This window comes from Athene noctua, chromosome Z, assembly GCF_965140245.1.
Source record: "Athene noctua chromosome Z, bAthNoc1.hap1.1, whole genome shotgun sequence".
Taxonomy (NCBI): domain Eukaryota; kingdom Metazoa; phylum Chordata; class Aves; order Strigiformes; family Strigidae; genus Athene; species Athene noctua.
Window position 1 is genome coordinate 49241345 of NC_134077.1, and position 144179 is coordinate 49385523.

Consider the following 144179-nt stretch of genomic DNA (forward strand, 5'->3'; position numbering starts at 1 on the left):
GGCAGTGGAGGAGCTGCTGAGCAACTGCACAGACAGGAATGCAGTAGCTAGCTCTCCCAAATGACAACCAAAATGACTCCACCCGAGCCCCTGCTCAGAAGCAGCGCAGCTCTATCCCTCTGATTAAGTAACACCGAGTTTTGAAAACGATAGATGTGGCTCAAAGGCATGTTTTCAATTCTCAAGGCCTGATTCTTTGAAGCTATGGCAGCCTTTCCCAAGTCCTGTGTAAGGAATCAAGGGAACTTCTTATATCTAATATACATACTCTGGCCCAACTGAAGGTTACGGTATTGACACATGGATTGATGAAATTGTACCATCCTTTTCAAACAGGTCATAGTGGCTGTGTAATACGTGAATTTGCAACTAAAGACGGCAACTACCTCCCACCTCCACCCTTACTGCTTATACAGTTTGACTTGTTTCATGCTGGTACATCCGCCAGTGTGGATGGAGCGTGAGCAGACACCACAGCTGTGTTCTTACACAGCGAAACCCAGCTTGGAATACCAAACCGTGTTAGTTTCATCCTGACTTTTGCAAAGCAACGGTAAATCAGGGTGCTCAAAAAGAGTTCAGTGGATGTAGAGAGGGGGAAGCGATGCAAGCAGCTTCTTATCTTAGTGCGCAGAGCCAGGTGCTGCCTGGTTTACATTACTCTCTGTAGTTACTTTATGTCAGTGCTGATGCCGCCGCTGAGCCTGGGCACGGTTGTGACACTTGAAAAGACGCAAGCGCAGAGGAGTTCACGTGCATTCATTCCTTCTGGTACCACCTCACACAGTGCAACAAAGCCTGGGCACGTTCCCTGTAAGATGGGACCCAGATGAGTTCACCACAAGGAAAGTGCTGCGGAACTTACTGCACCGCCAAGAATTCTCAACAGAACTAAAGAGCAGTTTGTACCAACGAGAAACTCCAGCACGCACGGCTCTATTTCAAGCTGCGTGTGAAAAATTCCAGCTCTCTTCTGGCTGCCGAGCCTTTTCGCATCCCGGGCGGCAGGCAGAGCGGGGGCCGGCCCGCTTGCCGCCAGCGCCGCCCTCGCCCGCCGGCTCCCGCGGCCCAGCCCGCGGCCGCCCCCAGCCGGGCCCCCGCCCCCGGCAGCGCGCGGGTTCCTCGCGCCTCGGCGGCGGCGGCGGGGGGGGAGGGGGCCGGCGGCGCCCCGTGCGTGCCGCAGCCGGTCACGTGGGCGGCGGGGCCGGGACCGGCGGTCGCGAGAGGCTGAGGCGGCGCTGGCGGCGCAGGCAGCAGCATGGCGGCGGCGCTGGGCGGCCTGGGCCTCCTGCAGGGCCGAGTCAGGCTGGCAGTGGCGGCCGCCGCCACCTTCTCCCTCGGCCGGCCCGGCCACCGGCCGCCGGTGCGGGGAGGTGCCGCCGCCGCTCTCCCCTCGGCCGGGAGGAGCTACGGTTCCGAGGCGAAGGAAGAGGAGGAGCTGCGGGTCCGGTACCTGGATGACGAGCACAAAGGTAACGAGGGGAGGCGGCGGCGGCGGGGCGGCTCCGCCGCGCTGTGCTCGGGCAGCGCCCGGACCAGGGTGACCCCTGCGCGCCGCCGCGGCACTGTGGGGCGTCCGCCACGGCGGGGCAGGGCGGGGGAGGTCCCGGGGGGAGCTACCCGGCGGCGAGGGGCGGGAAGAGAGCGGCGACTCCTCCTCCTCGGCACCTCGGCCTGTGGCCCCGTCGCACGACGCTGGGAACCGGGCAGTTGCTGAGCTGGGTTAGGTTGGGCTCTCTTGGCTCTTCTTTTCAGACCTCCGCCCTGCATGTACAGTATGTGCGAGCGGCACCTTTCTGAGTGGGCATCCGGAGGCCGCTTTAATGGGAGAAGATGAAGTTTGGCCGGAAACTGCTGGATCGTTCTGCTTCCCACACCTGCTGCGTGCCGCTGTGCAGGGACAGACAAGGATCCAGAAGTTGTATCAATGTTTTCTGTTCTGGGAAGCGTTGCTTCATCACTCTTGCTTATCTCATGCTTTCCCGCTAACCATCTCACCCTACTCCTTGCTTCTGGTGCCGTTAACTGCTGCTGACCTGTTCTGCTCAGCTATACCCAGAGTCTTTTTTTTTTAACCCACTTGGTTAAACAGAGAAGGAAAATCTGTGCTCCAGAGTGATCTGGTGCCAGTGCATCTCAACACGGAAACTTTGTACTTCCTTCCTCTTGTGGTTTGGTGCTCACCAGATTTTGGAGGTGTTTTTCCTTTGGAGGTGTTTCACCTCCTTTGGTGTTTGTCACTTCCTTCCCATTTGGGTGCAGCAGGGCTAGGAATGGTTGAGAAGCAGTATGTGCAAGCTTCGTTCTTGAGGACTTTTTTTAAGATCCATGATGTACTTATTTTTATGAAGAGGGCTATAATGTGTATCTCTGTTCATCTGCAGCACATGAATCTCTTTATGTGGATAGTGTATCTTGGAATAACCATATGTTGGGATGGTTCAGTTCAACTTGTCCAGAAACAAATTCAGTTTATGGCTTTCAGCATGTTACCTCAGTTACTTCAGATACTCCAAATTCAGGCAAATGCCTGTGAGCTGAGTATGCCTACATGTAGATTTGTATACATATATGGAGAAGTAACTTTAAAACTTCAAATTTTGGCCTAAGGTTTAGAAGACGATTCTTTTTCAAAGGAAAACTGAGGTTCTGCTTTCACCTGAGGGCAGCTTTTTCTTTCACTGTTAAGGGACAGTAAGATTGATGATGTAGTCCAATCCTGAGATCCACATGTCTTAATGATTGTTTTGTTCCCAACTCTTTCCAGTTCCTTTAAGATGTACTTCTTTAGTGCTGTTTTCTCAACCAACTGTGAAACTTGGAATTAGTTTTAAACACCCATTTTTATTTTTTAAGGTTTTTTAAATTGAGGAAGAGGCAAGTCAGGAGCAAAGAAGAGTTTCTAAAATGTTGGAAGAGTGGTTTTGTTTGTTCTGTGCTTTTCCAGTAAGTGGTAGAAAATACCTGTATACTACCCAAGATAATAATTTTTATTTCTGCTATTATACAACAAGCTATAGAATTAGGTACTGTGTTTCAGCTGTTGAATCAGCTAGGAATCATTGCTTTTGTAATGTTATGAAGGTGTTTCATGCTGTGTAGCTGTTGTTCATTGCTGAGTGCTTTTGATGCACATACTGTAAATTTGATTGTACAGAGAACTGAAATAGGTTTTTGAAGAAAAGGTGCAGAGATAGCTAAAGTTTTGCATGTCAGTAGCCCATCTGGTTTTTTTGTTGTTGTTGAAAAAAAATGTTTTTGAAGTTGATTTTTCTTCTCAGAATATACATCTTTGTTAAATGTGGCATTAAAAATGCCCCAAAACATAGAGATGGCACTTAGAATGTTAATCAACTGTGGCCATCATAAGGAAGGATTCAGTCAATGTATTTTTAATTAATGAATTCTTTTCAAGTGAAGGGATTTTCTTTGGCTTTGCCCTTCAGAAGGACATAGAAACAAATACTGTTTGTTAATAAAGGATAAGAACAAGGATCTAGAAGTAAGCCAGAAGGAGACACAAGCTTCATATGCCTTCTTCAGCAGAACAAAGAGCAGACCATGTTTCTGTGAAAGAAACAGAATCACAGTGTCTCAGTTTTCTCCCTGTGCTCCTGCTGCACACCTTCCTCCTTGCCTTGTATGTCAAATTAATCTTCATCTGCTTACAACATGTAATACCACTGCTGCATTAGGACTCTAACTCCATATAAGTCCCTCTGGTCTTTCTGGCTCTTCTCTAGCCTACCATTCTTTTTTCCACCAGTTCATGTTCTAGATTTTCCCAAGTGGCACTCTGGTGCTCCTGCCTCATCACATTCTTCTATTACATACTTCATGACTCCACAGGGACAGACCCTGTCCCTCTGGCTACCTTTTATGGCAGTGACATACTCATTTGTGCTGTGGTTATGTTCTTGTCCACACCTAGTCTTTCCATGCTACTTGGAGAAGGATCTGTTGTCAAGGGGCTTTTACAGCTGAGGATGCAGGGGAGGCATGAAGACTTGACAGTAACTGCATTAGTGGAGGCACATACCTTGTAGCTCTAGACAAATCTTTCCCTGCAGGCAAAGTAGCAAACTGTCCTGCTTCATAACACTTTCACATGATTTGTATACCACAGTTTTTGGGAAGTTGTTAAACTGAAATGAGTATATTTGAAAGGGCTGGTTATTGAAATTTTAACTCAACATTTGGAGCTTCCAAATTTGAACTGAACTAGAATACAAAAGATGTGAGATTTTTGAAATCTGTGATTGTAACATGCGTGTGAATTCTGAACATGTTGCAACTTGAGAAAATTTTAGTATTGCTTTTCTATGAGTATAGGTGAATGTCAGTGCATTAGTATTTTTTAATTAAATACTTACCTTTTACTTTATTTGAGATTCTGTTTGATTATCATTAGGGCTGAAATACATTACAACTATTGACATTTCAGAACTTTCAGCTATATTGCATTAGTGATCCCATAACAGGTTTTAATGACCTTAAGAGTTTTTGCTCTTTAGGTTATAGATGCAATTAGGAGAAATACCTCTGTAGTCTTGACTCAAGTGTTGTAGTGTCACTGGAATGAGATCTAAATATTTGTAAAATATAGATTTTACACTAGAATGACTCTTTGTGTTTATATTTTCCACCTGGTTTTAATTCAGTTACAGTATGTAAGACAGCTTTTTGTCCTCATTGGTTAGAAATTTAACATATGGAATGAGTAGCCAAATACGGTCTCAGTTGAAGTTGTTAGGTCAGAAACAGCTAGCCGATAAGTTGGAAAAGCTTTCCCTTCTTTTGCTCTTTTTAAATAAAGCAGGGCTGAACAGTTGAGATCTACTAGATCTCTACTTTAGAGGTAAAAAAGGTGCTGAAGTGTTTTGGTGTTTTTTAGAAGTCCTGCTTAGGACTCATCTGTGTGATTTTGCACTTAAATACTTCTTGATAAGGTGATCAGTGAAAACCACCGGAATTGTGCATGATACACTCACCATAGATTCTTGTTTTGCTTAAGAAACTACTCTAGAATAATAAGACATCTAAGCCAACTTGTCTGCCTTAGTTTATCTGAGTAGTTAAGTGAGGCAAGCTTAAAAATAGTGTCCTGATACTCCCTCTATTTCTCAGTGAGTAATTCAGATACTATTTTATTTAGTTATGAAGTGGTACATCTGGATAGATAATTTGTGTGAGTGTGTATACTTAATACACATGAATGTATTTCCATAAGTACTTTTTATACAGACGTAGTTAATATTTCTAACTTGGACAAAATTACTAATATGAGTGTAAAGACAGGACTTACTTGTAAGTAACTATTTACATGTGCTTCTGCCATTGAGGATAAATATTTTTTGAAAGCTAAAAAGTATAAGATAAAACAGATAAAAATCGTTATTAAACGTGAGATTTCCTGTGTGCTGATATAAACTGTAGTTAAACCATGATCTAATCACTTAGCTTAAATTGGTCCACCCTGTTTTGCACATTATTGAAAGAAATATGATCTTCTCTCTCAGCAGTTTTAAATAATGATAGCATCATATATTTTTGCTATCACTCTTAAAATACGAGAACCTTTCAATATGAACTACTTATATGCAAGTCTCAGATTTAGTGTACATACACTGAAATGAAGTTTCTGGGAATTTACAGGTATTTTGAAGCGATCTTTCATATATGTATGTATATTTCTCTTAATGAAAGACATTTTTTGTTTTTATTGTATATGACTTTCATATAGTCCCTTAAATGTCAAGAATTATATCACAGGCAACTTTCTGCTTTGACAAAGGTAAATTATAAGCAGAGAATATACTGTACGTTTGCTTTTCCTTGGATGATTGACTAGGCAAGCAGGGATATGCTTATATTAGACAGCATTGGGAGTGACCTTTATCCCTTGGAGAGCTTAGCTAATAGGGTGAAAGTTAGTTTTTAATATGTGGATATAATTTTTAATAGGTGCACGTTATTTGCTGAAGAGTGTTCTAAAATAACGTGGAGATGACTCCCAGGAAAAACTATGAAATTAATGCTTAATGCTTTTTAGTATATCTCCTATTTCTTTGACACCATACAGATACTGGAATTTTTTTATTATTATTATTATTATTATTATTATTATTATTATTATTATTATTATTATTTCTACTGATATTTGTTGATGAATGTGATGATGACTTTTTAATATTTTTTTTTCTTTAACAGATCTTTCAAATAATTAAGAAAAATGATTTTGGAAAGCACACCTATATGTGGGTGCTTTAGGAAGAATGAACGATGGTTAAATTAAACATAATCAGGTTTTCTGTATGACTAACAATATTTATCAGAATGATTACCTGTATGGGAGTATTGTCTCAACATTTTGCCTTTTTCTTAACTTTGTCTTTCTTTGGTGGGGCTCTGCAGTGTTATATGGAGCCTGATTATTCTTTCTTGCCCTCAGGGAAATTTATCCCATCTAAAATGAATATACCCATGGGACCAGGGATTTAAATCTTGTTGAATGCGCCAGACAGAGAAGACTTGCCTTAAATGTTTTTTTGCTGGGAGATTCTTGGGTTGGGCTGGGAGAAGGATTAAATTCTCAGCTGGACCTCAAGAAGTCTATTCTTTAATTTCTGTTTTGTGACTTTGAGCAGGTACTTAATCTGTCTCTAGTTTGGTCACTGATCAGTGATACATTCGGAAAACTTCCCAAATCTTACCGCAGTATTAAAAACCCTAAGAATTTGTTTTAAGGATGCCCAGGTACTATAGTAATGACACATTAGAACAAAACTGACTCAAACCAGAATTCAAAGAATGCCTTTTTGTATACATCAATCACTGCAATATATAGTTTTCTCTTGTAAACTTTTATGCTTTTCCTGTTGCAGTTTGTGCTTCATCTTTTTTATCTTTTTTTTTTTTTTTTTTTTTTTTTTTCTATTTAAGAAATAGAACAGCTGTGTGGGTGTCATCTCTATTTATCTCTTTATTTTTCTGGAGAGTGAGGCAGAAGTGGTAGATTTGTGACTTGATATGACACTACTAAGAAGAGTCAGCTTGTATGATTTGTCTTCAAGGATCATCCCTTCATAAGAAAAAATATTAAATGTGCTTCAATGTTAATTGGAAATTCCTTCTGAATACACTAATATTGGTGATGGAGCAACACTTGTTGGGCTTTGATGGGGAGAAATAAAATACAAGTGTAATTAAAAAGTGTCATTGTCATTGGAAAATAGCATGCTTCTGATAAGGACTTTATTTTCCTAACTGAAGAACAGTTTGGGATGATAACTTCTCTAGTTTATTCAAATATCCGATTTGCAGTGTGCCTGAGAGTTTAAAATAAAAGCCAGGTCAAGTGTCTCTTCGTTGCTTTAATATGTGGTGAATGTGGAATATTTGAACTTGGAGTAATCCTCCTGAAGATAAGCTGTGACAGTAGAATAAAAGTGCTATAGCACTACTCTGCTTTGCTTAGCAAAACATAGATTCCTGTGTAAGTGCTAAATAAGGACCCTTGCAAGATGTCCTAGATGAATACCTCCAACAGTGGGGATGAACAGGTGGGAATTCAGGTTTACAGAACAGGGAAGTGAGGATTATTTGGGTTAGCTGGGCTCCTCTCCCCTTTTAGGAGAGTATATATACATGGCCATTGATTGTACCCTGGGAGCAAGCAAGCAACACATGTACTCTTATTACTTGAGTTTAAACATTTTAATTTGAATCTTGAGAGTGGTAGTTGGTCAATGGAGCACTTTTGTTTCAAACTGGTAGCTGCGGAAGGAGTAGGAGCTGTCATAAATCTCATCATGTGTGCATGCATGTGCAGGTACACACAGGCGAAAGAAGAGGAAGGGGAGTGGGGTCAAGCACTGATGGGTCAGTCCTTTGGGGGGACAGGTTTCCCTGAAATAAGTAGTATGTGCTGAGATGACAAGACAGGCACCCTGTGGAGGTTACGAGAGACAGATTACATATAGATTATATGTACAAAGCTGAGTGGTGAAGTAGTAAATACCCAGGCAAATACTGAGTTTCTGGAATTTCTTTTTTCAGTCATAAAGATTGATGGCAATACTGTGGGCATTTTTGTTTGAGATCAAGAACTCCCTTTTTGTCTTTCATTCCTGATCCCTGTTCTTCTAGTCCTTTGTCTTTCTCCTCTTACCCCTGCATTCTCCAAGTCAAAAAAAGCCCTTACTGGTAAGACCTTACCGGGGCTGGATCAATTTAATGGGACTGTGTGCTGATGTTTAGAATTCAGGGAGTGGTAGTGTGTTTAGGAAATAATTGTCTAATCGTTTATAGGCTTGGTAAACTTAGACATTACCAAGATAAACTTTTCAGAATTTTCCTGTTTGATAATCATGCCTGTTAAGCTGAGGGGGGTTAAATAAGGAGAAATAAATTGTGCTTCTGCTACAAAGTTCGAACAATTGCACATGCAATCAGTCAGTGAGACAACCCATCTCTAACTGTTCTAAGGGAGCTGTTGAATGTATGATTGGAGCTGTGTACATTGAGCACAGTTTTTGTGTCTTAGGGGATAATTTTTATGTTTTTTTCTTTTTAAACAAAAGTTCAGGTTTCCTGTGGGTAGCTTTCTTTCTGTGTTTGTAACTTCCTTTTACCTGTATCAGAGTTGCTAGTCTTAGCTATGGTAGCACTTCCGGATTTAAGAAGTCTCTGAAGGCAGTCTTTCTAAATATGGAAACATGTTTTACAATTAAGTATTTTTCCTGATTGCATGTCAGCACATCACACACAAACATCAAATTTGTGCATGCAGTTGTATAATTATACATGCAACTTTTGTAAGCACTATTTCCATGTGAAGGTGTTAACTTTTTTTTAAGAACAAAAATATAGTCTTATTTCTGTTGAACATGGAATGTTTAATGTTGGAAAATGTAACTCAATTTATTTTGTTTCAAAAACTCAGCAGTTAAGTGATTACACTAGCATTTTTTTTGCAGTACTCAGTGTTGCTTTTTCTATAATTGCAAAATAATAATTTATGTAGATAATATGTATTTTACTACATTGTAACAATGATACAATTTTTATTCCCCTCCAGGAATTGTGGTGCTTGGATTAAACAGATCTCATGCCAAGAATGCACTTAACAAAAATCTTTTAAAAATGGTAAGTGAAAATAATAATTTTTAGTATAAAGGTGAAGTATTGGAATTAAGGACTTTAAAAAGTGTTTGGTTATTCCCCTTCCTCCTTTTCTCTGTAGATGTCAAAAGCTGTGGATGCTTTGAAATCTGATAAGAAAGTACGAACTGTTATATTCCGGAGTGAAGTCCCAGGAATATTCTGTGCTGGTATGCAAACTTAATTTTCCTGAGAAGCTGGAAATCTGTAACTCATATTGCACAAAAAAAGCCTGGATTCCAAGGAAACATGTCTGCTGTATATATTCATCTCAGTAGCGAACAAAACATTTTTTCATTATTTTCTTCAATTACTAACAAGAACTCAGTATTGGTTTTGTACTTTCTGTGTCATAAAGTATTTCAAAATATGTAATAGATGATTCATTGTGGTGGACAATTATTTAATTGAGCTCCTAGAAAGTCTTGCATGTACTTCACAATGAAGACCAAATATGCTAGAGGCCTAATAAAGAGGCTGTTTAGAAAGCTGTATCAAACCCATATTTTAAACACATTAAAAATAAATTTTAATTAAAGAAATACACTTAAAATTAATTATGAACATGACTGTTACTGCAGGCCTAATGTATTCGCAAATTAAAAAACCAAACCAAAACAAAAAGCACACACCCGACCCCACGTATAAGGCGGTACGCAGTGCTCAGGAAAATAAAATCTCTCAACTGTCAAAACACTAGAAAACAGATTTTGTTAACACATCAAAATCAATTGAAACAACCACATCTTGTGGCCATCAAGTGAATAATTGTCTTATTTTCAGATGGTCCATCCAGTTCTTACTTTGTTCAAATTTAATTTAAATTTGTTTGAAACTGAAAACAGAAGTTTCTTCTTTTTAATATACAAATAGAACTGTCAGGAAAAAGGAGGAGATCAGTTCTAAAATCTACCTCTTCTGATAATTTGTGCAGTCATTAAGCTCGCTAGCCATACATAACATGATTCAGTTTTATATAAAAATTGGAAAAAACATTTTGCATTTATGTAGCATGTGTAAGTACTTTTAGTTGAGTTTAAAATTATTTTTTGTTGCTTTTATAGTCTGTTTTCATCCACACACAGTTCATCACTTAGAAGACTCGTGAAAAGAATTATTGAAAAAAAAGAGTAATACATTTAGCATTTAGTAATACATACAAATAGGTTAAATATGCATGTATTAATAAACAAGTTTTAAAGATCAATCACTACTCAGTCTTCAGGGAAAAAAGGTTTAAAAGCTGTGGTTTTTAAACTGATGAAGAAGCAGCATCAGAGCAAAAAATGCAAATGGGGTTTCAAATTGTGTGCTACATACATCGTATAAAAAGGTTTAGTTGACATTTATCATCAACTGTTTTAAAAAAAAAAATTTTTTTGATTTAACATCCATGAATTTTATGGTACTGTTATATAAGAAATATGAGAGCAGAAATACTGATTTTGAGGATCTTAGGTCTGCTGTTAATACTGTATTTATGAGCTCCAAGTACTTCTTTGTACTATGCTTTGTTGGTTGACTTTGCAGGGCTATTTTGGTATTAAGATTTACCATAGGCATTGTTGCCTGTTTGGCTTTAAAAAGAACAACATAGATTATATACAGCTGATTGTAGACAAGATGTGGGGATGTTTATGTGTGAACATCAGGAGGAGAGATTAGGCCTGAAAAGGAGAGTGTGAAAGACTGTGACTGGTTAGCTATATCTGTGTCTTAAACCCAGAAGTAGAGACAGGATGTGGACCAGGTGTCCATAATTTAAAAAAAAAGTGACAGGTAAAAGGAGGGTCCTAAGAAAGGAAACTCCTGTAGTTGAACCAGTGAAATAAAGGATGTTCAACAGTGGTAACTGAAATTCAGGGTGAACCAGAAGACTTGAGGCAGAGTTTGTCAGTTGAAGATAGGCAGAAAGAGCTCAGTGGCTGGATGGGTTGTTTCTGTAGATGACTTTAGGGGGTGTCTGTAAAGAGAATGAAACTAGAGGAGGTATAGTGGGACGTGGAGAAAACAGGTAATGGTTACAGGAAGTAGGATGACGGGAGAAACATACTGTATGTAACAGCATTTTCTGGAGGGGAGTCAGGAAGTTCAGTAGAACAGAAGAAACTTCACTGTTAAAGAACAATGTGTTGATTCAAGAACACTTGATTTCCTTAAAAAAATGCGAGGCTCATCTTGTGAAATGTGGCATTTTTTATGCAGTATAGTGCAATTCTATTAGGCTAAACTTAGAATGTTTGCTTTGGTTTTGTGTATTTCCTCAATTATGTTTTCTTACTTGCATGTGTGGGAATGTATGTTTTTGAAAATACATTTGTTATAATTTTTTGGACCGCTATCTGATGTCTTACAGATCACAGATTGAGAAACTGTCCTATAATGTAATTCCCTTTTATGTGTGGAACGAAATCTAAGATCCTTAAATCTTGACATTCCTCAGCTATCAACATAAATCTGTGAAAGCCACAAGTCAAGTGTCTTGTTTCCTTCTAAGGGCTAGTCCACAAAACATGACATCCAACTGTTTTTCACAACACGACAGTGTCGATGGTTAAAAAATTTAAACTCTGTTGGTGACTGTTGTGGATTTGAGTATGATTCCAAATTATGGAATTTTCACATGGTGAAATGGGGGTAAAAAAATAAAAAAGAAATTTTATAAAAGAACATAGAAATATGCTAGCAATTGTATCCTTTAATTTCTGCCTAAAGATTCACTATGAATCTTCTGTTTTCTTTGTATCTTCTTTCTTACGCTCTCTCCATGGTTGCAGAAAGTTCCCCATTAATCCTCTAGTGCTGATCAAAACACCTAGAAGTCAAAGAAGAGCTTGGCTGGAATTAAGGATGCATTATGAGGCCTTCTTGTGCTTCCATCAGAAGTGCTCTAACTCTGAGTCACTTCTTGGCCCCTTTCTTTCTCTGTCTAAAACCAAGTAAAGAAAATATGGACCTTTCTAGAGTGAACATGTATGACCAGTCCAGGCCTTTGTAAGCCTATGCTGTGTGCCTGCCCAGTTCTGCAACCAAGGCAAGTGAGTCTTTGAGGAATCTTTTTATTTCTTTGCAGTGTTCCATCCTCAAGGATGGAGTTTTCTGTGCCTGGGATAAGGCAGGTGTCCCATGGGTAAAAACTCTGTGATCAAGTAATTAAGAGCTCTGCTGTGTTCACACAAGGGTCCGAATGACATTTACATAGGCAGTTTAAGTAGCTTAATTTTTCATTATTAAAGTAAATTTAACATATATATATATTAGTGATATTGCTCAGGTAGTTTTGTGAGCAGTTTTTCAGGGTTTTTTATCTTCAGAAAGTTGATGGAAGTGTATGCATAGTATTGTTGGGAGATAGGGTACTGTAAGGAAGGGTGGAAGGGCTGTCTGTAAGTTGTTACAGAACCTTATTTTGGAGTGGCAGTGTATTCTGGAGACGGTTTTACAGCTTCTTCTGACCAAGAGCTACTTTTTTGGTTTTCAGATAGTGTTCAATAATGTTTGTGGTCCAAAGAGTTGAACAACCCAATATTGCACTTTAAAGCTTTTGTTGTTCAGTTTCCTAGAGCTTTGAATAAAAGACAAAATAATATTTATAGAACTTAGAGTTATTACAGAATTTTGCATTTGGACATGTTGTTTTGGCAAACTGAAGCCTGCTGCATGAGTCCAGGTCTTCTCCTTTCCTTTTTTTTTTTTCCCTTCTCCAACTTCTGTCTTTGTGTTTGATGATGTGAAATAGGGGATACGTGATATATTTGCGATTACAATTACAAAATTTGTAATTTTGCAATTAAAAATATGAGATCATGTAATTAATTTCTTTTTAAACAGTTTGATTTGTCAATGCTTACTGTAATTAAAGAAACAGACTCCTTTTATATTCTTCTTCTTCGCCCTTTCCACCTGCTGTTCCTTGTACTACTGTTTCCCTTAGGACTGTAATGTTCCCTCAGACCTCTGTCTTTTCATGTCCTGTCAAGAAGGCAATTCTTTGTGTTTTGGAAAAATGTATTCCTCGTGTGTTTGTCTCGGGCAGTAACTTACTGGCCCATAGTTCACTGGTTCAGTTTACAGCTCATAATAATAGATTAAACCCTGAGCTACTGTTCCACAGCTCAGAGTAATTACTGTTTTATTTTCCTTCCTTTGCTGCCTGGCCAACCAGGACAGTTGTTTAACTCTGACTGTCCCAATCCAGTCAGATTGTTTCTTTCCTAAAAGTCCACGTGTGGGTTGAGGTCAGTTTCCCTACATCCATCCACCCTCTGTTGATAGGCAGAAAAATTCTGCCATATCATGTGGGAGGAGAATGACATGCTGTGATTCCCTAGAGGAACAGACCACTTACGGATTTCTTTTTGCATGGGAGAGTTAGAAGGGAAGCTTTCAGGCGCAAGAACCTCAAACCTGAGGTTTTTTTGGTGACTGTGTTTAGAGTATAATTGTTATGAACGGGCTCTTCAGTATTGCTTCTCCAAACCTCTCTTGAAATCGAGGTTGTGAGATTGATGAGTTACTCACTTTGTATGTGTGCACACAACTAAAGAGAGCTGCGGGGCAATTTCTAGTTGACAGATTTGAAAAAAATTTGTTATTTGGAGACTTTATTTCAGAAATCTTTGAGACGTATCAGATTATGGATATTTTTTGTTGTAAGTAGCTTTCAAGATTTGAAAAATTTGGGTATTGGGAGCTCTTCAGACCTCTTTGACCAAACAGTCATTGCAGCTTGGCCAATAAAGCCCTCTCTTGGAAAAGCAGAATTAATTTTTCTGCCAGCAGAGGTTCATCATTTGGGTCTGTGGTATGAGTAAAGCCAACAGAAAAGCTTTTCCTGTTGGCATAACTTTTCTATATCAAAATTTTGTTTTCAGCACAGCTGAATTGGTGTGTGGTTCTCAGCTGCCATTTCCAGCTGGTGTAGTTTTTCTGGCAGAAGTTTATGAGGTAGACAAGGCTGGTAGAACAGATCCTTGACGAATTCTTCATTTATGAGGTTTTGTGGAGGAGGAGTTCCATAATAGTTTGCAAATACTTGAACTACTCTTATTTTTGTAAAACTAGCAAGAGTAGTAGGGAAGTATTACTGTGGGTGTAGTCTTTTTCCCTCCAGTCTCTGTTAAACAAGCAAGGAGACAGGGTATATGTTCCCAGAGCATATTTTGGTCCTCCAGATTCCAGCTCTTGCACAGGAACTGAGAAGAGAGTTCATGTAATACTCCACTGTTCCCTTCTGAGGATTCAGATCACACGTGAAAATATTTTAGTGTCTTCTGAATATTTTTGTTGCTGTACATACATTTCATTCCCCAAAATAAATGTCTTCAGATGTACCCTGTAGCTAGGTTCTTTCCTGGTTTTTTTCATTCCACTTTCATGAAGGTTCGTATTCAGGCTGATGCTAGTTTCTTGTAGACTGCTAGGCTCAATGGCAGTTGCATTTCCCTTAGAGCAACATGAGTTATGTGAAGTCTGGCAGGTTGGTCAGCTGTGTGACAGCTATGTGTCATGAGTGTGTGCATGGTAATCTGTTGAGTTTGGAGTCTACAGCTTGCTTTTGTCTGACATTGGTTATTTTACCTCTTAATTTTTTTTTTTAATGTTTTTCTGAAAGAATTAGTAGCTGCACATGTTCAACAGCTGAGCCAACAAAGAGTGCAGTTAGGATTGTGGTTTGATCTCCTAATCTATACAGAAAAAAATCATAGTAAGAAAAACTCCTTTTTTTTTTTTTTTTTTTTTTAAGTACCTCAGTCAGGTAACTCCAAATACTCCAGATACCTTCTAACTTGAGGAGGCATACTGAATTTCAAAAGAAACTGGAATGATTGTGGTTTTTATGAGCTAGAAAAGTTCATCTTAAACTTACCTGGCAGGGGAGACATCATGATCAAACAGGTGGTTTTTTCAGGATGCAGCTTGTGCCCTGCACTCCAGGTGTGCTGCCCCCTGTGATTTCCCCAAATCTGGGGAAATCTGACTGCATAATTTGTGGTAGTGGGGGACTGTGTTCACGCTCTCTCCTGGTTTAACAGGAGCCAGCAGTGTGCCCAGGTGGCCAAGACCAGTGGCATCCTGGCTTGCATCAGAAATAGCATGGCCAGCAGGGACAGGGAAGGGATCTTACCCCTGTACTCGGCACTGGGGAGGCCGCCCCTCGATTCCTGTGTTCAGTTTTGGGCCCCTCACTACAAAAAGGACATTGAATGACTCGAGCGTGTCCAGAGAAGGGCTACAAAGCTGGTGCAGGGTCTGGAGCACAGGTCCTACAGGGAGCGGCTGAGGGAACTGGGGGTGTTTAGTCTGGAGAAGAGGAGGCTGAGGGGAGACCTCATCGCCCTCTACAGCTACCTGAAAGGAGGGTGCAGAGAGCTGGGGATGAGTCTCTTTAGCCAAGTAACAAGCGATAGGACAAGAGGGAATGGCCTCAAGCTGCACCAGGGAAGGTTTAGACTGGATATTAGGAAGCATTTCTTTCCAGAAGGGGTTGTTAGGTGTTGGAATGGGCTGCCCAGGGAGGTGGTGGAGTCCCCACCCCTGGAGGTGTTTAAGAGTTGGATCAACTTAGTGCTGAGGGATATGGTGTAGTTGGGAACTGTCAATGTTGGGTTGATGGTTGGACTGGATAATCTTCAAGGTCTTTTCCAACCTAGACAATTTTATGATTCTGTTATTCTGTAAAGTTCATTCTTGGCCTTAAATATGGCAGAGCTGCTGTGTTCCTAACTGATCACTGACATGATTCTAGTATTGCAGTGTAGTTCAGATGAGGTCAGCATGTTATTTGATGCATGTTATTCTGCTCATGTTTACCTTAACCTTGTGGCTAATTGTAGAACAAAGTACTGTGAAATTAGCAAATAAAAATTGCTTGTAGTTAATGCAGCACATGGTGGTACAGTAAATAACTGTGTGCTTAATTTATGATGCATAAATAGATAAATGTACATACACCTTTAAAAAGAAAATGCAGGTGCAGAAAAAATACACATGAGAGGCTTCCAGGAAGTTTTTCTATAAGAATATGGGAATATAACTACATTTTTTTTTCTTTATCTCCAGAAGATTGATCCATTTCTGTTAAGGAGGCAGGGGGTAGGAATGGGGTGGGAAGTTGTGTAGGACTGTCAACAACAGTCTTATTACAGCTCTAATCATCTATGAAACTTTCAGCTAGAAATCACTTGGCTGTCTTCTGATTGATTACAATGCCTGACTTGAGAAAATTATAGGAAAGGTTTTTATCATATATTCATCTTTCTTAAGGTAATTCTGTAGTTTGGAATAGAGGTTTTTAAACTAGTGTGTTGGGTTTCCATGTCAAGGTTGTGGTAGCAGGGGGTAGCCTCTCTGAGAAAAGGCCAGGATCTGGCACTTCATTGGACACTGAGCTCCAGCCAGCTCCAAAACGGACCCATGGCTGCCCAGAGCTGAGCCCATCATCAGTGCTGGTGACACCTCTGTGATACCATGTTTAAGAAATGGTGAAAAAACATGTGCAGCAGCTGAGAGAGATGAGAGAGAAAAAATGTGAGAGAAAAAGCCCTGCAGACACCAAGGTCAGTAAGAAGGAGGGGGAGGACATGCTCCAAGCACCAGAGCAGAGATTCCCTTGCAGTCCATGGAGAAGAGCACGGTGAAAGAGCTTGTCCCCCTGCAGCTCATGGAGGACCACTCTGGAGCAGATATCCACACTGCAGCCTGTGGAGGACAACCCCATGGTGGAACACATGGACGTGCCCTGAAGGAAGCTGCAGCCATGAAGAGCCCTCTCGGGAGCAGGTTCCTGGCGAGAGCTGTGGCCTGTGGCAAGCAGCTTATGCAGGAGCAGATTTCCTGGCAAGTGCAGCCCATGAGGGACCCACACAGGAGCAGTCTCTTTCTGAAGGACTGTATCCCGTGGAAATGATCCATGCTGAAGCAGTTCTTGAAGAACTGCAGCCCATGGTAAGGACCTGTGTTAGAGCAGTTTGTGAAGGACTGTATCCTGTGGGAGAGACCTTATGCTGGAGCAAGGGAGAAGTGTGAGCAGGAAGGAATGGCAGAGATGAAGTGTTATGGTCTTACTGCAGCCCTCATTCTCCTTGTGCTGCTCAGCAGTGCAAAAAGGTAGAAGAGTTACTAGTGAAGTTGAGCCAGGAAAGAAGGAAAGGTAGGGGAAGATGTTTTAGTTTTGGTTTTGTTTCTCACTATACAACTCTGTTTTTAATTGGCAATAAATTTAATTTATCTTTCCAAAGTCAAGTATGTTTTGCCCATGATGAGTGATCTACCTGTCCTTATCGTGACCTGTGAGCTTTTAACTGCATTTGCTCCCCCATCTTACTCAGGAGGGGAAGTGAGAGAGTGGGTTGGTGGCCACCTGGGGGCCAGACAAAGTTAACCCACCACATCCAGTTATTACAGATTTTCCAAAATAAGACTGAAGCAAGACCTTTATTTAAAGAACTATGAAATTGAGGATGGACTGGTTATATGAAGTCTCAGTGGAACTAGTGTAAAAAAAATAGGCTAAATAATAGCTTTTTCTCTGTTGAGTGAGTAGTGACCAGTGCTATTTTAATGAGTGCTGTTCAGAAGCTAAAGCTGATTAACTTCAGTGGAAGAGACTAAATTCTTTCTTCCATCCCTTACCTGATATTCAGGACAGGCTTGTGAAGGACATCGGTTTAGATGTCTCTACATTGTGTGCTCTAGCCACTTGCCTATGAAATACTGTGTTCCTGTCCTCTAGTTTTTAAGCTCTCTGATGACAACTTCAGTTTAGTTACTACTTTAGTGCCAGGAGCAATTTACGAAAACACATTATTTCTGTCTAAGACAGACTATTCTTCCACTGGTTGACGATTATTTGAGTTGAAAGTACTTTCAGCTGTATTTTTCTTCTGTATTGAAGTTTTTCATAGGCTCTAGTGGAAGTAGAAACAACTTTATTCATAGCTAATATTGCAACAGCCTGAATATTTAAAAAAATGTTTCTGGTAATTGGTTATATTCATCTGGGATGCTAGTTGTGAATATTTCCATGCAATTTTTCTTCCTTTTTTGGTCTTGAATGACTGAATGTAGACCATAGCTCACTGTGATTTGTGAGCACAAAGCTGATGAATTAACAAATACAAAGATCAGGCCATTAGTGAAAGATAAATTATGAAAGCCAGGTAGAGTGCCATCTTTTTAGCAGTACTTTTCCTTGACTCGTGTAATTTTGAGATTTGCCTTTGCATGCAGATGAAACAGAACATGTGACCATTCCTTGTGTGGCTTGTGACATCTCATTCAAAAATGGAAACCTAAAAGGTTTTTTTATCCCAGTAATATAAGCATTCTTCTTTCTCCTTCCTCAATTAGAATTTAAGCCATCTTGGAATTGAGATCCATGCTATTATGTAAGATTTACCTAAAAACCCAGATAGGTCTTAATTAGTCCTCTAGTTATGTGGTGATTCTTGTGAATAAAAATCAACGTTTTTGTGGACAGTGACTTGATAGGAATGATCAACCTAGTGCTTTACTAGTGTAAGGCTCACCTGAGGCTAGATTCTGATACAATGACATGAAACTACAATCTAACACCTACTTCTGTTATTTGAGATGTGGGGTTATTTTATGCGATGGATAGTTTTTAGAACTAATATTGAGAAATAAAGGGCTCTACTAGGTGTCATTCAGCTGGTTTATGTGTGCTGTAAAATATGAAAGCACAGTTAAAGTGTATCTTTGGCTGTTGGAGAACATAGTGAGGTTGTGGCAAGTTTTAATAGCTGCTAAAAATTATTTTTTTAATTATTCTGTTTAAATAATTTAAATTGCTCTGTTTAATTGTTTTAGGCTTCTAATCCATTAGAACAAATGCACACAATGAATGTGATATTTTCTTTGAAATATTTTTTTATGTGAAAGCCACCTAAAAATATTAAATTCTAGGTAACAGATATTTCTGAGAGAGTGGAATGTGGTTAGTTCTTTAGTTTAACCGGAGTAGGCAAAGAGGAAGCAGAAATAATTTTCCCAAAGTACTTAAAATTATTGTAAAAACATGGGAAAAATGGATCAAATTGAATGCCTAAAATTATTAAATTGAAGTATCAGGTACAAAATAATTTGTTATTATGTTATGGAGGAGTACTCACAAAGCAAAAATATAGAGGTGATACAAGAAATTTGTTTGAATTCTGTGTATGGCAGTCTGAGCTATTCTCCACAGTGTCTTCTCTTTTCAGAAGCTGTACAGAAAACCTAGGTAGACAAATGTTTGAAGGATTGTTTTGCCAGTTATTAGGCCTAGCATAAAGGACACAGCCAGCATAAAGATGAACCAATAACCAAATTGTATTTGATACAAAAGGGTCAGTACATGGGTGAGCCCCGGGGGTACAAACAAGTCAGTCAGATTATACATAATCGACATCAATCCCACTGACCCCAACAACGACACCACACAACAAACAATGGGTGGAATAAATGGTGAAATGCAGTCTCCCATAGAGGGGACAGGAGACAACTGAGTCAACAAACCAAATACATAAGACCAAGGAAGCCACATACTGAATCTCTACAGGGCCTGCTTTTACAAAAGCCAGACCTGACTGGAGCCCAGTCCCAGGGAGGCAGGAGGTCCTTCCCCAACAGCAAACTCTGCAAAGTGCATCCACCTCACAGACAATCACTGCCCTTCCTGCAAGTGGTCCCAGCTTTTATCCCCAAGTGGGACACCTGACCCTTGTTTCCTTAATGCAGACACCTGGGGCTCCTTTACCCAATGGCTCTGTCTGCAAGGCCGGCACCACCCTGGAGGGAAGCCTAAAGGCAAACTTACCCCCCCTTTGTGAAGGGCTGTGGGAATCACCCATATGTCAGCCTTAATTTGGGGCTTGGGGTTGAAACCCCAGCATTTCAAGGATCCACTTGGGTGTTTTGAGTTCCCTTCATACATCTAGTTTATGATAAGTTGAGTGAAAATTTTGGAAGTGCAGCTTTTTTTTTTAATGGAAAATGGAGGACTTGAGCTATCTTTAGAGCTAAGACTTTTATAACCTAATGACTGATGGTCATTTCATTAATGAGAATAATATAGCCATATTGCTTGTGAATAAGCAAATTAAATAGGAACCTGAACAGTAGGAGAACTGCAGTTTTGTGAGATGTTTGAAACTGTCACAGTGTTCAAGATGTTTTGGATGGTTACAGAAATGATACAGAAGTCTCCTGAGTAGAAATTTGTAGTGACTTGGTGTTCAGCCTTGACACAAGCAGGATCTGTGGAGGATCATCTTCACGTGTGTCTCAGAATTTAATTGAAAGAGACATCTTGTCAAGATGATTATGAAGCAGTGAAAGGCACCACACTTGACTACCCAGAATTGTGAAATATGCACACAGGCCTTACTTAAAATTCTATAATGAATTTTCAAATAGTGAAGTCTTTTTTTTGAGTGGTTTTTACCAGAATAGACTAAACTAAAATGGAAGAAAATACCAGATGTATGCAGCACATTTTATATTGTGAAAACTAAAATGGTTAAAAACTGTGTGGTTTTAAGGTCACTAAAACCAGGTAAAAATCACTTTAACAAAAAGATACAGATTATTGATTAGCCCTGTTAATACTGAAGTGATAAAGATAACTTTTGGCTAGGCTTCTGCTACTTGGTCACCACTGGTAAATGTGTTTGTTCTTTGATGAGGAACTTCATTCTTTTCAGTTTCTGTTATGTACCTCTGAATGTTTGACTTCCCAGTGCAGTGTGTATGATTCAGATCTCTTCCCTAAGTATTAAGTCAAATTGAGTAGTCACCTTAATTTGAAATATCTCTGGATATTTGACATCTCGATTTGTGAAGGACTGCTGGTTTTCTTCACAGTTCTCTGAGGTGGGTTGTCACAGTGCACTATATGAGCTAACTAACCCTATACCCTGGTGTACTAAGTGCCAGTGGCACCTGGTTTCTTTATTGCTGAGGGAACGGAACCTGCTTTTCTGCTTATGTCCTTAGCTGAGAAGACCTGCTGGCAAAAATAATCAGATCTCATGTGCTTGGTGGTAATATGTGCTGGAAGTAGAATACATGTGCGTAACACATGGCAAAAATAATTATTGCACAGTAAAGAATTATTTTCCACTTGCTTTTGAAAAGAATAAAATGATCATGTAGCAGAGGTATTTAGACATATCTGAATCTATGGCATTTTCATTTTAAGACAACTTACAACAGTTAGTTTCTGCTTCCTTCAATAAATGGCATAGAATACCACACAATCCAGACATGTATATGTGTGCTAATTTCCCCAAATATGAAGAAAAACTTCCAATAATTAAGTTTTTTTGCTTTCTCTTGTCTTTGCCTGCTGCTTGCACTGGTTTCCTTTAAGGATGCCTTTGTTCTAGGTTTACTGCAGTAAAAGATACTTTTTTGCAGCATTTAGATTGAACATGCAGCTCTGGAAAGCTAGAGGAACAAAACAACTGAATCCACATAAAGGTAGCGTAGGCTTATATGGTCACAGTTATAGTATGTTGATGCAGTGATGTAGGAAAAAGTGGAGACCTGACCATAGTGCAAATGATACGAATCTTGTTTATAGTTCAGGGTTTTTTTAATGCAGTCAGTGGGTATTTTGTTTTTTATGCTGCAAAATGTTTGTGAAAGGAATACAGGTAATAAGAAAATCAAGAAATTCTGAAATCTCTCTTTAGATCATTTTCTCCATGTAAAATTTTTACTTTTTCCCTGTTCAAATGCTGATCACATATGTATGTTTTAATAAATAGAAATACACATGTGCTTCTGTTTATTATACCGAGTAGGCAACTCTTTTGTTGTCTTACACCAAAAGAAATTTAAAATATAAGTAAAAGAAATGGTGTGACTCTTAATCAGATACTTCCTGATTTAGACAAAATACAGTCCCCAAAAAGCTATTTAGTGACAAAAAAGTGCAGTTACATAGTTTTCTACAACGCCCCTCAGTTACTGACAACTTAATGTGAGTAGTTTGTGTTAATATTGAAACAGCAAGGTTTTGCAGATATAAGAAATACAGGTCTAAAATAGTCTATTGTTGATATTTTAACATTTGTGGAGTTCCTGTCACTAGCTGGAACTTACTGACTGCATGTGGATAGGCATGGTTTTTAAGTGATTGAGCTGGGCTCAAATACCACCAAGTCTGTAATTTGTTAAGCCCCTCCATATAGTAGGTAATATTCCAGTGTTGGATCTCCCTTCCTTTACTTTCTTTCCCTGAAGTAATTTGCTGACAAGTCTATTAGATGGTCTTTTAAAAATAGAAGAGATCAAATACCTCTCAAGTATTTAAAAGTCACAAGTCCTTAAGAAATAGAATCGAATTTGCAACATCGGTGCTGAAAAAATGTTCAGTGGATGGGAAATTTTGCTATTTGCAAGCATTTTCAATTATTTTTCTGAGTCCATTTGAAGCCTTTGGGGCACTAGGAATAAGGGGAAGTACGGCTTGTGAGCTGCTTGTCTTGGTGCTTATGAGAAATAGAACTGCAGCTGCTCTTTTCCTGTCTTGACTTTTGTGTGAACAAAGCATAAAGAGATGTTCCTGTTCATGGCTCAAATGCTTTCAAGTCCTTACTTTCACACAGTACTGTGTGGAATGGCAGGACTTTGGCCTTGTGTGCTGGCCCAGATTAATATGCACCAGAGAAGTTTGTGCAGGAATGCCAGTCATCTTAATGCTTTTTTTTTTTTGAGGTCAAGATTTAAGCTTTCTTAGTAGACTTAAAGTGGCCAAAGCTGAGCTCCATATCTTTAACCTTGAAGGCTTTTCTTCTCCTATTTGAGTTTTCCCACAGAAGTCCTTGTTCTTACCTGCTAAGCTTGAAAAGTTTCCCAGTCAAACTCAGAAGTCATCTTGTCTAATCTTTCTAAGACCATTAATTTAAATCTTTCCTCAAGTTTGTTTGCCATCTGCTGTAGGCACAGAATGATCATCTTGTAATTGGGAGGTAACAAGTCATGATTATTGTTACAGATATTCTTTACAAGGTGTGTTTATTTTCATATACTACTTGTATAACCTTCTTTAAAATGCTCCACTGGAAGTATCACTTGCTGCATAGCTGCACAGAATCCACTGTCATTGAATCTTGATCTGCTGGAAGTTTTCAGCTACTATACCAGTATGACTAATACTGATCATGGGGGGAAAAAAAAAAAAAGGAAGCTAAGGAGATACTGGGTGACGCCTTTCAAATCAAGGGATGGGATGGAGGGTAATGAAGAAAAAGGCTTTCACCCATGCTTTCATCTGCATTCAGGCGATATAACAGTTCAAACTGTGGTTTTTCTCAGGAAGAACTACTCCTTTAATAGGATTTATGCCTGAATACTGACTTCAGGACTTTTTTAGAAGAGATTCTGACTTTCTCTTTTTTACCACGTAACACACTTCCTCCTTTTCTATTTACAGCTCATAAAGCTGGGTGTGCTGTTAGTTAACTATTTTTGTAATTATTACTAATCAAAATAGATAAACCAGTGGTATCACTTCCTTTTAACATTAAAAAAAACCACATGTGCAGTGGTCAGATATATGGTATATGCAAAAGATTTGAGTCAGTCATCTGTAATAGGGCAATGAAAGATGTCTTTTTTTTTTTTTACTTACTTAGTTTACTAGAAACCAAAGTGGAACAAACAGCAGATTGCTCAAAATTTCATATGTGTTCATGTTTCTTTAAATTGAGAGGCTTATTACTATTTACTAAGAATGTTTGGATTGTGTAACACTATTCATTTAAGATTAAAGAAGAAAGATGAAGAATCTTGCCACTGGCAAGTTTTAGGAATCCCTGCTTATTAATCAGAAGATAGAAAACTGTGACACTTGTAATTAGAGGGATTAGATATTAGCCGACTCACTGCAAAGCTATTGCAGTTGATACAAATGAGGTGCAGTGCTACATGAATGCTATTTTCTTCAGTAGTTGTGGTGTTAAAATATCAATACATGCTTATCCTCTTGATTAAATTACTTCTAGTTCTTTGTTTAAAAACCAAGAAATGTGGTGCTGGTCTCTTCAGAGGTTTTTCTTGTGGAAGGTGTAGAATAAATAGAAATCACAATTAATTAATGATTCCACCATTAGTTTGGAGCTAAATAGTAGTGTAAAAAAATGTAGCTTTTATGGTTGTCTAATTTGAACTATTTTGTATAAGAATTCAGTTATGTTTCATTACCCGAAAGTAAGTGCACATCATTTTACAGGCATGATGTAGAAGTTCTCTTAGTGAAGGTTGAATTTGAAAATGAAAAGTGATTTGAGGAAGTTGGGCATTCAAACTACCAGAATGACTGGCTTGAAGAAGTACTTCTGTAATGCTTGTTGTGGAAATAACATAGAAATTCAAGTGGTGTAGGAAGTAGCTTTGCTTTTTTCCATTGTTAGGAAAAAAAAAAAAAGCAGCTCTATACTGAATGATAACTGTAACATATATTGCTTTTTATTAAATGCTGATTTCATTACCATGATGTAAGGTGTAAACTCATGGTCTTGCTGTGTTTAAGTAGCCGGGCTGTTGTATAAGGGATTATTTGAACAGTGGGATGACCCGGTTTGTCATGATTTGATTGTTCTAGACGTCTGTATTTATGGTTTCTAGCCACTTACTAAGTGATTTCACTGCTGCCAGCACTGTCTTCTGGATCTTCTCCACTGATTCCGTATCTGTTTGAGAGTCAAGGATGATGCAGCCTCCATGCCTGTCTTCTCTTAGACCTCATTGTTAGCCTGACAGAGGTCACGAGGCATAGCAGAGAATTAGTTTTAATGTTTTCTTAATTTACTGTTTGTGAACAGGTAACTGTCCTGTCCTTGTACCTTTCCACTAGTACTGATCTCTTTCATGTGCCTTGGAGGATACTGCAGGAGGCCCTGCCTTGATAGTTACACAATGTTTCAGCTCCATAAGAGGATACTAGGGACCAGGGAGTGACTTGAGACAGTTGTTGATGGAAGTATCACAAAGAAAACTGGTGGGAAAATACTGGCTTTGTTTTTAAGAGGTGAGATTGAGATCCTTACAATGATTCTTTTTTTTCCCCCCTTCTGCAAGTGAAGATGAATTCAGGACAGGCATGTGAGGTGTAAGTTTCTTTTTTTGTGGCAGAAAAGGTTAGTGGCATGAATATTGTTGGGTGCTTCTAAATTTAGAGCTGGACAGACAGGATGGAAAAAGCCAGCTGACTTTAATCTATATCTGCTCTGAATTTGCATAGGCATTGAAAAAGGATTGTAGGGTCATTTATGTTCAGGATTCCTGGAGTTGAGGAGGAAACCTGCCTGAATTAGGACCTTGGCCTTTAAAAAGGCTTGGGATTCAAAAGCTTAAAAGAAAAGAAAAAAGTAAAACAAGCCCAAAAGTTGTACTTTCTGAAGTGTCTCATTTATAGGAACTGATTTAGCAGCTAGTGCTTTAAATATGCTGATCTGGGTATAAATTATTGCAAGATATGAAATAACATACAGGAGTGTCTACAAGACTGCCATTTTACCAGAGGGTGTGCCTGGGACTGGCATGCTTCCCAAAGGCTCAAATATACAGGAACTGCAGATATTTTGTTTGTCCTTCACTGTTTTATGATTCTGAAGAGCTTTCCTGTGACACAGAGGGGATATGAGCAAAAAGTGCAAATATCCAAGTCATGCTAATAAATTATAACAGCAAATCTAATCTGGAAGAATATCAGTATCAGTTTTGACTTAAAAATCATACAACCACATTTAGAGAACTTCAGGAATATGAAGTCCTGCATAAAAAATAAACAATTTTATTCATTTAAATTACTTCTTTATGTAGGGAACATATATTCATGACAAACTGTTTTCCCCTTGACTAAAATGACTGCAGCCGGCATCCTTCTTATTTTGTTTTGCAATTTAGAATACACCTTGCTTTTTATCAGAGTTACATGTAAGTGGATTTTTGTTTGTGCTCAGTACAGGTGGTGTATGCAAAAATTTTTGTCTGTTCTGTTGTGCAACAGAATTCATTGTTGCTCTCAGTAAGGCAAATGGTTACTAGAGAAAGTAGGTGGTTACTTTTTAAGTTGTGAAAGGTAAATTACGAAGTTTGCTGCTTTAAAAACCTTGTGATAACCATATGTTGTGAACTAGTTTCTTATACTGAATGTTATTTAACAGCAGTTATGAAAAATGTATCATAACTTCCTTAATATGTATAACAGTACCAAAGACTGAGCGACAAGACAGTTAGATAGGTGTAGAGCCAAGGTGCGTGGTTTTAGACAGTGACTATAGCTCTTTGGGGCTTCAGAGACAGCTTTTAAGTATATTAATTCACTCTTAAGGCTGAGTCCCATGGGAATATACTGGTTTTACTTTTTTTGTTCCTTATACATTACATAGTAAAGTTTCTTCCTAATGACCATGAGCATATGCACACTTACATTAATTTCAGATCATTCTGGATCTGTATAGTGTGGTGACTTTCTAAGAATTTTGTACATCTGAAGAATTGGGTTCTGAATACCGATATAAAGTTTTGGGAGTTCTCCATTCCCTTCTGTATGAGAAGAATTTTTGGCATTTGCTTAATATTTTGCGGTATGTTGCTGACTACTTTACCATTGTGGTTTTTGTTTCCTACCTAATTCATTTAAATTGCTAAAGTGTGATTTAAAAAAAATTTTCGTTTTTAAAGTCCCAGTATGAAATGTATTAAAATGTGGAGATTCAATTCATACTTGCCACATAGAAGTGGTGATCATATCTATTTAATTTCAAATTAAAAAATAAATACAAAGAAAAAATTTAAGTATGAGAAGATAGGAGAGTTTGGATAAAAATGTGTGGAGACTGAGGCTAAATGTCATGGGGTTCCTTCCTCATTGAAAAGTTTTGAGGTACTCTACAGCACAGGTAAAGTTAATGTGAATCCTTAAGGAGTAAGAAAACAAAAAAAACATGGCCTTGAATAACCCATTTTGCCAACAATACATTGTTCTCTTAGAGAATAATCTTTGAGGAAATGATTTATTAGTTTAAATTTTACTTGTTACATGCACATGTTTGATTTAAAGTAGGTTCTTAAATAAAGCTTCTTTAAAGAATAGTTTCTTAATAAAGCTTCTCAGAGAACAAAAAAGGCAGAATGTAAGTTCAACTGCTTTGAAAGATCTTTCTTTTCAGTAGAACTCATAAAAGCAGCTGATCCTCAGAAGCAAATGCTAGCAGTTCTTTGTTTAGTAGGTATTTCTGTAATGTTTTTTTCCTTTCTCTTTATCCTTAACTTTCAGATTTCTCGTATGTCACAACTGAAAACCATGATTCTTGATGAAATGATGTTTTATTTCTTAATGTTCTGAATTAGTAACTGAGTTGTTAAGTATTGTTAGAGTCAATTTGAAATAAAATATTGAAAATATTCAGGAATGCACTGGAGTGTATTCAGTACATTATGTTTATTTTGTGTATTCTGTAGCTTTGAAACATTTAGATTTGAATATTTCTTTTTATTTTTCAAAAAAGAAAAAGAAAAGCTTTCATCTGCCTTTTAATCTCTCAAATATTTATTATATATTTTTTTTGAAGAGTTGTTTATTCACCTTACCCTTGAAAAATGGGACAGACTCCCAAAGAGTAATAAAGAAATACTGCTCAGGTATGCAGAGATGTGTTTAAGATGGAAGAAGCTCAGCTGGAACTTGAATTGGCAAAAGTTGTCAAGAATAGCAAGAAACTCCTTATGTATGTTAGTACCAAGCAGAAGTTCAAGGAAGATGTAGGTCTGCTGCTGCGTGGGACTGGCAGCTTAGTTATAAATGGCACAGAGAAGGCAGAAGTACTCCATTTTTCTCTTGGCCTTGGTCTGCATGGGAAAGGTCAGCTCCCAAGTCTGTGCCAAGACGCGACAACAAAGTAAACGGCAAACCAGTGACAGGAGAGGAGCACTGAGTTAAGGTCCATCTGTACCAGTTGGATGCATACACATGAAGAGGATCTGATCAGATGCATCTGAATTGGTGCACTGGAAAGCTACCATCTAGCATATTTGAAAGGTTGTTGAAGACCTAAGTGACTGGAAAAGGTCAAATATTACACCCATCTGCAAAAAGGAAAATTTGGGAAACTATAGACCAGTCAGTCTCACTTCAGTCTCCAAGGAAATTATGGAACAAGTCTTTGTGAAAGTTGTTTCCAGGCACATGAAAGACAAGAACATGGCTGGGGAAACCCAATTTAGATTTACCAAGGGTAAATTGTGCTTCACCAACCTGATTGCCTTCTGTGATGAAACCATTTGCTTATGTTCTCCCCTGGCATTCCTGTTGGTAAGATATAGTCTGGACATACAGACTGTGAAAAGTGACTGGCTTGCCAGGATCAAAGAGTGATGTGGTGTTAATGGCTCAAAGTAACAGTCAGTTGGTCACAGGCTGGTTCATTGAGGGTCAATGCTGGGTCTGGTAGTACTAGTCAAAATCTTTGTAAATATTCTAATTATATGATTGAACCCTCAGTGAGTTTACAGATGACTTCAAAGTGGAAGGAGAGGTAGGCATGTGGGAAAGAGGTGCCACCATTCAGAGAGACCTTGACAGGCTAGAAAATTGGGCCAACAAGAATTGCATGAGGTTTAACACGGATAAATATGAAGGCCTGTACCTGGAATGGAGTAATCTTAAGTGGCAGAACAGGCTGGGGACTGACTGTCTGGGGTATAGCTCTGCTGCGAAGGACCCGGATGTTTTGAGGGGCACAGCAAGCCTAATGTGAGCTGACAGTGTACTGTGGCAGTAAAGTGGCCTGGACTGCATCAGGAAGAGAACAATCAACAGGTCAAGGCATGTCTACTCAGCTCTTAGTGAGCTTAGTAGCAGAAGGTGATTAGGGGGTTGGAAATTGCTCAGGGGGCAGAGATAACTCATCTTCCTGTACCTGCCAGATACAGAGAAAAGTATTTGCAAGGATGTATACAGTGACAGAAGAAGAGTCATTGGTCACAAGTTGCTTTAGGAGAATTTCATCCATTTAAATTCTTCATTGTGAGAACATTAATTAAGAATTAAACACAGGAATGGTTTTCCTAGAGAAGTGGTGTAATCTCCCTTGCCAGCACTATTAAAGACTTGAAAGGGCGCTGGGTAACCTAATCAAGGGCCATGCATTTGGCAGAAGGTTGGACCAGGTGGTCTCCATACATTACTTGCAATCTAGACTTTTTTATTATTCTAACAAATAGGTGATAATATTTTTTGTTACTTTGTGAAAGATGATCCAGAATAGTTAATGTTTATGAAGCATCTGTCTGTTCTTAATTGATCAGACTGGACTAATTTTTATTCAAGAATACAATCAGTAATAGCTTTAGTGTGTAGAGATTGATGATCTGAGTATCCTGGGTCTGGCTGGGCTGGGAGGTGTGATGGAATTCTTTCTGGAATGCATGAGTACTTTGTCTGCAAAGCATAAAATGTTTTTTCTTTCATGCAGGCAAGAGATTTCAGTAGTGGTTGACTGCGTTTTGTTGTTATTTTTTAAGTGTATTGCTTTACACAGAGAAAAATGGTAGTTGAAAGCAAAATAAAAATCATTTATCTACATGCTGACATTATTACCATCAAATTTAAATAATGTCTTTGTGTTTTTTTAAAAGGATTTTTAAGGATATCAACCTGAAGTATATATCTGTCAGCAGAATAGTATTCATAACTTAATTATTACTATTGTGTATACCTTTAAGAAACACTAATTCTATTTAGACAAGGTTTTGCTAGCTGTAGACTTGACACTATCTCTAAATTTATTTACTTCTTGAAATATTGCAGTTTCTGTTCAAAATGGGCAATTAAGTTGTGCTGAAGAGATTTCAGGGTGTAAAAGCTTTATTTCTGAAATTTCTGGAAATTTGGAGACAAACTTATTGGTAAATCTTTTGAATTTAAGATGTTATAGTGTTGTCCTCAAACATGTATGTACAGCTTCCTTTTGGGGTATTTCTAACCTCATAAAAGTTGATTGGGGTTCTGCTAATTATTTCATCTAAACTTGGATTACTTGAAGTTGCTTCTCTAGGAGATGCACACAGCAGCCTTTGAGGAAAGATATTTACACGTACCCTAATAGGTGGGGTTTTTTTAGTAGTAGTTACGAGTTAATCTATAATGTATGTCAAAGTTAGCCATTTGCCTCATTATTTTAGTCCAGTATCTTAAGTGTATATTTTTCTGTATGGAGGAAGATTGATATTACTAATTCACGGTCTGCTCAATTAGTTTGTGTGGGAATAAGCTGCGGGTACCTAGCAGTTCTTAACTTTTTAACTGGTGAGGTAGTGCGTGTTTTGTACTCCTAGTTGAAAGCCTTGTAAGTTTCCTTCATACATTCTTTAGCCTGTTTCATTGGGTTATTAGACATATTATAGGTGGTGCCTCTGTGCTTTGCAGTTGTCAGTGTTCCTAGTTCTTGCCAACAAGATGCAGAGGAGTTGGTCAGAGTATGCAAGAGTATCTTCTGAAACTCTCAGATGTCACTTCCTTATTGAAGTTTTGGTGTGCTGGCAAAATTGGTTGATCTGTGTTTAGCAAGATCAAAGGGCACGCTCAAAATAACACTGCAACGGTAACAATTTAATACTTCATTCTACCTGAAATGTCTGTGCATGTGTCACTAATTTTTCTCAGAGGAAGGGCACTTTGGGCACCTTTTGACACTTGGTAGAATAACTTCACTGTTTAATTTTGGTGTGTCATATTTCAAAAAGACATTTTTTAATGAAAGTGTTTATTGAGTAAAGTTAAAATTTTAAGTATGATGTATAAACCATTAAATTTTATGCCTTTTTAGTTTACAGCTTTTGTGGTGTGTTTTGGAAGTGTGTTAAAAGCATAGTATAGAACAGTACTGTACACGAAAATTTCTAAGCATTTATGGTATTTGGAAAGTGAGGCTTATACAAATCTGTTGGAACAGATTTTTCAAACACAACTCTTAGCTTTTCAACAGTATATAAATTCTGTGTAGAAAGTATGTGAAAATATCCAAATAAGGCAAGAGGCTTGGGGTCAGAGTAATCACGGTAAAGGCTGGTTTCTTTTGGTGTGTTCTCTCAGTTAAATAGCCATCCTTGTCATATAGATGTGTAGGTGGAAGAATTCTGGTGAATAATAGCAATATGCCTATCTTGCTGGACTGCCTTTGGCATTCTCAAATAAACATTTTCTCTGGCATCATTGTGAAATGCAAGTTAGTAACATGCTGCAAAAACTCTAGACTGAGTGTATAACAGCCAACCACTGAGTAGCCAAATGTTTAAAAACATGCAAAGAGAGTTAATTGATTACATCAGGATTTTTATACTTATGGGAAATAAGGTAAAAAATAACTAACTTTTTTATGTTCTTCCAGTATTGGAGGGGGGAAAAGAGAAAGTGATGGGTCAAAATCAAACAGATTTTCTTTTGGATTGACAAACCCCAGTAGAAGTGTAGCTAGTATTCAGAACAGTATGCATCTTCCTCACAGTAGTTTCAAGGGTTGATTTGCAAATACCAGTTTATGTACTTGCTTCTCAGCAGACCTTCGAAAGACTGCTGTTTGTGCTGGTATTTTGCAAACAGGACTGTTTATTGGAAGGCTTCAGGGAAGTTCTCTCCTACCAGTTTGCTTCATAAATTTGGAATTGATGCTTCTGTGAATTAAGCTGTTTCAGGAAGTTTATTCACAAATGGAGAGTACCTGTCTTAATCCCAATGTAGCTGGAGGAGGAAGTGGCTGATTCCACTGTCATTGTAGTCTTTCACTGTTGGACTTTGCTTTTGTCCTGTGCTATAGCTAGTAATTTGAACATGGCACTCTGTAGTCTTTAAAAGTTCATAAAGTGCTGGGAGCAGAGGGGTGAGAATTGGGGAGCATGACCCCTAGAATCACAATTAGTTTTGATTGGGTTTTGCTTCATTTCTGTGTGGATGAGAATCAATTAGTGGGACAAAGCACTGAGATGCCAGAAAAAGTAATATGGAGAAAACAATGACTCATGCTTCAGTACAAACCGGATGGATGTGGGGACATGATTACAGCGTACAATCAAATACTAACTGCAACAGTTAGTTTGCCTTAGCTCACTGGTATCTCAGGTTCCCCCTTTCTTACATCTGTGGGTAGCAGGGCTTAGAGAGCCCTATGTTCAGCATGGTGTGGAGTCACAGACCCACAGTACAGCCCCTGTGGAGTCTGTTGGAAGTGGGTGTAGGGAAGCAGATAGGCCAAACATGTCTGCAGATTTCAGCTGTGACCCATGGGAAAGTTGCAGAGGTTCATTCTGTGAGAGTTTTTGTGGTTTGAAAAGCTTAGCTACTTTCCTGCTCTCAGCAGTTGAGCAAATACTATTTTCAGATACTTTAAAGTAGGAAGCTTGGCGTGAGAGGAGGGATCTTTGATTTCAATAGCTGAGAGAGCAGAAGTCTCTGGTTGAACCTGCACTCTCCTTCATGGCTGTCTTCAGAAACTTAACCTTTCCTACTTCTGACTTGAGAACAGATTTCAAAGGAACCTGTGAACAGTTTTCTACTATACAGGTCAAGGAATTTTTCAAGAATTCTTTGATCAGTGATTGAATCTTAGAACAGGATCAAAAGTATTAAGTTGGTGGCAGTTCCATCTCCTGTGAACCAGAGGATGCCAAGGCTAGTGTTCTGTTGGAGTGCAGTGAATGGTTTCTGCCTAGAAGTATTTTTCCTGACAAAGCTTCAGTTACTATTATTACACTTTGGAGGACTAAAATAGGAAAGGGCTAGGAAAAGAACCTTTTTCCATTTCCTTGACAGTTATGAGGGAGAAATACTTAAAAATGGAAATGTATTATTATAGAAGTTGGTTAAGGCACCAAGATCAGCTATTGACTAGAAATTTTTTTACAGTACTTAAAATAATTAATTTGAAATTGGTATCTACCTTTTAGTCCATTCTTGCAAAATTTTTTGTTGAAAATTTAATAGATTTTTGTAAATCTCTTCAAGGAAATGTATATTCTAAATGAAGGAAGAAGTCTGCAGTTAGTGCATTTCTTGAAATTGCCTTAGTCTTATCTTGACTGTAGATTTTCTTAGCAGTAATACTAGAAGTGTTTTTGAGGTTCAGTGTTTGCCTTTTGAAGTTTTCTTTATATACTTTTCAAAGGTATGCCCAGTGAGTAGGATTTCAGCGTGTGGAAGTTTTGAATCAGATTGCACAGCCATACAGTTTTCTCGTTCATAAAGCACACAGTTTCTTGTTGTTCTTATCTAGTCAGTGATTTGGAGAGGGTTGTAGAAGGTAGCCCCAGAGATTAACTGATATCCCAGAAGTGATATCTTCTCATTTCACACTTGCTGATACAAGTTTTAAAGCAGGGTTGTCATGAAGTTTTACAAAACTCCTTTTAGCTACAGAACCCGATATATAAATACATTTGTGAAAGTTCGTTGCAGTTTTATATGACTTAGAGTTATATCCAGATTTATGGATGCAAAATTTGTTTGCTTTTCAGGTTCCTGGCAAAATTTCTATATGCACTGGTTGTGAATTACTTAAGCAGCAATTGCAGTTTTGCTGTAGTGCAGGCTTGACCACAGTAATTCCTGTTTTATACTGCCTGCTCAGCTGGCCTGTGGTACTGTCTTCAGTTGGGGCATATCCTAGAGGGTTGTTTGGAAGCTTTTATCAAGGTGTCTGATAGTGTAAATTAAACTTGATGTTATTTAGTGGGAAACATGCAAATGCAATCAAGACTGATGCTTCATTGTTTTTATATTGACAGACATAGAAGGAGAACAGTAATCTTGGGGAACTGAGGAGCTTTGCTATGATGGACGTAGAGGGGAGTTGTAGAGCTGCTTTATTGGGCATGTCACCTTAAAACAGCAGCTGTATGTCTGTCAGAAAATGTTAGTTTGAGATAGTGATTTTCAGAGCTAGACTGGAGTTGTGAATGTCAACTAATGCTGTCAACAAAAGTATATCTAAAACTGTTTGATGAAGAGGGTCAAGAGAGTCTAGCATGAGTTAAGTCCAGAAAGGTAAAAGGGGAATCCTATGACTGCTTTATTTAAAATTCAGAGTTATGGTCCTCACTTAATCTGAGTCTGGTGCATTTTTCTGAATGGGTGATAATTTGATTCATAGCATAGAGAAACATAAAACTGTTTTTTGCTTTGGTTATATGCCTTGTTTAGCCTTTTCAGACATATGCCAAGAGACTAAATAGATTCACTTTTAACACATGGAAAAAATATGCACTAAGTTGCAGTGGACATGTTGTGGTTCTTTGGAGAATAAATGTGTGTATGCAGATTTTGTCTTTTTCATGTATTCTTCCTCTATAAGAAGCATAGACTTCCTGTTTTACTTTGTATTTAGCTGTTATTATTATTACTGTTTCTCTTTTTCTTTACACATTCATGAGAGGAAATGTCAGGTTTGCATATCAGAGAATTTTTAAATACACATTTTTGTAACCATCTAGTTATAGTGTGCTTTTTAGAAAGAATTACTTTCATATATTCATGAAGAAATAGATTAAAGATTTAATGTTTTAGCTTTTTTTGGAAGAACAAAAAATACGGTATGTAGCTTATTCAAAAATACATTTCAGTAAAGTGAGTTGAAAAATGGTACTAGGTCCACTGTAGAATTTTTTTATTTAGATAGAGTCTGTTAATGTAAAACCATGCATCCTAGATATTTTATGATCTACCAATAAAAGAATAATAAGAGCACAACAAGAAAAACATATATTTATCAGACTTTGTGACACAGTTGGGAAAATAAAAGTGTATGTTAGATGAAACATTAGCATAAATGCTGTTGGTCATAAACTAACATGAGAAGAAATGTCACTGGGAAGAATATACTTAGTGAAAATCTGGTGGTGGGTAATTTGATTTTTTGTTTGTTTGGGTTTTTTTCAGTTTCTTTTTTTTTCTTGATAAATAGTCCATGTTTTCCTTGAAATCTGTGGAAAATGAGTATGACCAATATGAACTGTCCTTATCCCAAAGTAGACTTAATTTTTTTTTTTTTTAATACAGGAATATTTTACTTTTCAAAATGTATTTACAGTACTGTATACATCTTGCTAACATGTATGTGGAATGTCACTTACAGGTGCTGACCTTAAAGAAAGAGCAAAAATGCATTCAAGTGAAGTTAGTTCTTTCGTCTCAAAAGCAAGAGCAACTGTTAATGAAATGGGTATGTAACCTCTCCCTTGAACAATGTTATTTTAACTGTAACCTGAGAAGGGTTAGATTAGAGGAATGACATAAATGTGTACAGTTAATTCTTGAAAGGTAGTAGGATATCCACAACTATTGATAAATACAAATCACAGTGCATTACTTCTCTTAAAATGTTTCCAATCAAGTTGGACTTTTTTTTTAGAATGCTAGGAGAAGCTGAATCTTAGCTGAAATTGAGGTGATTTGCACTGCTGTTTTCATAAAGGATGGATTGTTGAGTGACATCCAAGTACCTTAGAATTTATTTTTTACTGTAAAGGATTGTGGTCAGTATAATTAATACAGTCTTTAATACATTTTAGAAACATGTTAAACATCAGCGGATGATAGAAGGTGAGCTACTAAGGTCTTCCAAAATTTTGTTTACTATGCACTTGTTCTGGTGTAGTAAAACCTGTTAATAGTTTGGGATTTTAATTGCATTGAACCAGTTTTTAAAGATAGTAACTTTTCTGTAAATTTTTTTATTATGAATTCACCATCAAATCATATGTTTCTACATCTCTGCTCATTAGTTTTAATGTAATTGTTTTTCGATAGGGCATTACCTGTATGTTTGATGAAAAGGAGAAGTTAAGCATACCAAGTTTGAAGCAACTGATTTTACACATTTGATTTATATACGCAATGTATTTTGTCACTTGAAATTTTGGCACAAAACTGGTTTCTCAGAGAATGTGTTTAGATGCATTACCTTAATAACAGTGAGTCAGGTCTTCGTTTGGCAGAATGTCATGAATGGAAACCAGGATGTTTTTGCAGGTAAATGACAAACTACTGAAAAATGAGCCATTGATTAGGTAGTTCATGGAGGTACTTGTGTCATTGAATTAATGTCTTGTCTTTGAAATGAAGCAGATCTTCCAGGCTCTTTAAATAAATAAAATAAGTAAAAATCTATAAGCAAATAAATCATTATTTCCTGCAGCTGATACTGTATTTCATCCTGGCATTTGTCCTTTCACTGGAATGCTGAGAGGCAAGTTGTTCCATTTAGTTACTTAGTAGGATTTTTGGGAGGCTTCCTTAGCTCCAAGTAATATTTTATTAGCCTTTCTTGGACTGAAGTTACTGGAAACACTTTCTGAGCTGCTATAATGTTTAAATACAGGCAACTGGTTTAAAGATTTTCCTATGATTAGGAAATAGGTTTTTTTTTTTAAATTAGATTATTTTTAATTTTTTAAGTGAGAAAATTCCTAAAGTCTAAAGAAGTGTTTGAATTCAGCTTTCTGCACTGAATGACTGGAAAATATACACAGTGACTTGATATTTTGTTTTGCTTCAGAGTTGAAAAGACTTTAAGACAAATGTTTGAGTGTCTTCAGCTTCATTAATGTTCCTGTGAGAGTGTTTAGTTACTGAATACGTAAGCAAATTTTCAATGTTATCTAAAAGGTTTACAGTGGATCATTATGCTAACAGTGAATTACTTGAAGTTTAGGAAACCTGTATGAGTGCTTTCGTTCATTGATCTCTAGTCTCTTTCTCAAAGAAGAAGCATGAAATTGTAAGTGGAATTAATGTTTGAGAATGCAGGTCACTGTAAAGTACCTAGATAGGAGGGTTTGTGAGAAGAGGTAGTAATGACAATTAGACACACTGCAGGCTGGAAAAGAGAACGAATTTGAACATAACCCTTGCCCAATATTGTAACAAAACTTTTGCTGAAACTGAGTGTCTCTGTCCCCTACCCCTTCTTCCCCTCTTTCTCCCACTTCTCCCTCCCCCCTTTCCTCACTCCTTACTTCCTTACTTCCTCCCCCACCCCACCCCCCTCCCCCCATTTTGCCATTTCTGCTTTAAAACACTAAACTACACAGTCACTAGAAGATTCTTTAATGGTTACATGGTATTTGGCCCTCTCCCAGTTAATTTTTTTAAAGTTTTTTTTACAGGATTAGAGAATAATATTGAGATATGACTCCTAATGTTATTGGTCGGTTTTCATATCATGAATGTTCGGACATGCATACTACATAAGTAGCTTTTATTTTTCAATCACAGGATGTATTCCCACTACATATACATTATGCCAACAGTAGATGTATTTATAGGATGAATCTGACATTATTCTGAAGGGTCTTTGCAGAGCAATTTAAAATGTGGTTCCCTACATCAGGAAATGGTAGAGAATATAAAAAAAGTGGATTTTATAAAGGATATTAGATGGGTGCACAAAACATAATGTTGTGTGATGAATAGAAGTGAACATTAATTTTGTAGCAAGTCAGAGGTTTTCAGTTCTTCTTTTTTTTCTTCTGAAGAAGTGATCTGGCATTACAGAACATAACTTTTGTAGAACTAGTGGGACACTGTGTTTCTGTTTGATTACTGCAATGAATCTGTATATTGAAAATAATGATCTCTTTCCTGCCTAGCAACAACCAGAATGTTGTGAGATGGTTAAAGAGGGGATACAATTTTCAAATTGTTATTTGCCACTGCAGAATGCTGTATAGCCAGGGAACAATATTTCCAATCTCCCACTTTGTTATTTTTCTATCCATTTTTAATACTGTAATCTCATTTAAAATGTGTTCTACTTTTTCCTTTTCAGAAATAGGTCATGTTTTGGTAATTGCGTTTGTGTTCAGATGTGTGACCTAGTAAGGAGATGCTTCTTTTTAACATTATTTTCAGAAAGAAAACCACTAAGTTATCTTTCTAAACAAAATACACAAAAGGTTAATTACATCTTGAACAGCTGGGCAAACTTAGCTTTTTAGAATTGATATGCTTTGGCTTTCTTTAGTTCCTGTCAATTTCATTACATTTAAAATCCTTACTCTAGTGGTTTTATAAAAAGCTGTAGTATCATTTTGGAATACAGCTACAGAAGAGAATTTTCTGGAAATTAAAAGCATACTGCTCTTGTTTTTATGGCATGGGTTTATAACTTCTTGCTAAATTTGGGTGAAGTATTAAGACTGCAGTAAATATCACTTGGTATAAAAATAAGCACTTAAAAAAAGAGCTGAAAAAATTGTACTGAGTCTTTAGTTGCAGTGCTTAGAGCTTTAAACTGAGGGGGGAAAAAATCAAAACTGACTCTATTTTTAGCAGTGATTGCTTTTGCTAAAATTATACCAGAATTGTGGGTGTTTGTTTGGGGCTTGCTTTATTTATTTATCAATTTTTCAATCTATCTATTTATAATAGTAGGAATTGTAAGATTACTTGTCCTTTACTATATTCTGCCTTGAGGCTCTTTGTTACTTATGGAAGGCTGGCTTTATCCTCAAAAAAGTAGAAGAGAAGAGCACTAATAGATGTCTTACAACTATGCACAACAAAACAGGCCTGACTAAATGGAATCAAATGTTACTGACTCCCAGAAGCTGTGTTTTTGATGCTTTGGGGAGAAAAATCTTCAACATACATTTTATGGTTTGACTCCCATTAAGTTCATGTTCATTATACTGTCTGTGGGGTCTGGGCTGTGATGTTACCATTGTATATATGTTATCTGTTGGGATTTCAGTTGCAAAACAAACTGAGGCTGTGTATGGACCTGAAAGCAATAAACGCTCTCGTCCAGAAAAACATCTTGTTTAAAGAGAAAGAAAAGGTGAAGCTGCAGAAAGAATTAGAATTTGGCAAATACTCGTAATTACTCAGAGTGATGTTTGGTCCCAACCTCTAATAAGTGTGAAACATCATTGGTTAGCAAAGCTTTTCCAAGGAACATAGTTGTAAGTACCTCAATCCCACAAATGGCGAAAAAAAATTGGGGACAGACTTTCTTGGTTAATTTTTAAAATCAAAGTTAGAGTGTGGTCAGGCTTGAATTTTGTGACACATGTTGAGGTAAAACACCTTACTTGTGACTTGATGGAACCCTGATCTGAAATAAGCTAAGGAAAAAATTTTTAATAAAATAGTAATTTTACTTGTTTTTTGTTGGAGATGTTCCATTCTAACAAACCTTATAGTGCTTTAAGACATCTGGTTAGTTTTGATGCATAAGTTGTGATGTAACTTCAATAAGTAGTTGATATTTAGTAACTTTGTTTAGACATAATTTTCACAGATGTGAATAGTTTTGATATAGTCCAATTTGAATGAGATCATCCTGAATAAAGCACCTTGCAGTCAGTTACTTGCATTTGTTTTTTTGTTGTGTGTTTTTTATTTTATTCAGAGTTTTACAGATTTTTTTTTTTTCCTTCTTTAGCAATTTTCTGTCATTCTGGCTTCACTCAGTCATCACCAAATTTTTAATTTACCTGAAAGAGTGCTATAATTAATCTTCTCCAAAAAGTTGCTTTTTTGACTTATGAAGATCATGCATCCTTGGAAATTCTTAGGTTGTACCATATTATGTGCTGCAGTTTGGTTTTGGATGCAAGATGCCAAAACTTCATCTCAGAGGTCCCAAAAGTGGAATTGGGATTACACAAGTTTCACTTGATTTCTGGTCTGCTATCTGCTACCCCACCTTCCCATTGTAAACTCTCAAAAATAGGCAAGAATGATCATTGATGAGGTCAGTGCAGTGCCTTATTTTACTGAGTTTCTGGGGCTTCTGTGTAGCTTTGGTTGATGTTAAAAATCCTGGTTTAGTAATGAACACTTCAGAGTTGATTCTATTAACTATTCTAGTTGAACAACAGCTTCTCAGCTATTCTGAGAAGTGACTGCCTATGTAACCATTGACAAAATCCCTCTGTGTTTGCTGGAGGTAAATCTGAACAGCAAAGAGTACTCTAGTTTGGAAATCCAGTGAGAACTGTGGATTTTTCTCTTAGTTTAGAGCAGATGTAGGCTATAACTTGAAAAAGGATTCACTGGGAAGCTGAATGAAATATTACAGGTAGCTATCAAATTTGAAAAAGGGCAACTTTACAGCTAGCAGTGACATGCTTATCAGTCATCCTTGGCATCATGGTCTCCTTATGCTGCTGACACTGTGAAAGGGAAACTTTGGCCCAGTATTTCTCTTGCTCCGTTACATTGTTTGTTGCCTGTTTGGTTAAGTGTAGAGCACAGCTAATACAGTCCAAGACTGCTAGCATTCTGAACGTGTTCCTGAGCTCTTGGTTGTTTTCCAGTAGTAGATTTACTGCTTCTCTTAACATTGAATTAATTTAAGATACCCTTTCACTAAGTATTGTCTGTTTCCTAAATAGACAGTACTGTCCTTGCAGAGCTGAAATGATAGGTTTTGTCAAATTGCATTGGATTGTTTTTAATTAAAAACCACAATGCTAAACTCTGTACCATTATAGAGGCAATGAATGCAACTTTAAATTTATCTCCAAGATATTTATTAGTTACTTACATGACAGCATTACTTCCACACTTACTAATATACTCTTTCCCTCATAATAGTAACTTTTTAAAACTGCTATAAAAAAGGATGCAGAAACGGGCAAACCTGAATGCTAGGATGAGCTGATTGTCCTTCCTTATAGATCTGAAGATTGAGGAAGGAGGTGGCTTTGCATTGCTGATTCATTGCTTGATCCCTGGCACTGCTGTACAGCCTTGACAAAATTAACATAGCCTCAGTTGTAGTTTAGTTTTCCTTCTGGTAGTAATTCCGAATGCTGTTCTATGAGGAAAAGAGTCTGTGCTCTGGACATAGGTTTTTCATTTTCCTCCTGCAAAAAGTAACTGTACCAAAAGAAGGGTGGTACCTGCTCAAATGGCTTATTAAGATCAACATAGCCAGTCTGCACACTGACTGTTAAAACAGGCTTCCATTATGATTTGCTGTCCAAGGCTTCTGATCCCTCTCTAGGGACTCACATTGTGCATGTTTGATGTGTTGGGAAACTCTACCCTTTCCTCGCCTTGTTCAGGTTTGAAATTGCATGTTTCAATCCCCGAATGAGAAGGAATAGTTTGTTGGCTCTTTTGCTTTGCCTGTCTCACTCTGGCTCTGTTCCTAGAACCAACTGGTATTCAAAGGGCAGCAACTGCTGGCATGGTACCGGAAGTATTATGTTGCTTTTCTATTGAAGAAATCCTAAACTCATCGCTTGGGCCCAGCATTAGGCTTTGACTTCAGAACAGCATGTTCAAATCTTGTATTGAACATGGCTTTTGCCTAGGTATAGGCAATATGTGCACATATATGTGTATTTTGCTTTGGTGATATTACTGAGCTAGTTTATTAGAAAAAAAATTATGCTTAGGGAGTGTTTCCTCTACAGTGTTCAGTGAATGAGCTGACTGAAACTATTACTTAATATATTAAGCTAATTTCGAAATAAAGATGTTTTAGCAATAAAGACTGGGGAATGTAGGTATATGGAATACTGCTGAAAAGAGATGCAGGAGAAAAAGTCTAGAAATGTTCAACTGAAATGATCAGAGTTGATGGGAGTTTGTATTGTGTCAAACAAGAATGCTGCTGATACTAGAGTATGTTATCTTCCTACTGTAAATCAAACAAGTATACAATAAAACAATGAAAAACTTACCCTATTGGATTGTCCCATTAGGGATTATAATTGTGCTGTTGTTTGAATTTTATTTTGTGTGCTAAGAAAAGAAAAAACTTACATAGAAATAGAATGTGAAAATGTAACTGAAATAATCAATTGTTTTGTTTTGTAAATTCAGTGCTTGAATATGTGCTATGCTATTTGTGTGAGTAGTAAGTTCTTAAGCGTACTTAGCACGGGTAAGAAATACAAGAAATAATTTTCATTTTTCTTCTATCCAGAGCTTTTCTTCATCTGCACAGAAAATAGACTCTGTCATATAGCGTTTACTTCATTATTGTTTTACTGAGGGCAGAGTGAGATTACAAGAAGAAACATCAGTAAATATGAAGAAACTGAGGAATCTATTTATCAAACTGAAGTGTATCCCCGAAGATGAATGAAATATCCCAACTATTTTATATAGTACAAGAAGACAATCATGGAAGAGTAGACTACAGAAGACTGTACCTAAGTGTTTGATTAAAGCACATCTTTCATTCCCATTAGTTCTCCAGCTTTTGCTTCTATTGTCAAGAGTAACAACACACTGTCCTTATTACAGTCATGAAGTGCCAAAGAGAAAATTTTTAAAATGAAGAACACAATATTCCTGTATTAAATATTTTTTTGTCAATTCAAAAATATTTTTCCTAGGTCATTTGTAAGAGTGAGTGATCAGTGGAAGAAACCAGGAAATTAATGGGGTTGAGGGGGGTGCTTTAAGAAAACCCTTTAGCTACTGTCGTAATAAAGGGAAGATAAACTTTACTAATATATTTTACTTAATAACCAACTGTAAGCAATGTGTAGTAACCACTTTCATTAAGAAGCAAAATTTCTTTACAAGTACTGAAAATTTTTTTTTGATGCAGCTCCCTCTTGCTACTGATTGCCTGCTTGAACTTTAAAGGTATTAAAGCAAAGATAATAATGTTCAAATAAATCTATCAACAATGGCAGTCTGTTAAACTTCCTATCTGTAACACAGGAATAAGAGGGTAGCTAAAAGCCTTTCACAGTTGTAACTAGAAGTGCATGGGAAAGAATTATGTGTATCCAAATGCACATGTAGACCATTCAGACTGAAGTGTGGTCACGTTTTTGCAGATGGAGATATTTTTAAAGCATATGTAAATATAGAAGGTACTTCGAGTAATCACTTTTCATTCTTTTTCCAGTTAGGACAGGTAAAGCTTTGTAGCATTTAATTGCTTGCCTTGCACAGAAATGGTTTAACCAGTCTTTGCATTAAAATTCGTACAGGAAGATTCGACAATCTGTCTTAGCCACTTTTGTGTGTAGCTACATACATTGGTTGGTTTTCATAGTGTTATAGAATGGATGAAAGTTCTTGAAGTATTTGGTTTCTATTAGCTTTTTTTCCCCGTAAAAAAGCCTTTTTTGATGAATGCAAACAAACTGTTGTAGTCACTGACTTGATAGCAGATTTTACAAGGCAAGGCAAGTGCCTTAAACACAACTGACATTGCTCTTTTAAATGCAAAGCTTGTATGCCATCTTAATTTTATTATTGTTCTTAGAAAAAGATCTCAAAAGATAAAATCAAGAAATAGCATTGTGTCGCAATTATTTTTCTGATTTCCAATGACATAAATTAACTTTTGTGAAAGTGTAATTTTGTGATTAAAATGTTCCTAATATAAAGTATATTTCAATTATCATAATTGCCCAGGGAGTGCCTCTACTTGCCACTCAAGGGGCATAATTTATATCCTTTTATTTTCTGAAAGGAAAAAATTAATTTTACGCTCAAGAACAGAACCACCAAGAGAGATTAAAAATCTGGGTAGTGAACAGGTGGAAGTCTATTTGGAATTACAAGATACTAATATTTAGGTATAAACTTAATTATTTTAAAACCAAATTAAAAATCCATTCCTGGTTATTATAGCAAGCTAGCAGGTAATTTTAAATAATACCTAATGCTGATTCAAACTTCCTATTTACATTTGTGGCCTTTTGAAGACTACTTTCCTAACTTGTAACCAGAAAACTTTCAGATTTTGGTTAGTAACGAAGCTCTGTAAAGTCATGTATCTTGAACTTTTCTTTCAACATTGTTGGTATAGGAATCAGCCCATAGACTTGTAGTATTATGTGATTTTAAGCTATTGTTAGTTGAAATATTCACTGAAGATAAATAAGATGTAAATAAGTACGTTGTTTTGTAATAATAACCCCAAAATCTATAATTCTTGATTTGACACTTTCACTTTATTATGTCTTTTATTTCTTCTTTCTTGCTTTCCTCATGACTGACACATCAGTTGTGGAATCTACAAATATGTATTTCATTGTGTTCAGACATTTTTGGGTCATGTGACTGTTATTTTTGTTAATTTGAAGGCTCCATTATTGTTACTACTTGGAAGTAAATATGCCAAGAAACCGAGAGGGAGCTTTCTTATTTGTAAATTAGAATTTATCCTTGGGAAGGTGCTGGGACAACTAATCCTGGAAACTACTTCTGGGCACGTGAAGGATAAGAAAGTCATGAGGTGTAGTCAACCTGGATTGACAAAAGGGCAATCATGTTTTGCCAGCCTTATAACCTACAGTGAAATTACTAGTTTGGTAGGTGAGGGAAGAGCAGTGAATATTGTCTACCTTGACTTCAGTTAAGTCTTTTGACATTGTGTAAAGTCTGTCTGAGATTCTTACAGAGTGTCTGATGAGTATGGATTGGATGAGCAGTCAGTGAAGTGGATTGAAAATTGGCTGAACGGATGTGTCCAGAGACTGGTCATCAGCAGCATGAAGTCTACTTGGAAGCCCATAGCTGGCAGTTTGTACCCAAGGGGCCATTACTGGATTCAGTCCTGTTCAACATCATTAATGATCTGGATGATGGGACAGAGTGTACCCTCAGCAAGTTTGCTGATGATATAAAAACAGGAGGAGTGGCTGATGCACTAGAGTGTTGTGCCATCATTCAGAGGGACCTCAGACTGCTGAAGAAATATGCTGACAGGAACTTCACGAAGTTCAACAAAGGAAAGTGCAGAGTCCTGCACCTGGGGAGAAACAACCCCATGCACCAGTACATGCTGGGGGCTAATGAGTTGGAAAGCAGCTTTGCAGAAAACACTCTGTGGGTCCTGGTGGACACCCAAATTGAACATGAGACAGCACTGTGCTTTTGTCTCAAAGGAGGCTAATGGTATCCTGGTCTGCATTAGGAGGAGTGTTTCTAGTAGGCAGAGAGAGGTGATCCTTCCCTGCTCCTCAGCAGTGAGATCACTGCTGGAGTACTGTGCCCAGTTCTGGGCTCCCCAATATGAGAGATGGGCTACTGGAAAGAGTCCTGTGAAGGGCCATGAATGTACTGAATGGACTGGAGCATCTCTCCTGTGAGGGAAGATTGAGCAAGCTGGGACTGTTCAGCATGGCAAAGAGAAGGGACAGGAGGTGATTTCATCAATATATATAAATACCTAAAGAGGAGGGTGTCTGGTGACAGGACCAGAGGCAATGGGCACAAACTGGAACATGGCAGGTTCCTCCTGAACATCAGGAAACACTTACTTACTGTGAGGGTGACCGAGCACTGGCACAGGTTACCGAAGGAGGTGGTGGAGTCTCCCTGGAGCCTACTCCAGGTGACACTGACTTGAGCAGAGGGGTTGGACAAGGCGACCTCCAGAGGCCTCCTTCAGCCCCAACCATTCTGTGTTCTGCATGTGCCGCAGGCCTATGTAGACAAATATTTTCCATGCTTTCTCAATCTGCTTTAGTTAGATAATGAATTGTGGAACTTTTTATATATCCCTCAATTTATAGCATATTTTCCTCCAGTAATCCATGTAATACAGTATGCAGAATATTTTTAGACAATTAATCGTCCTTGTTTTATGTTTTATGAAATCCATTGTTCAAAAGGAAAAAAAGAGCAGCTAGAAATGCCCCCTGAAGTTTCTTGTCCTAGTATGGTGTGCACTGACCAACCTTAGTTGTCAAATAATCAGAAATGCACATGTGGAATAAATAGTTTTCCATTCTTTGGGAACTCAGCTGTGCTGTCATGTAAATTTGAATTCTCTTGCTGCTTCTATCTTAGTTGGAGGCTCACAGTTTTTGAGGGGAGTACTTTCACTACTTTCTTTTCAGTCAGTACTGGAAAACAAGAATTCTTCTTAGACCATTGTCTGTCTGTTGATAAAGACAAGTCAGGCTTATGAATCTGGTTCAGTAGGTGCTAGAGGTAGTAACTAGCTTCTGATTCACATCTGAATGTTCTTACCAAAGATTGATTGCCAGAGGTCACTGAAGTAAGAGAGATGAACAATAAGGACTTTTTTCAACATTGTCCACTTATAGGAGGACATTAGAGGAACAGCAAGGGAAGTTAAGGTGACTGTCTTTCAGATCAAATGCTTGAAGAGTCATGCTTTAAAGTGTGGCTTCATTTGAATGTTCCTAAATACCAAATTCTGAGTGCTGCGATTAGTTGAATTGAAAATATTTGTCCTAATCTTTAAAAGAGTACTTCAGAAATATAAGTTAATTATATCTAAGGGACCATACACAATTTATGCATTGTTAGGGATTGAATGGGCTTCGATGGAGTTTTCTCATTCATGAGAATCATGAACTGCAGCTGTTGCTGCAGTAATGGTGCAGAGCTTTTACTTTAAGAGAAACTGGATTCTAAGTCTTCTGGACTTCCAGTTCCTTAATGTTGACTCCTGTATCCTAGCTATAAGAAGGAATACTACCAGTGTTCTTCAGGTTGATTGTTTGAAACTGCTGTCAAGCTCCGAAATAAATGGTTCTCATAGAAAGCTTGTTGGCATGTGAACGGTCTGGATCTCAGAATTTTGTGCCTAGCTTGAGAGTGTGTCTTCTTTTGTATGAATATGTGGTCAGTTGTTAACAGAAAATACTAGAGCTGTAAACTTACTTAGCAAGCAAGGAAGATGCTCTTAGGAGATCAGTCTCTTTCATGTATTCTAAATCAGTAACTCTTTTTCTGGGTGTCATGTATTTTAAGTTAATCAGTCTGGACAAGTTGATGTAGGTTGACCAGGACACAAATCACAGTCTGGAATTCTGGATAACCATATTATTCTTACTCTACCCATTTCAGGAACTCCCAGTAAGGGACTAGTAATAGTGATAATTCTTCCCTTGAGCCCTGGACACTGTCTAAAGAATGTATTTATTGCCTATTACGTAAAATCTGCTGTATGTATGTATGTTGTTTAAAGGCAAGACTACTTTCAAATATAAATTGTTGCCTTTTTTAACTGTATTTATTTATTCTTTATACTTCTTCCTTCTTTCTTCCTCAATACCTGCAGAAAGTAGATTTTTCGTAGTTGATCAGACCATTTAGTTGTCTGTTAATAGTGAGAAAGTGGGGTTGTGCAGGAATAGAAAAAGGCTGCTTTAAAAGTTACTAAGAAAGTAACAACTGTAATTCAGTTTTGTCTCAGACTTTTATCTTACATATCTGTAATTTTATAAGAACTTTTAAAATTAGTTAGTCAGAGGACTAAATAGTCACATATGATTGTGTTGGTTTAAGCCCTGCCGGGACCGGAGACCACGTTGCCGTGGCCCCTCCCCCACCCTCAGCCGGTCAGGCTGGCAGTAAGGCACAAACTCCGGGTTAAAATAAGAAGAAGTTTAATACAACAGTGTAATAAACAATATGAACAACAACAGTAGCAATGATAGCAACAATAAACAGCAATAACAGTAAACAAGACAAAAGATATACAGAGAAATACCACAATGGTTACGGAACAAACCCGCCATGTGCTTCCCACGACCAAAGCTACAAAGGAAAAAGTTCCCGCGCTGCTGAGCCTGGACCTGACGTCAGTATGGTATTAATAACCTGGCTGGTGATCCTTTCCCCCTTCTCTGCTGGGGAAACTTAACCCTGTCCTAGCTGAACCAGGACAATGATTCAGGTCAATAGAATCCAGGCTACTTCTGCTTTCTATTTGGGGAATGTCAGTGTCTGCAATATATGAATCAGCAGTGTGGGCTTTGTGACACACATCTGAGACTCTTGGCTGAATCCTCCAGACTTGTTGCCTGCATTTGTATGTTGCTCTTTCACTTGTCATATAACCATCTCTAAGTGGAAAGAAAATCCCTTGTTAGTTACCAGCAGTGGACATTATGTGGAAAGTCACTTAAAGATGAAATAACAATTACCTTGTTCAAAACAATTGTGATTCCTTGTGATTGCTTCCCACAAATTACATGTGTTTTTATGTGCTTAAATGCAAAGTCCTCCTCCTGTGACATTCTGTACTGGTGACAAAATTCTGGGAGAGTTTAACTTGCTCTAGTCTTAATGTCTTTCAGTAATGGAGAGTAGCGGTAAAGCAGGAGGCATTCCAAGACTACAAAGTGCTGCTAGTCAGCCTACACGTAACATATATATTTACCAGGAATGTATTCATGAAGTTATGCTGAAGATCCACAGTTAGCACAGAGTAGGAAACAAATCCATTTCTTTATATCGCTGTATATTGAACTTTCTAACTTTTGTTTGATTTTCTTATGGGTTTATTTGACTTAATTAGCTGTATCATGTTATGTTTGGGTTTTCTTATTGAAGTGTTTTGCATGTCATTAATATCTTAGTTCTTCAGTTTACCTTTTGGTCACTACGCCTGTATCATGTCTTCAGTGGCCAATAAACATACTTTTATACAGGTTGTATTGCCTTCTGTCCTAACAGATTATTCCTCAAATAACTTAATACATAAAAGTTATTTTGATCTGCTTGTTCATGTTTGTCTCCTCTTCAGGTAGTCCAAAATGTGTTTCTAATCCTGTGATCTCAAATAGAGAAAAGCATTTTTGTTTTATGTCTGGCTCTGTTGCAGATTTAGGACTAACATACGCTGAAAGAGGCCCTTCTTTTTCTTTATATACTTAGAACCTTCCTTTTCTGTAATACCATTAAGCATTGATGTTTTATTAGGACATGAGTATTGACTTATGCTTGGGACACTTATTTTACATGCAGAATGGAAGTGTATCTACAGAATAAGCAGCATGTTTTACAATACAGTAGATGTGTGAAGTAATCCTTTATGAATTGATTATATGAACTGGCTTATTCCTTAGTGTCCATATTACACACAGTATACACATGTATTACAGTAGTTCAGTGCAATTTAATACTGCTTGTTACCTACTCCTTTTTTATCTATTAATAACAATAATCTATGTATACGGTCTACGTTTGTCTGTGTGTTGTACACTAGTTTATTTTGGTTTTTTATATATATATTTCTTTTTGTGGACTTCACTGTGCAGCTTATGATTGCACATTGATAAACCCATATCAGATCTAGAATCTAGCACTAATGATTAGTAGTACAATTGCCTGAAATTTACAGCATGACAAAAAGGTAAAATGCTGTAGAGTAAAACCAATGGGTTTCTTGGCAAAGCTTTAAATATTTATTTTTTTTTCTGTCACTCATAGCAAATAAGCCTTGCCATGTAGAATCACTGTGGAGGTTGACCTGTCTATTTACATAATTTATTGTTCTTAAAATTTGAGTGCATATAACTCAGTTAAGTCTACGGAGCACAATTTGTCAAACATCATCTCTGTTTTTTTAATGAGCCAAACAGTTTTGGCAGTTGTGTATTAAAATTATGCAGATAAATGTGAACAAGTGCCTCTTGTGCTACAAAATATGAATATTCCAAGAAGCTTTACCCTTGGTAATAAGTTCTAGTAATTTAGAAAGTCAATTTACAACCCAGAGCAATTGCTAATTTATTTCTGTATTGCTTCTTCTAATGCTTCACAAGAACATGTTAAAAGGATTAATTTCTTCAATTCTTACAATAGGTGTGCACAGAGCTATTGTAAAGCATTTGTAATTCGCCTTTCATTCATTGTCAGGTGATCCTGTAAAATTAATATCCACGGGAAGTGATGATTCTAACATATGGTATCAGACTGCTTTTTTCATTTTAAATTATGAATTTTAATATTGCTTGATAGAAATGCTGGCTGTAATTCTTGAAACCAAGACGTTTTGTAATATTCTTTCTTTAAGTTTCATTTCTATGTCTAATAGTCTACTTGAATTTTACCATAGCTAAATATGGAGGTTCCTTATCATAGGGTAAGTAGTCTGCCTTGAAGTATTGCAAAAGTTGGAGAAATAGTTCTCCAGATACTGTTTGCTAGTGTCTGAGAAATGAAACATGCATGCAGGAAGTAATGGCTGGAAACTAAAGTTAATAATAATGACCATGCCTTCGTGTTCAGGCAAATTATTTTTCATTTACCTATGGCAAAGGCAAATTCTTTTAAGAGAAATGCTACCTGTATCAGCCTTGAACTTGGATTGCAAGACTGTGAAGCAAATTGGTTATAGTGATGTGGTTATGAGTTTCGGTCAGCAACCTGGTCCTGATGGAAATGAGAGTTACCTTCTGTTCTTGCCTTCCCATATAACTAAGAAAAGATAAAAAGGAGCAGATTTTACTCCTATTCCTCTGTCTCCCATGCCTTCTGTGGTAGATGGCAAATATAATGGATGCTATGGGCTCCTTTAAGTGGCAGCAAGTGCTTGATGTTGCAGACAGTAATCAGTAGTCTTTTTTGAGGTTGGAATTGATTCAGATAATCACTTTTAATCATGATATAAACCAACAACCAGGGTACTTTCATTTAAAGCATCTGTTATAATCTTGAAAAGCATTCGTAAATTTTTTTTTTGTTGTTTTCCTAAAGACAACTTGATTTTTATTAGTTGTTAACCATAAAAGGATACTGATTTGCAACTAAAAATAGCCTTCCATTTAACTTGATATTTTGTTTTGTTACCCAGTGACAGACTACCTGTTTGTGTACAGATTTATTCATGCTGATATACATTAACATTTAATTGATTTAAAAAAAAAAATTAAGTTAGCTGAATTGTATCTGTCAGAAAGGAAAAAGGTAAGCTGAGTAGCACAACTTCTAAACTTAGAACTATTTAATTCACTGAAGAAAAGAAGTATTACTTGTAATTAATACATTCAATTAATAATTTTTGGTCACATTACCCTTTTAGAATAGAAAAGGAAAGAATATTTTCTCACACCTCACTTGCATTTACATTTTAGCAGCATTTTTTTTTCTTTTTCAATTTTCAGCTAAGACTGAATGAATTGATCATTGAATTCAAGTAGTTGAAACATTAAAACAAAGAAAGTATTTTTTAACATATGCAGAAAAAGCTATTGCTGTCAAGAGTTGGTTTAGCATTTCAACAAGCTGTACACTCAAGTGTTCAGCTAATGAATTGCTTTTGACTATATTTGAAATGTTAGCAAAAATGTCCTGCTGAAATACTGAGTAGAGTTTAAAATTATTGATTGTGGTAAATGTTATGTTAAATATAATTAAAGCTGTAATGTACAAGTTTATTTCTCAAGTAAAAAATACATTTTTCATCAAACTTCTATGAGTTTGTGATGAAGAGGGAAGAAGGGAACTTAGGCTTGTTGGAGGCGAAGAGCAGTACTTTAAGCTGAACGTGTCTGGAAATGCGAAGACACAGAGACTTCCAACTATGCTAGCACCACAGATGATTATGATAAGACATCTGTATTTCGACTGGGACTGTTTGTGTATGTGCCATTAGGTGGTCCTGTTTTATTGTTTGCCTAGCTCTGCTCTGTATGTTTTTGTCATTTACTATCCAGATTTTTGTCAAAAGTGAACAGAAGCTAGAGAAAAAGACTCACAAACCTGTGTAGATGGTCAGGTTTTTTGCCAAAGTGTTGCTAAGCAATCAGTTTTTAGTCCTGCTTTGTTTTACAAAACTTTTTTCCGTAGCATGACTGTACTTTGAACAAAATATAATGAAATGATGTTTCAGAGCTGTTCTTTATAAGACCAGTGTTAACTGGTACTTTATTTTTCAGCTAATCTGCCTGTACCTACTATTGCCGCAATAGATGGAACTGCATTAGGTGGTGGCCTAGAACTTGCGTTAGCCTGTGATATAAGAGTGGCAGGTAGGTCTGATTCCTGTTTTTGGAACATAGGATTATTAGTGCTGCATATGGCTTGACTAGTCCTTGTTTTGGCAACAATCTTTTAAAATTATTTTGTATTTGATGTGGTTTATAATCAATTATTTTAAAGGGATTTAAACTTTCTAAAAACAAATTTAAACTTTCTAAAAAAAATAAACCTAAGTGTTTGCTAATGTTTAGTTTCAAACAACTTACCATTGATAGCTGGACTGGTTTTGTTACATGTTTTATTTAATTCATAATGACCTTAATTTTATTAGTATTGCCAGGAGGGTTATGTAGTTGTTTTAATGTTTTAGTTGGTAATTAAAGTATTCTCCTCCTCTGTATTTGAAGTCTCCATTACAGATGGAGATTGATTTTATCTAAACAGGTTGCAGAGAAAAAGCAAAAGTTGTTAGTGAGAGTATTATTGCACAAGCAATTAAGCTGTTATAAAAAAAAAGTGACAACAGCACTTGAAAAGAGGAACCTCTGACCTATCCAGCTGTCAGAACTGTAAAGCCATTTGTTGGAAAGTAAATGGAAACTTTGTCCTGAACAGTTGCCAGTAACTTAGGGTGTATAAAGCTGTTTGGCCCTTAGAGAATATGCTGTCAGCTGAAGAATTCATAATAATCAGATACAGAATTCTACCCCATTTTAAGATGTTAAATAATAAGTCTTTTAGTATTTTACATTTTTCAAATAAGTCTCAGTTAATTAATCACTGTGATTACTTACTTGCTAGGTGAAAATTAAAAAGGTACAGAGCTTGCCTTGATATAAGTACTTGAATCTTTTACTAAAAGCATATCAGTTGGATCTAAAGATTTTCATAAACAAATGCTTTTTGATTTATTGTTCTTTATGAAAGAAATCTAATAAAAACAATGTTTCAGGTCATTCTTACATATTTTGCAATTTTTTTCCTATAGATTGTAGTAAGAACTCATTTACATTCTGTTCTTTAGCCTCTTCTGCTAAAATGGGCCTAGTTGAAACAAAGCTGGCAATCATTCCAGGTGCAGGTATGAATGTTTTGCATTTGTTACCATGGATAACTAAATAGTGCATGCTCTTCATATTTGATTTTTGGGTTGTTTTTTTATGTATTTCTCCTTACTTTTGTATTACTAATAAGGATCATGGCATGTTTTAAAGTTCATTGCTCATATTATTTACCAAAAATTAATTAAAAAGTGTATTTTTCATTTTTAGGGAGTGGCACTTGTATATTATGTTTTTAATCAAAGTCTTCATTAACCAGGTGTTGAGTGATTCCATAAATGACACTTGATGTCTTGATATGAAGGCTGAATAATTTTCAGATCAGACTAGGAGAAAAGAGTTAACTATCAGTGTTCAAAAACGGTAATGTAAATAATGATGCACTGTTACATAAATTCTGGTACTTTAGGATTCAAATTCTGTTTTCATGCGCCTTGTAAATTGGTTGTAAAGAGTTTAAAAACTGAAAGTGTAGCTGTGAATAGATCATTTGTATTACCAAGATTTATTGAGATTTTGGGGTTCAAAAACCTCTATTCAGAAGACTAGTTGACTGGCTTTTTGTGGATTCAAGGTGAATGAAAGTAATAGAATGAATAATGTTTGTGGAGGTCTTCGTGTTATGAAACCTTTTGGCTTTATTTTATGGATAAATCATTGTTACTTGAATTAAGATACCTGCTTTCCTGGAGAAAGGGCTATAACTTGAAAACAAGTGCATCCCTGTGATCCCCACCTAGTTTTGCCCTTAATTTCTGGAAGTTCTGGGAAACTTTATACCTTTTCTTTGCTCCTATTTTCTTTCTCATGGGTGGAACCTATTCTGAAAGCACTGCATACAGTTTTAATGGATACTGTTGCAGCTCATGTAGAGACAAGAGTAAAAACTACCATAATGGGAGCACTAGTATGAGCTTTGTGTAAGATAATATCCTATCACTAACCTAGACAATTATTGTACAATTTCAAATGCTCTATTATTATGGCTATTGTTAAGTTGTGATTTCAGTCAATACTTTCTTCCCATCTTTTTTTCTCTGTGGTTAGAGCTACATTTTACATAAGGTAAACTGGGTTATGTCTCTTTTTAGCAGTGGATAAAGATAATAATGTAGATGATTTTAAGGATATATTTTATTCTGGTGGCGGTGTCATGAAATAATGTGCCTTGACAATAAGTTCTGGTGAAGAAAAAGACAGAAAACGATGTTGTTTATCTTTGTTGGCAATTTTTTCCCCTTTGTGCTCCCACTCCACCCTCTCCTAAGGAATTCTGAAGGACAGTATCGGAGAGATACTCACTGGCGTGCAGACGGGGCATAGTCCCTCTCATGGCTCTAGAGATTATGTGAGCTAGTTGTCATCTCATCATCCTCCATAAGTAGACTGAACCGTGGTCTCCACTTGGGTCAAAACCACCACCAGAAAGAACATGGTAACCCAGATGGAGCTGCCTGAGCCTGTCAGTCCTGCTGGAGGGTAGCAGTGACAGCACCTGTGTGACAGCACATGTGTGCGCTGCCATCAGCTGGGTGACCTGCTCAGCCTGGTGATGGAACTCAGAGAAGAGGTTGGAAGAATAAGAAGTATTAGGGAGTGGGAAAGGGAAATTGATTGGTGGAGTAGCACCTTAGCACCCCCGAATCAACAGGAGCAAATGGAGGCTCCAGAAGAGGCAGGCGATTCCGTACCCTCTTGCCACCAGGCAGGAGGGGACCTAAGAGATGAAGGAGACTGGAAACAGGCCCCTGCTCAGGGAGGCAGCAAAATCCTCTCCTGACCTCCCTCACCGTTCATGGTGTCCCTTCACAACAGATACGGGGCCCTGGAACTTTTGAATGAAGCAGAGAAAGATGGAGAAAATGAGTCAAACGAGGAGGAAGACCAAGGTCCACCAAGGCTGGGTTGTTCTAGACCAGGTATTAAAACCAGTTCTTAAAAGAACCCCAGAAGAGTCATTGTAGTGGGTGACTCCATTCTGAGGGGTGTCGAAGGCCCCATATGCAGACCAGACCCGCTTCATAGGGAAGTCTGCTGCCTCCCTGGGGCCCGGGTCAAGGCAAAACTCCCCACTCTGAGACCCAAGGGCTACTACCCTCTGTTACTTTTTTTAGGTGGGTAGCGGTGATATTAACAGGAGTAGTCCAAAATCAATGAAGAGAGATTTCAGGGCCTTGGGGAAAGTGCTTAAGGGTATCCGGGGCACAAATTGTGTTCTCTTCCATCCCTTCAGCTGCAGGGATCGATGAAGAATACAGGAGGACTCAATGGATGAACTTGTAGGTCCAAGACTGGTGTTACTCTGAGGGCTTCAGATTTTTTCAATCATGGGTTGGTATACAGGACGCCAGACCTTTTGTCATCAGATGGGATGTACCTGTCCCACAGGGGAAAAAGGGTCTTGGGGCAGGAGTTACCTGGTCTCACTGAGGGAGCTTTAAACTAAACTTGAAGGAGGAAGGGGACAAAACTGGAACTCCTAGACATGAGCTCCAGGAAGATTAACAGAGTTTGTGGGCTGTTGTGCCAGCAATGACTCTCACCCTTCCATCTCAGAAGAAGCAAGGGATTGAGACATGCAGCACAACAAAGATGCAAGGGATGTTGATGGATCAGTAACCATGGTAACACCTTTGAAAGCTCGGACTGGACTTGAGACCTCTAAATGCAAAAATGTGCTGGGGATGTCAGCCCATCTGAAGTGTCTCTGTACCAATGCACACAGCATGGGTAACAACCAGGAGGAGCTTGAAGCCATGATGACACGGGAAAATTATGATGTCGTGGCTATTACAGAAACATGGTGGGATGTCTCCCATGACTGGAGTGTGCCAGTTGATGGCTACAAGCTCTTTAGGAGGGATAGACAAGGAAGGAGAGGTGGTGGGGTGGCCCTGTATGTTAAGGACTGTTATGATTGCTTTGAGCACAAGTGTAGTGAAGACAGGGTTGAGTGTCTTTGCATTAGAATCAGGGGGAAGGCCACAGGGCAGATGTTGTAGCAGGAGTCTACTGTAGGCCACCCACCCAGGACAGAGAGGTGGATGAAATATTCAATAGGTATTTAGGAGAAATCTCACAATCGCTTGCCCTTGTTCTTGTGGGAGACTTTAACTTCCCAGACATATGCTGGAAATACAACACAGCAGAGTGGGACCAGTCCCAGAGATTCTTGGAGTGTGTGGCAGGTAACTTCCTGATGCAGCTGGTGAGTGAACTGACCAGAGAAGGTGCCCTGCTGGATCTCCTCTTTGTGAAAAGAGAAGGGCTGGTGGATGATGTGACAGTTGGAGACTGACTAGGGCACAGCGATCATAAAGTAATTGAGTTCTCTATTCTTAGAGGGGCCAGGAGAGGGGGCAGCAGAACTGACATCCTGGACTTCCAAGGGGCTGGCTTTGTCTTGTTTAGGCACCTGCTTGACAGGATCCCTTGGGAGACAGACCTGAAGGGTATAGGGGCCCAGGAAGGCTGGGCGCTCTTTAAGAAGGAAATGTTAATGGCTGAGGAGCAGGCGGTGCCCAGGTGCTGTAAGAGAAGCCAATGGCAGACAAGACCACCCTGGTAGAACAGGGAGCTTTGGCTGCAACTCAGGGAGAAAAGGAGAGTTTACAGATTTTGGAAGAGGGGGCTAGACACTCACAATGATTACAGGGATGCTGTGAGGCTATGCAGGGTGGAAATCAGGAGGTCTAAAGCCCAGCTAGAAATTAATCTGGCTTCAGCTATCAAGGACAAGAAGAAATGTTTCTATAAGTACTTCAACAGGAAAAGACCAGGGAGAGCCTCCATCCCCTGATAGACACAGGAGGAGACATAGCAACGAGTGAAAAGGAAGAGGCTGAGGTACTTAATGCCTTCTTTGCCTCAGTCTTCAGTAACGAGGCTATTTGTATTGAGGGAATCCAGCCTCCTCAGTCAGGAGACACAGACTGGGAGAACAACCCCCCCACAATCCAGGAGGAGAAAGTCAGTGACCTGCTGCATCACACAGACACACACAAGTCTATGGGACCAGATGGGATACACCCGAGGGTGCTGAAGGAGCTGGCTGGGGTGCTCGCCAAGCCACTTCCCATCATTTACCAGCAGTCCTGGCTGACCAGGGAGGTCCTGAGAGATTGGAAATTGGCCAGAGTGATGCCCATATATAAGAAGGGTTGGAGGGATGATCGGGGAAATCACAGGCCTGTCAGCTTGACATTGGTGCCTGGGAAGCTGATGGAGCAGCTCATCCTGAGCACCATCATGCAACACATGTGGGACAACCAGATGCTCAGGCCCAGTCAGCATGGGTTTATGAAAGGCAGGTCCTGCCTGACAAACCTGATCTCCTTCTACAACAGGGCGACCTGCTTACTGGATGACTGAAAGGCTGTGGATTTTGTTTACATTGACTTTAGCAAGGCTTTTGAACCATTTCCCACAGCATTCTTGTGGTGAAACTGGCTGGTCTTGGCTTGGATGGGCACACGCTTTGCTGGGTAAAAAACTGTCTGGATGGCCGGGCCCAAAGAGTTGTGGTGAACGGAGTTAAATCCAGTTGGCGGCTGGTCACGAGTGGTATCCCCCAGGGCTGGGTTTTGGGGCCACTCCTGTTTAACAACTTCACTGATGATCTAGAGGAGGGGATGGAGTGCACCCTCAGTCAGTTTGCAGATGACACCAGGTTGGGTGGGAGTGTTGATGTGCTCGAGGGTAGGGAGGCTCTGCAGAGAGACCTGGACAGGCTGGAGCCATGGGCTGAGGCCAACTGGAGGAGTTTCCATAAGGGCAAATGCCGGGGGCTGCCCTTGGGCCACAACAACCCCCAGCAGCGCTACAGGCTTGGGGAGGAGTGGCTGGAGAGCTGCCAGTCAGAGAGGGACCTGGGGGTGCTGATTGACAGCCGGCTGAACAGGAGCCAGCAGTGTGCCCAGGGGGCCAAGAAGGCCAGTGGCATCCTGGCTTGTGTCAGCAATAGCGTGGCCAGCAGGGACAGGGAAGGGATCTCACCCCTGTACTCGGCACTGGTGAGGCCGCCCCTCGATTCCTGTGTTCAGTTTTGGGCCCCTCACTACAAAAAGGACATTGAATGACTCGAGCCTGTCCAGAGAACGGCAACGGGGAGTGGCTGAGGGAACTGGGGTTGTTTAGCCTGGAGAAGAGGAGGCTGAGGGGAGACCTCATCGCCTTCTACAGCTCCCTGAAAGGAGGTTGCAGAGAGCTGGGGATGAGCCTCTTTAACTGGGTTATAAGTGGTAGGACAAGAGGGAATGGCCTCAAGTTGCCCCAGGGGAGGTTTTGTCTAGATATTAGGAAGCATTTCTTTCCAGAAGGGGTTGTTTGGCTTTGGAATGGGCTGCCCAGGGAGGTGGTGGAGTCCCCATCCCTGGAGGTGTTTAAGAATTGGGCTGATATGGTGTGTTTGAGAATGGTCAGTGTTGGGTTAATGGTTGCACTGTATGATCTTCAAGGTCTTTTTCAACCTTGATGATTCTGTGATTCTGTGAATTCAAGAAGTTCAGATCAAGTTCTCCATAATTCTCGGTATTTAACTTCATTTGGTTGTCTCATCTTTCCTTGTCATCAGTTAATTATAGATGTTTCAAACTTATAATGCTTTCACCTTAAAATGCTAGGTGTCTGACTCATGATGAGTTTCATTCAGAATATTTTATTGCTATTCAAAAACTGACTTTTGAAAAATCTGTCTTTTTTTCCCCTATCCTATAATAATGTTGTGGACATATGTCTTCAACTCCTTGCATATATGACAGATTCCACCATGTTACAATGCCTTTTAAACTTAATACATTTTGGGGTATTTTCAGTGATGAATCTTTTCCCTGTTCCTATTCCTATCAGCTTTTTCTAAGGACTAGTTTTGCTTATCACAACTTTTTCCTAATCAGCCTGTACTTGCACCAGTCCTTTTGAGCAGTGTCAACGTTTCAGCTCTTTCTGGTTCCTGTCATTCAAATAGTGGCTGATCATGTTTTGTGTCGTCAGAAAGTGAAGAATGAGTAAAGGAATTTTGCATATATCATTTAGGTAGAGATGCTAGATACACCCGCTTGAGCCCTAGGCTTCATAGGTTCATGTGCTTACAGCTTGAAGCTGCTCTTAGCCAATGTAGGACTGGGCAGTGGAGCTGGAAAGAGAGCTCTAGCCACTAAGAGACCTCAGTAGGTTTCTGCTGCCATCTAGTACATTTGAAACACGCTCACGAAATGTGTTGCTTCTTCAAAGTAGGTCCCTACAGCATGTTAGGCTAATACCATTCTTCTCTATCAGCTGCCATGAGTATGTGATGTAAAGGTTTTAACTTCGGTGACAATTAACATGGGTGTTTGAGGCCCTATGAAAAACTTCTTTATTTTCTGTTTGCTTTTTTTAAAACCCCAAGAAGTTAAACTCAAAAAACTATGTTAAACGAATGTTACTAGAATTTAGTAGTATTAAAATACAGATTCAGGGCAGATCAACTACGGCATTTTGGGCCTTGTGTGTATGCTCTCTTTCATTCCATCCTATTTTGAAATGTGGTCATCAAAAGATCCAGTCAGCTGCTGTCTAGTCACTTATGTTTTAACATAAATTTCCCAGGTGTGAGAAATGTTGCTTTTGAATATGCACAGAAGTACTGCAGCCTTTAAAGGCTAAGGTTGAGCTGCAGTCAGTTGAATGCTGGGTTAATATACCAAAATGCATTGTTCCTTCTAAGTCTGCTAAGGGTCTCAACCAAGTAGGCATTTGTAGAACATGCCTTATCTGTGATGGCAGGTTGAGTCACCTCAGAAAACTCATCTATGGCAGAAGACATCAGAGCAAAACCAAGTGGGATGACAGCAGTCCCTCCTTTTATACAGTAGCTTTGTGCACAGACCAGCTGCTCAGGTTGTGAGGGAGAAGGATTGATTCTTCTCCCTTTGGAAATTTAAATTCCGTCGTCTCCACTGGGGAAAAAAGCATTAGCTGCCAGACTGTGAGCTAGGGAAAGTAGAAAATAGTTTCATTTTTCCTCTTCAGTACATCCCACTGTCTAGTAAGGAAGTCAAGATTCAGAGAACTAGATGAAGTGTGTAAAAGAGAGAAAATGACTTGATAACTTGGTGCTGGGGAAGTTACCTGAGAATGAATATTGAGGATTTTTGTTTTCTAAAGAATGTCTGACAACCACTATTCTTTGCAGAAGTGGTCTTATGCCACCACACAGGCATGTATCATAGAACCATACAATTATTTAGGTTGGAAAAGTCCAACTGTTAACATAGCACTACCAAATCCACCACTAGATGCTTAGCACCACATCTACACGTCTTTTAAATACCTGCAGGGATAGTGACTCAACCACTTTCCTGGGCATCCTGTTTGCAGTGCTTGACAACCCTTTTGGTGAAGAAATTTTTCCTGATCTCCAGTCTAAACCTCCTTTGGCACAACTTGATGTTGTTTCCTCTTGTCCTGTCACTTGTTACTTGGTTAAAGAGACTCATCCCCAGCTCTCTGCACCCTCCTTTCAGGGAGCTGTAGAGGGCGATGAGGTCTCCCCTCAGCCTCCTCTTCTCCAGACTAAACACCCCCAGTTCCCTCAGCCGCTCCCCGTACGACCTGTGCTCCAGACCCTGTACCAGTTTTGTGGCTCTTCTTTGGACATGCTCCAGCACCTCAATGTCTTTCTTGTAGTGAGGGGCCCAAAACTGAACACTACTTGAGATGTGGCCTCACCAGTGCTGAGTACAAGGGAATGATCACTTCCTAGACCTGCTGGCCACACTATTTCTGACCAAGCCAGGATGCCATTGGCCTTCTTGGCCACCCAGGCACACTGCTGGCTCATATTCAGCCAGCTATTGACCAACACCCCCAGGTCCATTTTTGCTGTGCAGCTTTCCAGTCACTCTTCCCTAAGCCTGTAGCATTGCATGGGGTTGTTGTCATCCATGTGCAGGACCCAGCACTGAGCCTTATTGAATCTCATACATTTGGCCTCAGCCTGTCCAGATCACTCTGTAGAGCCTTTATACCCTCAGTCAGATCAACACTCACATCCAGCTTGGTGTCATCTGAACACTTACTGAGGGTGCACATGATTTCCTTGTCCAGATCATTGATAAAGACATTAAACAAAACTGTCCTCGGTACTGAGTCATGTGGAACACCACTTGTGACTGGCCGCCAACTGGATTTCACTTCATTCACCACCAATCTTTGGGCCTAGCCACTTTTTTACCCAGTGAAGAGTATGCCCTTTCAAGACATGAGTGCCCAGTTTCTCCAGCAGAATACTGTGGGAAATGGTATCAAAGGCTTTAATAAAGTCCAGGTAGACAACATGCATAGCCTTTCTCTCATTCACTAAGCTGGTCACCTTGTCATAGAGGGAGATCAGGTTTGTCAGGCAGGACCTGCCTTTCATGCTGACTGGGCCTTATCTTATCACCTGGTTGTCCCATATGTGCCATGTGATGGCACTCAAGGTGATCTGCTTCATCAGCTTCCCTGTCACTGAGGTCAGACTGACAGACCTGAGTTCCCCAGATCCTCCTTATGACCCTTCTTGTAGATGGGTGTCACATTTCCTAACTTCCAATCAACTGCGACATTCCCATTTAGCCAGGACTGCTAATAAATGATTGAGTGTGTCTTGGTGAGCACTTCCACCAGCTTCTTCAGTACCCTTGGGTGGATCCCATCTAGCCCCATAGACTTGTGTGTGTCTAAGTGGAGCAGCAGGTCACTAACCATTTCCTCTTGGAATACGGGGGGCTTCATTCAGCGCCCTGTCTTCCAGCTCATATGGGCTGGGTACCCAGAGAAGAACTAGTCTTAGTATTAAAGACTGAAGCAAAAGCATTAAGTACCTCAGCCTTTTCTTCATCCTTTGTCACTATGTTTCCCACCACATCCAATAAAAGAGGGAGATTCTCCTTGGATCTCCTTTCATTGCCCATGTATTTATAGAAATATTTTTTATTATCTTTTACAGAAGTAGCCAGATTAAGTTCTAGTTAGGCTTTGGTCCTTCTAATTTTCTTCCTGCTCTTGGAATTTTCCCACAACATCCTTGTAGTTCTCCTGAGACTCCTGCCCCATCTTACAAAGGTCATAAACTCTCCTTTTTGTCCTGAGTTTCGGCCAAAGCTCTCTGTTTAGCCGGGCTGGTCTGCTTCCTTACCAGCTTGTCTTTTAGGACACGGGGATGGCATGCTCCTGCACCTTTAATATTTCCTTCCTGAAGAATATCCAGCCTTCCTGGACTCCTTTGCCTTTCAGGACTGCCTTCCAGGGGACTCTTGTCAAACAGTCTTCTAAAAAGGCCAGTCTGCCTTCCAGAAGTCTAAGGTGGGAGTTCTGCTGACCCCCTTCCTTACTCCTCTGAGAGTTGAAAACTATCATTTCATGATTTCTGTACCCAAGACAGCCTCCAGCCATCACATCATCCACAAGTCCTTCTCTGTTCGCAAAAAACCAGTCCAATGGGGTGCCTCCCCTAGTTGACTCACTCACCAGTTGTGTCAGGAAGTTATCTTCCACACACTCCGGAAACCTTATATACTGTTTATTCTCTGCTGTATTGTGTTTCATATTGTCTATTTATCTGTTCATCCCCTCTCTTCCTCATTTTTCTTCTCTATGAACTTGGGGTCTGATGGCTAATTTGGTCTGATTTGACTACAGGGCAGTGGTTGCAAAAAAAGACAGTCTGTAGAATTTTTTTAAAATTAGGTAGCCAGATGAAGAGCAAATTTTATTGTCCTCAGATGAAAAGTTTCAGCATGAACTAACCTATTCATGGGCATGAAAGAACAGGCACAGGAGGGAGGTGTTGTGGATGTTGGGAGCTGTAGAAAATGTTTCAATTAGAATACTCTCACTGTAGAGCAGTGAGTTTCTATGAAACAGGATTTCATGGGAAACCAGACTTTATCAGCCCTGCAGCTTAACGGAGATGCTTGTTATCAGCCAGAGTGGCTTTTCTCATAGCTGTTGCTAAAAGGAGTTGATTTTTTGGATCTCTTAGTCAAAAAGCTGTTTAAACAACTTATTTTCTGTGTAGTGGTGTACAGAACTCATCATAATGTAGCAAAAGTCTTTTTTACACAAAAAACATTTTCCTTCTCATTGTTGTTATTTCCCAAACTGAAGTAAAAAGAAAGTAAACCTCTTTCATTAGTTTAATTTAATTTCTGGTGTCTCTCAACTTGCAAAGGAAGTATTTCACAGTGACAAGTTTCTACTTAGCCAGAAATTGACTTTTGGAGCATTTGTATCTAAAGCCATTTGTTTTTTCTGCTTTGTAACTTTTAACTATATCCATCCATGGTTTATTTCTGTTGTTTATCTGTAGATTTTCAAAATCTGCAATTGATAGATGATGCCTTGCTGGCAGATCTGCTTTTATTAGTATCTTATTTGTATACTACTCAGTAATAGATCTGTTACGAGAAGATAAATATACTTGTAAACAACATACATAAGCTTTCTTACTTTTTTAATAGAATGACATATGATTGGCTGAACAAGGGAAAATATTATGTGATTGTAAGAAGTAGGAAAGACAGGTGTATATATAAAAAGTAGTTTGGGTTTTCTTTATGCAGTTTTTTTCCATGAAAGTTTCATGTGTAAAGCTGAGGTGTTTGTATGCATCAACAATTATGTTTCCACAAAAAAGACAGAAGAAAATAATAGAACTTCACTGAAATTAATATACTTCTGTCAACAGATAATTTGAACCAGCTAGATTAAAACTGTAGCTACTGGCCTGCATACCTATGGCTGTCACTCCTTTTTGTTTGTTTATGAAGACATTTTAATTAGCAAGGCTTAATTCAGCTCATCAAAATGAATTTTGCCTTTGTTCTTCCCTGTTCCTCCCCAAAACTCCACTACTTCATTACAGACCTGTCTTCCACTGTTTAAAGGTAAAATAAAAACCTAGCACATAATCCGTGGGATCATGCTTCTCTTGACAGCATTCAGTTTAAAAGCATGTTTTACCAAGAAGACTTTAAAAAGAAAAATCTTTAAAAATGTCTTTGTAAATAGGCTATATTTGCTTTCTGCATCTTAAAGCTACTTTGAACCCTTTATTCCAAAGGTGAAACTGAAGCTTTGTTATGTAGCAGGTTGGACTGGGGTTTTTTTCGTTAAAATATATAGCAAGGGACAGATTTAATGGCAGTATTTCTGTGTTCTCCTCTTTCCACTTTGCTAATAGTGTTGACTGTTTTTCTAAACTTCAAAATTGCTTGGGGAAGTTATGGTACTTGTAGATTATAAGATTGTAAAAGATGACAGAGGAACACACTGAAAAATTAGTTTTCTTTGCACAGGAAAAAAAAAATGAGCGTAAGAATGAAAACTGGATTTAGGTAATCATGTATTTTCCTTATCTCTTAAAGTATTCATCATTTGCTTTTAAAAACAACATGAAGGTCTCTGTTACAGAATTTATTTGAAAGCTGAAAAAAATATTCTATTTTGGATGGGAAAGATGTCAAGGGAATTTCCAGATGTGAAAAACTCATACAGAATATGATGTTGCTAACAGCAGTAGTTGTACAATTCAGCCAAGTGTAAAGGTTAGATAAAATGTCAGATGTTTCAAGTTGAAATCTGACTCATCTTACAATATATTGTTAGAAATCTAAAGAAAATGCTACACTTCACTTTCAACAGTAAAAGGAATAATTGCATTTGACAAGCACTGAAAAACTATAGTGTCACCATTTGTGGCAGGGTCTTAGGTAGGACTCAAAGGCTTCTGCACATTTAGTATAATTTTTCTGCATGTAGGTGCTACATGATATACTACATCATTGCAGAGATATTTCGAAAGAAAAATCTGCTTATTTCGTATAACTTTATACATTTTACCTGAGTAATCCAGTACCTATTCCATCTTTATTCCTGCCCTCACTAGCCCGCTCTTGTCTCCTTCTTTACTTTTTCTGTAAAGCCTCCCTAGTTCTTACATATACAGTTTTTTTTTTTCATTACATAGGAACACCAATTCAGCATTTTTAAGGTTCAAGTCTTAGTCCTGTGACAACTGCCTGACTGATTGGCAAAAAAATCCAAAGTGAAACAGCTTTGAGTTGTGTCTCTTTTTTTTTTTTTTTTTTCAGTTAGACCATAAAGTCTCTTGTGACTTCTTGTACTTTTCCTGTTTTCTTGTACCAGCCTTGTGTCAGATATACTGTAAATTTCCCAAATTAAATACTGGTAGAAGACAGCTTTAAATAAGCTACTGAACCAACATCTGCAGCATTTCATCAATATTGTTTTAAAAATTTATTTACTGTGGAAAAAACAAGAAGATGCACTCTCTTCTTCCCTTACAATTAAGAAAAACATTTTTTTTTTTACTGGGGTTTAACAGTGGTTGCTGACTGTTTGCAATCCTATTATGATTTGATACAGTAGAAACCCTAAATTAGTTACTCTAAAAACATTTATCTGTTTTTTTTCTTCAATCATTTGAAGTCTAGATAGCTTTATTTGCATTTTAATATTTTGTAATGTTTATTTTATGCATCATGTTAAATAAATGGCCTGAAGTAAAAGATTGCTAATAGTGTAGAAAACAGATGTTTGAACATCCACTCTTATCTCAGAGTAATTAAACACAATATATAGAATGTTACTAGAGGGAGGTAAATTGGTTCTGCTTCTGTAAGTTAGAGAGAATTGTAGTTCTTACATTTTCCTTTTCTTAAATAAAAATAAGCTGATTTTCATCAAATCACTCATTTTCTCCTGGGCTTTATGATAAGTTGTAATGGTGATGATGTTGAGGCAAAACTTCAAAATGTCATGCAATACTAACACTGCAAAAGCTCTCTACATAAAACTAATGATTTGCAAATTTTGTTTACAGTAAATAGAACACTTTGCAAATAGTGGTAATGTACAGGAGAAGAGAAAATAGGAGAACTCCATGTCATCAGAACTATTCCCCGTATCTACATGAAGCATACAGTACCTCAGCAGAGTGATCCACAGAACAATCTCTGCTTTTACCTTTTCATGCTAGCCTTAGGACACTTTCCAAAACCATATTAAAAATAAAACTGGTACTTCCTACAGAAAAAGGAGGTATCAAGGCTATCATCAGCGTCCCAAGTGACTGCAACTGTATAGCAAGAAGAGGATTAGGAAAAATCTCCCTCTTTTACTGGATGCAGAGGGAAACATGGTAACTAAGGATGAGGAAAAGGCTGAGGTGCTCAACACCTACTTTGCCTCAGTCTTTAGCAATGGAATTGGCTGTTCCCTGGACACCCAGCCTCATGAGATGGGGAAGGGAAGCAGATTGAGGTCAGCACAGTTGAAGAGAAGGTGGTCAGAGACCTGCTGCACCACTTGGATGCACACAGGTCTGTGGGACTGGATGGGTTACACCGAAGGGTGCTGAAAGAGTTGGCAGATGTGCTCACCTAGCCACTTTCCATGATTTACCTGAAGTCATGGCTAACTGGGGAGGTCCCATTGGACTGGAGGGTGGCAAATGTGACACCCATCTACAAGAGAGGCAGAATGCAGGAAACTATGGACCTGTCAGTCTGACCTCGGTGCCAGGGAAGGTCATGGAGCAGGTCACCTTGAGTGCCATTAAAAGTCATATAATAGACAACCAGGGGATCAGGCCCAGTCAGCATGGGGTTATGAAAGGCAGGTCCTGCCTGACAAACCTGATCTCCTTCTACGACAGGGCGACCTGCTTATTGGATGAGGGAAAGGCTGTGGATGTTGTCTACCTTGACTTCAGTAAGGACTTTGACACCATTTCCCACAGCATTCTCCTGGTGAAACTGGCTGCTCGAGGTTTGGATGGGCACACGCTTTGCTGGGTAAAAAACTGTCTGGATGGCCGGGCCCAGAGAGTTGTGGTGAACGGAGTTAAATCCAGTTGGCGGCCGGTCGCGAGTGGTGTCCCCCAGGGCTGGGTTTTGGGGCCACTCCTGTTTAACATCTTTATTGATGATCTAGACGAGGGGATCGAGTGCACCCTCAGTCAGTTTGCAGATGACACCAGGTTGGGTGGGAGTGTTGATGTGCTCGAGGGTAGGGAGGCTCTGCAGAGAGACCTGGACAGGCTGGAGCCATGGGCTGAGGCCAACTGGAGGAGTTTCCATAAGGGCAAATGCCGGGGGCTGCCCTTGGGCCACAACAACCCCCAGCAGAGCTACATGCTTGGGGAGGAGTGGCTGGAGAGCTGACAGTCAGAGAGGGACCTGGGGGTGTTGACTGACAGCCAGCTGAACAGGAGCCAGCAGTGTGCCCAGGGGGCCAAGAAGGCCAATGGCATCCTGGCTTGTGTCAGCAATAGCGTGGCCAGCAGGGACAGGGAAGGGATCTCACCCCTGTACTCGGCACTGGTGAGGCCGCCCCTCGATTCCTGTGTTCAGTTTTGGGCCCCTCACTACAAAAAGGACATTGAATGACTCGAGCATGTCCAGAGAAGGGCAACGAAGCTGGTGCAGGGTCTGGAGTACAGGTCATACGAGGAGCGGCTGAGGGAACTGGGGGTGTTTAGTCTGGAGAAGAGGAGGCTGAGGGGAGACCTCATCGCCCTCTACAGCTCCCTGAAAGGAGGGTGCAGAGAGCTGGGGATGAGTCTCTTTAACCAAGTCACAAGTGATAGGACAAGAGGGAATGGCCTCAAGCTGTGCCAGGGAAGGTTTAGACTGGATATTAGGAAGTATTTCTTTTTAGAAGGGGTTGTTGGGCGTTGGAATGGGCTGCCCAGGGAGGTGGTGGAGTCCCCATCCCTGGAGGTGTTTAAGAGTCGGGTCAACGTAGCACTGAGAGATCTGGTGTAGTTGGGAACTGTTAATGTTGGGTTGATGGTTGGACTGGATGATCTTCAGGGTCTTTTCTAACCTAGACAATTCTGTGATTCTGTGAATGTTATTTGAAGTGTCAAGTTCAGTGTGAGAAGTTGACCATTTCTGACATTCTAGTTGTTTTGACTAGCAGAGATTGCAGAACATTTTTTCCTGACCTAAATTTGGAGATGTCTTGTTTACAAATCAGAATTAACAATCAGACCTTTGAGAAATTTCACTTATCATAAGGAGCAGCTCTGCATCCCCCACATATTGTGTCTAGTTAAAGTTAGTCCTTTGCTGCAGAGGAAGGAGGAAATAAACAAGGACAAAAGAAATCCCTGGAAGCCAAGTTCCTTATTAGAGGAAATGTAAGAGGAGAGACAGGGAATCTTCTCTCTTGGAAAGCAAAGCATGACAGGTCTGAGATTAGTATAATATGCCTATGGAGAAATCAAACCTTAGTAATAGTGATTGAATGTTCTTTAGACCTTTGTCATGTCTTGGGGGTATGAAAACATTGTTCTTTATATCAAGATTGAATTTTGGAGTACTGTTTTTATTAAAATTCATTCTTACAACCTGAGCAGTGTTATCGTTTTCCTCAATCTCACAGGTATGTAAGTACATTTCCTTTCATCAGTTTGAAAATTGTTTTGTGAGATTGGTGGATTGCTTATTTTTGAATGACAGCCAGAAAAATGAAAAAATGCAACAAATGGTTTGGTTTCTTCCGTTCTTCTTAAATCATGTAGACTTAAGCCCCATTAAGGTACTGTTTCAGTGAGCGTGGGTTGTAGTATCATATTTGTGTCTTTTTCCTGACTATTTCTGTGCCTTTGGTAACTAAGGAATGAAGCTTTGAAATGAAAGAAGACCCAAATTTTGCTTTTGCAGATTGAGTTTTCTCACCATGTATAGAATAGTATGACACTAAATAGAAACTACAGTTTAGGCAGACTGTAACAATATGAATGGAATTCACAGTAGGTTTCATAGCATAGGTGCAAAGTAGAATATATTCACTTGGGGTACTCATATGAAAAAGGCATGGAGAGAATAAAGTAAATGGAGAAAAGAGTAATTAAAATTTTGCTAGGTAAAGAATTTTTATTTTTCCAAATCCAGTTAAAATTTAAAATTATCTGTATACACACTTGCAGCAAATCAAGTAAAGGAGTTTTGTACTCACTCATAAGAAACCATCAGAATTCATGAATGCCTTTGATGAAATGATTTTTCTGTTGCACAAAGTTTGGAATCAATTTTAAAAGTTATACAAAGCCTAATGTACTTTGTAAAGACCACCCTTTTCATCCCTACACATGTTCTGAAACCAGCACCTAGTGTCTATCGCAACCTCTCTTGTCCACTCAATATCATGATTAAAAACTTCCAATTTCAAACTTCGGTGTAAAGTTTTTGTATTATTTTCTTTTAACTTCTTTCAACTTTTAAGCTTATGCAAAACCAAAAGCCAGACTAAGTAATAATAACCAGTGTTTCTGGGGAAAGGTGGGACATGAGGAAACCAAAAATTTGCTGGATATAGAAAACACAGTTGCATAAAACTTTCTTTTAAAAATTGGCTTACCGAAGGTTTGGGTTTTTTTTTTTTAAATTTAAAAAAAAATTTTTGGAAGTAAGTATCAGACAAATTAAACAGTATCAGCTGACTTGTCATACTTCTGGTGTACTGCAAGCTAAAACAAAAATCCTGAGGTTCAAAGTTCTAGGCTCAGCTTCTTCTATAGTCAGCATCTCAGAATGAAGGTTCTCCACCTGCTTGTCTGATTACCTTTCTAATTTCCTCTATTGAGGAGACTCATTGCTATGTCAGCTCATTTTCAGATATTGTCTCAATAATGTCTTTTCTTCCTGTAGCTTCACTTATGCTCTCTGTTTGGCAAACTAATACAACTTTTTCTCTACTCTTCCTGTATCTATGGTAACACAAGTGGTTAGGAGAAGGAATTCCTTAGGGAGTGTCAGGAAAGGCAGAGAAAATAGGCAGGTGAAAGTAACAGTATAGAAAATTGTTAACCTTAAAGAATCAGTGATAAATTAAGATAAAAATGCATGAGCCACTCAATCTGGGTTGGGAATTGATTTTATAATTTCTTGTGGTGGTGAGGGAAAAATCAAATTCTATCTTTTAGTGACATAATCAGACAGAAATATATTACATTACCTGCTATTAGTATGTGTGTTTGAAAAGCATACTAGGGCAGTGGAAGACAGCTAAATAAAAGGAGTGAAGAAAATTATTCATACCGTGTAAGCAACTGTGGAAGTTAGTTGCTGTGCATCACTCCTGTCTATGCATTGATAGCCCAGGAAACATGTACTCCTTATTTTAGTTCTTGGTTTGTCCCTAAAGGTGATGAAAATATTCCTTAGAGTGTTAAGAGTCTTGTTAATCTGCACATTGATTGACAGAGTTTAATGCAAGATGATGAAAATGAGACATTGGAGAGTAATGTGTGTAAGTGATCGTATTATGTATCACTTGGTAGTTTTCAGTAGTTCTGTAGAAGTGATGACCAAAGGTGTTTTTCAGTTGTAGAAGCTGAGATTAAAAGTATGTGTAGAAGATTTGCATAGTTCTCACAGGTGAGAAAAGCAACATTCATACATAGGAATCAAACAGCTCATAAGCCACCCTTTAAGTGGCTTTAAGTGACTAAGCTTCTGTGGTGTATCCCCCTCCGCACTCCCACCCTTTATTTTTTTTAAGTCTACCGTTTGACAGAACCTAGCTATGATACTGCCACAGTCTGTATGTATATTTGGGATGGACTCTGCAAGAAACCTTAGATCTGTGCAAAGAGATTGTGCAAAGAAGCAGAAGGTGCAAGAGAAAAAGAGGAGAAAAGATACATACACTGATCGAGGTTACTGACAGACAAAACACATTGGAGGTACAAACCTGAGGACTTAAGAAGCTTTTAGTAAATGAGGAGAAAGAATGAAGATACTAAAACTTTCCTATTGATTCTCTTAAAGAAAGGGTTTATTAAGAAGAAATAATCAGTATGGGTTTTAGAAACATATCCATATATCTAGATTTTTGTTGTTTGTTTTTTCCCAGATACTCCTACAGCATTTTTGAAATTTAAAATGATGAGTATGTCCTTTCAAAACTTAGTTACAAGTTATGTCATTATTTGCTCGAAATTTCCATTGACATCAGTGTTTGCCACAGTAAAGACTTCAAAAACTATGATCATCCTTTAGAATTTGTTTCAGTAGTAGTGAATCCAGTGGGATTTTAGAGGAAAAAAACCCCAAAGTTTTGAGGAAATCAAATGAGCAGTATGCTTCTGTCTTTTGAATTCTAGATCTTTTGTGTAAGTCATTGCACAAGTGACCCTTAGTGTGCATAGCACTCAGAGCAGAGTTGCAGTTTAGTCGTTGTCATGTGTTAGTAAAGACTTGCGTAAGCAGGGGTTGCTGGGTGAAATTAGTGCATTATGTTACTTGGGTCATACTGAAATCTGGTTTATGAAAGAATGTTGTGGGATTTTTAGCAGTGCAAGAATAATTTTCTTGTAGTATTTCAGTTTACCTTCTGCACTTCACTTGGTTAGTGAATGGAAGGCAGTTTACAGGAAGCAACAGCCTTTGGAAAGGTGAAAGGAAGACGATGAAATTTCTTCTACTGTGTATTGTTATTAAGATTCCACTCTTCGATATGTCTCCATCTCAATATAGATGTTACTGGGAGTAAAGAATTGGAGGTGGGGCTCTGGAGTACCAGCTGGAATGTGTAAATGGGGGCTAGTATAGATGTAACAGTGCTTGTTAGGTTCCTAAAAATTATGTCAACAGCTGTTGAGCTCATCCATACTCAGTGTGTTTTTTGAAGAGAAGCCAAGGAATTTTTAATCAAGGAAGATTATGGAGCAGATTACTGTGTGCTGAATATTTTAAAATAGACTTACTTTTATTAGTAAGAACTCTTTGTTTAAGCCTGAAGTGTTACATTTTTCACTGAAAATGCAAAAGCTGTTTTGTTTTAAAACAGTATTATTATGAATGAGAAGGAAACAGATAATGAGATGATGGAAAGAAGATAATATTTATTCTGTTTAATCAGAATGTTCTGTAAGAATGTCAGCATGAATAATGTAAGTGCATTTTAACTTTAAACTTTAATGGATCTCAGACTGGCATTTTTTTGTTTTCAGTGACCTATCAGATTGGAAAATGTCTGATTTAAAGAAAATTCTCTACGGAATGTTTTTGTGTGAAGTTATTTTGGTAATCTGCTCTCATAGGACCAATTGCCAGTCTTTTCCCACCCTAATGAAACTAGGTCACTAGTTTTTGGCACTCATCCAAGCTGTGAGATTTATTTGGTGTTCAAGCACACTGTCTAGAAATAGTGATGCAATGTCAGCAAGGCCACTTTTCATTTCATGAACATAATTTCCAGTGCCCTGGAATTAATTTATTCACTGACCTGTTAATAACTGCAATCTGTCACTGGTTTACAGAGGCAGAGGAAGTGTCTGGAAATAGTCATGGTCACCCTACCAGGTGATTAGTTACAGGATTTCTGTTCAATGTAACATTTTTTGGTTTTGATCATGTAGAAGAGTCTGACTGTTAGTGAAAACAAACCAGCAACTTAATCAAAAGGAAAATACTTGAGAGATAACTGATTTGAAGTGGTTGTTTTATACCACATTATACTTTAATATGTCTGAGAAACTTTCTGGTTACCTTTGAAAAAGTATAGGAATTAAGCATGTGTAGATGAAACGTTGTTTGAAAAAATACATTATGGTATTACTGTAGTACTTGTTAAATAATAGGAAAACCAGTAACTCACACAGAGATGCAGACACCCCACCCGCCTCCCCCTTCCATTGTTTTTGTTAAAATCAAAATTGTCTTTTGCTACAGGCACAGCAGGCAGTCGCTTGGGCAGTAGATTGCCCTGGATAGCAAAGTAGCTGTTAGTCCTTTTCTATTTTGCATGTACCAGAGCCCTGAAGAGTCAAGATTGCTCGTGCCATTGAGGAACGAGTTCAGGGGTCAGAAAACAGTTCTTACTGCACAGTGTCACAGCTGGCTGTTCATAGCAATGCTGTTGCTGTTTTCAATGTTTCCTAGCTCCAAAGGGATCCGTCCCTTATTTTGCATCCTAGTTATGAGCCTTTTACTGAATATTTTTTACCTCTCTGAATGTTTCTTCTTTTCCTCATTTACCGTTCCTGGTGGTACAAGCTGCACAGCATCCTGGGCCTTAATACACTGTCTAGAAAAATTAAATTTTGCCTACAGCAGTAAACTGGCTCTAGTTAAAAGTATTGGGCACCATCACTGCGTGTAGTAAACCCTACTCTTGGGTATATATGTGAAAAGGCTTTTCTAGACTTGTACAAAACTGATCTTTGGGCACAGATTAAAGCTTAATAATGAGAAAGGAGTATTTTTGTTTATTGGTTTTGGGGCTTTTTTGGGTCTAATTTGATACAGTTCAGGAGCTTCTGAGTTAGGGTACTTCATGTGATATTAGAGGTATTAAAATTTTAGATGCAGCTTTCAGCAGAGCTGAGTGCTGATCTATTATCATTGCAATTGTGGAAAGAATTGCCACTTTTTTTGGTTTCGGGTTTCATCATCAGTAGCATTTTTCTTGAAGTTTTAGTTCCAGAAGGTAACTTGTGGCCTGGTAATTGAAAACATGTTTCTTCTTCATAATGGTTTAGAAAGTCAGTGCAAGTGAATGGCTGTGTTTATTTCTAATCTGATTTTTTGAGAGTCTTGCTTGAATGTTTTCCAGTATTTGAGGGTGGAAAACCACTAGAAACTTTTTAGTGGTAACTTGTAGGTTGAAACTGAATATTTTTCAAAATTCCAGCTTTATACAATGTATCTGAACTCTACAGGGACAAAACACTATTTTGGGGTGAAGTTGTACTGTCTGCTTATCATCCTACATCTCTTTAGTGTAGAAGACAATTTATGAAATGAAATTCTAAGGCTTGTTAGTTTTTTGTTATAAAATATAATAGGAAAATTAATGTTTTGGATCAAAAAAAAAGACAAAATAGGACAGAAAATAGCAGCTTTCCCATTGACTCTTGCTAAAACCAGTATTTTCTAATGGAGACTTACATAAAGGGCAGTAGCTGCTGTATACTCCTCTTTTTAGTAACACTTATCAGACTGCTAGCTATATCATTCCTCTGTATGGAATGTGAAAAGGTCTGTCTGCTTTGTATAATATCTAGTCTTTCAGCGTATGGAATGCTGGCAAATTTTGATGACTTTGCCCATTGCATCTTTTGATGTCTCTTTTGTTTTCAAATTCTTTCAAGTGACACAGTAAATTAAGCTGTTCTCTGTTCACATCTGCTGACTGTCCCCCAAAGTCTTTGTAATAAAAAAGAGAATAAAAACAAAGTAAATTCCTGGTGAGTCATTTTCTAATATGTGATAAAACAAAAAAACCAAAACCAAGGATGAACAGTGTAGAATGACATTTTGATCTAGTGAGTTACATACAAGCAGAACTTACATACATGCTTTTTCATGCCAAGCAAATCAAATGAAAATGATTTGGCTACATCTTCCAGTGTTTCAGACATGAGTGTTTTTCTTTAAAAGGTACTATTGAAGTCTTTTTAGTTGCATTCATTTCTAAATTACTTGTAAGGAAATGTCATTAATATTTTATAGTGTTCTTATGCTCTTCTATTATTAGTATATAGTGTGATCATGATTCAGATGGTTGATTTTGGGCGTTCTTTTGGTCCCATTTTTATGTTTCAGCATAAAATAATGTGTTGATGTTTGCTGACTTTCTAAACTCATAGTTGTTTTGGGACATTGAAACCTACATGTTTGGAAAATCCCGCAGGCTGAATTACTAGTTCACCTGTATTGTAGGTAGCATAAAATAGAGAAGTTTAATAATCTAAAATAGAGCAGTTCAATCATCATGCTATTCTTGAAAATTTCAGTATTCTGGGGTTTCACTGGTTTTTGTCATTACTGTGGCAGTTTTTTTCATTTTGCTGATCTTAACATCTGCTTTAGTGACTGTTTCAAATTAATTTCTGTGACACTTCTGCCAAAGGTTTGTATTTACCAAGAGCATAAGCTAAGTGCTGTTTTCTTCTTCCATCGTTAAGTCACTTTTTTCCCCTGTTTTTACTGGGGGAATTTCTTTGGAAAATGCCTCTCTTGTCTCTCTGTTTTCTTATAAATGGTCAACTGGTGATAATTCTCCCAGCAGAACTGGAATAAAAGTAGGTCTTGTAGAAAGTAGATGAAAGTAAACCAGTTAAAAATCTTGAAAGTGTTCATAGCTTTGAACACTTTATAAGTGGAATTTTCACTGTACAGTGTAGGACTTCATAAGACTCACCTCCAAAATCATCTTATGTGCCTTAATTTCAAATGCAGCTAAAATGTCAGTGAATTCACATGTCTGCTAAAGAGAAGAAAAAATTAAAACATGTCAGATCACTACTTCTTGCGTATATGAACGAGCTAGGTGGATATTAGCTGAGTCAGACAACAAATTTTCATGGTAAATTCAACTTACAGTACAGACTTACCCACCATTTTTCTTGTCATGGACGCCTCAGTGTAGCAGTAAACACGGGATGAGTTGTTCTTCTTTTAGGGAAGATCAATGAAGGGTAGCTACTTTAATTAGAAAGCTGATACTTTCTGTACGTTTTCTATCACCCTGTTTCTGGAAGAGTCATAGTGCTACCTCACCTGCATTCAAACATAGGCAAGCCTAAATTCCATCTTCTCTCTGCATACCTTGTGAACTGATAGGACAATTATGACTTCAGACATTCAGGCACTACGTATGCATCTTAGTCGTCAAAACAGGCACACCATAGCAGAAGTGTTTCTGAGTTGTCATATCTTGAAGCAGGAGCCAACCTTTCGCTTCAGACAGTTCCTAGAAGGTGTTTCTGCAAGCAGAAGACAGCACCTGGGATTCAGTTCCCTAAACATGGTGTACTGTGCCCTGGAGCTCTGGTTATTTGTGATCTTGCTTTCCATTCAGGAGTTGTAGGTACACTGTGATGACCAAATGCTTCTGAAACCTATGTGTAGTAACTTAAATCCCATGCATAATGTCACTGTTACAAGGCTTCAAGCAGAGAAGGTTTTAAGGGCAATTTTTTGTAAAGTACAGAACATAAGAGCATGGTACAAGTTGCTGTTTTAACATTGTTTTAGATGGATCTGTCTGCTTTTTTGTTTTCCTTGGTTTGAACCAGAACTTTTTTTTTTTTTACTTAGAAGGGACAGGCCGTTTACAGTTATATGCATGTAATTTGTGCTGGAGACAGACTCCTGCCAATGTAACAACCGTGAACAAATGTATCAAAGTGTTGTGTGGCCATTTGTTTAGGGCAATAACAAAACTTCACAGACTGCCCTAACAATATGAAACACTGTAATGCGACTGAAACGTACAGAGGTGCAACATAGCTTTTTACATAGCCATCATAAAGAAAATCTGAGAGAAAAAAGCGTGCTTCAGAAATGTAATTTAGTAAGTGTAAGTTGATGGGCTTACTCAGTAATTTCCATTGAATTTTGATATCTAAAAGCTCACATAAAAGATTACAACAACTCTTCATAGGTCGTAAATCATAAAATCAGAATACAGTTTCACATTTTTATTCTTATTGAGTATAAACTTTGCTTTCCAGGTCAGTCTTCATTTTACAGGGAAAAAAAAAAAAAGTTAAAAGAAAAAAGTTGATATAGAACTAACTGCTGTCAGTATAGAAAAGAAATGTGATAATTTGAAAACCAAATACTCTTTCCTATAACAATTCTGCCTGAAAAGGAGCTGGTAGCTATTGATCTTTTATTGAAATTCCTGAAGTTTGACACTGGATTAATGTACTAATTGCCATGAGTTTGACAATGAGCAAGGTGATACATAGCTTCTATGTTAAATTTCTTTCAACTGAGGGAATTAATAAAGAGCTTTAACCCATATATATTGGGCTGTCAGTTCCTGTGGGACTGCACCCATAGCAGTGAAAGATTTCTTTCTGCCTCTCCCAAGACTCACTATTAGAGGCAGAAATAGAATGACTGATTTTTGATATTTCAGTTGTTCCTAAGGATGCATAACTCCTTGCCAGCTTTGTAACTACTGCAGGTGATCAAAAGTCTTCATGCTGAACACTTAGAAGTGCCAGCTATATCTCTGAATATCATCTTTTCAGCAGAATAGGAGGTCACCCAGAGCATAGCACTGACCATAAAAAACTTTACTTTCTTCAATCTTGAAGTGAGACATAGAGAGGAAGAAAGTAACACAAATAATAGTACATGCAGCATAGGAAGCAGCTATTGTTGTCCTTCTTCATTGTTCATATTGAAAAAAAAATAAGCCCCCATGAACTAAGAACCGCTACTGTAGTCTTGGAAAGTGTTGAAGGTCCCAGAGGTGGAAAAGGCTGATACACTGTTTTTCTGAGTTCATCACACTCCTCAATTTTTAAATGAGTTAAAACCTTCTTTCCATGTTCTGTAAAAGATGTGTCCTAAATTAGAGTATGGAGTGCAACATATTGTAACTACAGATTTTCTGATTCTCTTGAATTCCCTGCAATACATATGTATTCTCTCTCGGCAAGACTGTGTTCTTTTGTTCCTGGTGAGATGGCTCTATATTTTGGCCTTTACTGTAAGTCTATTTTTCTTTCTTACTGGAAACCTAAATTTAATTTGGTATGTCTGTGTCTTCAAAGACAGTATTTTGTATGCTTTTCTAAACATAGAGATGATGATAGATAATGGAACCAATGATAGTCACAGAAATCCACTATTGTTTCATTTTAAAAAAAAAAACCACACCCAACCCACCCCCCAAAAATCTTCCTCTAGGAAAATATATATTTGTTGAAGAAGAAGAAGAAACAAACAAAAATTGGTGAAAGCTATGTTTTGCAGTTGAAGAGACATTTTTCCTTCTGGTGGGCAGAATAAAATAATTGTTAGACTTGTGTCTGTTTCAGGTTTGTCAGGTGACATACTACATTTTAGGAGGTATGTGTAGAAGTCCATTCGCTCATCCTGTCATCCAGGAGCCAGTACTGCATAAGAAAAATCTGGTCTTCAGAATTCCTTGATCTGGACATGGTCTTTGATGACCTTTTCTAGGTGACCCTTCTTGAGCAGGGATGTTTGACAAGATGATCTCCAGAGGTCCCTTCCAACTTCAATTATTTGGTGACTCTGATTTTGTCAGTGGGATGAAGGATCAAAAGACAGTTAAAACCATGTTCTTTTTTTGAACTTCTCAGAATCAGGGTAAAGTGAACTTGCATGTTGTAAGCACAAGTATAAGCACAACATAAAGAAACATGTTAAATGTGTACATGAGTCTAAATCTGTTTTTTTGTGTTTTTTTTTTTCCTTCCCCACCCCTGCATAGAAAAAGGAAGTAGTACTTACAAAGCAGACCAACAAAATGACAGCTGGTGAAGTATGATGAGTCAATGGAAAAATCGCTGACTTTCTGAAAACACTGTAGAACAAAATATTATCACAGCCTCATGCTATTTTTCTAATTTGTTATCTTTTTCATTCTCTTGTTTCCTGATGTTATAGGACTTAAGATACCTCTGACAAAACCTCTGCTTCACAAGTTTCATTACACATATGAGTTATAGTTCAGTCTTTTAAAAAAAGATGGTATACTCTTTTAAACAAGGGTGTTTTATGATTCTCACCTTCCTTCTTACTTTTTATGGTGTGGATAGTAAACTCACTTTCAGATTCTTTTATTGATGGTAATAGGCTTGGTTCAGAACTTCAATTGTACTTAACCAAGTGTAAGGTGTTAAGGATAAGTGTGCAGTTAATAGGTTGGTGCCAAAGGGAGTTAGCCTTAGGCTGTCACATCAGGAAGCTACCTTGACTAACAGAAAGGAAGTTTACAAATAAGTGTAGAATAATAGTTAAATGATAATACTGTTGTGGTTAAGATTGAGATTAATTTACCTGTCCAGTTGCAGATTTTTTCCGTGCTCTAAAAGCAAAATGTGTTATCTTAATAGTGCCTGTTTCTTATTGAAAATGGGATTATTATGAACAGTCTCAGTTATGAAACAAGTTTCACAAGGTACAGTGATTCTTGGCCCAGATGGTGGCAGGATAGAAGATACAAAAGGAACAGCGAGATGCCATAGTACGATACCCAGTTCTGACTTGGGGGTGTGTGAGGATATACATTTCAGGATCAGATTGTTCCAGGAGTTAATTTCAAAGTGTATTACCAAACTGTAGAGAGCCTCCAGGTAATCCTAAGAAGCATTCTGGGTTTGTTTGGTGGTCTATTTCTAGAATCATAGCTTTCATAGGTGGCTCAGGAAATGTTTATCTGAGCTGAGCATTAGTATACTGTAGCATGTGTGATGTCAGTGACTGGGTTGCACTGGGATGTTTGTTCCAGGTTTTGCTGGATCATGTTGGGTTGTTTATTCTAGGTTTTGTTCCTAAATAGGACTGAACACTTGAGTAGGAACCTTGCATATGGCTAGTGTCTCTGAAGATGCAAAGAATATATGGAATGATCTTGACTAAAAGGTTATCTTTTGAAAATAATATTGAGATAATTGCTTTGTTTAGAGATTCAGGAAAAAATTTGGAGGCTTTTTTGGTTTTATTTGTGTATTCTTGTAGGCAGTGTAGTTTATCTGTTGTAGAGTTTTCATCATTCTCCGAAGCAGCCATTGACAGAGGTAAGGTTCTTCGTTGGCAGAAGTTATAACCATCGTTATAACTGAAGTCCATCCAGAAGGTCTAAGTAAACAAATGTGAAAAAAAAACCCTAACGCAAGTGTCAAATTTTCTTTACTTAAAGGAATTGTGTTCTCTTATTTATATACACATAACCTAATTTTGTCAGGGACAGTGTTACTCTTAGGGATTTACCTAGACATATCAAGAAGCACTTAGTTTAGGGGAAGTGCAATTGCAAAACCATAGATCCATATTTTTCTGTTTGGTTATGTGGGTTTTTCTCACAGAGAGAAATAAATGCTTATTATTATAGTAAGCACTTCTAGTATTTCTACAGCATCTTTATCAGATTACAGGTTTCTGTAAAGGTAAATGTAGATAATATTTTGCAGGGAATCTTTTGTGCATGGCTCAATAGATTGTAAAGTTTGACATTAGCAATAAGTTTTTAGTAGATTAGGTAAAGAATCATCAAGTACAGACCAAGTGTAGACTTTGGTTGCATGACCAAACATGACTTTTGACGTCTATTGAAAGAGAGGTCTGGCAGTTTCTTCTGCTGTAGACATACATGGTCTTTACTGTCTCTTTAATCTGCAAAATAGAGGTACCCACTAAACTTGAAGTAGTTCCTGGGGTAAAGTTGAGATGATGTTGGTTTTATTTCCTGGTACTTTCCTGATACTTAGAGATTTAAGAAGGTGAACATAATATCTTTGAAGGATTTCAGCCATGAGAAGTCAGCTTTAGCAAAGCATAGTGACATAGTTATTTTTTTGAAAAAATTATAGGTTATGAAAAAAGAGTTGTACTGTTAAAGAATTTGAAAATTTGTTTTGCATAAAACGTGTTACTGATTTATTTTCAGTCTTTGGAGATGTCATGAAGTACAGTGTGAGTAGGGATATTTTTGCCTGTTTTGCAAATATAAAATAACTCCAGACTAATCTGCACTACTGCAAAAGTGGGATATTGGGACATAAACTATCTGCAGTATAGCTCATTGATTTTTGAATGTCTTATTAAAGTAAACTACATCAATCACTGGGGTGGCAATGTAGAAATATGGAAGCAGTGTAATAGTAGTAATCATTTCCATAATGAAAAAGTCAGCTTTAAGAATATGTGTAGGAGGAAAATGTTTTCCAAGAACTAACTACATTTGAATATCATTTAATCTAAATAGAACACACCTCCATATGACTGATATTTTCATTTTTAGTAATCATTGACATTCTTTGTCAGAAGTTGCTTGTGATTCTGTCTTTTGAACATTGGCCTGCTAAGTTTTATTTTGGTTTTAAATTATTTTAATTATTTAGGTATTAAATTATTTTAATTTTAAAATAATATGTGTTATTCTGCTTTTCATTATGTCCTAGGATGAGTGAAGTATTTTCAGCATTTATCAGTTATTTTCATGGTCAATCTGGCAATTATCTCTGCATTATCTTTCACTGTGATTTTCTAAGCTCTTTTAAAGGTGAAAAGGGCTGGTTTGCACATTTCTTTGCCCCTCAATCAAGTATGTGGCAGATTTAATATAATAACAAAGTCAAAAAGCAAAATCTTAAAATTTGCTACTTTTAAACACAAATCAGAATTAAGTAAGGTACTCATTTCTACAAAATAATTTTCTTAAGGTCTTAGGAAGATTTTTTTATTTTTTAAAAAATTGATTTAATGTATTAAAGACTCAGAATAATTCGGAAAATATAAAAACCTCTTACTTAAGTAAGTCAGTCTTTTACAATGTGTGGTTAAGGAAAATCCAGATTGATTCAATAATGCATCACACTGTGTAACTTTTGCGGGGAAATCAGATGTTGAATATGAAACTAGGTTGAGTGTGGCTTGATACAGTCAGTAAACTTAATGTAGTGTTTCAAATTTCATAATGTTCTGCCATTGTACCTGTAGTTTAACAGTATAGAAGGAGAAAGTAACCAATGAAGTAGTACCTTGCTGAAAATCCTACACCTTGGGGGAAATTTAGAGCTTGTTAGAAGCTTTCTGCTTATTTAATTATTCTAGTTCAAGTTCGTGTGTACAATATTAAAAATAGATAACAGAAGTGCGCTTTTATTGTTCTACTTTTTCTTCTTAGAAAACAGACATCTTAAGCTTCATTATAATTTGTCAACAGAACTTCACAGATAAAATAATGAAGCATAAATTTCCATAATGTAAAGTCCATATTGTTTATTTGTGCCTGGTATTACTGAAATTTTGATTGCTTAAATTTGCCTGGTGACATTAGGCAAATACAAATTCCAAATAATTAGAATGGAATTTCACACAACTAAGGACTCTACCATTTATTTACCTGGAACTGAGATTTTAATGAACTGTGTGGCCTAGGTTACATTCATAGAAGTTGATACCATAGTTATTGTGAACATTTTAATGAATCCAACCAAATTTAGACTTAAGAGATAACTTCAGAAACACACAATATTATGGTGAATCTTAAATAGTTTCAAAGGTTTGATATTTATGTCTACTGTAACTCCACCTGTTCCTAACTTAGGTTCATGTGTTAAGATGCATGGCTCTTCCTACAGACTGTTGCTTACTGTACTGAATAGTAGTTCAGTGAATGCTTAGTGAAAGCATAGGAGAGATAGTATTGCTTGAACTGTGTAAAGGTGTTTTGTGCAGATTTAGTTAGAGATAATATTCACTTTGAAGGACAGAGGGCTGGAGTATGTTGCAAAATCTTAGATATTTTTATTTAATATGTAAAAGTTTAAATTTATAATGGTCCTGGATGAAATTAGGTCTTGCTACTTACTCCCTTGGACTTGGTATTCTACACAACTCATCTAATATTCTAAATGTGAAAAAAGCATGGTGTTGAAGGGATTGGTACTATACCCAATACATTTTTATTAACTGTGAATGTAAGAGTTAACACTTTACAATAACTTTTATTTTCAGCTTGTGCAGAGTGTTATATGCATATGAATGCATGCAAACACATGTTTTTAGGTAAATGGTAATTCACTAGGTGCATTAAAACTAATTTTGGTTTTCTATTTTACTTTTTGAATTGTATTTTTCTGGGTGAATTTAGCATATATCCAACTTGAATATTTTATTTCAGAAACAGTTTGTGAAACTGTTTTGAAAAATCTGGAAGGTGATGACACCAAAATTCTTATTATGTGTTTTGGAAAACAGTAAGTTACATGAAGTATCTAATTGCTAGGAAAGAAAGTAGAATTTAGTGAACAAAGACCTGTAGCCACTAGAAGCAGCTTCTGTTTGACCGTGAAGAAGTTTAAATAACGATGTTTTCAATTCTTGACAAACATTCTAAAAGATTAACAAAACATCTGTGTTTTGACTAGCGCTTAGTGATATTTGTATTTCTTTAAATGGTTTTTCAAAACAAAATAGATGGAAAAATGTTACTGCTGTTTGTTAAAATCCTTCTTTATCTTTTTTCCTCTTCCTTTTTTTAGGACTACTAATTGTACTGCTCTCATTGCATGCTAGATGTTAGTACTGATATTTCCCTTTGGTATGGCATGCAGGTTGTTTTCATTTGAGCTGTAATAAATGCTCATGCTTCTGATCTCTACTCTGAGCCGGTGATGTTACTATCTCACACTAACTTCAGGGTTGAGATGTTTGATTCAGTGTTGAGGATATGAGGGAGATACAGTTGACTGGTCTCAACAGATAACACCATAGTTGACTCACAACAGCTATTGTATTGAAAAGATAAAATACAAATTCTTGAAGAGCATCAGTGAAGAAGCTCAAATGGATTTATAGTCATCTCAGAAACAACAGGAAGTGTTTTCTCATGTTCCAGAAGATCTAACAGGTGAAACATTGTTTATTAAAATGGAAGAACTGAAAAATTACTGTAAAACTTCTGAAAAATGAGCCATTGTCAGTGTTTTGGTCATCAGTGTAACATAGCCAGTGTGGCTGTGTAACATGCATAGCTCTTACTTCAAGTCCCGTTTCTTTGTATCTTCACATTCAAAAAAAAGGCAAATGTCTTTTAGTGACTATCAGAATGAGAAGTGCAAACACAGACTTTAGTTGGTAAGAGAAACATCATATGATAGCGAGATGGTCTTCAGCACTGTATATGCTAAAGCCGTATGAAGAGGTGATTAATTGCCATACTGGGATATTCTTCCAGGTACATTTAATTTTGCATATATAGGCTTATTAACTCAGAAGTAAAGACCTGTAGGAAAGATCAGGACAAAACCCACCATGGGCATGGATTTTGTTGGGTTGTTTACAGTTGTCAAGCATTAGACATCTGAGGATTAACTGTTATTATAAAGAAGTAAGAAGTAGTATAAATTAGAGAGAAAAAACCATATATATTAAAATATTTTAAATGTTGCAATTAGTTTTGCATTCACTTATACGAAACATTACTCAACTGTAGCATGAGTTTTTTCTGCAGAAAAGGCCAGACTATATTATAAAAAGCCATGTGCACACAAATATGAAAAGATGAATGTGAAGGGAACCTTTCTTCTTTTGAGTTTAGTGTCTTCATGTGGGATCCATCCATTCCAGCAGTCTTCCATCCACTGTGGGGATTTAATGGGATGGTATGTTAGTTTTGAACATATGACATTCTTAGAGTGACTAGAAGCTTTTAATGAAAGCTGGAGTAGGGTAGAAATACCCAAATTGGTTTTGTTTTGCACAGTGAAATGTAGAATTTTAACAGAAATACACTTCTGTATTTCTGTAGAATGCACTGTGTCTGTGAAACAGCTGAACTAATAAATAAACTGTGAAATGACAATGTATCGTATCAATATAATTTATCAAAATAGCATATCTTTTAGGAAACTACTTCAGTATTTAAGTATACAAATAAGATGGTCATTTCAGGAATTCTGTTCAGACTTCTACTAAATACCTTTTGTGTCAGAGCACTTCTTTGACCCTAACATGCCCTTGTACGTGAAGCCTTCTGGTCAGTTAAGGATTTGTATCATACTTTAATCCTTCTTTTATGGAGGAGTTCATGTGGAATAGTTTCTCAGACATTTAGAAAATGTCTTTTACATGAATCACATTGTCTCAGTGGAGTAAAAACTGATTGAACTGTGGTCCACATCAGCCTCTTGTTTTATAGTCATGTGAATCAGTGTTTGGGTATTATGTTATTCATACCATGAAGCTAGTGCAGTAGAATTAGGCTGTTACGTTACACATTGGAAAAAAAAATTATGTAGTTCTACCTGTACAATTAGTCTGCAATGATGTAATGGAAGGCAGTCTGTTAACTTGCCATTTACTTTAAATTTCATTAACTCACTCCAATTTGAATGCGATTTTCAAAAAAAACCCCAAACCACGCAAGCCCAGATTATTTGTATGTCGTACTTTATTTCTCTGATATTTAAAGGAGTGATTTAAAGGAAGTTTCCAGTTAATTTTACATTTTTAAAAAAGAAGTTTTCTTCTGATAACTGCAAAGCTAACACACTAAGAACAGACCTAAGTAATTGAGAGCATTTGCTAGAATCTGTAATATTAAAAAGATCCTTTCAAAAATATTTGGTATCATTCATTTGAACTGTTGTAGCACATAAATACTCTGGCTGTGGACAAGAAGCATGTTGTTTAAGGCAAGGTGCAAATAGCAGCAAAGTGATTGTCCCTGATGGAAAATACTTACAATATAAGTATAAATGTGGGAAAGATGCAAGATACGGTTTCAAAATATAAGGAGACCATGAGACCACATTATTTGGTGTGATAGGTAATGGTTTTAGTAAACTTGTGATGGAGTCTCTTCATTATGCATCAGAGTAAAGGAAAATTTAAGGCCAGATTTGAAGAGGACAGTGAATGTCTCCAGAAGACTGCTTTCTAGCATGAGATGTGTCTGGGAAGAAGGCACAAAGGTGCTTATTTCGCAACTTGAGAAGTGAATGGTGGAGACTGACATTACTGCTGTAGCTTAAAGACCAGATTCAATCTTTAAGTACTGAATGAGACTTCATGGATAAGATGAAATTAAAATCTAAAAGCAGTACACTGATATTTTCACTCAGTAGAAGCAGAGTGAAGTCAACAAAAGATGCAAAGAGAGGGATGGCAAGATCAGAAACACAGAGTAGAGACTAGAGAATGAAGTCTTTGATGAAGTTTCATCCTCGCACTCTTGATCAACAAAGGTGTGAAGGCTAATTGTATACACCGTAACCTAAACCCATTGTATATTTCAGCATCACTAACAAAAGACTACCGTTGGCATTCCCAGCATATTCTAGGTAGAGAAAAAAACAACATTTCTTTCAATAGTCTCATACTTTGCCTCTGATATTTATGACAAACATTATTCGATTTGAAGAGTAGTTGATTGATACTGCACAGTAAACTGAGTGGGATACAATATGGAAATAAGTTTTTGAACTGGCCAAGGAATGTTAGGAAGCTCATGGAGGAAATATAAGAGTACACTTGATTGAGTAAATGAAGCTTGAATTGTGGATCTCTCATGTATAGTTTCCACTGGTTCAGATAATTGTACAAACGATTTCATGGCCTCCTTGTTTTTCTCTCTGATCCCTTAATGATTCCCTTAAGCCACAGATGGAGGTGTTATTAGAACTCTTTTGTTGCTGACACAGTCTTAGGTTCGAAATTTTATAGACTGGTCTTGTTTTCTCCATATTGCAACAAGAAGAACGTTTTGCACCAAGCAAAACAAAAAAAAAAGTGTTGTTATTGAATCTGAAATAGGCTAAACTTTTCTGAATTTGTTAATAATTTGATCTCTGATGTTCACACAGTCTAAAAATCCTCAACAGCTGATTGGACCACAGATAAGTTTAAGAATTGGTTGTAATCTGTAAACTCAAATTTAAACTTTAAAGTACAAGGGTGAATAGAGGCTATAGTTTTTCACATATGATTCTCCAGCTTACAGAGGGGACTTACTTGAGCAAGTGAGGCTTTAGAACCAAACTGCTTGTATTGCCTACCCCAAAGGTCTGTCTAGCTCCGTGTCTTGTCTCTCACAGGGCAAATATATATAAACGATACTTCACTTTATTACTTTTGCGTTCTCTGTTTTTTTGATTAGGGATTTTCTGAGCTGAATGCAGTTTATATATTTTTAATAACTCTCAGTGGATTTTTCTTCCATGAATTTGTCTGATCTTTCCTTCCCTTAAGCCCCTGCTTTGTTCCAGGCTTTCTCAGTACTTGTATGACTGAGTTGATTTTGCACAGAGGGATCTGTAGATTCTAATATAACGGTGACCTGATACTTAAGTGATGCTTGCATGATCTAAGTACCATTTTTTAAAAAATGACCATTACATCATTACCAGTGTCTACAACTCTTGAGCAGTGAGGGAAGTGGAAGTGCTGACAGAACTCGTGCATTTTCTTGATTTTCTGCTCCCTCAGCCCTTGCTCTTTACCTCATCACACTAGCTAATTTGAGTCTCTGTTACCTGACAAAGAACAGTTGCTTCATTGAATGCAATTTCTGGTGACCTAGCCATGATGCACCTTCTTCTGATGGGGTTGGTTAAACAATATAAATAGTTACTTGGAAGGGTGTCAACATATTAGAAGCAGGTGTGCTGAGAGAAGAGATCACTGCTTACTATCCTACCCTCAGCTGCCTGTCTTGGCCTCCTCCAGAAGTCATCACTCATTGAGATCTGCTTGCAGAACAGCTTGTGCAAATTCTGCTTTATTATAGTAAAAATAAAAGGGCCAGCAAAGACCTACAGTTTAAGCCATCCAGGATGATTTTGACTAAAACAGACTCAGGGAATCTGATTCGGAGTCCAGGGATCAGTTGTAGAAGCAACATCACTGCTGTTTAATGAGAAGCAATAGCGTCTTTTACTGGAACAGCTGGACCTGTCTGATTGACTAAAGCTGTCATACAAGATGAACTTCCCTTGTGTATTCTAGAATGATAGAATAATTTAGGTTGGACAGGTGCTTTTGAGGTTATATGCTCCAGTCCCCAGTTGCAAATTAGATCAGTTTGCTCAGGGCCTTGTCCTGCCATGTTTTATGTCTTCAAGGTTAGTTATTCCTCAGCCTCTCTGACCATCCAGTTCTGTGGTTTGACTGCCCTCCTTGTGAAGATTGTTTGCTTCTATTTTACTAGAATTTCATTTGCTGCAACTTGTGAGCATTTTGCTGTGCATCTCGGAGATTAGTTGATCTCTGTCTTTTCTATAACTACCCTTTAACTAGTTGAGGATAACAACAAGGAAACTGTGCTACAGTGTCAAAAACTTCCTAAATTTGTGGTGAATAACAGTCTTTGTTCTCCCCTGTTTGAGTCAACCATCTCAACATCAGGTTGATCAAGCACTGTTTCTCATGTGAATACAAATGACTTGCAGGAAGATTTGCACTCTAGTCTTCCCATAGACTTAGGTTAGACTGGATGGCTTGTAGTTCCCTGGATCCTCTTTCCTGAAGAGGGGTATGACATTTGCCTTTTTCTAGTTTTCATTTCAGGTACTTTACTTGACTGCTGTGACTTTCCAAAGAAGAGACCTGTATCATGATAACATTAGCCAGCTTTCTTAGCACACTCAGATGCATCCCATCTTGTCTCTTGAGACTTGGCAACTCCCAGTTTGCTCATCTGTTCCTTGATCCAGTCATCCACTACTGTGGACTGTACTTCAATTCTGTAGACAGTACCATGAGACTCAGGAGCCCTGGAGGGCCTGAGAGCAGTCCTGACAGTAAAGAGCAAGGCAAAGAAGGCATTGAGTAGTATTTCAGTCTTTCTGTGTCCTTTGTCATACCTTTTCCATGTCATCTGTTGCTTGGCCTCATGCCTTATTCACCAGGGACCCACATAATTACCTTCGTCGATTTTTGATACTAACATAATTACAGCTCTGGCTGCCCTCCAATCCCAGCTTCTACTTCCATTTGTGCTTATGTGGGCAATGTTTCATGTTCCTCTTAAGTAGCCTGTCCCTACTTCCACCTTATGTATACTTTCTACCATTCTGGTGTTTGTTTGGTTGGGATTTTTTTGTTTTTGTTTTGTGGGGTTTTTTTGTGTGGTGGGTTTTTTTTAATTTTCCTTTAAGAAGTTGTATTTACTGCCTTCATATTTTCAGAGGGAACTTATTACGAGGCTTTCTGCATGCCCAGTTTTTTTCCTTGATGACTGCTGCCAGAATTTCTACTACTTTCAGTTGGAGAAATACCTGGCTTTAAGCAAATAGTTCACTCGCCTGAAGTCTCTACTCAGGAGTAGTTGAATATGTTCCATAATTGCAGCTGCCACCATCTTAAGTAGGAATGAGGTACTAGAAATATATTTTATCTGTTATGTTGTAAAATATCAGAGCTAGAGTGCAGTCTAAAACCTTATAATAATTATCAGTGTATATAGGGAAGTATACAGTAAAATGAGGTTAACTTTCTTCTGATTTTAGAGTGTTGATTTCTGTTTAGTCTGTTCATAAAATACAGAAAGGAATTGTTAAGGCAAGTCTAATTGTTCAAACAGTATGAGTGGCATTCAGGTGTTCTAAGTGTGTATTTAAGCAGTTTTCCTTTTCTTTTGTTTTTGGGATTTGAGACATTCCATTGAAAATAGGCAGCTCTGAATACCTGGCTTACAGCTGACTTTTTTTTAAAAAACAGTCAATCATTCTGTGATGAGTAAATTTATTTTAACATCAATTCAGAGAATTATAAAGGTTGCAGTTAATATCCTTGTTATAATGGCTTTATTAGCAAATCTATATTTGATTTTATTTCATTGAAAGAAATTTATAAATTGTCACACTGTTCATAAAGAGATACTTTATGGCAATAAAATGCAGAAAGCTTAATTACATCAGTCTGTATATTTAATGGGTATGTGTTTAACACAGTTCAGGCCTCACTAACCCATTTAATGGGCTGATCAAAATTATCTCATAATGTTACTGTGTTTACAGCACTTATCATGTACAATAATTCTGTATTTTTCATTTTGTATGGCATATTAAAAACTATAGAGCTTTTTTTTTTGCCAGCGTCTTAAATTCAGCAACTCTAGTGGTTTTTAAATGGGGAGTTTAACTGCATCCAAAGCCATTTAATCATACCCTTCCTAAAAAAAATTCTTTTCCTAATATTGTTTTATGAGATGGTGACTTGTCTGAAAAGGCAAATTGCTCTCTTGCTGTAAAGCAGTTTAGAAAGCACAGATACTAGCTTTCAAATGATTTTATATAATAGTTTAGAGACATAAAAGATGTTCTGTGACAGTTTCAGGCTTTATGTGATGAAGTAAAGTGAGTTTTAAACTCTGATGACTTCATGTTGAACAAAGTGAAATTTTAGCTTTGATCTTCAGAGATGGAAGTTAAGATGTGTATGATGACTCAGTTGTGGTTCAGAGTATGACAGTTTTAGAAACTTGTTGGATGGTGCTACATGTTGAGAAGTCTGTAGGAATAAGTGAGACAACTTTTGTGTTGTAGCTGCAGTTCAGGTAATTCATGCTTTAATTCCTATCCTTACTCCTATAATCAGTCCAAATTGACAAATACTATTTTTTTTATTAAAAGCAACTGCATTATGTTTTGTGGCTTCTAAAATATACATTCTTTCTGTAATCTAGTTAAAGCATATGTGTGTTAGACTAGTTACTGAAATCCCTTCCAGGTGATCTTTAGGTGGTAAAGGAACAAAACATAGTCACGATGTAATTATTATAGCAAATTGCATTCGACATGTAACAAGAAAAAAAGAACAACCTCAGTACACTGTTATCATTCTGTGGCTTCTGGTTGAACCTAAAATATAATTACTTGCATGCCAGTCAAAAGCCTCTTGTACTAGATTTTTTTGAAATACTGCAACAATCTCTTTTTGGCAAGTTAAATTTAGAGGTGAAATAACAGAGACTTGTGGCCAAAATTTTACTGTTCAGTTATCCTGTCAGTGACTTCTAAATTAGGAGGCAAAGGAATGATAAAATACTGACATCTGACTATGTCTATATAATGGTGTTTCACAGTCCTGACACTTTTGAAAACCTGCCCGTTCAGTTTCATCTGTGAGTTATAAGAATCATTTTAGAAGTCACATTCAGAGATACAAAATATACTACAACAAAGATTGTAATGACCAGGAGAAAAATCTTGGACAGGTAGAGGGTGCAAATAATATACAGCTATCTAAAACATCCTTTCAGTTGTCGATTTTCTGTATAAGCTATCTTTACATATGTAGTAGATGAATATATGCAGTATGTCTCTTATAAGTCTTAGAGTTATACGCAGTATCTCTGACAAAATTGATATGGTTGATATTTAAAAGAAGTCATTTCAGTTATATAAATTATTGTGAGTTCTTAAATGAGTTTGACATATTTTAATTAAAATTACCAAAATTGATATACTGTGAGATAGCATTTTCAAAAGTAGAAAGTGCTGTATAACCAGCTAGTGCACAAGTCATAAGATTATTTCTTCAGTGAAAGTATTTCAAAGTTGGATGATTGTGAGGAGAGTCATGATGTTTCAGAATTAAAACGAGGATTTCAGAAGTTAACGGAATGGAAAAACTGTGGCAAGTTTATCAGAGAATTGAAAACTGGTACTGTATCAGAGGCATCAATCTTTTAGACTTTTCAGCACAACTCTGAGTTCTGGATCCTCAGCACTCCTGACCCACACATTGGCTCAAACAGGCTCTCAGATGTGCAGCTTGAGCATCCCGACCTACGTTTTGCCTCTAAGGAGCTCCCTCCTGTGCAGCCAGTGCTGAGCTCTGAGATGAGCAGTATCATACAAGCCTGCTGTGAGTAAAAGTAATGAATTCCTAAGCAGAATTGGATTGAAATATAGCATACCATCAAAGATGCTGGTCCAGAGATGGGGTTTTTTTTGTTCTTTCTTTCTTCCCCCCCGCCCCCCCCTCGGTGAGTGCTAATACCCACCATTGTTTAGGTGTCCTACCTGCTTGACTAAGACTTTCCCTTCTAAAGTCTACATGCTTCTTAATTTCATAGCAGAGCCTGTAAGCTTTTGAGCTCTGCAGCAGGGAGTTTAGATGAATCTGGCATCTCAGCCATGACAAGCCTAAAATTCATATGCCAATGCTTTGCAGGGGAATGGATTTTGGAGGCTTTAAAAGTCCTTAGTTTAGCCTTGTCATCAATATGACTTGATAGGAGACTAGGAAGGCTCTGAGCTGCTCACTGAATTGTCACTGGGAGCTTTTGTGTTACTCAGGTGTATGAAACTAGACTTAGAAGATGCAAGATAAACTTCATATACAAAACCAAGAGAGAACTGCAAAAAGTGTTCCAGACTCTGTGTTTCAAAATGCATATATTTCAAAGCAGAGAAATTTTCAAAATGTTCTCTAATGAAGTGTCAACAGAAGCTAAAAGTTTGAAGAGGTGTTTGACATGCAGGAGGGTATCGGAGCATTTAGAAGCATGCAGATGGATGACATTTTATCATCAAACTGTGTTACTGCAGATTGTACTGTATAGGAAAAATGCACTTTCTATAACTTGTTCTGGAAGAGATTTATTATCTCCTGTTAACATGTATCACTATGCCCAAAGTTATCTTGAGCTTGCCCTTTTAAGCTTCCGTTTCCATTCACTTTAATAATAAAATAACTGGAAAGCCCCCAGTGCTGACAAAGTCTCTATGACACATAAAGAACTGAAGAATGAAAGGTCATCATAACCAGTAGATACATGCTTTTAACATAAATATATTGCAAGGTTGTACTAGTGGCTTGATATATTTAAGTATCACATTGGCATATATTATTTTGTCTTGAATCAGAGTGCAGAGTTTTGGAGCATATTGTTACATATCAGCTTCAGAAATGAAAGTGAAACACTTAGATGGACACAAATCTATATATGTTACAGCGTAAACCTTTCTACATCAAAATTTTTGAGAAAACTCTAAGGGACTACTCCACTCAGGAGAAGGGATTGCCTATTACAGTTAGGATTTGTTGACATAATTTCAGTTTTGCAGTGGGAATTTCCTTGTTTTCCATTTGAGGACTTTAATGTTATTTGTGATCTATGAAGTTCACATTTTGAAGCAGACTGTTGGTATTCTTTGAATAAGACCCGTGGTGCTGTCAAGGAGAGGACATGACAAAAAGCTGGTCTTTACTGTTACAATATAAAGCTTCAATTCCGCAAATTGCTAAGGCAAGTAATTGTTTTGTATATAAGATACCAACTTATTTCCTTGAGATGCAGATCCATACATCTCTTACATCCCATGTCATACACTGATGTACTTCGCAGATTCAAGGGATAATAGCCTGAAACAAATACAAACATGATGTCATATTTCTCTGTGTAATATCCACTGATTTGCTTTAAACATAAGCCATTGTTTGTGTATGAATAACAACAAAAATTATCATTTCCTCTTGGAACAAAGAATTTCAGAAAGCCAGAAAGAGCTCTGTACAAAGCTATCATTAATGCTATGTTAAGGTTACTTAAATATGTATATATGCATAATGTGTGTATATATTATATATTACAGCTGTGGTTTTCTAAGTTTGGAAATACAACCTCATATAGTTAGAAAACAAAGTAGATTTTTCTAATATTTACATTGTGCTCATGTTTCAAAATACCTTTTGAAAAGTACACTGCAAGTGAAATAATCTTCTGTCTCGCTTTTAATGAATTAAAGAAATAGTTAAAGAAAAAGTTTTAATGTTCTCTATCTGAAGGTATTAAAATGTATATTGCGAAAATTAGCTATATTAATTAAAGAAATCTGTAGTAGATTCGAAAGTAGTTTAAGGTTTTACATCAAAATATAGTATAAGTTTGAGAAGAGTTTGCCTCTCTCTAACTGCTTTAAAATATTCAGAGGAGGACATGAGATTCCTTGCGAAGCTTTGCACTTGCTTGCCTTCAACTACAAATTAACGTTTTTCAGAACCTTCTGTGTCATGGTGATAAAATTTCTTCTAGATAATGAGGCTGATAAGCCCATGTACTGGGAATCAGTACCATTCTTTTAAATATTTAAATATTTAATATAGCTTCCATTTTGAACTAAGCATTTGTAGGTTAGGGTTTCTGCCTAAGTACTTTTTTTTAAAAAACAAAAAATAAATTTGAAATAATCTGATTATAAATCTGTGATCAATACAAATAAAACTTAGAAGTTTAATTTAAAAGTTCCAGAAGAAAGCAGCAATCTGATAGTGTTTTAAGAATTTGGGTAGTAAGCCTGAAAAGAAGTCTTCAGGCAGAGCCTGTTCAAAATTATATCCTGCCACATCCTAACGTGCAGAAAATAAGAAGGTAGAAAAAAACTCAAACAAACCCCACAGAAAAAAAAAGTGAAATAATAATGAAAAAAAGCAGTAACCAGCAAACCAGAATAAAATGCTGAGAAGAATCAAGTCTCAGCAGATCACTCTAAATTAATATGCTCTCAGTTAATTTCATCTAGATTTCATTGTTATGGTTTCATTGAAATAAAGTATCTTTTTTTCTATCTGTCTTGAGATGTGAGACACGACGTGCGGGTGTTGTTTTACTAGTTATTGTTTACAAAAGTAGTGTGGTTACTATCTATTTAGGAATAAAAACATGTGGGAGCTGTTCTCAGTTAGAAGGAAAACTATGATCATATTTCACACACCATTTAATGTAAACATATTTCTTTTATGCAGTTTGGGGTTTATGTTCTAACATTTCAAATAGATTTTAGTTAAGTAAAAATAAACCAGCAGAAAATGTCACTTTCAACATAAACTTTTGCTGTAGTTCATACAATGCAGTAATCAGTGATGTAAGTATAAAGATCTTAACTTTTAAACATCCTCTTTTGATTTTGTTTATGTCAGATTTCTTTTGTGTCTCTGTGGTCTTACAGGCTAGCATGTGTAAGTTGATTTGAGGAAAAAAACCATAAGAGTCCAGGGGAGACAATGAGCTGTTCAGAATACCTCTTTCACTAACAGGTATAGTGACATTCAGCTAGAGTGAGCTTCACTTCAGCACAATGGTGTGAGTGTTCTGGCATTGCTTGAAGCTCCGGAGTGGCTTTCATTGTAGTACAGGTAGGATTAACTGGTATTTTCTATAGATAATGTTGTGTATTGCAGGTTGCAGAGCCTGACCTTACACAAAAGCATATGGAGCAATGCTTTTTCTTTGTTTTTCTGGCATCTGAATAATTTCCAGAGGCTTGATAACTCAGGTTATTCAACTTGTAGAAGAGTGACTACTGAGTACATGATGCTAAATTGCAAATGAATATTCAGTCCAGCACCATCTGTGCTGGATTCATTGGGCATGACCAGACTAACTGTGCTGTGAAAATGCACTGCTTCTGAGGCACTGGCTTTTCTGCACATGTGCAAACCATACATGTATGATTGATCTGACCAGGAGTGTCACGAATTTCAGCATTTAAAATCTGCCAGAGCTGCATGTATCCAGGGCTTCATTTAATATGGTGCTTAAAAGTGGCTTAAGGCCTTCAGTGTAGTCTCAGGGGAAAAGAATCCCTGTAGCAGGTCCTCTGTAGTGAGGCAGATTTCTTGTTGCCTGTGGAACTGCTAGGTAACTGCTTTTTATTCTTAATGAAAGATGTGCTCTTAGATCTTTGTTGCTACTCCTTCTGTTCATCTGAAACTTAATACCTGTATGCCATGTTTATCACATCTGTTGAATAGTTTTAAAGAAAAAAACTATCCTGAGTCACTTCAAGCCATCTTCAGTCACTTTAACACATTTTAAACACATGAAGTGGTAAGTAGCATATGTTGTGCAGGCTCTTAAATGTTGAGGCCTGGAAAGTTGTAAATAATATTACAGGAAAACTTGTGATGATTAGTATTAGTATTTCTATTAAGTAAACACAGAGATCTAGTGCTGTGTCTGTACATACACATCTCTATACGTACATGTATATATAAGAATATGTCTGTGTCCATTCAGTGCATAATGCCAATATCTGCTTGTGAAAGCTCTTGTTTCTCTGAGGCTTCCCAAGAAGATTCACACTGTTTAAGTATTCCTTAGTCAAGTATCTTGGAATGGGTTTATAGAAGAGAAAATTCCCAGTCATTTGGGCTGAAATTCTTAATGCTAAGTGACTTTCTCAGGATAATTTTTGTGAGAATTTAAGTGGAAATGCAGGCTATTTAAAAACAAGCAAACAAACACCAACTTTTTGGTCTGGGAAGGTAGCAGGACTTTACAGAGGACCTTGTATTTAAGGAGATATCTTTTGGTATCCAAAATTTACTCAAGCATTACTGTTTGAATCATAGAACTGTAGAATCATAGAATAATGTGGGATGGAAAGGACCTTTAAAGGTCATCTAGTCCAACCCCCTCTACCATGGGCAGGGACATCTTCAACTAGATCATGTTGCTCAGAGCCTTGTCCAACATGTCCTTGAACACTTCCAGTGATGGGTCATCCACAGCTTCTCTGGGCAACCTGTTCCAGTATCTCACCACTCATCATAAAAAATTGTCCCCTGTATCTAGTCTAAATCTACCCTCTTTTAGTTTAAAACCATTACTCCGTTTCCTGTTGCAACAGGGCCTACTAAAAATTTTGTTGCCATCTTTCACGTAAGCCCTTTTTAAGTATTGAAAGGCTGCATTAAGGCGTCCGCAGAGCCTTCTCTTCCCAAGGATAAACAACCGCAACTCCCTGAGCCTTTCCTCACAGGAGAGGTGTTCCATCCCTCTGATCATTTTTGTGTCCTCCTTTGGACTCACTCCGGCAGGTCCATGTCCTTCCTGCGGTGGGAACTCCAGAGCTAGATGCAGTACTTCAGGTGAAGTCTCACGAGAGAGGAATAGAGGGACAGAATCACCTCCCTCAACCTGCTGGCCACAATTCTCTTAATGCAGCCCATGGTACAGTTGTCTTGCCAGGCTGCAAGCGCATATTGCTGGCTCATGTCCAGCTTTTCATCTACCAGTACTACCAAGTCCTCTACAGGGCTGCTCCTAATCCCTTCATCCTCCAGCCTGTACTGATACTAGAGGTTCCCCAAGCCAGGTGCAGGACCTTGCACTTGGCCTTGTTGAACCTCCTGAGGTTCACATGGGCCCACTTCTCAAGCTTGTTTACATCCCTCTGGATGACAATCCATCCCTCAGGCTTGTCAACTTCACACAGCATAGTGTTGTCTGCAGACTTGCCAAGGGTGCACTTGATCCTGCTCTCTATATCACTGATGAAAATGTTAAACTGTGGCAGTCCTGTTATGGACCCCTGAGGAACACCACTTGTCACTGTTGACCACTACCCTCTGAGTGTGACCATCCAACCAATTCCAAACAGTCCATCCATCAAATCCATATCTCTCCAGGTTAGAGAGAAGGACATTATGGAGGACCATGTCAAAGGCCTTACAGAAGTCCAGATAGATGACATCCATAGCTCTTCTCTTATCCAGTGATGTAGTCATTCCATCATAGAAGGCCACTAGGTTGGTCAGGCAGGACTTCCCCTTGGTGAAGCCATGTTGACTGTTTCAAATCAACTCCCTGTCCGTCATGTTCCTTAGCTTCTAGGAGGATCTGTTCCATGATCTTCCTACGCAGAGGTGAAGCTGACAGGTCAGGAGTTCCTAGAGTTCTCCTTCCTAGCCTTTTTAAAAATGGGTATAATGTTTCCCTTTTTCCAGTCACTGGAGACTTCACCTGACAGCTATGAATTTTCTTATATGTAAAGTAGATTGTGAACTACATCAGCCAGTTCCCTCAGGACTCTCAGATGCATCTTGTCAGGTCCCATAGACTTAAGTATGTTGAGGTTCCTCAGGTGGTCACGAACGTGATCTTGTTACAGTGAAAGGGACTTTGCTCCCCAAGACACTGCCTTGCAGCCCATCCACTTGAGAGGTGTGGGAAGAGAGGTTGCCAGTGAAGACAGAGGCAAAAAAGTTCTTGAGTATTCCATATGCTATTTATAGATTTCCTGGAGCTTCGTAATAGCATTCATTTATTTCTGTTCAGGCCATAGTGGTATTTTCCTTGTATTGAGAGGCTGAAGTCAAGCTCCAGGGCAGAAATATTTGGTCTTTTCCTGTGCTTTTGTTGGACCTGCTGCAGTGTCCTCCACACTACACCACAGCATATGGTCAGCTGGGGAGCACCTCAGCACCTTGCAAAGATTCATGGCTCATAGGGAGCGTGAGGGAGGAAGGCACAGCTCAGGACTTGTTTAGCAGGAAACTGGACTTCAGAAGGAAGCAGAACTGGACAAATTGGGAGGAGCTACATCAGGTTTTTAGGTGGAAAAATTTAGCACGTGATCGTGGTAGTGAAAGGACAAGGTGTTAAGGAACCAGCAGCTAAGGAGGAAGTGAGAAAAGGCTGCTGAAGACCCATAGTGCTGGGAGGCGATTGGGGCTTGCCAGTATGGGGAAAAGGGCAGGGCACAGTTCAACTGTCCAAATGGACAGATGGTACATAAAAGACGATGTTTGGATAGGGAGGGACATACCAAAAATGACTGTGCCCACTAAAACACAGTCCCTTACAGGATTGGGAACGGAGCCCATGTTCTTTAAAGGCTTATCTATGGTGGAAGAGGGAGATAATTTTAAATTTATTAAAAATATTACTTAAGCTTTGCTAATTCCTGTGTGGACAAAAATAGTTCTAAGTTAAAATGGACTTAATTTGATTTATTTTAATCAATTTTGAAATTTAACTTTCTTTCTTCAATATAAAACAGTCTGATTCTTCAGAATGCTCCCTACAGCCATCCTGCAAGTCACATTACTCTTCTGTTGCGAGAAGCCCCAACTGCAGCATGCACTGCATTCTGCATGGTATTTGATGCTACTGTAGGAAAATTTTACTGTTATCTTTTAGCAGCAGAGAAATCCAGGACCTTGCAGCTAAAGGTAATATACTTTATATGGTTCCTTACATGAATCCTCAAAAAAAAAAAAAGGCGCAGAGGCAACACTTACAACACTTACATAGACATATGTTACATGTATTTGGGAAGAACGTGATTGAAAAGTGAAGAACTCAAAAATTAAGCTACTACTATATGCACTCTTGCCCAAAACTGCACAGTATAGCTTGCAAAGTTTTAAGCCAGCTCTTACCTCTATGCATTATTCTGTATATTCTTTTATTTCACGGGCATATATACTGATACTGTTCATAATGAGATTTTTTTAGAGACTGAAGCTTGCCCAAACATGTTGTGTGGATTGCAAATGACATGTTCCTCAGACATTGCTACCAATGTCAAATTTAACTCTGTGTTCTAAAACAGTGATGTTAGAGGGGCTCAAAATAAAGCCTTTTTTTCTTTTCAATATGAGCAAAACACTTTTTTCCACAAGTTTCATTCTTAGGTACAGCTGAACTGGTTTGGAAGAATTAAAAAAGCTCCACATGAACAGCCTAGCAATATGAACTGCTTGCTGGGCAATACTTATAAAGGGAGGAGCCATTAAAAAACTTGAGCAAGTATACTCAGTTAAAACAAACTCTTTATATTGGGAAATTTTATGTGATATTAGTAAAGGTGATACTACCAGCACTGCTTCTAAATAGAAATATAAAAGCATCCTATTGCTAAGACTCTTACAATTAAAGATTAATTTTTAGGTATATTTTAATTTTTTCAGCGTTTTATTTAAGAAAAAAATAAGACTGTGATAATCTTTTTACCCTACTATATCATACAAAGGAAATTAATATGGATGTGAAATGAAAACTGATTACAGAGTAGTGTAAAATACAAGATTGTTAGATGATGCAATAGTAGATGAAAAATAAAATAACATAATTCAGAGAATTTACAAAATTCTGTATTTGTTTTTGAATCCCTAATTTACATTGAAAAGATTACTTTGCACCTGAAGTAGCTAAATTAGATGAACAGTCCTTTTTATCTTCTTGACCAGAGAACTGTGAGTGTCAGGATAACCTGATACAGGTGTGAGGAAGCATGAAACCAAGTCAGACGATAGACTATAATCCTAGCAATAATAGCAGGTACTATGGTAATCTGAACAAGATACTATCATTTCCTGAAATTGAGGAGATGGGTGAAATACAGTCAGAACTCCCTTTGGTATTCTTTTCACATAGAAGCTTAGAAATATGTTATTAAATATTAATAAGAACATAAAAGACCTTTGGTCTTATTTTCATTTTAATTAGGCAGGATATATATGCCATGCACTTTGAAGCCAAATTCTACTCCTTTGTATTAACCTGCAGGGGGTACTAGAAAATTGAACCAAGTAGCAGTTAGCTATTTCTCCTCCTACAATGAGATAATTAACATCTACTCTTTTGTAGACTCTCTTAGTGTTACCTGATCCCCATATAATACCGTTTTCATATTGACTGCCAGAGTTTGAGTGGTATGGTATGAAATGCTGCCTCAGCCCATTTCTTATAAACCACCAGAACTCGGGAAAATTATTAACCTTCAACTTAAACTGCTGAACCTACAAGGGAAGCTTAAGCTCTTCATGAGATGAGATTGAAGAGACAAAATGGACAATAATGTCAGAAGGGAAACAAAGCTGTATAGAATATCCTGAACCTGTTTTGTTTTGTGGTAAATGGTAAAGGCAACTGAAAAACCTAAGAATTTAATGGCAGCTAGTATAGCTAAAAAGAATAGGAAGTTTTTTGACATATAAAGCTGAGGTAGGAATTAGTAAGAAGCAAATGAAGAAAAATTAATTGTATGAAGTCTGTGGGTTTCTAGACTCTTGGCCAGCTATTTACCCAACCTGCCTACCTCCTACATAGGTTTCCCACTCCACATCTAAAGCCTAAGAATCATCTTAAATGGGGCCTTGGAGCTTCTGATCTAGTGGCCAGGGATCCTGACGCCTCTGTTGGGAGAACCTTGAAGAGCTGACAGACTCCTTGGCCAGCTTTTTACCTCTGGCTAAGGGCCTTGGACATGCACTTTGGCCAGAGCTTGGTATACTTTAGCCAACTGGCCAGGTAGCCTAGCGCTTCTTAAGTTTTAGACCGAACATATTTTGCTTTGGTTGGTCTAGCCACAGAGCTATAAGCTTGCCAGTCCTACAGTGTGTGGGACTGGACACTCCTTGTGCCTCAGCTTCCTCAGACTGAAGGGTCTGGTGGACTTAAGTGAGTTATGCACATTAACTAACAGGAAACGGAGCTGCTTTCAGAGGAAACCCACCTGTGTTCTACCCAATGAAAACAAATATGTTTATACTGAATGCTTCACTTACTGGTGAATTAACATTTTCCAAAGATTATCAGAAAAGCTGTAACAAGTTTGACTGTCGCTATAATTACCCCATGACTGAAATTGTATCCTCTGTACATGTGCATTATGAAACATGATAAATTGCATCATCACTTTTTTCCATGGATACCCTCCTCCATAGAATAGATGGCTCTTCTTTAATTAGCTAGTACTCAACATCTTATGTATTTTTTTTTCCCCATTGTGTAAAATGAACACCATTCCATATTTCCTCTACATTTTTTAGCCTTGTTCTGGGGACATGATTATGAATTTTCCATATAAAAGTACATGAAGGTGATAATACTTCATTTTTCAGGAGTGTTATGGAAATAAATTTCAGTAGTATCTCTGAGACACCCATGCTGTGGAGATGTTAAAAAGGTTGGTGGGTTGTTTTTTTTTTCCAAAACTACTGTGAAGTGATAGAGTATAAATAGCTTTGTTTTATCAACAAGATAAAAATCCAGCAAGCAACAGCTTCCTTCATCTCCTGATTGTCCATTTTTAGAGAAAATGTTAGATGGTTAACAAACATGTTAATCTCTACCTTTCCCTTTTTTCCCTTTCTAAATAAGATCACGTTAGTCTGGTTGTGATACATGGAGATACTTTTCCTGTGTAGTTTGTAAATTGTAACAGGTGTAATCAGGTTTGTAAATTTAGAAATTTCCACCTCTGCCGTAACAGATCATCTTAGGTTCCACCCCTCTGCTATTACTAGAGCCAATTGAGCCTGTTACATAGCAGTTACCAAACTTGAACTAGTAATAACCACAGAAGTTGCAAGTCGGTTTCTGATGTATCTCACTTCCCTCGTTCTCAGATACACGTGTAACATGTAAAACACAACTGATCTAACTCCTGAACTCTCAATAACCTAGTGTAAAGGACACATGAAACATCAGACACTTCTCTAAAATTGAAGCATGGTTTCTAATTTACAGTGACCCCATTTTCAGCTGCCACTGAGTTGAAGACCTTGAAGTAAGTAGGATCTAGTATCAGGACAAGGTAATGCAAGAAACTAAATCCATTCTACCCATGGTCAACATAAAATTTGAAGCAAATGAAAAATAATATCGTTCATATAGGTATGAATAGTGTTACTCAGTTTTTAATTGTTTACTTATTCTGAGATCCATCATTACTGAATAATAGTACAGAGTCTAATTATTTCCATTTAATATTCATCTATGACTGTATTATGTAAGAAAGAAAAATAGATTCCAAACTCATAATGAATTCACTGTATGTCTGGTATTTTTCTTCAATTTCCAGAAAATTCAACAAATGAAATGGCAATTGTGTAGTCTGGCTTAAAAGAACAGCTGCACAAGTTAGTTCACCACAAAACAAGTTGGACAAAATGATTTATGGAGTAGTTTCTTTAATTATTTCACAGAACCTCTATGCCTCTGGAGACTCCTGTGAGCCAACCGTTACAAATCTCTGAGTTTCAGAAATAGTAGATTCCTGTCCTTCCTTCTTTACCTCCGGTTTTCATCATGTATTTTCAGTTTATGACCAAGGATTTTCTTTCCTCTGATTCTCAGATACAACTAAAAACAAGCTTATAGGGAAAAATTGCCCTAAAAGTTGTTAATCCTTTGTAGCTTTATACTAACAACTCTATATTGATGATCTTTATATTTTAATAAGAATTTGAGATCTGAGAAACCAGTGTTAATCAGATGACTCAGTTAATCTGAACTTTCTCTTGACAGCTAATTTTTACTGTAGAAGTTTTGTAAAACTGTAAAGAAAATAGGAACACAGAGTGCAATGTACTCTCACTCTCAGAGGTCTACCTACTGTATTTTTAACATTATTTTGCATCTGGCCATCAAGAAGTAAGAGTGACTATACTGAAATTTACATTACCCAGACTAAAAGAGTATGAAGGAAGTTAGTTTAATTTTGACCTTTTAGCTCAATATGCCAATATCGTTAATACCTGCCAGAAGGAATGGCTATTTGTTAGTTCATTATGAATGGAGTGAAATTCTCCTTTTAGCTTGGACTATGAGGTCCCCATAAGCTCCTTAGCTTTCTTGATTACAGAGAATGATAAAACGTATTTATTGGCCTGACAGAATGTGGATGGTCCTAAAATTTTTTTCTAGGTGTTTTTAGAAAAGAACCAATCTAAAGGAAGCCTTCATTTGCCCCTTTTCGAAGAAATACAGTGATGATCTTGCCACAAAAGGAAGAAATTCAGGAGGTTTGCACAGGGTCACTGGAAACTCTGCTTCCAATTATAGTCATTTGTTCCAGCTCCCTGCAACTGCAGACTTACTCCCTGCACTTGATTACCCAGTGTTTTTTCCTTAAAAGAGTTCTTTCTCCCCATACTTTGTCTTCCTTTATATATGCCTGGAGTATCAACTATATGTAGTTTATACTTGCAAAACATGTTCCAGTATTCTTTGAAGGGGAATTAGTTGTCTCTTTCCCATTGAGTATGTTTGTGTGAAACCACCATTGCTCTTGTATTTAGGGTGCTAAAATGATCTAACACAGAATGTTGTGGGGAATCATGACTGTGTTTAGTCTAATAAGCAGGGGGAGGTTTTCTGTGGGATTTGAACCTACCAGCTTGAGCTCACAGGTGTACACCTAGCCCTTAGTCCTCCTATTATGAACCAATAAGGAGAGGATGCATGTGTTACTGGGGCTGGGGGATTATCAGTGCAAAACAATTAAAATTGCTGCTGCACAAGGATACTCCACATGTACAGTGTGAGTAGCATATAAGATCACCGCCACATTAATGGTCTCATTTTTATTGATTGTATTTTATTTTACAAGTTCAAAAAACCAGGGGTTTCTTTGCCACAAATTCTCACTGTTATGAAATAGTACATGGCTTGAGTACAAGCAGAAGACTGGAGAAGAAGATAAATTATTTTCTTTAATAAGACATTTTTAGGTGTAGGTAGGACTATTAGAAATAATGTAAAGTTCAGTTCAGTGGCTGATTAAATTACCAAGCAAAATCAAGTGGTAAAACCAAGATGTTTTGTTTTGGATTAAATACAATATTTTATTTCCCCAGAAATTAAGTTTTAGGCTCTTAAAAACCCCAAGGAAATAGAGATGCATGAACAAGCAACCAGATGATAGATACTGAGATGGCAACATAGATTGTCTCAAATCATATTTAGGTTTTGCAAAATAAAAAGCATAAGGGCCATGCTAAGACATTTGCAGGCTTATCCTGCTTTTGATATTCCACTGGATATCTCCACAGAATACCTACGGCTTGCTCTGTGGTCTTAAATTACATGTACATGGTAAGATACAGCCCCATTTAGTTAGGGTTAACAACAGAGATGTGATAAAAGCTTTCAATTACTGAGCTGTTTCAGTGGTCCACTTGCAAGAAGAATAAATGTTACATCCGAAGCTGGCTCTGGAAAAAGGCTGCTAGTTCTTAGGGTGAAACACATCTCCGGCTTAAAATGAAAGAGAGATAGGAATTCTGTTTTAATATACCATTTTTTTCTGAGAAAGAAAGAGAAAAGAAACTGAGGCCAGAAAGGGCGTGTGGGTTTATGCTTGCTCACCAAATTCCTAGCTGTGCAGACAAATGGAATCTAGAAGGGGTTTCTTTCAGCATGTCTACTCTTTTTCTAAAGATTTCATGATTCTCTTTGGATTCAAGAGTAAAATGTCCTTTATTAATGAAATAGTTGTGGTTTGTTTTTTTGGGTGTTTTGTTTTTTTTTTTTTTTTTTAGTTTCTTGCTCATAGACCATGTATTCTCTGAAGGTCTTATGCAGAAATAGAGCTTCTGAAGTCTTCAGACTCCGGTAAAATGTTCCTAAACTTCTGTGGATTTGAGAGAGCTCTGGCACTGACCCTTTAATCAAGCAGGTAAATTGCTGCCAGTGAAGGGTCAGAGGATCTTCATGTGGGAGTGCCTTGAGAGATCCAGAAGAAGTAGCAGCAACCAGGCTGTTGCTGCACCTAGAAGCACAAAAGGTTCATAGCAGCTAGGTCTGCTCATGTCAGAATGGTCCTGCCCAGAGATCAGGATGAGGTCAGCTAGTGAGAAGGTGAGGGTGCTCCCTATCTTGTTGATCCTTAGTATTTGTAATAAACAACTCTTGATGACTTACATTGATTAATATACGTTTTTTTAATAAGTGGAATTCTTCTGGCAACTATCCTAGCTCTTGCTGCTGATATAGATTAATTTCTTCATTACCTCCTGCATATATAGCCCCAATAGTGTCTCTTCCTGGAATTTGTATGTAGGATGTAAGGAAAATAAAATTAATATCCAATTTCTTTGATCCTTAAAACTGTAAAGGTCCATGAAAGCCACTTCATCTGTGTGTGATTAGGTGACAAAGAATGTAATTAGCACTAGCTTCTCCATCGATAGGGAAAGATTTGCCATTGCATACAGCCTTTTTGCATTTCATGCTATAAACAATTACTTCTATTCTGTATTGCTATGTTCCAGCAGCAGGTGAGAGGAATATGAAAGGTGTTTTCTAATGTCATTCCTTTCCTTAGTGTTGTAACAGCCTGACAGCTACATCATGAGAATAATAATTTAATCTCTTTCTTTGTTGATTTCCTATCTGTTAATGGTTTTGGATTAAAAATTTACTAGAAGGTGAAGGAAGAGCTATAGTTTTCTGTTAAGGAAAAACATCTGAGTAATCCCAAACAACAGTGTTAAAATACCAGTTTGCACTTATTGGGGTGGGTCCACTGTTTCACAAGGAACTGCCCTAGTAGAACATCTGTCCCATATGCATTTAAAGTTGTCATATATCTGTACATAAAATTATATACATATTAAAGTGAAAAATTTTAATGAATTTGGGCTTTAATGTTGTTTAAAACTCTGATTCTCAGAATGTTAACAATATAAATTAAGCTATTATAAATAGTATTTATCAGCGAGGGAAGAAGAGTCATTTTGAATGTACCATCTGTTGCCTGGCCTTTTAATAGTAGTAGTATAACTCAAACCAACATGCTACTCCTACCTACCCTCTCTCAGTTGATCCTGAACAGCAATATATGGAACATGAGGGTCAGTTGAAAGTAGTAGAGGGATGTAATTTTTTGATAGGGACATGAACAAATAAGCAATTTGGGTCTTCGTATTGCTTTTGTTATGTTGAATTTGTAACCTCTTAGTCTTTGAATACCTAGTCTTTTGTATAGTCTGAAGAGTATCTGCGGCTCTCAGTACAGCTGAGTAGTGACTGAATCATATTTGTATAGTGAATAAAGAAGTTTTCTGCACAGACTGTAAAGGGTGATCCTGGCTTTGGAAAAGTAGCTTCTCTCCCAGTCTGTTGTCATAGACTTCTAACCTGGTATGTTCAGATCACTTAAACTGCAGTTTCTTAGGTGTCAGTTCACTGATTTTACTGTTTTGATAGCCAGTCCAGAGGTATTGAGCATGAAAACTGGAAGCTGAAGTCAGTACGACTGCTTGTGTCTCTGAAAAAAGATGGGTCTTTCATTGTTTCAGGCTAGGCATGCAGATATCTATGCAATCAAAATTAGCACATGGAGAATATCCTATAACATAGACTGAATGCATGTTTATATTTACCGTTGTGATTAATTTATTGTACTTGTTAATTTCTAAGTTTTAATTATTCTTGCAGATAGGTAATATACTTACAAGGAATAGCAAATAATGTAACAGAATACAAATTAACATGCACAAATAAAAATAACATTCAATTATTTGTGTGACTTACAGAACTTCTAATAACAGCAATGATTGTTTCTTTGTATGTCAAGTATTACTGAAATAAAACAAACAGAAGAATCAGTCTGGGGAGTAAAAAGAACAGAATGCCATTCTGTCACTCCTGGATAGCACTACAAAATCTAGGAGATCAAGCTGAAAAATTTAGGTGTATTTCTGAGTATCAGACTTGGTATCTCAAAATTAAGTTCTGATTTACTGAAGAGTTTGCTTTTTACATTGCAAATTGTTAGATTAATGCATGCCAGCTTTGAACGAACTGGCCGTTTTTTTGCTAGAGTCTGTGTTTTCAAAGCACTATAAAATGTTACAGATATGTTAGCCTAGGTCCTAGACTAGATGCACTGTTGTTGTAGCGTATGGCTGCCTCACCTGGGACGACATCATACTCAAGATGAAAAATTTGCTTCATATGTACGAGTTCATTTTACATATATTTATCAGTAGAGAGACCACTTGGCCGCCTTGGGATTTGACAGCTGAACCACGCGGGGTTGTGTCCTACAATCTTGCTGGCTTCGCTGTTTTCCCTGGGATCCCATTCTGTTACCCACCAATTCTCCTTTCCTTAGTGCTTCTCAAGTCAGAGAATTTCAGGGATGAATAATTTCAGAAATAAATTCTTAAAAACCCATTACTTTGGAACAGTAGAAAGCAGATTAATTTGATAGCGAGAATGGGAGAAATAACAGGGTTACGAATAGGAATTTGTCTGGGGGGGTTAGCAGAGTGTTGGATTTCTTTGATGTGTGGAAGAATAAAATGGTAGATTTCCATAAGGAGAGCACTGAAGTAAGGAAAACATTCAAGTCACTTGCTCATAAGCAGTGAAGACTTCAGATTTAATAGTCTGGTTTTTGCTTTGCTTGTTGTTTCTTTATTTCAATTCTGTCCATTAAAAACTAAAGTAATTGTTCCAATTTGGGACTGTGATCTCATTAAAAATGTAAATAAAAATAGGATGCTACTGTGGTAATTTAATTTTCTGTATTTCATTTGCCCTAATGATGATGTTTTTTCTCAGGACTGTTTTTTTGTCCTGATTTTCACATGAATTGAATTTTAGCTGTCATAGTCAATCCAAAACTGTAAGAACATGGACTGTAAAATTATTTATTTAAAATACAAGTCAAATAAAAGTTTTTACCTAATATTACTCATAAAGCCCGCATGATTTTTAAAGTATAATCATGAAGAGCAGCACTAGTCTAAACCTCCTTCCTACCTGTTGTTACTGCTGAGTAATGACTTCATAAATGTGTGGGTGTAATTTTGAAACTGGAAAATGCCTTCTCTTGGGTCATTAATTTCTATCTGCAGTGAGGTATGTTTTAATGTGTATGTACTTCCAAATTTTGTTTAAATTAGCTTTCTGTCATTGCGTTCCAAAATGACAATAAGACCAGGTTCCTATCTGGAGTGATAAGAAGGCACATGGCCTTACTGAATATCTGTGATCATGCTTGTTGTGTTTGTTTACATTTAAGTAAAATTAATAAGTAGATTAAGAGCAATGGGCATTTTTCTTTCCTTCCTCAAATAATTTCAGGTTAAAAAAAAAAAAAAAAGGCAAGTTGTCAGGGTGTGCATTGCTAATACTGGGAGTCCTGGGAGTCCACAAGTGGTAATGCACCTCTGTGCTTGTCAAGCTGTGGTGTTTAGTCTTACAGTGGAGTCTGTGCAGTTGGTTGTACCACACTTTTGAGGGAAATGTGGAGTAAGCTCCTTACACCAGATGCAGAATCTCTTTTGAAGTGGAGTCCATTTTATAAAAATGAGGTTCAAGATTCGTTTTTTGGTTCCATTCATTGCATGTATGCTGCTGTCTGCTGGAAAACTGTCTTCTATCTTTCTCAGTCTACAAGAGCATTACTTATCTTGAAAATAAATTAGTTTTTCTAAATTACCAAACAATTTCATCTTTCTGTATAAAGCTGTGATTATTTAACTGCTAGTGAATTCTGAAAGTGTATTTACACTTTCTCTCATGCATCGTAAGTGTTCATACATCTTCAAGCCAAGTACTACATTCTTCTGATTCAAGCTGCCACATTCAAGCCACCCACGCATGGTGGTTTGGTATATTCTAGGCATTTCTCAGATAGGTTTTTAAATAAACCAGTCCACAGACGCAGATGAATAAAACAGATTGTGAAATTTAAGGACTGATTTGCAAATTAAGTTGATGATTTTGGAGCTGGGGTTTGCCATTACCAGGTTGGCATAAGGTCACAGATCATCCTGCCTCTTCGACCTCTGGTAGGGTTGTGTCTGACATTCCTGCAGGGCTTTCTTTGGCTTGACTGACAAGCCAGACTTCCATAAGCCCTTCTGGCAACCTACTATAAAACTTGCTCACACAACTCCTAAGTCATCACAGACCCTGGGGCAATGTCATAGTCAGCTTCAGGCCACTGTTTGGGGTTTTGCTCAGGTCTCCAGTCATCTTCCAAACAATGACGTATGTGGCCAGACATGAGAGCGGCCTTGCTTACTGCATGCTCTTTGTCAGCTCAGTGCTTTTTTCCCCTTGCAGAGATGTTTTGTTCTCTTCTTCTCCTTCCTGTTTTCACCCTGTCACTTGCATCTTCATTGGTGTCTTTCTGATCTAAACTGGTTTTGGTTGTTAGTGGATTATCCAGTTTGTGCCAGTGAAGGGCTCTTCATGTTTTCTTCTGTGAAAGGATTTGGGATGTCTGAGCCCATAAAGATTTGTACCTGTATTTAAGTTAGCTGAAACATGTACAGCTTTTCAGGATCAAGGACTAATCTGGTAAATTATCTGTTGGAAAATTAGTGTTAAATATTGTCTTGGTAGAGTGTTTAGGCTTTTAGAATGTTAAATATTCTTAAAATTGCTTAACTTAGCAACGGATGGCAGGTACTTTAAAAGTAGAAAGTAGTGTGTTACACAGACTCTTAAAATATGACTTACATGACTGAAAATTATTACATTAAAATAATAATTTCTATCCATGTTAGTTTATTTATGAGCTCATATTCTTAAGCATTTGGTGTTACTAACAGCAGGTTTCTGCCTTCCATATTTCTATGATTTTCAATGAAAAGGAGAAAAATCTACTCCTTATATCTTTCTGCAAAAGATTCACAAGGATACATTTGAGCCATTTCTTGATTGACTTGAATAATTAAAACGTTTGTGGTTGACAGACTTTGGTTTCACCATTGATTATTAATAAAACATTAGAAATGCACAGTAGTCTTTTAAAAAAGAAATCTAGAAGCCTGTCAGTTAAATCAATAAAACGAAAATCAAACAAAGCTCATGATAGAAAGGGTAGGATGGAAAGACTCATTTTTACTTGACTTAATAAACAGTATTATTACTGAATTAAAGTTAGGATTTTTTGTCAGAACAGGATTTTTTCCAATATGTTTTGACAGAGCCTTCAGCTATGAGAAACGACTGACTGTAGATATTCTCTGCCAGAATGATGAATCTATTTCCAGTAAGCTAGTTGCTTCATCTTGTTGGATATACTCTTGGGAATTTATCACGTAATTCCTTTAATCCAAACCAGTTGTGTACATATTTTGTAATTGATGAATTAGTGACAGTAAATAAATAATCATACAAAGTCAACTATTTGTTAAGGGAAAAAAATACAGTTTAACAATTTTCGTACCAGAACTTAGCAGTCTTGTATTTGCTGTGTCTTTTCACATGAACAAATGTCAGCTAAAACCGCTGTTTACAATTATTACAACATTGAATGTATACCATCTCAGATAAGAATGCATTTACATTGCAACTGTAAGTCAAATACTTCTATCAACACAGTGAGTAATACCAGATCACTAGTCCTTGAAATAACATGTCATTAAATTTGTGAAGATGAAACAACTATTCTTCCATCAAATTCTGCTCTACGTTTAGATGAAATGCTTTGGTTAAGTAATGTCTTTGAAGACTGGGTGTTACTTCCTTTAGCTCTGATTGTAGTTGGCAGGCATTATATGTCCTTTGTGTATTACCAAAACGGAACATCTATCTGCAGCGTATGCTCTGTCTTTTCTTCATAAATGGATATAACTTTGGTGTGTTGGATGTATTTTAGTGTATTGTTAGCATTTGATTAATTGGGTCTTAATGTTTTTGTGTATGCGTATATCTTATTCTTACTACTGAATATATATGATTGATGTACTGAACTGTTGGCTTCCATTCTGTGAATATTAATCAAAGAATATGCTCCTCTGCTTAATGGCTTTGCAGTGTAGGAGGCAGCCAAACAACATAGACTATAGACTGCTTTTTTTTTGCTCTTTAATCCTTATTGTGTAAGACCCTGGCAAGAACACTCTTTTTTCGTCTATAAACACTATTTCATGCTTAAACATATCCATTGTTTGGTCAAAGTTATGAAATATTGTTGCTCAATTAAATTTTGTTTTCAACATTTCCTGGTAAAAGCCGTAACAGAAGACATAAAACAGTAAAGGAAGGGGAGATAATTAACTAGAAAAAATAATAGGCATAGCAAGCAAAGAAGCAGCAGCAGATGTGGTGTCAGTAAATTGAGCCTCATAATGGTTTCAGGTCTTACGATTTGGACAAAGAGTTTTTCTTTAGTAAAAAGCCAAACCTAATGCTTTTCTAGATTCCAGTTATGATGGCAAAAGGTATAATTTATGACTAAATTATTCTTAAAGAGAATCAGGGTAGACATTTGCTATGTTCTGATGTACACTTAAAATGTGGATATACACTTAAAAGATGGATGTTGATTAGGGTGTGACAGCTTCTTTGGGTGAAAAGTTAAAAGATGTGTTCAGTATTTCAAACAAAAAAGCCAGTAAATGGTGATGGTGATACAGCTCAGTATCAGAGGCAACAAATTTCTTGAAAACATGGCTCACATTTTTGTGTGAGTTCTGATATAAAAGTTGATAGCTACAGCTTTAGTCATTCTCTGTGAATCTCACCAGTGAGGCAGCCAAGGTTAACAGGAAGCTTAGGCTTCAGGGTTTGTAATATTTTGCCACGGGTTTTGGTTTAGTTTCCCCTCTGTGTCTTTCATAAAAATGCCCTAGAGTAGGGCCTTTTTCTAAATTATGCAGTTAGCAAAATTTTCCCCCTACCAGTATCACTGGCTGAGCTGTACAATTAGCAGAATTTATTGAACAGGAGTTTCTCATGCTGTTCCCTGTTGCCATTGACCATTAGGACTGTCTTGTTGAAATCTCAGAGTGGTAGGACCATGGAGAATACCACATTATTTATATTTGCTAATGTTTTACAAATTTTATTTTAGCTGTTATGAGTGTAAGCATTTTTTAATTCCTCCAGTTTCAGCCTAGAAGATGTATCTCAAGTTTTGTTATAGATCATGATTTCGTAGTATTCTAGAAAGGTGTAAAGTAGAAATACCCCAAACCTTCTGCATTTTTGTATGATGTAATGTGTTCAAAGGTAGATCTGTTTTTATGGAAAGAAATACAGTAGTAATGAAGCTCGTGATTCATAAAAAACAATAGTTGAAAGCTGAATCATTGAATCACAAAAACTTTTTATTTGTTTCCAGTCAGTTTATTTGTCTCAGACATTTATTTAAAGTACTTTCAGGAAACATAACTGAATGGCTTCAATAAAATACTGGCTTAGTCCACCATTATGTAGTGGAAATGAATCTATTTTATATTAGTTGAACACACATTTATCCAGTGTTGTACCACCTCCCTTTGAACACCTCCTATAAATATTCCTCTTGCATTTATATTTGAATATATTAACATGTTCTTGCAGAAATAGCTATTTGGAATGAAATTTTTGCTTACAGACTGCCTATATAAATTGACTGTTTCTTTCAGATCTGTGTCAAAATGTTAGACCTTGTATGTTTTCAAAATCCTTTTTCCTGGGTAAAGGCTATTTGCACTGTTTTAATTCAAACAAGCATCTGCTACTTTGATTTAAGTCTACTTCTTCAGTTCTGATAATGATTACTCCCACATTCTTGCTCTTTGTCAGTTCTGGAAAGTTAATTGTTAGTCCAGCTAAGCAACTTCATATGTCGGGTTAATGTAGTTACTGCGTACTGACCTTCTGAAAATGCTGATCTGCTGAAGAAGTTTTTTAACAGTAGGAAAAGCTATCTAAAGTTAGGCACCTTTCCCTGTTGATCCACACCTGCTCTTGTCCTTCCCTAGTTTTTGTAATCTAGCTTTAAGATTTTAACTTTAATATGGAAGAAAGAAAAGACAAAACCATGGCTTTTCAGACCTTGTCTAATTGCTTTAGTTTAGTTTACATATAAATATTGTCCCTAATGTATGCAAGTTTTAGCATGGACTACAGTTTTGTTAAGAATATGTCTTCCTTTTGAGTATAGTTCTTCAAAAGTATTCATATTGTGGTGATTAATATCATAAAAATATACAGATTGTTAAAAAGAAGTTTGGGATATGATAATTACTGGCAAGTTTTCCGTCAGCTTTTGGCTGATATGAAAAAGGTAACTTGTCTGTAATCAAACAGAATCTCTATTAATACTGCCTCCTTTCAGTTATTTACATGTCTTTCTAAGAAACAGAGCAATCAGTTTCATTTTAGATGTATTTTCAAAACTGGAGAAGGCATTTACGAATGCCTTTATATGATAGTTTAATTTCTGTACTTTTTTTTTTTTTTTTGAATTAAAAATATTTGAATTGAACAAGGCATTTACATTTGTAGTATAAATGTATGGGAAACTAATACCAGCATTTTCTCTTTTTCCAAACTTTAGGGGGGACACAGAGATTACCTCGCACAATTGGAGTGTCTTTGGCAAAAGAACTAATCTTCTCTGCACGTATTGTAGATGGTGAGGAAGCAAAATCAATAGGATTGATTAGCCATGTGGTAGAACAGAATGAAGCAGGAGATGCTGCATACAGAAGAGCATTAGCTCTGGCAAGAGAATTTTTACCTCAGGTAAAACAGATTATTATTTTTGTTTTCACCAAACATTAAAACTGAAAAAGAACGAGCTGTATTAAGAAAAACTATCATGAAGTTATATTTTAAAAAGCCATTCTAGGTATGTGGAGAACAATCAGAAGTTTTCTGTCTTGTGTATTGACTGGTGTTGTGTGGTAACTATTTCATAGTGAAGCAAAAAAAATGTCAATCCTCATATCATCATGATACGGTCTGTGTTTTTATAGTGCATTTTATCTTTCAAGTTTTAAACAAAAAAAATAGTGTATGGGGTTTTTTTAGTAAAAGCGATTAAATCAATAGCTTATTCTGTTGCTGTTGAACACTTCAGAAGGAGGCTAAAAGATCCATATGAAAGTGGACATATCGTAGTGTAACTCCTATTTTGAAAACATAAAGCTGAATGTAATTTTAGTATTAAAGTGAACCCATTTACTAGTGGGAAGTTTGCTTTCTGTCCTTTGTGTATAAGCTTGATGAAAGAGTCATGATGTTATAATCATTCATTCTAAGTGATATCCTATCTCTTTCATAAAAGATTTGAAATTAATTTGCGGAATTCTTGTGCTTTAGAACTTGTAAATTTCAGTAAGAAGTTTAAATATGACCCTTACAGCAGTCTTTGTGTTAGCTGATTGCTACCTGTTCCCATGTTGCCATGGGCTGCAAGCTGTTTGTTCAGAGTAGGAATGTGAGTTTGGAGCTTTTGATAAACCTGCTTTTCAAGTGAAGGGTCCTAGGTAGAAAATTCATAGGAGGCAGAAGGAAAAAATAATTAGTAAACCACTTCATTGGATCATGAGTGTAACAGTTAAAATTTTGAGTTGAAAATGGAAAATGTTACAGATTAACTATGGCATTTAACATTGGTTATTTGTGTCCTGAACACCCTCACAGAAAGACATGAAAAATTCAGCAAGAATTGTAACGTACTGTGATTCTGGAACACTGATTTATAGTTAAAACTTTGCATTGGAGCTAGCTCAAAAGCATTTGACTTCTCCCAAAGCAGCAGGCCACTTCTCTAAAGCAATGTCTGAACATTCAGAAGCCGATGCTGGTGGATAGGCACAGGACCAAGGAGATTCCCAAAGATGTCTAGCTGCTCTGTGGCATGTGGGAGGAAGGTGGACCTTGCTGGAGATGTCAGTCACTCAGTGATGAGTGTCATCGCTTGACCAGTGCATGCTTTGCAGTAGCATATTTTAGGTTTGAAGCTGTATCAGTTCATTTTATTTCATTATCATATCTTTTCATGTGTCTCCATTATGTTATAATAGAGACATAACATTGACCTTGGGAAGACCTATAATCATGTCTTTTAAGGTGGCCATTTTGAAGGGAACTGAGCAAACTGGACAAAAGTGGACATGCTCAACACCTTTGAAACATAAACAAAACACATTAATTAGATTCTTCTGAAAACAGTATACTTTTAGCTTTTTCTCCATATTGAAACTGTTTGAAAGCAAATGTCTACTGCGTAATGTAATTTAGGGTGTTTAACCTATTTACTGTAAATTTAATAAATGTCCAAAGTCTAGAAGGTCCCAGTATAAAAACATCAATGTGCAGGCTTTTCACTGCATAATCTTGTAGACTTCGATAATATGTAAATAAGCTTTTTCTTACATTTTAGGGACCAGTAGCAATGAGAGTTGCAAAACTGGCGATCAATCAGGGAATGGAGGTAAGGATCTGTACTTTCCATAAGAGCAAGCAGAAGTCAGGCTGGCAGCAGGTCTACTGTGGTTTTTTTTTTTTCTAGAACTGTTTTTAGTTTCTCGGTGTATAGCCTTTCAAAACCTATTTCATCAAAGCTTTTTAAAAAGTGAAATGCAAATTTTTTATGTCTCAGACTCTTGAGACTAGAGTTGATGCTGATTTCCATAATGAGTCTTAGTAACCTCATATCTGTCCAGGAGTAATGCACTCTGCTAATTATTAAGACTAGAATGTAAACATAAACTGCTATGAACAAGTTGTATTTCAAATGCTGGTCGGAAAAAACCCTTAAAGTCATACTCTGTCAAGTTTGTCAATTCTCTCAGTGTTTAGCAACTAATAAAGTTAAAGGCCAAAAGGCATGTTATTTATTTTTAATAGTTTAATAGAGGTTAGTGTTAAAATTATCTGGAGTCTGATTTAATATTTGACTCTGATTGCCACTCCTTCATGAGCACTATTGACCTGGCTCTAAAGCTCATTAAAATCCAGCCCTGAATATGTCTGGACATGTGTTTTACTTTAGGCTTGTGAATCATCTTGCTGAGCTCAACAGGACTATTCGTATTTAAAGTTAAGCACATGCATAAGCTTTGCATCAGGACACCTTATAGCTCATCCTGGGACAAGGGAAGAGGTATCACACTGCATACAACATCTGAATCCAAGAAGACAAATTTAAGAATGGTCCTTTTTTGCTTGAAGTCTCAGAAGCAGCCAGTGATATGATTGGGTTCAGCAAAGGGTACCGCCAGTAAGTTTTGGCCCAAGAATCAAACTCAGATGCTGTTGTGCAAAGAGGATGTTTGTTAGGTTTCCACAGCAAGTAATGATGGAATGCAAGATTTATTTCAGTGGTACTCAAGGTTCAAAATGCTACAAGCTACATTACGTAGCTACCAGGTATAGTGCACTGGAAGGTCAAAATCATGGTGTTTATAGAATTAGGGACAGTAGGGTTAAGAAGGACTCTGAATGATCATCTAGTTCAGTCTTGAGGTCCCATGACAAGATCTATCAAAACCAATCATGGCAAATGTTAATTCAAGCTGCTGTTGTGAACCTTCCATGGCAGAGATTTCATGCCTCCCTTTGGTAATTTATCATATAGTTTATCTCCCCTTGACAAATTGCTTGTGCTGCATAGCCACAGTCCTTTCAGTGACCATGTGGAGAGCTGATAATTTCTGCAGCAGCCGATGCTTAAGATAGGCAGAGGAGTAGTGAGGGGAAAATTCAACCTTTTCAGCTGTTCAGACCAGCTCATAAAGAAAAAAATATTATTAAAACTAGGTAATGATGCAGGATGGCCATTGGCCTCTTTTTAAAATTTTAAATCCCTTTAAACTTCAACTTAAGTTTGTTTTGTGGCATGGCATCATGTTCTTACATAACATTTTGAAGATAACTTCTTTCAGAGCAATTTTTCAATAATGCAGTACATTAAATCTTCTCCTCTGTAGTAAAAGAAATTATTACAAATGTGCAAGTAGCTAACGGTTTTTAGTCCCAGTGATTTGTAGTGAAGAATATACATTGTTTTGTCAGTATATTACATACTAATTGTATAGCCAAATAAGGAAACTTACAGAAATACTAACCACTCTTGCCACATGGCAGTGTAGCATTTCTATGTTAAAGTAGGGTAGAAGAACTTTGTAGACGTCTTTTAGTATGTGGCATATAGAAACACAGTATTTAAGTTAGCTGTTAGGAAATAATACATAATGAATATACAAAAATATGCTTTTAAAAACCATCATATTCTTTTCCTCAGGTCGACTTAGTAACAGGTTTAGCAATTGAAGAAGCTTGTTATGCTCAGGTATGTAGCTATGATTACACAAAAAAACCCAGAAAACAGGCTTTGTTGGTGCCCGTTATGAAACATGCAGAAATTAATCTAGAAATTGCTCTATGTTTCTTCTACAAATATTTTGGTATTGTAGTGAAGCCTTCCTTCTACTTACTCTGGTTTTGTAAGGAATTTAAGGAAGGAGGTGTAGTTTAGAACAAAAACATCTCCTTGCCAAGACTGTTAGGGGGAATAGTAGTGGAGCACTACCAGCCATATACCTAGCTGGTCATACATTGCCATTCATCAAGTCCAAGAACTGCCTTGCTTTTGCTTTGTTTTGGTTCAACATGAAATAACATGAAGGGCACTTCAGTCATTTGTGCCACTAATGGCATATGTGCTAACCAACAGAAAATAAAGACAAACCTCTTTGCCGTCTAAACATAGGAATGATGTACTTGAGTTTGTGTGTTCTTGGACTTTGAGGCAAGCTTTCAATCATGGAAACAGAAGGATCAGCGTTAGATGCTTCTCTAAAACATACGATGGTCTGATTAATAACCTATCCACCCTCCAAAAAACACCCAAAACAAAATCACCAAAAACTCAAAAGCAAAACCTAAAGAGTTTCTCACAGCCATCTGTTTGAAGAAAGGACACTCCTTTTTCTCCCAAATTGTTTCTCAGCCTTATATCATGCCTTTGAAGTGTCCGGTACTTTCCCATATCTGCCTAGACATTTTAGATTTCATTTTTCTGTTGTATTATGTGTTGCATGTTGGATGCATTGAAGGCTAGGTTTTGTATGAAAATATTTTTCTTGGTGTTGTTTTTGGTGTCAATAATAAATGGTTGCTCTGCTCATTGCAGACTATTCCAACAAAAGATAGAATTGAAGGTCTTCTTGCATTTAAGGAGAAGAGACCTCCTCGCTACAAAGGAGAGTAAAAGGATGCCTTTAAAATGCAGTGGGATAAAAGTACTGCTATGAGGACCATTAAGGTGCACTTCGCATCTGCACCTGGAATATCACAACCACCGAAGTAAAAAACAAATCATACTGACGTTACAACATTTTGAATGTGTCCATACTTGTACCAGGCCCAGATAGAAATGTGTTTCAACTCATGCTCATTACCATTTCTGAAGGTTGATCAGTGTATTGGCAAGGTCAAAGGTTCATGCAGCATTTTTAAAATTTCATATATATGAAACATACCATTCCATAATTGAAAAAGCTCCGTATATTCTTTATATAGACAAAACCTATATGTGATGTTAAGAATAAATCTGCTGTACCATTTTGTCAAAAGTGACTACTAAACACCAAAAATGAGAAATTGTACCAAATATGCATTAAAATGGTTCTGTATATCAGTAAAAATTATATTTCTGTATTCTACCTGAATATGTACATTATTAATAAAGCTAAGGAAATGAAAAGGATTGTTGTTTGCAAAATGTTAAGCTTTATTTATCTGACACTATTTTTAAGTAAAATTAAATTAGCTTTAGCACATAATGGCATCCTTTTGATTAAGTCATCGCCATTGTATTCATTTAATTGCATTAAATGAAGACATTTTTGAGGCCAGACTTTAATTATTCATTCTTGTATGTTAAACCTGACTTTGTCTTGCATTCTTCCAACCTATCATCTGATCAACACTGTCTGCTATGAAGGGACTTTATTTCATGTGCCCCAGTTATTTTAAATTTTTTCTGACTGTATTAAAGATTGTCATGCAGGGATTCAGCTAAAGCGCTGTTAAAGAAACTAGAATTCTCTTAATCTCCAGAATATTCCTTTTGCAGGTCCTAATAATGTATATTTATATACAATGGGGATGATACTGAAATATTCTTTATTCTGTGGCTGCCTCAGGGTTCTTTTCATACATTGAAAGAGAAATCCAATAGGTTACAAGGTGAGAAAACTCTTGTGATTCATACTGCATATTTGCTGTGGATGTGGAAATAACATCTTAAAAAGTATTTTTGTTAACTTGACTGGAAAATAAATGTGGTTTAGTAGTCAGAGACTTGTCTTTTTTTATGAAAACAAATTTCTTTGTGTTTTATTACCATTGGCTCGCGAAACCTTTGCATGCTCTGCTGTTTCTGCAACATTAACTACGGTCACTGTCCGTATCTATGATGTTGAAGCATCTCTGATCAACATGAAATGACAAGAACTCATTTAAATTCATATTTAGACATATCATTACATGTAAATTGATTATAACTGGTAGAGCACATGCTTTGTTGACTGGTAAACTTGCTGAGTTGATCATTTTATGCACGATAATTTGCAAATAAAATACTGGTGCTTGTTTTGATAGTCATATAAAGCCTAGAGGGTCATTTTCTTTGTGTTTTTGAAATGCTAACATGCCATTTCCATTTTTACTGAGTAGGAAATAATTATGTTAATAGGAGGAAAAAATACTAGTCTATGCTGATGGATTTCTGTTTCATAACTTTGATATACAGGCTGGTTATTGAGCTGCCTCTGTTTTTCTAACAAGCACTGATTAAGTAGCTTCTGTGAATGTCTATTTAAAAAAAAATCTAATAACTTTAAATACTGTCACATAAGACTGTATAGATCCGTGCCTTTAACTAGTAGTTTTGATCTCAGAAAATAATTTTGCTGTCACAGTGGTCTCTCCATTCCTTTTCTCAGGAGAAGTTACTGTCATATTGTAGCAATTTGAGTCCTTTCTTTGAAGTCAGCAGTTGAATATTGTTGCAAAGTGAGTACTAGTAGGACAATTTTTAAAAGTACTTTCTAGTGATGTTGAAATAGTTCTAAAACTATTTCAGCAAAATATGTGTTAATCACTTACTGTCTTGTTTCTAAGTGACGTGTTATGATGGCTGCCGTGCTTGTGATTAATAGCAGTATTAGAATTCTGCTTCCACAGGAGAGTAATTTGTAACAGAAATACTTCTATAAAGGCTGACTTTTCTTGACGAAAGTTATGATCTGGCAAATTTTCCTTCAAGTGGTTAGACTTAGCTCTTTCAGTTCTTTGCAAAGCCATGCTTTTCTCCACAGTACCTCATGGGTGAATGAGTGAGCCTTGGTCCCCACAGGTTTCCTGAAAGGTTATCTCATGGTCCATAGACATAAGCAGCTTTTTCTCCTGCTACTGCTGAGTTCAAGTGGATAGTGAGTTCTTCTGCACTTCACTGAGCTGGATATTGAAAAGTTATAATACAGGTAGGTCTTGTTACCATCAGCTGATTACCTCTCAACAGTCTAAATGCAAGTTCAATTTACTAAATTGCCTAGAAATTCTCAGTGTCATGCAGAAATTAATGTGTGACTTCATATAACACATTTCATTTTAGCCTTTAATCTGTGAAAGCATTTGTATTTTCAATATTATTGAATTAACTCACATTCCTACTAGTTTTACTGAATTTCTGGATTAAGTTTTCAGAATTGTCTGAATGGCTTAAGTTGTTCAGTGCTTTTGAGTATCTCACCTGCTATGAAGCAATATGGTGTTTTATTTATTCTAAGGTTGTCTAATGATACAGTTAAGAGTACTTGGAGGATGTTGTTCTATGGAATATTTCTCTGAGATTTGCAGAGCCATTTTGTGCTAAATTGTTGCAATTCTGTCAGTCTGAATGCAATTACTCATGGTCCTACACCAAGGTTCATATCAATGCTTTTCTAGAACTGCTTTTAACCAGCTGCATTCATAACAATAAACCTCAGGATGTGTCATTTGCAGCTGTTTCATATTTTCCTCAGTCATTGGCCTTTGATGCATTTAACCATAATCAGATTTGTTGGACAGAACATAAAATAATGGGTCTCTCCAAAACAGGAGAGGGTAGAATATTGTGCTACTTGGAATCTGCTACTTGGAAACTGGATACTTAGGGAGTAAAGTAAGGGGTTTGGTTGTAGTGTCACTTCACATACCAAAACCAACTCATAAATGCAAAGTGAAAAGAGTAACTGAAACGTCTTAATTGGTCACCAGCTTAGTTTGTGTTTCATTGCTTTTCCATGCAAGCAAATCCCTGAAAAGGTGTCGAGATTAGAGAGAGGATTTATTTACAACTTTAAAAAATGTAATTGAAAACCATTGGTATTTTGTGTGGTGTAAATTGAACAAGATGTGATTTCCTGTCTTATTTGTGGGATTTTAGCCTTGTTCTTGCACCTAATAACACTTCTGAATAGCCCTAGGGTTTCATTGTCTAATGAGGTTGAAAGAGTCAGTGTGCTCAAGGTGTGGTAATGATCATGATGATGTAGTTGTTTTAAGATGTTCTTTTTCTGCACGCTTTTAGAAAGACCACTATCTCCAAAAGTCAGAAAAAGGAGAATAATTGCAAACAGATAAACCAAAAGGAGCCATGTGTTCAGCTAAAGGTAATTAAATTCCTCTTGTGTATTTTGAGGGATTACAAAGACTAGTTTTTCTGTTTGTGCCTTTTTTTTTTCTTTTGGCTTTTGTTTTCTCTGAGTCTGGAGCTTGGACATCAGGGTGCAGGGAACACAATAATTTGTATGGATTGTTTTCACTTTAAGAACATTGATATTTTATAAGCAAAGTTAGGAAAGTTTTTTAAATTTTTCTTAAAGGTTTTTGAAAGATGTAATCAGAAATTATCATGTTATCACCAAAGATTAGGTAACATACCTTTTTTATTATAGATTTAAATCATGTTCAGTTTCAACCTTGAAACAGGATTGAATAGTAGTTTCCTTAGTTATACAGAAAGTACTGTGTTTATGCAGTGTATTCATTATGCATTATATATGTGTATATACTGACATGTCATATGCATGCATACGTATGTGTGTGAGGGTACGCATATGTGTACATATAAATTAAATTCTTCAGACTGTAAGACAAGACCAAACCTGCTTAGGATGTGATAGTACTGTTCTACTCCAGGAAGTTTTGAATTTGTTTGTACAAGACCACTACCAGCAAAAACTTCGAACCCCACACAGTATGTACTGTGACTGCTACAAGTGGTCATACTTACAGTGTGAATATTCTGTGACACAGAAATTCTGCCACAGAGGCGGCAGTCAAGTAGCGAGGGGACACGTGTATGTTACTATGTATCTGGTTGTGCACATCTAGTAGTTCAAGGCTAGAATAAACATAGCAGAAGTCTGAGTGAGTTCTAAGTTTCAACAAAGGTGTGGCATCCAGATAGCACATTCCTCCCAGTCCTATAGTATTGTTTGCTTCTGCAGATTGGACAGGCCTGCAGCAATCATGGGCAGCTCATTAATCAACAACTGTCGTAGATTATGAGATCAGTCTCCGCCCCCCTTAAATAAGTCTAGACTTAGATTTCATCTTCAAATTTTATCTAGTAGATAATTCTTCCAAGGACACTCATTCACATGGGAAGAAATATGAAGTATGTTAGAGGAATTTATTACAGAGGGTGTGAACATTCTGTGTCAAAGCTAAGTCCTATTGCAATACTTGAATTCAAAATAGTACATTAACTCTCTAAGGCATAGTCTCTACATGTATGTTTATAAACTCTTCAAAGTTTTGGCTAGTGACTACTACTCTTTGATTATAATTTCTGAAGCATATGCTAATAAAGCTTTTGAAACATTAAAGAGATGAGAGTATGTTTCAGTTTTCTTGTTGCATAATATAACCACTTTCAGAAGAACATGAAAAGTTTTTTATTTTGTTAAGGATCTTATACATCAAATTGTTGCTTCTTTATTCTAGCAACTGCTAATTGATTTAACATTTTTCCTTAAGCATAAGGGACTTTGTGATATCATCTTTGGCTCAATTCTTTCTAGCATGTTAAAAAATCTGATGCCAGTTGTACAAATTCTTAAAAAATGTGTCTCATGTTGGTTAGAAAGACAAAGATTAAAAACTTAATTGTAAAGATAGAGTTGTGAAGGTTGTGTTTTTGTTACATATAAATGTTAATAATACATCTGTATGCTTCTGTGGAAAGAGTTTGACTCTGCACCTTTTGTGCAATAAGTCTATACTGCTGGGACTATTGTCTTCAAACCTGGTCTGTAGCTGAACTATTTTTGTAAATATATGTAAGTATCCCCAGCTAGTGACCACGGAGGGTTCGATTTGTGATTTGTCTTTTCATGTAGTTGTCATCTTTTGGCCAGCCTCCTCTTCCAAATAGTGGTGAAAGGAGGAGAGGGCCAGGAAGCCTGCTTCTAAGAAGCAGTGCGTCTAGGAATAATGGGTAGGAGAGATGGTTTATAGAGTGTGTTCAGGCTGCATGTTTAAGTCCCAGTCCACAAAGCAGCTCCACAAAGTGTATTTTTCTGTATGTGTTGGTTACAGCACCTGAGTTCTGTACTGCAATAACTAGTAGGGATCATAACATCCAAACATGATTCCTAGACTATCCGTCTAATATATGAAAGGAGGTAGGAGCCAAAAAAATGGCATAATGGGAAGGGTTCTGCCTAAGTTACCAGTTCGTAAATGAACACATGGACATGGGTTTGTTCCACTTTGTGTGGAACAGAATTCCTTTCTTCATTTTGGATTCTTACCCTTTATTTCAAATCTTAGCTGAAAACAGTCCTTTTTTGAAGAAGTGAAGAGGATATGCTTCAGCCCCTTGATCTGTCTAGTTCCTCAGTAGTTGAAGGACTCACGAAACACCAGACCATCTAATTTTCTGCTCTCTCCTTAATTGTCCTGAACTGAGCCCTCCTACAGGAGTGAACTGGTCACTATGCTCTCAGTCACTCCTGATGAAACTTTTATACTTTAATTACTTATTCTACAAGTATTGAGATGCAGAGATAATAACCATTTACCTGTTAATTTAGAGAGGGAAGGTCTGTCTTGCAGTCTCTCATGCAGCAAGTATCACACTGGTTTTTTTAATAGATGCTGTAGCAAGGATGAGAATCGTGCTCACTTTTCTCTCATCCCCAACATCTCCTTTGTACTGTGTGGAGTTGTGTCTGCCAAGTGTGAAGACGTCTAGTGAGTCAGACTCCTTAGGTGTGGAAGGTTTAATTCATAAATCCTGAAAGGCCTTACTGTGTCTAATTGCCATTCGCTAAAATCATTGGGACTGTGACTTCCTGACGCAAAACCTCAGCAGGAATTCTGACGATCTAAATTTTGGACATGGGCATGTAAGTCCCTGCGTAGATGTAGTCTTAGTTGTGTGCATTTGCAACTGTGTTTCTAGGCTGCTTTACTGTTAAGGATTATTAGTTAAGCTTGAAAGTACTTCCTTAAAGTAAGCAAGGGATATCAGAAATCACTTTAGCTACTGGTGACGTACCGTAGATCCCATGACAGAACTGAGTTGCTGTTAACAGGTGGTAATACCTGTGGACCCTGGATGTCCCTTTCTGTACCAGCTCCCTAAAGTAGTCGTGCAGTCATCAGTGAGGTAGAAGGGGACCCTAGCAAGTCAGAGAGGAGGTGGTATAGAAGCAGCAGTGTTACAGCTATGCTACCAGGGTAATTGTCCGTGCTAAAGCAGTTGTATGAAGGTAGTTATTGCAGCTCTGCAGCCTGATTCTGCCAACAGAGGAGCACCAAGTAGCTGCATTCAGGACGAACTTCTGATCATGCTGTGTGTGGGTATATGCATAATACACAAAAAATATGTCCATGTGTCCACTCTGCTTCCAGTACATAGTTTCAAGGTTGTTCATAGAAGATTTTAAAGCACTGTTTCCATTGTTAAAATAGTTCATTAAAACCACATCTCCACAGGTATGTGTGTTTAGAGTTACAAAAACATTTTGTCCTATACATGTTTTTATATTTCATATAATTACAGCATATTTATCTGAAGTATTTCGCAAATATACTTTGGTGTAATACTGGTAGGAGATTAAGTAATAGCTGCTTACTAGCACTATTGCACAAGAACATCAAATGTTATTGTGATGTTCTGAGATTTGAGGTACCAAGCATGCTTTTGGCTGCTTTGTTCCTGTGACCTTTATGCTCTTTTGGATCATACAGCACTCCTGTAACGATGCACATGTTTTCCTTTACACAAATGCCAGTAACTACTTGAGCAGGGCACTTGATTCCAGTTCTTATGGGCGGTGCCTATAATGGACAACGGCAATGTATCCAAGCCAAGTTGGCCATCCTTGTGCTTTGCAGTGCCAAAAACATCAAAGCTTCTTCCTTTTAGAACTCTAAAGCAATACAAGTTTGTGTTTCTTCATATCATCAGACTTAATTATTGGCAATAAGCAACTGCTGGCAGGAGCAGCACATCACATGGCTCCATTTCTGCTTTAGAAAAGGTCAGCATATGGCATAAACACTTTGCTGTATTATGCAGCCTTGTACTCTGATCACATAACACATGCTTCAGAAAGCATTATGCAATGTTATACTCACTGATTAATGACTGCTTGCACAAGAAGTTTTTCATTACCCTGAATGCTAGCATCCTGGGAATGATTAACTTTCTGACATAACTCTCATCACATAAATATGGAAGATTCAAATATAGTCTCAAAATAACGTGTTTCAGAAATAACTGAACACTTTCCTGCATAGTACTGTGTACAGTACATGATTAACAACTGCTTTAAACCTTCAGAGTTGAATAGAAAAGCCTATTTGTGAGAACTGAAAACAAGATTTATTTTTAGGGTTTAAAGTTTTACCCAAGATGAATTTTTGCACACAGCAGCATCTCATTTGCAATGTTTTTCCTCTGCTTGTGTAAGTTTGAATTTCCTGAGAAAAATGTGTGCCAACTATTTTCAGTGTTCAGCCAGTGAGTTAAACAGAACAAGTCAAATCTAGCCCTTATTTAGACCAGCAACTGCATGTGTGTAAAATGACTCAGTCCAGTGTGTTCAGTACTGTAGTGCATACAGTTGTGTGCTTAAATCAGCATGGTTATAGCAGAGTAAATTCCCAATAAGAGCTTATTTTTCTGCAGGCAGAGTAAGAAAGCAAAATGTGGTCCCGAACGAAAGGGCTTGCAAACTGGCAGTCTGAACATTGCTACACATTCACATTTAACATTTTTTTATTCTATTGATCAATCATTCCATGTTCAAATTTTGCAGATTCTTATGTTAAAAAGTATGATGACAGTGCATCACAGATGTTACCATCTTAAGGATGTACAAAAAAGGAAGAGCATATAAAAAGAAATGTTCCTCACCATATTCCTCCACATATGAAGATTCATCCTTGGTTTTGGAGTAATGTCAATTGCTACCAGTTATCTGTTTCAACAGCTTTGTTAAGGAGAAAGTTGGTTTGCCTGTTTGGAAATTCAGGATCAGTTTTCACAAGGAAATAGCTATGTTAAACTTACACTTACTAATTTGCCTTTAAATGTCAGACTAAAAAAAATGACATCTGCTTTTTATGATTCTCTCTCCTGTAAGCAATCCTGCTTATGAACAGTCACATTAAATAAAGCTACTTATAAGTAGCTTTATAAAGTCCTTATAATAGGTGGTTTGGTATGTCACCACGTTAATGCATGTGTACCCTTTTTTTCCGAAATAATCTTCATTGAGAACAACTAGAGAAGATAAACATTGACCTTCCGTATGTTTTTTTTAATTTTTGCCTTTTCCTACGTTCCAAATCCTACAAGCAGTAGCAAAGACTAATGGAAACGGCCTCTGACTAAGCAGTAGCTACCAACGTGCCCTCATTATAGTTGAGGGTTCTTATTCTCACTTAGCCTACGTGCAGAGCCAGCTAGTCTTTCAGCTGTGATGACGAAATGCCATGCATTTCTTCCTGGAATAGTACGCAGATAAGAGGCCACTTGTTATGCTGAGGTTTCAGATGAACTCCACTAAGGGTTTCAAAACACTCTGTCACAATTATATCAGGTTTCTTTAGCAACCAATTCATTTCAGACACTTTTAAGATAAAAAGGGAAGAGATGTTGGTTTATTTTCCCTTGTGGTTTCACTGTTTAAACCTTACAGGATATGACAGGATAGTTTATACATGGCCTGAATTTATTAATTTTAAATAAAACTGGCAGATCAAAATGAATCCATTCCTCTCTTGAAATTCACATTTTTTTGTAGTCCCCTCTGTGTACCTATAACCAGAGAAGAAACAAAAATCTCATGTCTGTGATATGCTGCTAGAAAGGTCCTGCTGTGCAAACTCAGTTGCTAAGTGCCTTGAATTGATTCCGGGTTGAGCAAAAGCTGAGAGTTTTCAGAGTCTTGCAGCATCATAAGGTTAATCCTTTATCCTGGGGTTGAGTTCAGGTGCTAGGACATGTGTGCACAGTATGAGCACAGTTGACCTTAAGTATTGCTTAGCAGTGGTGGGAGAACCTGTTTGTGAGATGATTTTGCAGATTTGGGGCTGTTTAGGTGATTCCATGCACTAGCAAAAGCAACTTTAGTGGGATCAAGGAAATCACAAAAGCATCCAGACTGTAAAAGAAAATCTATGAAGTGTTTGTTTCAAACCAAGCAATATCCTTAGTAACATCAATAACTGTATGTTATTGTGAAGAAAGGAATATACTGCTTGAAATAACCAGTGGATCACATGCAGGTTACGTAGCTCTCTTTGCTCACCCTTAGACACTAATTACACATTTAGAATCTGTGATATGCTCCATTTCCATTAATTCATTAAGGATGACATTAAGTCAGTTGCAACTTGCCTTTTCACTGGATCTGCATGCCACTTTAGATAGATCTTGTCAGTAGGATGGGAAAGTCTTATGATGATAAATCTGAGTAAATCACAGTCTAGGTAAGTATTACAAAAATACCCATCCAACTCAAAATGACATCTCTCCTTGATGAATTCCCCTGCAGTTCTCTGCTTTACTATTATCTCTTTAACTGGGAACCAAAAGCTAAATTCAGTTTCCTTTTAAGACAACAAAATTTTCTTTTTCCATTTACATAATGGAATTTGGATCGGGCCTTAAATCTGTAACCTTATTCCTTCAATGCCTTCCAAATAAATGTGTAATTCCCAGTGAGATCACTAGGAATCTTGGCTATTCATAGTCTGTTCTTCTTTTTTTTTTCTGTAACTGTTCTTCAGTGAAGAGGGTCCCCTTTGAAAAGGTCTGGAGAACAATAGAATTGTCAGACCCACCACTTTCCTTCATTACTTCTTTTTTTTTACCTTTCTTGAGCTGGTATTGACTACTGACTCAGGAAAACAATAAGAACAAATGTCCCTCATGAATAAATTATTTCATAATTGTTTACTAGAGGTAGATGATTCTTGCACATTACTATGAAGAAGTCCTGTCCTTGCCAGAACAGGGTAGACCAACAAGTGTATGTTTCTCCATTACTTTTCTGCTCTCTTTTTGCCAAAATATGAAAGTCAGCCTAAATACTGTTGCTGCAGTGGTCACTGGCAGGTCTTTTAAATGTTAGAGAACTAATTTTCATAAAAATTCTGATCCATCAAGTATAAATATGAATTATGGGCATCTCCTTTTTTGAACTGCTGCTGTTGTGAGCTTTGATTTTAATTAAATACCATGATCACAAATTTGTTAGAAATGGTACTTGTTAAATACTGCTACTCCCAAAGCTGCTTCGTTTTGTAAAATTGGTTAAGTCATCTTACATGTTGTTTGAAGCATCTTGCTGTGGTTTATCTTATTTTATATCTTTAGAAGATCTGATCTTAATGTCTGAAAAAGACATGTTTTTTTCATGGAGTATCATGGGGAAAAAAAAAACCCACAGTGCCTTTCTTGAAAATTATACTGAAAAGATAACTGCTGTCCTGTGGTTCAAAACCTTAAAATGTTTTAAACTGAAATTGCTGCAATTCAAAATTTGTTGTCTTTACTCAAATCACAGAACCAGCAAACACAGATGACCAGCACTCATACTAGTGAAACCTGTTTTCTCCCCCTCTTTGGCCTTTGCCACCTTCTGCCCATTGTTCCATGCAAGCCCTGCCTCTACTGCCCATGACATGCCCTGCTGAGAGAGGGTGTGTGCTCTCAGTGGCTGGAGCCCTTGAAGAGAAAATGTGGTGACCAAGTTACACAAGTTTTTCTCAAGGAGGGAGGTAGGAAGGGGAGTTGAGCCTTTGTCTTCTGTCACACCACTTCCAGAAAACTAATGGATCATCCTCCTCTACCTCTTTCAAGCATAATTTAAACTGTGTAAAGGTTCAAAAAGGCCATTGGTGCATGCCCAGACCACAGGGGATATCTGTGGGGCTGGGTTTTATCTTGTTGTACAGTCAGACATTCTAACTGTCAGAGGCATTAAACTCTGCTGAGGATTGAGAAACTATAGTGATAGGCTTCAGCCAATAAGCAAGCGTCCAGGTCCTGGGCTGTCTTGAACTGACATAGTGATTCATTGTTATCAGTATTCAAGCTAGCTGGACGTGAACAAGCTCAGATTTCTTTACGTGTGTTTTATAGAATCACAGAATCGTTTAGGTAGGAAAAGACCTTTAAGATTATGAAATCCAGCCTTTAACCTATCACTGTCAAGTCCACCACTAAACCATGTCCCCAAGTGGCACATCTAATGGTCTTTTACATACCTGCAGGGATGGTGACTCAACCACTTCCCTGGGCAGCCTGTTCCAGTCCTTGACAACACTTCTGGTGAAGAAATTTTTCCTAATATCGCATCTAAACCTCTCCTGGCACAAGGCCATTTTCTCTCATCCTATTGCTTGTTTCTTAGGAAAAGAGGCAGACACCCACCTCATTACAACCTCCTTTCGGGTAGTTGTAGAGAGTTATAAGGTCTCCCCTCAGCCTCCTTTTCTCCAGAGTAAACAACCCCAGTTCCCTCAGCCTCTCTTCACAGGACCTGTGCTCTAGGCCCTTCACCGGTTTCGTGGTTCTTCTTTGGGTATGCTCCAGCACCTCAATGTCTTTCTTGTAGTGAGGCGCCCAAAACTGAACACAGTGATCAAGGCATGGCCTCACCAAGGCCAAGTACAGGGGGGCAATGACTTTCTAGTCCTGCTGGCCACACTATTGCCGATTTTCAAATCCTAGTTGCAGAATAGGTGTAATGCACATTTCTTAAAAAACAAATCATTCCCTACAAATCAGAATTCTTTCCCACCTTAACTAAATCCAAGTTAAAGTAAGAAGTGGGGAGAGTCTCCATTGTGCCCTGAATGTCAGCAGCTTTAGGCTATTCTAAGTCATAAAAGTAATAATAATAGCACTTGCCAGTCGGTCATTCTCAACTGAATTGTAAACAGTTTACGCTGGTGAATTAATAACTGATAAATAGGTATATTAAGCACTCACAGGGTGTTATGACCCTCCAGTATTGTATTGTTTTATGAAATAAACAGTGCTTAAAAGAAATACACAGTTGTGACTTTCAGTGTTTCTGTGGAGAATGTAAGAGTTGGGGGTGGACTTTTTATGCCTATTATCTATTCTTCAGAGAATTATTTCATTGCTAGAAGCAGATGGTGATTTTCAAGCCCACTGCTATTTTGGTGTACTGTAAAAAAAAAAAAAAAATTAAAAAAAAAAAAAAGAAAGAAAAAGTCCTAAAAATAAACCCAAGTTACCATATCCAGCAAAAATATGTTGTCAGCTCTTTACTCTGCTGGGATGAAAACAAATCTGTCAGCAATTTCTTTGGGTTAAAGTATCAGAACACTTGTGTGGGGTTTGGTTTGGTTTGGTTTTTTTTTTAAGAAGGCATTTTGAGTGGTTTTGTTACAGAGTCCATTTAAAGCTTTAAGTATCAACAAATTACCATATGTTGTTATAAAGACACTTTATCAAATTGATGAGACCTGCACTCTAGTTAATGTTGTGGATCAACTGCATGAATTAGACTTTAAAGTCTGAATGAGTCTGAAATCAACATCTTCATTTTTACTGGAATAGATATTAAAAACCTGCCCATTTTCTGTAATCATGAAAGTGAGAATGAGAGTGATAGTTATTCATGCGGAAAAAAAAGCACTGGTAATGCATCTTAGTCAAATACGGTTCTTATGTTTGCTTTAAAATAATTGATTGTATTAAAAGTGTAGTTTGACAGAGTTACTGATTGAGAAAGGAAGAAGTCTTTGGGTTCCCTGTGTACCTACAGGTGACTGACATAACAACAAAGTGACGGTACAGCATTTCCAGAAGTATATTTTTAGTATTAGCTCATTTTGGCATAACTGTTGGCATGGGGACTAAATGTAAGAGTACAGGTAAAAGAAGGTGGTATTTGTAATCTCCGTAGCATGTGGACATATTCTAGAAGGATGGATGCTGAAAGCTGAACCCAGACCAGATCTTGTAAGGTAGATATTTCATTTTAATGATCTCAGTGCAAAATATGTTGTCTGGCAGCATTTTCATAACTGAGGCACAGCTCTTTAGTATCAAATCCTGTGAAGTATTAAGAATCCTAGTTGCTGGATATTGGCAAAATCAATTATTTCCCAAATCAAGGCTTTATTTTACTAATTAAGTGGGGTAAATACTGACTTTCTATCTGGAGGTGCCCAGATAGATTTAAGTGTGCTAAATCATGCCTGCTGGCAGCATCAACCCCTTTCCATTGACTCTAGAGGTAACTTAGGGTCCACAGTTTCATCTTTCAATTCACATGTAAGTTATGCACTTACAGGAAGCATTGTGGCACTTCTTATCAGAGAGTTCTGCATGTGCTCCAGAGCAGACTTCCCTTCAAACCCCCTGAACTTCACTTGCAATGCTCAATTTGAAAAACTCTCTCTAAATACATTGTCAGTAATGTTGGCAGCCATTGTGCTGTGAGGTAGAATCAGTTGGGCTTGCAACCAAATTGACAACCAAATTGAGCATGCAAGCTGTCATGTAAAGGAAAGGTGGGAGAGGAAATGCAGATGCATCTGCTGTTGTAGTGTAGTGAAGAGTATGCTTACCTCATGTGTACTAAAGACCCTGAACTCTGTGCCTAGACCTGCAGCTTCAGCTGTCAGATACACCTCATGATGACTGGCACTGCGTGTAAAATGTAGGGTGAGATCCTTCCTACAGGAGCCTCATGTTGCTTGCTACAGGGACAGGTAGATTTTACACACATGGTATTGCTAAACTGTGCCAGGGTCATGGAGTGCTGTAGATTACAGACCATTTCAAGGAATGATCATATCTGGTATGATACACATACAGATACTTCGATGTCAGTTTGTTGTTCCATGTTTCAGTATGTACACTGATCAGTGCCAACCATGTCTGTGTGTTTGTTCATATAAAGGAACAGCACTGTGGCCTGTCCCAGTCTGGCCTTGTACAGAACCCCAGGACTGGGTGGGACAGACAGTGAGTGACATAGAAACAATTTCAATTTTTTTAGAGTGGTGAACTAATAAAACTATCTTTCAAGAAAACCCCTCTCCTCCTCTACCTTTTAGCCTGGCACGGGCTTGACTTTTTTTGACCACAGTTCGCACTATCCCAGTACTATCTTCTAAGTAAGACTGGTCCTGAACCTTCCTGTCATCTTCTTTATTCCCCAGACTTTGATCTTTCTCTTGCCTTTTTCCCGCAATAACAAATTACTTACCTTCTCACACCACCTTTTTGCTGAGTATTAAAAGCCTACCTTTCCTACACAGTTTTTCTGTCCCACAATCCTGAGATGAAAGAATCTGCAGGACAGTGAAAAGAAAAAATGCCTCCCCCTGCCAGGGCAGGCATGTGATTTACTGTGATGCTTGTGCAGAGGCAGGTTTAACTCCACTGATGGTTAACTTTGCTAGGCACAACCATATGGTCCACTGGTGATTTTGAGATAAACTTTTGGTTATGCAAAGTCAGCCACTTTGTTGGGATTACAGAAAGAGGAAGATGAAGTGCGAAACTGTTTTTCATGCTAATATTATGTCATTCACACCACCTTAACCCAATGATGACCTTAAAGGAGAAGAAGGAAAAAAGTCACTAAACAAATAAATTCTTACGTTCTTGGCAAGTAGGATTTACTTTGCAAACATGAATATTTGGCAAGTTTCTACGTTTTCCCCGTCAAAATTAAATTGAAAGCTGATGAAAAGAATCAAAATCAAAGTTGAGGATACTGAGTTGCACTGACCCAAACACACACTAGCTGAAGTCAGCAGGGTTTACATGTCTTACCAGAAGAGAGGGCAGATCAGATCTAGCTCCCTAAAAAGAGGCACGGATTTTCTTTTTTCTACAGTTTACAAAGGGATCTTCATTTGAAGAGAACAGGAAATGAGCAGAAATTAAACTACACAGACCTCACTGTACCTGGTATTTTTACCATTAAAAGGATGTAGGGAGATGATAGGTATGTAATTTTATTTGTGTATTTATGTGCATGTGTATATTCATACATAGGGACATGTAAGTGCTTTTCAACAGCTCCAAGTCTCCAGCATGTGTCAGTGTCTCCAGGTGCATGTAAGCCATCTGAACCTTACAGCCTTAATTGCGTAACACAGCTGTATTACGAAATATTACCACACTAGGTTCGTTTACATTATTTCATAACAAAAGGAAATACTATTACAGAACATTTTTACCCTTAAGGGAAAATTACTAATTATTTAAAACATTTTCTATGTGTGTTTGTATATGGTGTATAGGGGTATATAAGCCTCATTATGGAAAAATGTAGGGGTGGATTAAAGCAGGATCCGTGGGATACAGCCCCAAGGTCAGAGGAGTTTCAACAGACAAGAATGTCAGAACCTAAGCAGAAAATACCAGCACAGTTGATTATAATGTATTTATTGAGGTGATGTGGACCACTTAACTTGAGGGGAAAGCAGCTCTTTTGAAAGGGAAGCAGCTGTGTGAAAGGTTGATATAGACTTGGCCAGAGGACAGATCACATCCAGAAGATGGCTTTGGTTGGCAGCAGATGTTTGGGTCTCCACATGGAATTTAGATGCTAGCATTGAAGTTTAGCATTCTTTAGACAGCAAGTGGATTGCTGACTTCTGAGACGAATTACTTCAGTTATCTGTCTCTGTTCAAATCCACATTTGTTTCTCACTACAAGGCAGTAGTACAATTGCTGGGCTACTGCCTATGCCCTTCTGTGTTAGAGATTTATTTTCAGCATGTAAAATTTTGTTTTGTTTTTCATGACTGGTAAGAAAAAGACCTGGGTTCTTGTTCCTGTTCATATGATTGCTTCTGTACTTCATCTGGTGACCAAAATAGATGTCTCCCCACCCTCAGGTGGGTGCTGCAGTTTCCTGCTCATGCAGACTCACTGTTTTCTATGTGTGTTCATGCATGCCCTGTGTCCACATCAGTAATCAGTTGGTCAGTAGTGGAATTACAGCGGTTTTGAAGATTCACCCCTCTAGGTTGAGGCACCCAGGATGCTTTCCTGTGAAATGAAGAGTTACATCTCTTCAGAAGAGGTGGAGACTTCTGATTGTCCCACATTCAAACTCAACCCCATATCAGCTCCAGCTATGCTGAGAAAGAAAGTGGTGGCTATTATTTTTTGAGCAGAGTAGATGTACATTGACAAATGCATTAGACTTAGTCTCTTCAAGGGTAGCTAGGAGAAAAAAATGGTTTCTGTGTTTTAAGGCTGGGGCCTGGGCCTGAAGAAGGTGTCTAACCAGCTAGACCAAGAAAGTTACATGTTATTCTGGATGCAGCATTCAACACAGTCCTGTAAGGGTTCAGGTGCCTTCATAGACAGGCCAGAGCTGAGTGTTTTTGTGCTCTGAGGATTGTAATGTGTGTGCATAGTTCTTTTTTTGTCTCTGAGAATTTGCTTGAGTCTAGGATTTGCAAAATACTGGTTTTGATATATACTTAGACCTAATTCTTCTATAGAATAGGGCTTTTTTCTCAGTATCATAATGGGTGATGAAATATGAGATACAAAAGACTGTCTGCAAAGTGCCATGGGACTCCACTAGAAGATGGTGATGATGTCTGTTGGGAGATGTAGCATATTGTGGCAATAGGCCCTCAAGACTTTTAAGTTAAAACATGCAACTCGTGAAATGTAACTTTTTGAAGTACATTTTAAGGCTTTTTACTCATCTCTTCAGAATTCTCGATTAATACAGTGAAACTAAAAAAAAAAAAAAAACCCCACCAAAATTCCCTACAGGCAGTACCTAGGACCACAGCACCTTCTCTTTGTCTTGTGAAGCACCACCAGGAGGGAGTGTTCTCAGAGGCTCTGGGCAATGCATGAGGGGAGACTGTCCCCAGTCTCTTTCTCATGGTTCCACTGTCCTGAATTCTTGTGTGCTGAGCTGGAACTGGGGTGTTAGATTGGTGGAGTGGAAACTTCAGTATTAGTCGGAGGAATTCCCCTCGCAGGACAGGAAATCCCTTGTTGGGCAGGTGTAGTAATGGTCTTGGGAGCAAACGTGTGCTCTGCTGCCATCTTTCTCCTCCAGATGAACTGTATCAGTTGAGGAAGGGCTTTTTATGGTGCATAGATGTAGCCTAGAGCTTAGCAAGTGACACTAGCAATCAGGATACACAAGACGTTTCTGAGCTTGCTGTTGTGTTGCATATGGAAAGAAGGCTAATACTTCACCCCAGAGGAATGACAGGATGTAATTCCTGTATGTCATCTTGAAGCTTTCTAATGCAAAGAAAACCAGTAAATACTGCTTTTGCAGGGCAGTGCTGAGAAATAATAGTCTGTGCTTATGCTCACTCACTGGTTTCCACATAATACAGGCCTCTTGTGAAATATATCAGAAGATATGTTATAGAAGTGCACAACTGAAATTTCTCCATGATTGTGACAGACTTAAATTTTGTGGCAGCTAACACCATCCAAATATTTCCCATGGCTCTGATCCATCTCCTGCAACCAGAGCTGGCTTGTGAGTCCCCATGCTCCCTTCTTCCTGCAGTCTCTTCCAGAAGCCTCTGTATCTCAGATGCCTGTAAGACAATAGATGACTGACCACTCGGAAGACAGGAGCTTCCAGCTGTCTGGCCATGCAGGACATATTTTCATTTTCCAGTGGTGGATCAAAATGGTAACTTAGTATGTCATGCTGGACCTGTTTCTTTTTCAAGCCTGGTGTACAACATCTTTCTCTCTTTCTTCTTTCCCTCTCAACACAAGCATACCTCTGCAGGTAGGAAAGAAGGCAGAGCCCCATAGTTGGTCAGGTTACCCATAGCTATTAATAGAGAAGTTTTTGTAAAGAACTTGCTTGCAGTTGAAGCCGACAATCAGCTGGATTTAATTTGTGAGTGACTGAAGGGAGTTAGAGATGCAGCAGCTGAGAGTGGTCTTACTTTTACAGCACATATGATGTGCCAGCACATCCCCTGTCACTAGCATTTCTCTGAGTAGGCTTCTCTTACAGTATTCTTTGAAATGACTTGTAGGGCTGCACTTGTCAATTATTTCAATAGTCAAATAAATGACACCTTCTGCTAGCAACTAATTATATTATCAGAGTTTTTGTCCTTGAAAATGAAAATTAAGGAGGTGTATATACTAAAAATTGTCACATAATTGCATATACCAGCTATCTGCAGAGGCAATGCACGTATGCCTATGTCTATTTAATAAGTATGTAAAGTATAAAATTGCACACTGCTGCTGTTCTCCTGTTCTTCAAGTCATTTTATATTGGAATTACAATGAACTCACAGCTAAAGTTGAATCCAAAGATTACAAAATGGGTCAAATTGTTCATGTGCCGGTTTGTAGCTGTGTGCTACTAGATTTCTATTACTGGTTTAGGCTAGCACAGCGTAAAGTAGACCCATCTGTGCTCATGTTGTATGCTAAAATTAACAAATGCTTGTTCTTGCAGTCCAAGCAAAGCAAACGCTTTTGCATGGAAAAATTAAACTACAGATCGGTTCTCTGTTGCCATCGGTGCTCCAGTCAGCACACAACCTCTCCCCACCAGAAGCAACTTCAGGTGGCATAGCATTGCTTGACCTGTTAGCAGTTCTCTGAAGAAGAGTATCCTGTGCAGAGTGCTTGGGCCTCATTTTTACCCCTTCCCCATTAGATAAAGAGTCTGGTTAAACAGTAAATATTGTGTGAGACACAGTGCTTAGTAATTTTAGCAAATATTGATGGCTTTGATGTCTGGAATGACATAATTAACATGAAAAATGTAGTATATCTTAAATTTAGCACTATTATTTTTGAAGTAAATTTAGAAGAACTGGCATAAGTACTTTTCAGGTGAGCAATAACTTTGTGTGTAGCTGAAGTGATGATTCCAGAAAGGAATGATGTCTAATTCTGTGAAATACACATGAAAATACTACATATAGTTATGTATCTTTAATATGTATCCATTAAATATCGACACTAATATATAATTAATATAGCAACAAACTATACATCATTATTAATTAATGTAGTCACAAACATATCAGTATTCTCATCACACCCTCATACATGAAGCATGTTTTGAACAGTCTTTATGGAAAGAAAACAGCCTCTGTATCTGGCTTTTCAGCTATCTCCTCAGGACCAGGAAGTGGATTTGGACGTCATGTGTGACGTCTAGTTTAATTGCTGAGCCTAGGCATCTTCCATCAGTGCCAAGGCTGGCAGCACAGTAGTCGTTCTGGCTTTCCTGAGCAGCTCTGCCAGTGTGGTACAGCCCTGCCTCTGGGGCTGAAAGCACAGTTTAATTCCCATCATTATCCTCTCAGGCTTGTCTCCTGGAGAAGGATGCCCAATAGTGATGCTTTTTGGTCAGGAACTGATTTACCTATTCGGGCTGGATTAGAGCAGCAGTGTGTTTCATATGGTCAGCACACAGGTTCTTGGTCAGAAACCTTGTGTGTGTGAGTTAGCGAGTTGCAGCTATCCCTCTTCAGTCAGTCAGACTGACATTTTGCAGGGCTAGGGTAACTGTCTTCTGACTGCCACCAACCAGTCAACATTTAGTACTTGTAACTATAATGTCAGTCTATAAATTACAGCCTCGGCAAAACCCCCGTGCAAAATCTGGCAGATGGACTGTCATTTTCAGAGAAAGTATGCTTTTGTCCACTGTAAATACGTAACGCAAAATTTTGGAGTCATTCTCAGTTTCCCTTTTCAGCCTTCATTGCTTCTTTGCACTCATGTGGTCTCACAGTGAATAAAGCGATACTATTTTTCTTTATTCTCCTGCTCGGAAGGAAGGAGGATCAGGAAGTTGTGGAGAATCAGTGAAGAACGCAGAGAAAAAATCCATACCTTCGCCTTGAATCAGTGATGTAACTAATCCAGCTTGAATTTGTAGATTCTTGCCTGCCCCTTAAAATAGAAGCTGGGTGTGGTGGTGGTACTTTCTGAAAGTAGAGTCTGTACTTCCTAAAAATAAAGTTAATTTATCAGTGTAAGCACTATGGAGTACCAGCATGTAATCTTCTTCAGAAGAAGAAGAGTTCAGAGCTCCTTGTCATTGATCAAGATGAGGCCATGAAACCCAAGGAGATATTTTTGGCATTCTGTAAAATGAATTCTTGTAAAACTGAATTTCGCCCTGTCTGACAGGATATTTTGTCTTTGTCCTCTGTCTTGTTGTTTGAGGGACAGAATAGAGGTAATAAACTGGTTGGTTTGTTTGGGGGGCTATTGAATGACAGAAGTTAAATGGAAATCCAGATATAATGGAATAGTATTAATTGTACATGCGCTGGCTTGTATTAGTCATTCAGAATGATTTATCTGAAAAGGATGACAAGGATAAGTTTGCATTATATGAAAACTTATACATGATTTGACTTTATGTGACTTGACTAACTGTGAAAAAAAATTTAGCTCCCCACATAAAGCTTGGTAGGACTGGGACTTTCTTCTGCATTATTTTATTCTTCAGAATCAAAAAGCATCTTCAGATCTTGTAGTTAATTTATATGACTTCTAATGGGGCAGATAGAGTTAAGATTAAGGGATAGAATTTAGATTTGTGTCACATGCTTTCTTTTAGCTCCTCCTTGCCTTTCTCAGCCATAGTATTGTTCATACCAGTCAAACTGAATTTATCTGTGATTATGCACTTAAATTAATACACAGATTTTTGTCTGTTTTAGCTGACAAAGGTTTTATCGTTTGTGGACCTGGTCTGTGTGGCACAGTGCAGCACAAATAAGCCACACAAAGCTCTGTTTTGCAGTGCTAGATATTTCTGGTACCTGCAGCAACTTGCTTCTAAAGCACGTTAAAGCAGTCAGCAATATGAGCTGTTCTTCATCAGATTTCCCAGAATGGAACATTTTGCAGTGTTTTTACGATTAAAATTTCTGTTTTGTCAGTGGTTTATTGATAGATCCTTAGCAAAGATGTCATGGTGTTGCTACTGTCTAGCACATGTACTTTCTTGCAGCTCAGTCCTGTCTCCTGCACTGGCCTGAAGTGTCCTGAAAGTGGAGGGCAGAGCCATGCAACTGTATGACTGTATGACTGTATGTGATCCCTGGAAGTATTTGTTGAAACCAAACCTAGGTTAGTTTTCAGTTTTTAAGGACTTTTCACTCTAATACCATTTTAGGAAAAGTGGAGGCTGTTGCTTGGAGTCCATGAACGTACTCTTCTTAGCATTATTGGTGTTAATTGAGATTAACTTGAAGGTGGTGGGACTGCTGATTCTGCCCTTGCTGTCTGATAGAGCAGAACTGGCTCCTATATGCTGTCTGTCTTCTCTGTCTAAGGCAGGACTGCAGGCAGATTGTTGGGTTACTTCAATGGTGATGTACTGGCAAGTTTAAAACTGAAGTCTGGTTAACCATGAACTCTGAAAATGAGTGCTGGTTTGATTGCTCTTGTTACAAGACAGCAAGAATTTGTTTTTAAGCATGTGTAGGACCAACTCTATAGTTCAAAAATCAGTATTTTATTAAAATAGAAAATGTTAATTTACCACAATGCAGAAAGTGGTATTTTTCTAAAGCTATCTTACAGAACCATTGAGCTGTGTCTTGTGGCCTTGAAGTCTAGGCTTTTATTTCCCTTAAATATACTCTATTCTGTTTTCTGTGTGTCTGTCATGTTGAATAAGTAACGGGCAGTGGTCATAGGACCAGGACTCATGTCCCATGTATCAAGTAAAACAAAACAGGCAGCTCTTTTCGTTGTGAGAATGCCATGAGGGACTTCTGTAGTCACAAAGATGGAATGAAGGTGCCAGAATCTTGAGATAGAGTTGCAGCCTCTAACTCAAAATATACTCAGGGATTTCTTTTTACATAGTATGCCTATTTGGTGTCATCTGTAAAACAGACTCACCTTTCAAATTTCTTGTTGCTCTGCCTCAGGTTCCTCCTGAGCCATCCACCAGCTCCCTTTGTTCCCCTCTTCGCTGTCTGGTGCAGCTTTCTCAGCCATTCTGCTCCACCCCATCATGGCCAGGGTCCTCCTGGCTGCACTGGCGTTATCATTGTGCTTGGCGTCAGAGACACAGGCATGGGCAGTGATACACCCAGGTCTGCCTCCTTCGCTCTTGCTGAGCAGTGCACAGTAGGCTGTGAGCGAACACCCAGACTTGACATTCAGGCTCTTGTAGGATCCAATTGCTAATCGATCGCAATGTGCTATCGTGTGCTATGTGCCTGCATGCTGTGAACAAGAGAGAGGAAACAGGATCCTCTGAGAGTAGGTTAGCTGACTCATATGATTTTCTGGCCTGATATTATCTCATCAGCAGTAGATTTGAATAATTCACCAAAGTAAAGCTACTACTGCAATTAAAAGAAGGATTATTTGCAAACGCTCTCTTAAATTATTGTGGATCACACTTCTGAGAATACATTATAAGGTTCATTTCATGTTACACCTTCCTTAATTCAGGGTTTAATTTATCTAAATTTTGTGGCCTATCTGTTCAAAGGCATGGTTTGGCAGCTCTCAAGACTGGTGTTCCAAACTGTTGATGTCTTTTCCAAATTTGAAGTTGAACAGATATTGCTGATGTGCTGAGGGGTGATGCCTTGTGCCTGGGATAGATAAGGGTTCTTGACCCCCCCAATGGTGATATATGGGAGTTCCCCATCTGCTCGTGTTGCACCTGTAGTATGTGTGCTCTCAACTGCTGGCTCTGGCAAATAAGAAAATACCCCTGCATTTTAGCTAGAAAGATGGATTTTGTACATGTCTGAAGAAACTGACTCCTGTGATGTCATCTGCCGACAATTAATATGTCATGAATGTAGTTGTTTAGAGGAAACTCCACAAGGCTTTTTTAAGAGAGTAAATTATTTTCAGGCTGCATTATTATAGTTATCTACCTCTTGAACTGAAGAAGTACAGTTGATTATTTTCTTTTTAGCCTGTCCTTGCTAAGTACCTAGAGGGTAGTATTTCAGTGAGGATTAACTAAATTCCTTCAAACCATAGCTGTTGATCTCTCTGTTTTTAGGGTTATTTTGTCTGAAGTGAATTCCACTTCTCTGATGTTTTCTGTTTTGTTTCTTAAATACTGTGATAAATGTTAGGGTCTATTAAGTTTCAACTTTCTATTTTTGTCCATTGGTAAACACTACGCCAGATGTGGGCATGAAGGACCCTGAGAAGCTGAGGGAGTTCTGCTTTTATTCAACAATTTTAACTTTCATAACTGAGAATTTCAGCTCGTTTTTTAGGGTTGTGTGTGTGCTGTTTTGGTTTTTTTAAGAGCTGAGAAAAACAGGCTTACGCAACTTCGTTTGCATAAGTGCAGTGAGTCATTCACATTTCTTTTTTGCGTATGTCTCTGTGTGTGTGTTGTATCGCTTTATATAACCTTTCTTTGAAAAAGTACTACCGTGAGTGCTAAGAATATATTTTCCCTGTAAAACAACAACAACAAAAAAGTGCCTATTAGGCAGATAGCTGCTTCTTGGTGATATGTCCTCATAGATGCTGTTCTCCAGGAAAGCATTTTGGTGATTCTTCTTAAGGCTCTGGTTGTTCAGTGGCAAAGTTTATGCTGGCATATGAATGTGTAAGGGGAAGCCTGCGTAGCTCTGTCTTTTCTCCTTTGTGGTCAGAGCTGGGGGTAACTCCACATGATAATGTTAATTATATGTATGTATATATTTGTATAGGGATTTCAAATGTGTGTAGTACTTTCAGCATACTGTAGCTTCTGCTTTATCACATTACTTCCAACCATCTAGGGAAGAGTGGAGCTTTTAGCACAGAGTACCTCTGTGCATTGTTGGAAGAAATCTGAGGTTTAAATCCTTCACATAACAATCAGACACAGGTGGCAAGCATCCTCCATCAGGCACACTTGAAAGAAGTCCTCTAGAAGGCCTCATCTTTTTTGACACCACATAACTCTGTGTGATCAAATGTACTGTGAGCATCTGACTGCCTGGAGTTTATTGTTTTGAATGCAATTACAGGTATTAAGTGTCAGTACAGTTTAAGTGATAGAATCGCTGTTTTATGTTTATATCTTTCAGATGTGTTTTCCTTGACATCTGATGGATGGTGCTATGTAACGGTAGCAGGGAGCTTTCTGTTGGTTTTCCTAGAAAGGGGGAGTGTGGTTCATGGTGCAGAGATGTGTGCACAGGTCATCTTCTTGACACTTCATTTCTCTCCAGCTCTGCTGTATCATTGTGTTTTCTGATCTGCTGTACATCCATCCCAGCACGGAAAGTTCCCCACAATAGTTTCATACCAATTACTTCCATAAACACTCAGAAGTCCCTCCACTCTGCTCTACAGCCCTGTGTTTTACCAAATCAGATTCAGGTCTTCTTCCTTTTTATAACCCAATTTTTATTTCCATTAAAGTACATCACAGTTTTCATTTGATTTTGGTGGCATTCTATGTTTTATGCTAGTAGCGTTGTCCATCCTCTTCCTTGTTCATTCTTGTGGCAACATTTTGACAACTGTGGTAATCACTGTGTTTTCTGTCTGACGCAGAGCAGATGTTTGCAGTCACAAGATAAGGCAGTGTTCACCTACTGCCTAATTAGCAGATTAGCAGTATCTGGGGTCTGCAGAAGTGCCATGAAACATTCAGGTACTGTTTTTAACTGTCTATGCTACTGTACTCAAATGGACGTTAGACATGAAAATAGGTCCTTCATCATTAAGAAATTGGATTCATATAAGGAATTGTAGTACCTGTATAGCTTCAAAAATATGAGCAATTTTCATGAATGTACTTGCATGTGTAAAATGAGGCATACACTTAGATTCCTTGCTGGATTGATGTTTGGAAGAGTAGTTCTACTAGTTTAGACTCTAAATGAAATTAACATACCCAGAGACAGAAATACTGAGTAGGAGTTACATAGATGTAACTGTTTTCTCCAGCAACTGTTGACAATAAGGCAGCTCTTTCACTTAGCAGATAGTATTTGTCATGACATTTGGAGATAAGAAAGATCTCTGAACTTGTGGTACTCTTCAGAAATAAGAAAAATTTCCTACTCACACACGCAAAAACTACAATTGAGAGTAACTCTCCATATTTAATCCTCTTAAAGAGGTGTTTTCCCTTTGCACACAGTTGTGGACAGTATCTGCATGGGCATAGTAGTTATTCTCACCACTGTCTGATTGTGTCAGATGGCCCCTTGTATGAGCGAGTACATACTAAGTTGCCTACACCATTGTATTAATCATTACCTCAAGTGTGGGATGTGAAAAATGGGAGCCTCTTAACGATAAAATCACACAATAGATTTCTGAACATTTGTCCTTGTGCTTCAAATATGATGACTTAAATTTGCTGATCCTCAAGATAACCCTTGAAGCCCTCTGTTTCTAAGCAGTCCTCTGTCCCTAATGGGCATTATCCTTGTGTCCATTTTTATGCCCACACTGCAGAAAGCTATTACATATGTCATCCATAAAAGTCAGTAATACAAGCCAACTGCCTCAGTGTACTACACACTCTAAGTGTATCACGAATTCCAGAAGTCTCACTAAAAGGTGGATGTCCACTTGCATAAAAAGGTGCCCCTGCAATGGTACACTGTGTGCGATCCGAACACTAAGGTAAGAGTCTAGAGAAATGGGATGGATGAGCACATAAGAGATCATATGGTTTATGCAGGGAACTACATCCTCTGTTCTTAAAAGTCATTGACACTTGAGTTGAAATGAAAGTTTCTCTTCCTAGTGCCATTTTGTGGACTTTTTCCACATAATTTAGTACAGAACCAAAGATTTTGTTACTTGCAGAAAGAAATAAATAAGTAATTAACAGGCAGGGTATTAAAGGAAAGGACAAAAGCGTCACAAGGCTCAAATTAACCTTTCTCTGTTTTTATGTTGCATTCTTATCTGACTGCTTGAGCACCACTCACTAGAGCTAAATTTTTAGAAATTGGGTTTTAGAAATTTCACAAGAGTTCACTACAAAGC

General features: G+C 37.7%; 1 protein-coding gene and 1 non-coding gene across 4 annotated transcripts; both read left to right on the forward strand.

Annotated features, from left to right (window-relative positions):
* The first annotated feature begins 1141 nt into the window (after positions 1-1141).
* Positions 1142-118973, forward strand: AUH (AU RNA binding methylglutaconyl-CoA hydratase). 3 transcript variants are annotated; one of them, XR_012635506.1, is made up of 11 exons: positions 1143-1472; positions 9080-9147; positions 9245-9332; positions 35301-35387; positions 51799-51891; positions 52866-52922; positions 113219-113406; positions 115052-115102; positions 115664-115891; positions 116915-116962; positions 117806-117891. XR_012635506.1 is itself a non-coding variant. In XM_074931786.1 (10 exons), exons 1-10 carry the CDS (start codon positions 1259-1261, stop codon positions 117881-117883), a joined length of 972 nt encoding a protein of 323 aa, XP_074787887.1. In that variant the 5' UTR covers positions 1147-1258; the 3' UTR covers positions 117884-118973. The 3 variants fall into 3 exon arrangements, 2 of the variants coding, with proteins under 2 accessions (XP_074787888.1, XP_074787887.1); XM_074931786.1 differs by lacking the exon at positions 115664-115891 and having other exon boundaries at positions 1147-1472; positions 117806-118973; XM_074931787.1 differs by lacking the exons at positions 51799-51891; positions 52866-52922; positions 115664-115891 and having other exon boundaries at positions 1142-1472; positions 117806-118973.
* On the forward strand, positions 15024-15188 carry LOC141974037 (U1 spliceosomal RNA). Its single transcript, XR_012635659.1, has one exon. It is a non-coding gene; the product is annotated as a U1 spliceosomal RNA (small nuclear RNA).
* Positions 118974-144179: the final 25206 nt, after the last annotated feature.

Excerpts from the sequence above, each read along its gene's own strand:
- AUH (XM_074931786.1), top strand. The coding sequence starts at position 1,259 with ATGGCGGCGGCGCTGGGCGGCCTGGGCCTCCTGCAGGGCCGAGTCAGG. Across the intron at positions 51,892-52,865 it reads CTGTGATATAAGAGTGGCAG|CCTCTTCTGCTAAAATGGGC; the intron begins GTAGGTCTGATT and ends TCTGTTCTTTAG. Across the intron at positions 52,923-113,218 it reads GGCAATCATTCCAGGTGCAG|GGGGGACACAGAGATTACCT; the intron begins GTATGAATGTTT and ends TCCAAACTTTAG.